We start from the raw sequence: 134,241 nt of genomic DNA, 5'->3' as shown, positions 1-134,241 counted from the left end.
TTGTTTTTCATGAAGGCGATATCTTTCGGGGAGGGCGATTCAAGATCAACATAACGTCACGTCTGCAGTTAACTGCAGTATAGTCACTAGCGACGTGAGATCCACACACTGCAGTATACTTCCAGGTCTACAGAGGCAGTTCCCTCGGGTAGCTTTCCAATATTGAAAGGACTCATAGTAATTCATTTGCAGCAGAAAGTATCCATGACATGCTGAGGCATTTGACCAGCTGGGCATCATATTTTCACTCAATTCAGAATCCATTAATATCCATCTCAAAGTGTTCCAGTAAAGCATTAAACTGCATTCATGATGACGTTTTTTTATCACGTATTTTTGAACGGGAAATAATAATATAAGAAAATGAAAAAAACGACAAAAATATGTGTCCTGTTTTGAAGTGCACTTAAAAACTATACCAAACATTGGAATACTGCATCAAATATCTGGAGAAAAGTTTTTCACTGGCAAGGATGGGCAGTGATCAGATTACGTACATCGATGATTCAAGTAATTTGTACATGTTAATTGCTTATTTGCTATGAAATCCATTTGGTATTTATTGATCTAAAAATAAATAATAAATGGGACGTTATTAAAATAAATATTTAATTAATGAGCACACGAAATCCACTCTGAAATCGAAAGTACTTCCTTTTCCGTCAATATTTGCATAAGGGCTCAGTGGCTGCACTTCTACCGCGAGATCATGACCCATCCGAGAGAGACTAATAGCTAAAGGGGTAATCGTTACCTTGAAAGACATTCCATGCTGCATAAATGAATGAAGAAGTCATACTAAATGTTTCACTCATGTTGTCGAATTCCCTGGACTGCTTTCTTTCTTTATGCCTCGTACACCCTCTGCCTTTACACCCTCTGCCTTCGAAATCCTTAAGACGTCTGACAAAAGTTATTCAGGATCTTCTGCTATCTTCCATTGGACAACATATTCATTTGATGTTGTCCTCAAGGTCTCACATTACATTCAAGCTGACAGTGAACGGACTACCTATTGTGACTATAAGGCAATATTTTCAGGAAAGAAGTAAATATTAGGAAAAATGTTACTGAAAATGAACTGAGGTTTCACATTTTCTCTGAAGGCGAGAAAATATCTTAAAATGAAGACACCTTTCTAGCTTTACACATTTTTCCCCTGCTGTACCCCAATGTAAATCCCTTTTGCTTTTCTGAAATCACTTTGCAAAATTAACGACCACATCTATCTAAGCAATTACCTTTTTAAGGCTCTCCTCTTTAGTTACAAATTATTACTAGCTTAAAATAAGAATAACCTGTAAAAACATGTAATTTTGGTTGTTGGAAACTATTGATATATTTTATAGGTGTCGATTAAAATGGATTTTACTTGAATGTTAAATGTTGGCACTTGTAACTGCTTTTAATTTTGGTATGATAACATCGAGAACTTAAACAGATCGATTCTTCTCCTATTTAATATTATTGACACGATGATAATGACCACTCACATTCCTTTTTCTATTGTAAAATTGTAATTTAAATTTATGTATTCAGATTGCAACTTTTAACCCCTAATTTTTGTCATCATTACAAGAGTTAATATTGGAAATCATAATTGGAACATTTGGTAAATAAATGATAATGTGTATATTTCTTTACGGAATAGACGCTATAAAAAAACAGGTGTGTTAGTACACCACATAAACTCCTAGTGGTGCGTCGTAGGTATGCTGAATAATCCCTCGAGGAGGAATACCCTAGCTTGTTGAGAATAGTGAAAACTTATCTGGAGTATTACGTTTTCGTTTCACTTGTGTCACGCTGTCATTAATGTGCCAAATGCGCAAAAACTGGTCCGTGCGTGTATGATATGATAAATGAGATGCTATGATAAATGTGCAAAAACTGGACGGTAGAGCGCCGTGACCGTTAGCATGGAATGCTGCACGTGGCACGGGTACTGCAAAGGCAATAAGTGACCTTGCATGCCCCATCGTCCATTTATTTTGAAAAACCAACGGGAAAATATTATACGAATGTTACACGACGAGGAAATCTATAATCGATGACAATTTGTTTTTATTGCCCCCAAAACAAGTTCAAAGAAACTTTTAAACACTGAAAGAATGATCGTCAATAAGAGGTACTTCTCCGTGAATAACATAATCAATTGAGAGCATAAATTTCGCTCTGTTTGAGAAAAGTGAGGAATATATTCCATAATTTTAAGTGTGACACTAGTGACTCTTTGCCGATAATTAATGAAGATCCAGTGAGAATCATTGAATTATGGCTGTTCTTCATTAGTGAGTGAGGAGGATTTTGGTTGTTGAAGTATGGAATTCGTATTTACTGAACAGAAAAGTTACATGAAAGGTTTTGCGTGCATCGATACAAATAGAGGAAGTAAAAATAATTTCTTGTATATTTTTCAATCTTATTAAAAACAATGTGCCTCATTATATTAACTACTTTCACGACAATACATGCACATTCAATACTAAAGGATTGACCTACAAGTCGAACAATTCCAAATTTTCTGAAAATTAAACCTAAGTAATCCCAAAGAGAGTCGCTGTAACGATTGGAAGTTTGGACAACCACGCTTCCAGGCTATATTTTTTTTAATTCTCTTTCATAAAGAGAATTTTCAACAAAATGTCTCTTATGGGTGATGCTGACACTTTCAGCAAACATGTCATTAAAAATAAGAATCATCCCATTTTCAGCAAACTAATTTTTAGCAGATGAATGTAATATTTTAGTTTTTGTGAAATATATATTCGACTCCATACGTTTATTTAGGAGATATTAGTGCTCAAAGCACTAATATAATCGATTATCTGGAAGTTAAGGAGAGTATTTTCCCCTGACTCTAACTCATTAGGCATTTGTTGACGGGTACATTATTTTATGCCTTGAGGCGTTTGTTGATTATTAACCGTGGAGGAACCATTACTTATTTTTATAATTAAATAAGCATTAATGCATGTGTTAGGACCATCTTTCGACGCACATTATCACAGCATAATATGATGATTATTTTTTTAATGAGATATTTCTTTCTACTTGAACACTTAAAAACTTCCTAAGAAACGGTGACTCAAATTTTCCCGACACCCAATCATTGCGATCGCATTTTACAAATCATATTTCAGGAATATACGTAATATCTTTTATCAGTAATATAATAAACGAATTAATGTAACTTAAAGTGGTGATATATCAATTTCAATATACATGTATTTAATACCGGTTTGGTAATAATATTCGGTGCATAGTATAGGTATTTTAATAAGAGGAATTTTAATTCGATATACTCGCAATCATGTACACAGCAACGAAATGTTTGTATATGTTTGTATCCAAAGATCCTTGAGTAGTGAAACCCGAACCATTACATAAGAAACTCTGGGAAGGGATAGAAATTTACACCGTGTTTCAGGAAACAAATGTTCACTCGTTTGTGCTGAATTTATGTAGTGTTTCGTGTAATGAATGCCATTACTCGAGCAGTGCACCGCTCATGTACCCAGAGATAATGCTCACATAAGATTGTCACGGACGCAGGAGTAATGGAAAAACCTTAAGGTAAGAAAGGACTGGGAAAGACATGTCGGCTCTCAAGACTTGGATAATCATGGAGAAAATGATAACGGGTTTCATCGTGCTCACTCACTTCCTAGACTTTAGAGTGAACGAAGAGTTTTTGAAAAAAAAAAAACAAATGTGTAATCGCTCTCTTTAACTCCATTTGATGTGGCGAAATTTTCTCGCTCCGATTTGATCGTGTGAAAATTTCTCGGATATGTATACGTAGATATAAATATATATATATATATATATATATATATATATATATATATATATATATATATATTTTCCACTTCCGCGTGGTAAAACTCCTTGGGAACCGAAATATGTTCGCAAACTCATTGTAACCTCTCTCTCTCTCTCTCTCTTCCGACGAGATGTGACCTCTGCGTTTGCGCTCGTTTATATTTTTTTGTCATTACAGATTTAAGACGAACAAGTGCCCTCTGAGACATCTACGGGAAGAACTCTCACGACAAAAACAGCAGAGCTAAGTTGGGTCGGCGATCTTCTCGCTCACGTCAGTCATAATTATCCACGGTTGGAATAAATTCATAATTTATCCCTTTGCCACCCGACCAAATAACTATTTTACAAAAGATGGGACGCCTGGAAGAAGTAATATTTCGCTTGCAGTGGATTCGGATGTTGAAGCCACTTGATTTCATAAACAGTGCACTGGGATGAACTATCATACAGGTATAAACGTACTCAAGCATCGCAGTCAATCAAGAGAATTATCATTAACCGTTAAGGTGGAATAGCAGAAACCACGAACTATAGTTTTTATTCCGGACAGCGCAATTACAGGCTGACTAATTCACCCGGCAGACTACACGCACTAGTGTACATGAATGTTCGCAAGCCACATGCGCTTCTGGCCATCAACCGTTCAACAAGACTTTTGTTGAACCGGTATTTTTATTAGGATAATAATAAGCAGACGTGACGATTGGTGTTAACTCTTCACCTAATTCATTTAGGCGACGAATTTCTTCCAAAGGAAGGTATTTATCCGAAAAATATTTCCTTGTGAGGGTTTTCTCAAAAGATGACGGTAGGCTATATGGGGGGAAAAGTAAAAAATTGTGGTGCGGGCATTTGTGAATGTTCGCCAGGGATTGAATTTCAAACTTTCGGATCGATGCGCAAAATATCCTCAAATTTGGTCCCTTATAAGAATGGCATTGAAGCTTGAGGGGTTTTACCCAAGTTTGATACGGGTACTTGCAACTAGGAAATTTAATTAAGATACCTGGATACTGGTGCCCAGGATTTTTGCTTAAGGTCAAGATCCTGGTACCTAGGTAGTTTTCTTGCCCTAGATATCAGTGGCGATTCTGTATTTAAACTTTTTTGCGACATTATAATAGCAATACTGCCGTCATTACTCCTTAGTGCATAAGTGTCACTTTCAGCTATCTTCCTGCTCCTTCCATCCTCTCCACCCCAGGATGACGCCCTAATCAATGACAAACTATCATGAACATGTAGAAAATTACCCATATTTAATACATATATTTATTTATAACAGCCGTTGGTGCCGATACAAAAAAATATTCATGATTCTTGCTTTACGTCGAAATTGATGGGTTTAATTGAGTCTAAACTCATTTGCCTAGAGCTGGAGCCATATTACGTGCAAGCATATTGAATCTTCCTCTGGGTGACCCTATCTGAGTTATATTCCATATAGCTGTTTATTTGTATCGTCCCGCATGGAAACTTTTAATGCAAGGTTCACACATCCACCAGCGCTTTGGGTAACTTAACGTGGAAATTCTCAACCAGCCAGAATCTTCGACATCTCTACAAAAACTTCATCTTAGATATGGAAACTTTTACAGTTTCCACAGATGTCTCTCGATCAACCCATTTACGCTTTTAACGCTCGAAATTTAGTCATTCATTTCAAAAAGATTGATTTCGACATGGTAAAGGTATAAAGCGGACGATAGATACATTATCTGAGCGGACGGTTAATTATGAATTCATTTGCAGCCGTTGGATTTTAATCTGAATTAATTATACCATTTATATTAATGTTTAATCATTTCGGAAGTATATTCTATGAATAATCGACAATAAGCCTTTAGTAATACGTAAACATTTACGTTTCTTTGTGATAGCAAGCAGCGAGAGGAGTCAATAATTATTAAGACCGCATTATATTAGCCCCGTGCAAATGAAATTAATTTGTTTTTAACCAAACTCTTTTTTATAATGACAGGGAATAAGAGTACTCGAAAGTGTCTCTGGAAATTCCCACTAGAAAAGTACGAAAAACATTGTCACTAGATGCAATGATAACGTGGATAACTAAGTGGAGAACTGTTCTCATGTAACGTCACTACGCAAGAGTTTCATCGTATTACGCCTGACACCGTGACATATAAACTATTTGCAAAAAATATTTCATGCAAATATTTCTCAACTAAATGGAGTAATCTTCTCCGCGGACCAGTGCTGTGCGACCTTTCTCATTTGCACGAGTTCAGGAAAGGGAGCATGCCCATGATCCGTATTTTTCTACAAATAACATTCGTGGAAAGAAGCAATTTCGGTTGCCAGTCCTCTGGATCAAATCACGAAGGCGTGTAAATCGCGTGCGGCCCGCCGACTGAGGTTGCCCAACGCAGATGGAAACGGTGTTTAAACAACGCCTGCAAGCTTACAATCATCCTTGAAAGTTAAAAAAAAAGAAACGTGCCACGATAAATACAACGCTAACGGGAGGAAACGGACGAGTGCAATTTGAAGCGTCACGTAAATCACAATCTAAAATGGTCCATTCATAATCTCAGAATCGGGGGAAAAAATCGCAACTCATTTCAAGGAAAAATGTAATAAAGAATGCATTCCACGCGAATCTCCTGAAAATACCACTCAAGTTCCCAATCTAAAATGCAAACTCTTATTTCAAAGTAAACAAGTTTTAACTCTTCATGGACTGGGAGCGTACGAGACAAGAGGGGAATAATTTTACGATGCATTCCCTTATTTCCTCGCGCAAGCTCAATTGCTCCCGCTCTTCGAAAGTGGGTAAAAATTATATTGCAGGGATTCCCTCGGGGGTGGGAATAAATAGTTTGCAATTGTAATACTCCTCGGACTTTAATTAATTTCACCAACACGTACTCGGGGGGTTATGGGGGAGGGGGGCTCGAACAAAGGCGCAATTAAACCGAGGCTCGAAACTTCTGACACACGCCTCCCTCAACACCGAGGAGCAGACGTTTTTGTCGAGGAATTCCGAAGACCGCCTGCGGTTATTCTTTTCTTTTATACAACGGCATCTTATTCGCATATTTTCCGCCGTAAACAAAGACGCGCCGACACGTTGGCGAGGCGCGAAAGCGGAGTTTGCTTGGAAAAGGGAGTGGGAAGGTATGAAAACAGGAGAGAAAGAGAGAGAGGGAAAAAAAGGAGAGGAAAAAAGGAGTCGGAACGGAGGAGGAGAATCACGAGAGTCGTCCCGCTGAAACTACTTTCGATGAGTGACGTCACCCGAACCCGCTATGTGCAGTGCGCGAGGTCACTTTGTGAACAAGCGGACGCTGATTCTCTGACGGTGATTTCGGGGTTTGGCAACCTCCCACACGACCCCTTCCAAATTCCCCCACCCTCTCCACCTCCCTCCCTCCCACACTTCCTTCCCTCCTCGTTTGTCCCTTTTTGATGATAGCTTTCATGGCGGGACATAAGCTACAAATTACGAGTTTAATTCTTTCTCCCGGGCCCGAGCCGCAATCTCCCCACCGCCACGGAGAACAAAAGGGCGAAGCGCGCCACTCGCCGACGCGCGGGTGCTTATAAAAGGGGACTGCCGCGCGGGCTGATCGAGCGGAATCCAACCGATGCGATGGGGGTCGACTTTGACCGCAACAGCAGCAGCCACCTGTTTGCTCAAATGATTACCACGCAGCGAAGAAGGTGTGCATCATTCGACTGGCGGGGAAAATCGATCGACTAGCTAAGCGAAGGATACACCAAACCAATCTTTTAAAATAACGAATGAGAAACGCCCATGCTATGAACCCACCCGTAATCACACCGAAGGTTATTTTGATAGACTATGTAAAGCTTATTGTAATGAGTACCAAGCCCCGATACGACATGTGAAAATCACGTATTAACAGGGGGGACTGCCGTTCCTCCCCTCAAGTCGCCTGTTGTTTCTCAGGAAGTTCTAGTACCAGAAGAATCACACAGCTTGGATGAAGTTGAGGGTGCGTAGAGGCGTCACCCGGAATCGAACCCGAGCCCTCCGGTCAGCAACCCATCGTTTTATACATTGGACTACCGCATCCCCTAGGGTATTGTGTTAGAACAACTAAATTCACCCCTGGGATCACAAAAGAACCACTGCTTCTACAATATAACACTACACAAGTGAAAGCCATTGGTTTAGGGACTTATTAAGAGAAAATTAAGCCCAAAATTTTGGTTTAATTCGCCACACGATAGTGGGCTTGTCACGTTCAGTTTGAAGATGGATGAGGGGCTCTGCGAATGCTCTGTTTCGTCTAGATTTACATAAAAGCTATCCGATCGAACCCGAAAAATGATGAGAGTTCAGGAAACAGAACAGCCGTAACCATTAAGGCCAACCGATAAAAATAATCAAGGAAGAGAATCTCACCCTAGAATGCATTTCAGTTTTTTTATTCGAGCCGTTCCTGCTCTGTATTCATAACTCATATCAAGTATCATCAATCAGCATTGTAATAATTTCCCCATGGCATCGGAATATTTATTACAACCATTTTTAAATTATAAGAGATACGTGGATGGCAGGACCACCTGCCAGTGGGTTCGCGGGGTCAGAAGCAATACATAATTAATGGAAATGCGCTCGAAGTTATCTTCAATTTAATTCAGGGAAAAGGAAGGATTGATAAAATATTTAGCTTTTTGAACTCAAACTGAATTGAACAGATAACGCAACAATTGAATGTAACACACCAGTTGGATTTAAATGCTTAACTGTTTTTACATTAAAAAGTATTTCGTCGTATTAGAACTATTTGATAAAGCGATTGATTCACTTTCGAATTACTGCTGGTAAGTTATACCCTGTGATTCATTTGATTTGTTACATTTAAAATCATTCTCCATTAAATGTCACGACACACAGTAGATTTTATTTGCCAACTCCACATTTGATATTTCTACCACGTACACTTGGTTCTGTGGAGATGTATCATCTTTCTCCGACGTTTTGCGGAAAGAACGACAATCGAGAATAAATTACTCAGTGTAACTTGACTGAACAGCAAAATAAGATATTCTGGGATGTAAAAACTCGTCAAAATCATAATTTACTTCATACACATACTTCTATGAGCAAAATTCGTTTCTTTGAGGCATCAAGTATTTATTTATTGGGAAGTTCATGTTCGGGGTAAATTAATACAAAAAGCTTGAAATTAGGGGAATGCAAACGAATAGCACCACCAATTGGTATGATCTATAAGGTTCCTTTTTACAAAACACATAAGCCTTGGATTGCTTTTAGCATTTTCCTTTGGTCAGTGAGAAATATGAAACGTTTATTTCTGAAAATTTGGCATTTGTTGTAGTCACGATTTTTCGTAACATACTTGTAGTTTTTAATCGATGTTTTAAATCTTTTTCTCCTTATTCACGGAGACCCTTTTCTCCTTATCTTTGCCTGTCTTGATACTACTGGATTATGTTCTTGTATCCAGAATAAATGAGCCGATTCCGTAAGCCGGGATTTGGACTTATGTTTTTTTCAATTTTTTCTTTAAACATTAAAGTGGTAGAAAATAATTAGACACAGGTAAATGCCAAAACTAAAGACGGGTCATATTTTTCCAAGACTTAAGAAGTTGAAAAAAAAAGCTCGGGCTTCTTTTTATCACGAAAGAGTCGAAACCAAACAAAGGAAATTCCTCCAAGAGTATTAAGGAATAGCACAGACATATTAGAAAATTCCGGTGAACTTCAGATTAATTTTAATTAACCTCACATTACGGTCCGTTTAATTTACGTCGGCGATAAATTAAAAATTAAACGGAAAGAGATTTTTTTAAGTTCACAATAGCTATTGGAGATAGCATGGCATGACTTTTGCTTTCTGATGCACGCAATGGTGTGACGCAATCAAGAAACTGGAGAGCCTGGTTTCTCTTTTAGCCTGATTTACATTGTATCCGACGCCACCCATAGTTTCGCCTTGGTAGTAACCAGCGTCCGCCTTTGAAGGTTAGAGCGCTTTTGGAGCAACAGAGCATTCAGAGGGGCACCTCAATTCGGTGTCATTGAGCTCCTATAATAACCGAATAAAATGCGAGTTAATCAGATAAATCAATGGGGATGTTTTGAACATGTTTCGGCCTACTCAACACCTAAACCATAAGCTTACGTGTCTGAAAAATAATAATAACTTTTGTTAATTTCTCTTTCTTACTTATGGATACTTACTATCCTAAGCAATTTTGAGGGCCCGATTAATACTTGGGTTTCTTTAGAATCATTCAAAACACTTAAAGACCCGCAAAAGCCTTTAAGTAACTCCTTATACAGATGGTATGAGAATTTTTTGATAATATTAATGAGGATCACAAATTTATTGGAATTCATAATTTACTTCCACTCCCTGTTAATCAGAGCCGACACATTGTATCTGAGATAGGCCTATGGAATTTCACATGGTTGCCAACAACAAATCAAATGCGACTTGTTTAGAAAGTAAGTAAATCTATTATCTTTGCCATTTTCATTCCAAATTTAAAGGCTGGTTGAGTGCAACCATAGCATCTTCCTTTTCTGATGCCAATATCCTTACGCCATGAGAACTCTACCGTCTACTGTGTATGTATTTACCCCTCGGTCTTCTTCGTGACGCCTTCCTCTCTATTTTCCCTCCGACTCTTATGATAAACATAAAAAAGTTTACATTCAACAGAAAAGAGCTGGCCAATTAATAAGTGTTTGCTTGATATGATGAATGAACATCATTACTTTTATGTTTCATGTGCCATGAATACATTGAATGCTCTGATAGAAAGTAGTTCGCATGACATGGTCTTAAGTGTGATGAGATGCAACTCTCCTGTAACATTACAAAATAAATGTGCAGTTTTTACACTTTCTCTATTCACATTATTGATACTTTCGATGCACTCACATAATATCCAAGTAAGTTAAGTAACGTTAGCTCACAAGTATTTTTCGTCTATATGGAAATTAGTTTGTTACAGAAAAGATTAATTGGATTTGAATGAAGCAGCTAAAATACGGGTATCAGTGTGAATGGATAATTTACTGACGCATTTCGGAGAGAACGAGTGCTTTCCCGAGGCGGGGAACCACTCTAGGAGGTAACCCAAGAACTTACGGCCGGCCCTGCTCGCAGGAAACCTCTTCGACACGACAAATGACATGCCCACCATATGGTAACGCTCATACCGATTATGTAATCATTTAAAGAATACACGTTTCGGTTTGAACATTCATCGCTGAAATTCATAGAAATATATCACTAGCACCACAATTTACCTGACTAAGAGATAGAGTTTTCATGAATTGAGGATTAATATACAAGTAATGGGTAATCGACACAATTAGCCATTACTGCAAAGGCTACATACACCCTAAATGGTTTCACGAAATTGCCCTCAGTGTGAAGCGTCTTCACAGTATAAATGCCCGAGTCTGACAACATTGCTGCATTACTGATGATGATAATGCATGAGAATAGACACTAAGTACACAAGAAGGTAAATAATTGTCGTTGGCAACAGTAAACAAATAAGAAATTAAGTCTGTAACAGTCTGTTCACCACAACTGGCCAAGTCCAGGGGAAGCATACTGAACCATAACTTCCACAGCTAGCGGTCGGGGATGCGAGTTCAAAGTCACGCTATCACGCATTCTATCTGGCCAAGAGTGCTTCGGACTACAGGTGTGCCCTGAGCGCCCTGGCATACAATTTCCAGGCCAACGAGGACGTCAATTTTGCAGGCCACGGTACAGTAAGGTCACGGAAATCACGAACCCCACCGCCCGACCCTAGCAGTTTTTCGACCATACAAGGCACGCTACCCACGGCGGGGAATCACACTTGACCCATTCATTAGATGAGAGAGGAGGGAGCGGTGAATTTGCTCCATAATTCACGATGCGGAATGCTCCTCGACCCGAGATATTCCTCTCGTCAAAGAATCATGGATCGAACTCAACCGAAGCGGTTCCCAACAGCTAAAAGCATACCATCGTTCTTAAAAAATATATATCGTCGTAAACATTTATAAATAAAAAATGATCAAGTTCCTTGACTTAATCAAACGTGCAGTTATCTATTTGGGTGACAATAAAATGCCAATTCCATTCATCGGTAGTCCAATTCATCGGCGGATGATGGCATATTTATAAGAGGTCTTTACTTATCTCAAAGATATCTCAATGTTTAAAATAAAATATTTAAGTGCATTATGGCACTTATATGCTTCGTTTCATTTAATTCGGAAGATTGAATTCCAAGAAATCATTACGAGGTAGTCAAATAGGAAACTCGATCGTTGTAGCAAGTGGTTAAAATCTCGTGTTTTGGCGTATTAGCTAAAAAAGACGAGGTATTCAAATGCATATGTAAGTAAGAACTATTATTTCTTCGTGCATATTTATGTCCTAACGCCACCAACCCTTATGGCGGCTTGCGTTGTATTACGCAAAGAGCATGAAATTCAAAAATTAAACCCATTTGGGGGACTCCGAATCCGTGATTGGGTTGCTTCATCAACAGCAGATACTTTTAATGGATATTTATTAAAATAAGGCACATGAAAATGAAGCTGCATCGGGTTGTTTGCGTACACATGCAAATAAAGCACAATTTCTCAAAAGTAGGTATACTTGTTAATATGTTTAAAAGGATTTTCGTTATTTTAATATCTCACGTTCGCCTCATTAATTCGTCTTTTGGTGCGTGCCATCAGATTGGAAATCAGGCCTTCACATCAACCCACGGGGCGTGAAAACAGAAAACTGTCCCCTTGACCTCATCATCATGACTGCCCGACATTCGAAAAAGGGAAGAGCATCGTTCGAATTTGAGCAAAAATAATGTTTTAAGAGTTTTTTAGATCAAATTACCTCCATCCGGAAAGCATTACTTAATGAAATCGCAGCGGTCGATGTTTCATGTTGTACGTGTTCACGTCATATATTTTTAAATATTTCCTGCTTTATCCTCCTGTAACACGATGTATACGAGGCCATATTAAACTGAAGAGCTATTTACACGAATTGAAATGTATAATTTACTATCGTTCATTTTTATCACTATTCTAATTTGAATCAAATCAATCATGAGGAATTCCAAAAAAATCAAAATGGAAAATTAAAAAAGGGAAAAGGTGAAGAATAAATAAAACTCAAGATTATGTTCAATGAGCAATAAAGTCATCTCCTGAGCAAGACCACATTATAACTGGTGTCCCCACGAGAGTGCAGTAAAAATGAATGGAATTTGATCCACACTACGTGAGCAACGATAATTTCCTTTCCTACACAAAAAACGAATTATCGTCGCATGCTGCCGTTTATGGCGCTCATTTCAACCGGAGATTTTTATTTAATTACAAGGAAAATGGACTCCATTAACACGATCATCTCTCTCTGTTACTGAATGTGGATTTGTTGCGGCCATGATACTTCTTCGTTAAAAGTCCAGGATTTCACTCCGATGGCCGCCAGGGATGAAACGGGAACAGTTGATGAACGTTTCGCCCGTCCACTACCAGGAACGGGATGCGCCCAAGCACGTCCTTCGTCTTCACCCGAGTCATCACTAAGCCTCTAAATGGGGTTTCCTAACAATGTGACAATATCCAGTTTCGATGATCCGTCATTTTTTCCCTCCCATTAAACGAGCTCTGCACACGAGCATTCAAAAGACTGAAACCGCAGGAATACTCGTCTTCTTCCATCAGCGAAGACATCACGCGGTATAGCGTCTATCTTCGAGGCACCATGTTGGGTCACCAAAAGACCGGTTTCCTTCACGACAAAACCGCCCCGCTCCTTTTTTCCACATGCCTCTTCTTCTTTGGATTTGTTGGAAATAACTTCCGAGCCTCCAGTTTTGGCGAGGAGAAAACAAAGGGTATTCTGGTGAGTCTCGGGAGCAGATGGCGGAGGAGGAAGCAAGGAAGCTCCTCCTCCTCCTTCCCCCACTCGCCCACCCCCCTTCCTCGCGGCCCCCGAGTGTCCAACGGGTCCCGTGCTTGGAGAGGGACAGAGACAAGTGAGACGAGTTCCTTCGGCATTCCGGCCTCGTGAATCTCACACGGAAAACCCTTGCGGGGGATGCGAGTGGAGGGCAAGGCATGAGGAGGGAAAAGAAAAGGCGGCCTATCGATCAACGAGACGATGCACAAGCGATTTTTTGTCCGCGTTTATTATACCGCCGTAAATATAATGGCCACATATCTTTTTAACATGACCCCTGAGAGCGAGGCAAAAAGCTGGCAAATATACGACGCGCGACGTGAACAAAATCAATCGCTCGTGGAGAAAAATAGTTACGATTTGATTTACCGGGTTGACACGCTGGTGATTTCAATGGCTGCTCTTCACTTCAATGCCATCACCGAAGAATTCTAATGAATCAAAGCAACAACTGAGTTTTACGATCAAACACAGATTAGACTATTAATTCTTAAAAAGGTATTTATTTTTCTTTGATAATCCTTTGCTATAAACCGAACTTGACGAGGCTTCAATGAATTTATGGTACGATATGACTTATCAATTTGATGTCAACTTGGACCTCGGAGAGTTTCTTAATGTACATTAAGAAAATTAAAATCCGGTAAATTCTTAAGCATAGATGTTGATTTTATTGAATTTGAATTCAAAGGAAACATTCCTGTGCAGTAATAACTAAATCATCACAAATGGTAAGCAGAAAAATATAAAATAAATGACTAATTCTAAACGCCTTAAGACGCCGAACGTTTATCATCTAGGTTCACATTAGTCGAGCGTCCAAAAGGTGTGAGATTACGGTGACCTTTGAGCTAACGTATAAGTTAATGCCACAATAATGTTTATGCCTTAAATTACCGGACATTAAATGGACGGACGTTACTCTTCCGTGAATCGTTCCGTTAAAGATTTTTTTTAAAAAGGCCACCCCGACCACTCAGGCACTTCAAGAACAAGCCTCTTTGGAGGCTTGCAAAAATCACGCCGTGACTCCAGCCGTAAGCAAACTTCCCGGTTGCATTATTCGTGAGCTGAGTGGGAAGTATTTTGAGGCTGACGGCCATCGGTGTTTGCTGATGAAATCACCGCTTGAGGAGAAGCAACAGGTTCCCAGCTTGCAGACTCACCCTCTCTAAAAGAATATCCTCTCTCATAAGGAATTTTTGCTTTAGGTCCCCATCTATCCTTTCCTCTGCTTCCAGTTAATCTTTCGCATTTTTTCACGGCCCACGTAAAAAAGGACTCACTATCATTTCCTTAAAATCTACATACCCCGTGGTAACTCCAGTTTCTATCGTAGGAAATAGAATTAAGCACCACTGGTATGACTTGCCTGGCTGGATATCTTTAGACAGCCACGTTTCCAACTTGACATTGTAGATTATATATATTCAGCTGTTCTTTTTTAAATAGAGGAATCAAGTACAGAGTCTTCACTTTCATAAAGCATCTGGTGAATACTTTCCTTAAATAACTGCCCAAACAAAGAAAGAGAAATTTCGCAGCCTGGGAAACTAAATAATTAAACGCCACAATTACTCCATAAAAACACGTGAAAAGTGCTATCAGATGATGTAAGGTTTCGAATCAAAATGAATGGGCGATTGTTCACTCAGGACGTGGAGCTGTCACGCAATTTCCACTTTGAAACTCAAGAATCGTTAATTGCAGGGAGTTGAGACATCCGACTGCCAAAAAAGCGACCACAGGAAATCTCCCACGGACGGAAAAGGCGGAGCGAGTTCTACATCCGTTAGTGGAGGATTAACGCCCCAGCTCAACGACTCTCTGGTCCCTGGGATTAAGTGCGCGGCAATCGCCCTTAAGAAGGCTCAATTACAACGAAAATTAGCGGTCCGGTGCTGCTAAGCGGGCGACACAAAAAAATAGCGGCCGTAAAGCGGAGGCACAGGAGGGGGACTGCGTTAATTCCATCCTCGTCGCCCATCACTGCTCCCCGCGTCCCATCTTCACGGCGATATCGTTAACAAACCGTGACCTTTTGATTGCACCAATTCAATTGCGAAGAGTTTACGGCGGGGGAGGGGAGGGGTAGGGAAATCTCCCCCCTCCTCCCCCGCCAGTCCATCCACCTCTTTGCGAGAGGCCTCCCGTCACCCTCCTCCTCCTCCCCCCTTCCACTCGGAGCGTCCCGAGCACCCGACTTCACGCGCAAACGAGCGTTCAACTCTCAGCCGGGATTGACATGTTGCCAAGGGACCCGAGTGCCAAAAACATCCCACCCGCGTTCCATCGTTTCCACCCTCTCCCAGAGCTGTTCGATATTTCGACCGACAGCGATGGACAGGCTATATTGCCCATGTTTCAATGCAGAGAGGACGAGAAATCCGACGCTACGCGTTTGGATGGAGGCAAATTAGATGCTTCAAGCTAAATTTCGACCGAGCAGTCTCCCATTACCATCCACATTCGGTGTACCCCAAGGAGTCGTGATAGGGCTCCTATTATACTAAATTAGAGACTACCCTTCCGTATTGTAGGCAGCAAGTGCCGCACTTGGCACTTACCACAGATGGCAGCAATTTGCCGACATTACAGAAAGGTTCGGAGACATGACGTTTCCTCAGATGACAGGTTACTAAAATGTGGCTTAGATGATGTTAAGGACTAGCGTACACTATGCGTGTTAAATATAATGTATAATAGCGTGTTAAGGACTAGTTGAATCTTAATTAACCCCAAGTCATGAAATTTTGGAGTAAAGGAAGAAGAACAAGGAATATTGCAGATAGCATACGTGGGATTAATTACGAATTATCCAAGAAAGTAACTCTGGAAAATCCAAGTACTCTGGAGTAAATATCCAAACTACTAATCTATTGTGGGGAATGAACGATATAATATGTAAGCCCTCCAAAAAGTAGCTGGTTTATTTTTTCCAAGTTTTAAGCAAGTAGCATGGAACAGAAATGGAAGTGTTACTTTTTAATCGCGTGCACTTTTCAAGAAAATATGTAATAAGTAAAAGAGGCCCTCTGACAAATTTTTAATCGAAGTATTGAATGTCGTTCAAAGGAGATTCACTGGAGTTGTTTGAGAAATGTTTCGAAAAGAAAGAAAGCGTGTTACGGATACTGGAGAAACTAAGATGTACATATGCCCCTCAAACCATGAGGAGAGAGAGAGGGAAAACCAAATTTTTGGAAAAGTACAAGACACTCAATTTTACTTCTAGCTCTAAAAGACAATTATATTTCCCCATCATAACAGTAGGTTAGCACTCCCATACAAAATTAAGAGAAATATGCTTCAGCTCCAATATATTAGATACTCGTGATTACCCTCCACGAATCACGATGACGACTGAGTCAAGGTTTAAGCGCTCCGAAAATTTCGATTAAAAGACCTTGTTTTCATCCTCCATTCCCTCCGTGCTCGCATCACTATTACCCAAAATAGAAGAATTGAAGAATAATGTCCTAAACACCACGCCAAAACGCCCACGGGGAGCCTCGAAGGGCATGGCGAAGATGTTGATTCCCAATATCGGATCTGCAGTTACAAAATATAATTTCGAAATGATGAGGATGCAGGACTAAAATATCCTGAATATCTTCCATATCGACACAACCAGCCCGCTAAGTAAGACGAAGGTGAAGGGAGTGTGAAAATTGCAGTTACGTCCCCAGTATCGTAACAGCCCGATATATATATATATATATATATATATATAATATATATATATATATATATATATATATATATATACACACATACGATTAAAAGAACGACGTTTTCCGTTTACACTGCGTTGATGGTTAAGTATCTGTGTAAATATAGGTATGTAAGGGAGCGTGTGCTTATGAACGTGAAAATATACATTTATATTTTGTGAATAAGTTAATATTGATGCATGAAAGGCTGATGTCCTAACACCCGGGTCACCCATCCTAGCGGCGATTTGCGGGGTATTATGTACATGCAGATGATGTAGACAACTTTTCTGATCTTAACAATGTGCGTGATTGTTACGTAGTGCTCATTGTCGGATTCGAGCGCCGTATATCCCTAAGCCGACGGCCCGTTGCGAATATTTCAGCGCGTAAACGCACGCGAGCGTGGGGTTGAGGGTTGACGAGCGGGTGAGAGGGGGGAAGCACGAGCTCACGCTGACGTTCCCACAAAAACGCGTATCTATTCGGAGAATCTCGGGGGAAGCAAGAGAGATGTGGGAGGGGGGAGAGAAAGAGAGAGAGAGAGAGAAAAAGACGCAGTGGGAGGCGGAGGAGGGAGGGAGTGTAACCGCTTAAGACAAGCCCGACGGCGTCCAGAGAGGGAAACCGGAAGACGCACACACGCACTCTCTCTCTCATTCTTTCTCTCTTTCTTTATTCCCCCTTCCCCTGCCCCCCGGACGACCTCTCTCTCCCCTAAGTCTCTCCTCCAACCCACTCCGCCTTCTTCCCCACACCCCATCGCCACCTTCCCTCATCCCCCCACACCCACCCTCTCCTAAAAGTGACTCGCCCATAGAGTCACTTTTCATTAAAGAATTTAACCGTTAAGAGAGCCTGCCGGTCGCCGACGCCGCCGCGTGTTGCCGCTGGGGCGGCGAGTGGCTGGTTGGTTGGTTCATCGCCCCGCTGCGCATATAACGTTCCGAGACACGCTCCTAAAAATCCGAGACGTAAGGACGCGCCCAGTCACAGGGAGCGGATGACCACCTCGTCCGTTCGGGGTGTCAGGACTCCCCGCTTCTCCTCCTCCCTCGGATCCACTGGCCGTCACTCCGAATGCGACGACGGGGCACCCCGGGTCCGAATTGCGGTCCTATTTGAATGATTGACGTGGCGTAATGTCTATCGCCTCATTCATCCGCGATATTGACCTCCACCGTTTTCTAAGCTCAAAGTTGAAAAATCATGCAGTGAGGGTCTAAACCCAAGGATTATTATCGTCTAATCGAAATTTTGATCCGAAAGCGAGGTATTATAAGAAAACAAGTACTCTCAAATAACTGTTTTTACAACTGAAGTAAAATAAAAAGATAAATTATAACTTAATAAATAAAATTAATAATAAAACAGCAGAAAATATAATGGAAACAAAAAAAGGGAAGGTCAAAATATTTTGGACATGTGTATGGAATGGATGTAAATGGGGTAACTAAGGAGGGCTTCAAATATCTTTGGTAAAAGAAGCCAAAATAAGTAATAAGTTTATTTCAAGAAGCAAAGAAAGCACTAGAAATTAGATGAAAAGGTGAGAGAAAGAAAGATACACAGAGAAATTGTTGCAATTTGAGGGATTTAAAGGTAGAAGGGAAATAGGTGCATAACCGAAGTGGTCCGAAGAAAGAAAAAAAAGAGATAGTGAAATGATGAAAGAATAATGGTGGTAAAAGAAAACAACAAAGGGGAAGGAATTGAGATTGGTACGTGGTCCTTAGATGGCCAATTGAATAAAAGAAAACAGCAATTACGGTGTATTTGCATATTTTTCGCCATGCAACCCGATTGTCGTTTTCATCAATGTCAACATTATGTTCCGACCGCCTGCTGCGCGGAAAACACGGATGCAAACTGACCCATAAGAGAGTAAATGGAATATTTTCTTTTGAAAATAGAGCTGGAATGTCATATGCAATGGGATTCAACGTGTGAGTCGTTACGGTGGATGTCGATTTGAAGTGCCACTCCTGGCTCCGAAGAGTAAGGGCGTTCTCGGCACGCAAAGCATAGACCAGCGAAGAAGCTGTCAATACCAAAGGTTCGCAGAACGCTTTATTAAACTCGATTTCGTTACGCCTACGACCGTATTTAGCAACTGTTTTGATGACTGTTCGGTTCCATCCGTCTCAAACTCGAGCCTTCACTTACGTCCCAGGAGTTTGATCTTCTCAATTTCAAGTACGTTTTAAGGTTATGCACTTTATCATCACTTACCATCAATCCTATAATTGGCCCGATGAAGCTATTCACTGAATTCTTCGGTCGACTATCCTCTCAATGTCTGCATATTTTAACTTTGATGCCTGTCATCATTATTCTCGTGCGTTTCATCCGGGATCATCTTCCGCATTTCTATCCACTTACTTTTCCATGGACTACAGCTTTGAACAGGTCATCACATCCATTAAGACTGATGTTTAAATATGTATTATACAATCATTAAAATGCCAAAATTTCACTTCAACACAAAATTCACACGGTCTAATCCCAAAGATTTAATATAAGAAGTATCAACTCTTTTGATACAACATACAAATCTTAGAATCGGAATTAATTCTCGTCAGACAAGTGGAGCAACAGGTATGCAAGAAAGATGTTTAATCTCCGACGCACCCCTCCCAGGGGCCTTTACCTTCTGGTGGTAAGTGTTGATTTGAACAACGGTAAATCAACTCACAACAGCTAAATTTATTTTATTTTTTACCGTGGGAAATAACATTCGCGTTCTCATTTTTTTATCAGAGTGGGAAAAAAAGTTAACACATGGAGCGGCTTAAGATTATCGTTTGAACTCTGCTTGATTTCTGGATTGCAAAATGTTAGCACTGGTTGGCCAAGGAAAAGGGCAACCCTATCATGGCGGATAAAGAATTCTCAAACACTTATACCGTATTTCATCGAACCTCAAATGATGATGTTTAGAGCCGAGAGAGAACGTTTGAGGGATCATAAAGACCTATAGAGACCTTTTTGCGAGAAATTAATCTTAAAGACGCGATCATAATTTTCCTTCATTGTTTCTTCTTCGTGTTTCCTTTACAACATTTCATCAACCACCGAACCTGCATTTCTTCACAATCCGTAGTAAATCAAAGATCTAAGAATAGTCCATGGACAAACGGTCATGACCCTTAACGCTCTTTGCATTCCATTGTGAAGAACGCCGGAAAATCGTTTGGCACCTCCGTTGAACCGCCTCCGCAATTTTATTTTATCCAAGAGGCGGCACGAAAGCTGGCTATACTGAAGAACGCAACAGCAAGAGAACACTCACTGCTTTTCCATGGGATAGGTACGCTTCCCCGAAACTCATCTTTGACACTAGAATACTTTCACTTCCCACGAGACGGCAACACAAGCCTCCGTCATTTTGTTTTACCCGATCGTAAGCGATTCAGAAAACTCCCGTGTTTTTACTCCACGTCCCTGCTCGCGAAGGAACAGCGGTGGGTTTGCGTCACCTATTGCCATTGTGGCTACCTTGTATCACACGTCTTACTTCCTTTCAATGGAACTGGAGACGAGAATCGGAAAACGCGTATGCTCCCAGCTCGCCATTATTCTTCGCCAATGTTCCTGGAATGCGTATAAGACGTCGCCACCGAGATTCAGATCGTCTTGGGCTTCTCAAGAACTTATTGATCTCACCTGCAAATTCAACTAACCGCGCATACCATTGGTTCCGTTTACGTTGGCCAAGGAACAAATAAAGTTTCAAGTAAGCAGACAGCCAGGCCGAGGAATAAAAATTTGGACCGGTAAAGAGGGAATTCATATATTTTCTCTCTCCCGGTTTTGCGATCAAGTCGAAGGAAAAACGAAGCACGGAAAATGGCGACAGCGATACACGTGAGGACGGAGGAGCTACAAGTAATGTGAATTCAATAGGAAATTGCCCGATTCCTGAAAAAAGTAAATGCATAGTCAATTTCCAGTGCTAGAAAGGATAGACCCTCCGCTGTACAGTTATTCATATTGGTTTTAGTTCGTAAATTGGGCATGATTATTAAGCTATTCTTCTTTTATTATTTATGTTATGTATTCATTTATTTTAGTTCCCTACTAGTCAGCTCAAGGGTGTGTGGCAGGAGGTGAATACACACAAGACTAATTTAGACCCGAATATGGCCCCTACCGAGGTCGGAAAATGTTACTGTGATCCCTAATCGTTCGTTGGAAAAAGTACATCTTAAATCTCTCTGTTCTACACTTTATTTCTCTAATTTTATTAACATGATCTCTCCTACCGTGGTACCATGGGGGTAATTTTACATTTTCAACATCACTGCTAGAGAGACGTCCTTCCAATTTATGCAAGAGGTTCAATCTGTAATTTAACTTTCGCTCCGTGAGTGATTGCCAGCCTAGTTGCTTCAATATTTTGGATACGTTACTAAATTTATCATAACAACGTCTTACAAATCTAGCTCCTCTACACTGCACGCGATCCAATCCGGCAGTCAATTTAACGTTGTGAGGGTCTCATATACTTGCAGTATGTTCTAAATGAGGCCTAACCAGCGAGAGATACGAGTAACATTTCTCTTTGACCTTTTCATTAAATTTTATTTCAGTACTCTTCAAATAAATCTAAATATATTTAAAATTCTAAATAAATATATTTAACTATTACACATATGTTAAAAGGTTTTACGTATCAGCTTGAAAACTTTCAGAAGAGTAAGGTAGTGGGATCACATTTCAGATATACGACAGCTCTTGCAAGAATATCCAACATGATTCAAAATAAGATTGTTTCAGGTGATCAAGTCGATTTATGTCTACATTAGATAAGTCAGCTCTCACTAGTTATTATGGAAATAGCAACAATGTCTGACACTTACACCAGCATATATTTTTTTATATTTTGCTAGCACAAATTAGCCTGAAGAGCAACAGCAAGTGGAGAGTGAAGGTAAGGGTGGTAATGATGAAGAGCATGGAAGAAACTTTAGGAAAAATGTCATATACGACAGACAAGGAGAATATTAGAATAAGACATCAGTGCTGACAAATGCGTCCCTAAAGCTGGAATCATTGTTCCAGCGACAATTTATAATTTATTTAAAATATAAAAACCGGAGAGAAAAATAAATTAATAATTCTGAACACCTACCTCTGATTAGAGCCTTGAGAAGGACTATTTTCTTCAAGTCCCATCTTCTTCTTCCTTCGTGAAATTATCTTCTCCATCAGCACCTCATCACAGATTTGCTCACTACTATTAGTTGAAAGGCAGCTTTTCTTGGCTACATAATATAACAAACCGAATTTGAAATTAAGCTTTTCCGTCAACACTGAATTCTAATAGCTAAGACATACATAACTTAAAACATGGAGAACCTAAGTGAATAAGATGATTGGCACAGAGGGAAGGCATAAAGGAGGTATCCAGGGTGACTGATGAGTCATAGGTCAATGAATGTGCCAGGATATAACGCAAAAACGACAGGAGTACTGGGTCAAGCTAGATTTGTTCCTCACAAGGATGCACTGTTCCATGTTGGGAAATAAGATGGAAACACTAAGATATTTCAGTTGGCTACATTTTGGGTAACTGAAACTGTAAACGTGTACCCGGGAAACTGTAAAAACGTTCACAATACTGTGCAGTACTAGATAAGGCGCAAACGCCGAGACGGTCATTCAGCAACTTCAAAGAACCGGAGGGAATAGCCACTTCTGTGTGAGGTGCTGATATATACGTACTTTATTTGTTTTTATGATGGCAATTAAGAAGCAAAAGGTTAGTGAGGGATTTGTGCATAAATATTTATGGTTGAATTTTACAAACTTTCGCCGGAGAAATTGAGAATAAACTTGCCAGTATTTTACATTACTTCACCAGCCTCTTATAATTGCACTGCTCTATGGATAACGGATGAAAGTGAGAATTTATACATGCATGTCAACATTAAAGGAAAAATATTACCACACCTGGGACACTGATACAGTCCTCGTCAGATGAAAGGTCTAAGACGTCACCGAACAATTCATCGATTTTCTCTTGCCATAAGTTTCATTTTCTACAAATGGTTTGGCAAGTACCCCTACCTTTGCTGGGGAGTGGAGGGTCAAGTGTGACAACAGGGATGTAAAATTTTTCACGCGTGAAGCATGTCACACTTCGTCCCTAACGAAAAATGGAGGGCATGAAAGGCCAAAAAATCCTACGGCGTAAAATCCTTAAGAGGGGCATCATTTGAAAATCTGGAAAAAAAATATTTGAGCATGCCTTTTGAGTAAAAAACATGGATAATTCATCCTTCTGTCCGTCAGACGCGATTATATTTGAACCCATCGAAACTAAATAATAACTCCAAATTAATGTGGACGTCCACCGGGGATTATTCTTTCAAACAGAAATGTTGAAACAGGAGGTGAGAAAGGGCCACGTCACGTCAAGGGCGAAAACATGGCGGAAAATCCTCGCGGAGACGGTGCCATTTTCTGAACTCCTTCGATTTCCGAAATCGTCTTTCCTCTATTGTGATACCGAAATCTCGAGTGATCAACGGAAGAGGAGAAAGTTTACTCTTCGAAGATCAGGCGCGATCTCAACGATCACCGCTCGTCCATGAAGACGATAAAAGTGCGGGGAGAACGCCACTAACAATGACCCCGACTTCTTTTTTTTCCTCATAAAAAAAAGAACAACTCACGGTCACTCGGATGACCATGAAGGCAGAGCCGAGCCGTCTCCCTTTGCATAGCCAAGTGACTCTTGTAAAATGAGGGAGGGTGAATGAGGAGGAGAGGGGAGAAGAGGTGGGCGTCGTCGAGGCGAGTGTGCTCGAGGAGATAAAGAGAGAGAGAGAGGAGGCTTAAGATGGGGGAGAGAGATGCCGAAGGCGGGAAACGCAGACGACCGAAAGATCATCATTGGAAATGATGTAATGATTCCAAGCATCAAACCTGAACACTCCTAGCCTGCGTCGTGCTTTACAAGACAGTTTTCACGTTCAAACCGTTTGGAACGTCAAATTATAACTTTCAATACTACTGTTATCTCTGATCAAGTTCCACCTGGGGATTCAATACTAAAAAACTGATCTTCGTAAAATACAAGAATAAAGGCAACTGAAAGTATTACATAAAATTTTGTTTATATACGTGTAGCACAACCTTTGTGCACTGATGTATTTTTAATGCGTCAGGAGAACTAAAAACCTGAGTTTAGATTTTACAAAACTAAATTCATAGTAAGCAACTCACTCACTACGTACTGAGTGATTACCCAGATATGAGACCACCCAGAAATATGATAACGCAGACGGATGATGAAACAAAGGATCTTATCCGTGAAAGCAAAACCCACCACACTGCTGACTCTTATTTATTCAGAATATCTTGTTCGTATATTAGAGCCATTGCGATGGTCCCTTGCACTCAGTTCCTTAATGCTCAATACTTAATTTTCCTATTCCTAGATTGAAATAATTTGATGTCATTATTTTTTTAAGTTGACAGTCTTTCTTCGATTTTACGGGAAACTCAAACTTGAAATAAAATCTGATCGTACCGCCATATTATCGAAAATATATGATTCCTTGAAATAAAAATAAGTAACCTTTTTACGTTGGGACTCATGAGTTTTTGGGGTGTACGGTCTGTGCATTAATCAGAGTAGAACCCGTTCGTCTGAAATGGTCATAAGGACGATATATTTAATACTTTTCTTTGGCCTTTAACAGTGCAAATGCATAGATATGAAAAATAAAAAACCACACGGTATCAATAATTTCATCCGCGAATGAAGATTCAAGTATGCATGGCTCGAATATTTAAAATTATTTGTAAATGAATGATGCGCACGTCTAATGGAAAGCTTGCCAGTATCCAACTTCCTCCTATGTTTCCTTAACAGGGCGATGATGTCTCACACAAAAGTTTTCCCGAACGCAAATCGGGATATGGGTGGAGTGAATAATGACGACACTGCACTTAATAATTCCTTCCTCCTTAAAGGAAGAGAGAGATTAAGTCCAGCACTCCTGCAAGTGTTCCCCTAAAGGATCGAACTCCTGCAGCGGAAGGATGAACGAATGGATAATTAGACGCGCCGAGTCACATCTGCCGTGAGTGGATGAGACACGAAGCGATGAGGAATGTGTGAAGACAGGAGGCGTCATAAAAACGAGGAGATATATGATGTTACGAGAGCAGGGAAAGAAAGAACTTCAGCGGAAAAACCTGAGGCAATAAACTCTCACCACACGCAGAAAATTTTGCCTTATTGATAATAACGGCCCACTCATTCCTTCACTTAATATTCTACATGACACATGACCGAATGTAGCCACGGCAAATAATTCGCTAAGTAAACATGAATGCTTGATTTAATCACATTCAACCTGAGGAATCATTTGATGTAGTCCTTCACTCAACTCTCCCATATATCAAACATATTCACATATTTGTACATATTCACGTGAATTTATTATTGTACCCAATCGTGCGTTCCGCAGGTTTCATGAGGGGTATTTCTCTGTGCCATCCCCAGTCCAATTTCATTCTACCATTGACTTTGGGAAAGCTGTCACAACATAGCATTTTTGTTGAGTTTTAGCCTTCATTCTTACGAAATGTATCCTTTGTTTTTGTATTTTTTAGTACCCTGCAAGTCACCGCTAAGGTGTGTGGCAGGGGTGAATACACACAAGACTAATTTAGACCCGAATATGGCCCCTACCGAGGTCGGAAAATGTTACTGTGATCCCTAATCGTTCGTTGGAAAAAGTACATCTTAAATCTATCTGTTCTACACTTTATTTCTCTAATTTTAATGATATGATCTCTCCTACCGTGGTACCATGGGGGTAATTTTACATTTTCAACATCACTGCTAAAGAGACGTCCTTCCAATTTATGCAAGAGGTTCAATCTGTAATTTAACCTTCGCTCCGTGAGTGATTGCCAGCCTAGCTGATACAATATTTTGGATACGCTGCTAAGTTTATCATAACAACGTCTTACAAATACAGCTCCACTACACTGCACGCGATCCAATTCGGCAATTAATTCAACTTCGTGAGGATCCCATATACTTGCAGCATGTTCTAAATGAGGCCTAACCAGCGAGAGATGACATTTCTCTTTAACCTTTTCATCACATTTCCCCATTACATTTACTCTTCTAATAAATCCTTTATTTTCCAGATACTCCCCGTATATTTTTCACCCAAAATAGGTCGTGAATTAGGGTAACGCCACACTCACGACCTCACAAAAAGTATTTAATCGATTCTGTACATTCCATTTTGGTGTTCCCGATGCAGTAAGCGTTCTGGAGGGAATTGCCTTTTTTCCAAAAATCATCACTACGCACTTTTTTAAGTTTAATTCTAATTGCCAATAGTTACTCCAGCGTTTTATAGCATTTGGGTGATCTTATACTCGTAAAGGTGGTGTGTACTCAGGATTACGGATATCTATGTAAAATCGTTCGTTCGAATCGTTCTATTACACTTCAGCCTAACATCGTTTTTTGTTCGATCCGTCCTTACCTTTGATCCAAATCATTCTCCGCAGGACCATATTTCCATCACTTTTCTTTCTCAGTCGTTGCCACTGTAATATCTCGCATTCTAAATAAATATTTTGAATAGATATTTTCTAATTCTGAAGGACCATAACTGTGAAGCACGACTAAATGATACAGCATCCGATTTTTTCTGAAAATGAACAGTGAGGAAGCCGAGAATGTATTTACTGTATCTTGCAGTGAAACTGGAAAGGTACACTTCCATGCAGAGGACCACGGTAAAATTCTACTAGAAAAATATTGCTATTTCATCTAAGAAGGCTTAGAACAAGGGCCATGCACGTGCTGACAATTAATGATTTACTAAATGAACATTTTGGATACGGTGCCTTTTCGGGATCCAGTTCACAATTCATATTTCTAGAGGCGGGGTAGTCAAGAGGAATAATCACTCGGATCCTTACCAGAGGGACAGAAGTTCAATTTCCTAACGATACCAATGGACAACCCCAGCTTAAATTTTAGCAGTGCTTTATTTCTGGTCACCATACGAAGTCCCAGGGAGAACAACCGGTCTCCCTACCACGAAACGTGAAATTCACACACCAGGATAAGTAAGTTAGTTTGAGGTGGGTCCTGTCCTCGTTAACGTATGGTTTCGTAGCAATTTGATCGCGCAGAGGTAATATCAGAATGTGGTTGCAATCCCTGTGTTTTATGGCTCCATCGCTGTCAAGTCGCTGAAAGTTTCGGCAAGCGTATTCAGATTGTCACCTTGCTTGCCGTAGACTTTCCCGAAGACGCTTGCTGCTATGCGGGAGAAACATTTAACTGAAACATACAGCCACCTTAATATGAGGCAGACCACACCGATAAAAATTAATACTTCGTATTTGAGTGCATGCATAGACGATTGCACATTTATTCTCGCGGAGCACCTTCTTTCTCTCGGCCGTTCCTCTTCACAGTCATCTTTGTTTCGAACGATGGCGATTCATAAATTCAGGTAACAATCTCTTCCATCTATTGACTTCTGTTTTTTCCTGTCCTTTTTTCACCTTTTTTTCTTCTGGTTTTTAATTGACTACTTAAATGCTTTATTGATCCCTCATCTTATTCCAAGGACCATTATCTTGATATTTTTAAGTTAAAGTTTCCATGTCAAAAGCTATCTAGAAGATAAGAACCGACCTCTCAGGGGACCTCTATTAATCTGCCTCTGTAGCTAGGTGCGCTCTTGGGGATGCTGATCACAACGACATGACCCTGAAGGATAGAGAATTTATTTGCTGTCCTAAAGGGTTGTTGAGCCATTGGTAATGTCTTATGGACACTGGACAAAATAACGTAAAACATTTCGCAAACATAGTAAATTTATAGCAAGGCATATGGAGGAGAATAGGAAGTATGAGTAAGGACAGAGTACGGAAAAAGAAGAAATGGAGGAAACACACGGATGAAAATAGAAAATGAAACAATATTAAGGATGATAAAATAGATGAATGCATTCATTCATTCATTCTTTCAATTGGGCTGGGATTTTGCTTTTCATCATTTTCAAACAGATGATTCATCAGCCATTTCATTATGCCATATTAACCAACTAACGATGCAAAAATTGTAATTCAATACATTTAACTGACTAATGTTAATGTTCTTATTTCAAGTACGATAAAGATCAAAGAGAAGTATCGCTGCGCCTGTGCGGTCGTGTAAACGTTTACTTGTATCATAAAAGGTATACCTTTTCTCTTTAGCATTGTTTCTCCCTTCGACTTAAACGCAACCACTTTTTGTTCAATAATGAATACCCTCTGCTGAAAAACTTTGTCCAAGATGTATGGTCATTTCGCGCCATAAACACTCGAGTGAAGAAGGAACAATGATAAGATAGCCCGACGTGGACGCCCAGAGCGGTTAACTCCAACCCTCGACCCACAGGTCAGCCGGCGAGAGCATTGCCCATAAGGCAAACTTGGCCGGAAAAGCATTGAAAGTGTCTGAAAGATGGCGAGGGGCAACCAGACAATGGCGGTCGTTAGGAGCGAATGGGAGGCCTTAAAGGCATAGTCACACATTACCAAAGCTGTTACAATCACGGTCTTAAATCGCAAAGCAGGGAAAATAAATCAGTTTGATTTCTGATGCACATAATAAATTTAGAATGAATTTACCGCGGGGATAAAAGTCAAAATATGACCGAGTGTAACCCGAATATATGAAGGAAGGGCACAGAAACTCAGTCATATGCACGATTAAAAAAATTGGCGAGGAAAGAGTCGAGATTTTGATAATTGGAAGGGATTCAGTGATTTACCCTTCTCTCAATCTCATAACTTGCAGCTTTGAGATGAACAGAACGGTGTTCTTGAAAACTCGCCCTTAATTTAGTTAGGAATATGTAACACTTACCAGAGTAGAACCTTCGATGCCTTATTTTTGGAATTTTACCCGAAAAATGGACCTCTTATAAAGCCCGGATCAGATCGCTACGTAATACATACACACATTTCAATTCAAACATCCATGCGTGTCCACAACATACAATAATGGGTATTTTCGTGGCACATTTAAAATTTTTCTTTCTGAATTAAGGAAGTAGGAGTGGTCACGTTTGATTAATATATATATATATATATATATATATATATATATATATATATATATATATATCTTATTTTATCCTGGTGGTCCATTGCACTAACACAGTGCGGGGCATGATAAACCCCTCGGTGCCACCAGAAAACTGTTTTTTGTTCTGTTTTAACCTTTCGCCTCAGTATAAAAGATAAGGTGAGCATCGGGAATTTGATGCGAATGACACTCCTTCCCGGTGAGGAGGAAAAGATATCCCCCATACAAATGCAGCAGGTAAATCAACGTCGGCCTTCCCATGAAGCCGCCTTCTCAGAACGGCAACGAAGTGGAATAAGGAGGAAGGAAGGAACTACCAATCATTCATTTAAGCCTTGTCCACAGAGATCACCTTTTAAGGCTTCGCATCCTAGCGCAGGACTGCTGGAAACGTTGGGAAAGAAAAAAATATACCCTCTCTGTCCTAAACATAACAGTTTCAGGCTTAACTTTGTGGAATTCCTTCATGATGAAGGTAGAGAAAAAACTTTGCACTTCCACATAAAGATTTATCACTTCACACGACCATGATTTCGATGCTGTGCATCGATGATGCGCAGCATCGAAACCATGGTCGTGTGAAGTGATAAATCTTTATGTGGAAGTGCAAAGTTTTTTCTCTACGCTCATCCCTCTGTCCTGACAGACTTTCACTGTTTCCATATAGTTTTTACCGTTTCGGCGAACGCGCACACAAAGAGATAATCCGTGATACCCCCATACGCCCCTTCGCGAACAACCGAAACCCTCACAACCCCGTCTTCACTTCGTTTCTTCTTGGCTACGGCTACACCACCACCCCCTTTTAAAATTTAATGCCTCCCAATTGACCGTATTTGTAACGCTCGGGAATCGCAAATGCCCGGATACAGGGCCAATCATTTTCATAACGTCCCCATTTCCTGACGGTATCGGAGATGAGTCCCGCCAGCATCAGATGCGCGAAACCGTCTTAATCAGGGCCGCAACCGGTCATACGCGCGGCCATCAGACCAACCATTACATCATCATGTTCCGGCCCCCTGCACTTAAATACATGCGATGCTGATGGTCTTAGTCACGAAGAGGCAACGCGTTGCACAAAAAAAGCACGAGTTAAAAAAACCATGAAATCACAGAACTGGAGCAAATGAGGAATTTCGAAGAATGGCGGCGCGGGAGGAAATTCAAAGCACTCGTGCATTGCGACTTTGGTATGCAAATGTGAAAGATGTGTGTAATGCACCGTTGAATTAACGTATGAATTTACGTTTCTGTTTACCAAGGATAGAAAAAATACTTCTTACTGTAATGCCATCCAATGCGATACCTAATCACGGAAAGATCAAGGCAGTCTTTTCGAATGGTAAGGGGCACTTGAATCTCTGTTTGAAATAGTCGAGACACTATGCCATAACAGAAGATTAGATTACTCGCATAAATTAATGGAAATGGTCTCGCGCTCTGAAGGATTCTAATGCTGCTGTTCCCCCAGTAGCATTCGTGATCAAAAAAATACCTAGGACCGCTCCAACTTGTCTCTTTTTACTTCTCCATTTAAGCACACCCCATGAGGAGAGAGTAGTATATTGCTTTTATGTAACTAGAATATTTTGTCCTAACACGTCCTGTGATACATCCGAGTGTTACATTACAGGGCCTGACGTAGATGTAGTTGGTAACTGCTGCAGTTGTAAACCCTACAGCCGCCATGCTAAAATATAATTTATAGAGATGCCGTTTATATTTCCGTAGTAGTAGTTTTGAGGGGAGGCGACCGACAGCTAAGGTCATTTGCGCCATAGGGGAAGGACAGGAAAGGATGAAGGGTGGAGAGAAACCCGGCGTCGGCATTAGCCTACTCTTTACGATAATATAATAAGACTACAAAGGAGAAAATAATCAACAAGATGGACACACTACTCAAAGAATATTGGACAAACGACCATTAAACAATACACTCAAAATTCATGTCTCAGAGAAGAGCTGATCAACGCCTTTGACATTGCAACAACCACCATGTATGCACGGGTGAGACTACTAGGAGCCCTATGGACATTTTCTAGAGACCTAACCTAGCGCATGATCACTTGAAATTTAATGCATTTCATGAAGTCCCCTCTGCGGAACAGAAATTTCCGTGAATCAAAAACTAAGAGCACAGTCTCGCAATCACCAATAGTGTCCACCAATCATATTCGCATAATTTCAAGAAAGGTCATATGAAGGTAACGCGTTAAGTGCATTGCATACATTTTGCATACTGAAAGAGAAAATGATTACAATTCTGCACTAATAATTTAATTCATTTCCGAGAAATGCATCAAATTCCTAACGTGAAATATTGCAATAATTTTTTCATCCATAAGGTTCAAATTCAACCACATCCCACCTGAATCTTACCAATTTATTAATTATACAGTTGAATACAGACATTTCAAAGAGTAAATTTCATTAGTTAAACTTTGAATTAAAATGTATATGTATATATATATATATATATATATATATATATATATATATATATATATATATATATATATATATATATGTATATGCATATACAGTATATATACATGGGACGTTGAGTAAGGATATTAAGAAAAGACTCGTAAAAACTTTTATATGGAGCGTAGCTATGTACGGTGCGGAAACGTGGTCATTGAAGCAGGAGGATAGACCTGGACTGGAGGCTTTTGAAATGTGGGTGAGAAGTATGAAGGTGAAATGGACAGAGAAGAAAACAAATGAGGAAGTACTTGGTATGGTGGGCGAAGAGAGGGGTTTGTTGGGAGCAATCCTATTGAGGCAGGAAAAGTGGATGAAGGGGGTATTGACCGGCAGCGGGATGTTGAAGACTGTAATTGAGGGGAGAATGTTAGGCAAACGAGGAAAGGGAAGGAACAGGACAGGGATGTTGGACGGGATGAAGGGAGGAAGAAAGTACTCAGAGATGAAGAGTGACCTGATGTAGAGTAGGATACTGGATTTTGTGTTTTGTTAGGAGTCACAAAATATTTATTTAGTAGCTGTGTCCATCCAAAAACCTACCTTAACCGGTAGATTACCTAATAAATAAATATTTCAAACTCTATGTAGAATTTTGTATACAACTCTGGCGACGTTTTTATGTTGATTCTTCTGTGAATGATAAGCATATTTAAGGGACATAAGTAAAATTATGCGTTGTAATATTTCACGGTTAGTAGTAATAATGCCATAATTGACTATCATGAAACATAGATGAGATTTTCTTCATTAACTTCTTGTATCACCTGTTTTACTTGTACGTGATTATCACTTATCAAATCAACAGAACTATATATGCTAGGCGATTTTAATAAACACGCCATTGCCCTTAGGTTGACACAGCTAAGCCACCCGGAAGGGGCAACGTACAATAAAATATATAATTTGGACAATAAAAAGACAATAACCATAACACTGCGAATGTTTTGAGAACGGAAAAAATCATCGAGTCGATTCACTTTGCATTATTCAAATTTTTCGATATATCATCTCGCGAAATAATTCTAGCAAGATAATTTACTTCCATCGTGAAAAACCAGCTTAAAATTTGAAATTTCGCAATAAAAGAGAGTTTCTTAAGTTACATCTTTGAACAAGCTTAAGTAACCGCTCATTCCGCCCCATAAATACCGGCTTCGGCCCAGTTCAATCTTCACAAGAATTCGTAACCCAGGCTTTGTCCGGCAGCGCGTTGAAAGCTCTTTGGCTCGGAGGATGCTCAATGACTACGTTGACAGGCGCGGACATCCTGAGGTAATTTAAACCATTTACATTCGTGTATCATAGTATGATTTGCACGAGATATCTATTTCAAACCAGTTCCGTTCCCAAAATATTAAAATTAAATTAATTGATACAGCCACGTGTTCACACCACAGGTTGTCCATTCCTCCTAAATGAAACCGTCACGCATTGGAAAATGACGCAGAAGAAGTAACCACCCACTACATGTAATTTACCCTCTAAGCATAATGCACTCGTTCGTAAAAAGTATGTTACTCACCGACGAAAAATTATCTTCATCATCCGTGAGAAAACGACGACGAGATAAAATGGCAGACATGAAATGTTTGTGTTTCAGATACATTATAACAAAATATTGTAAATAATTTCTTGATCGTAGTAATCTGATAATTTTGCGATCGTACTAATGCTGATATATCAATTAAACACCTTAATTCGTCCATGTATCTATTATATATGTCATATTACGATGCTTGCCTTGTAGTTATTTCCTTGCGAAAATTGTCAGAATAAGTCACGTAAAGTGCGTAAAAACTACACAATTAAGGTTCCTTATTTATCTTAACCCCAAAAGTCTAATGCAAGATCACATCGCTCTTAATTGCTTGCATCAAAAATTGCATTTCTATTGGTCCTTTATGAATATTTCATTTAATTTTTTTGCAATTATTTGAATTGTTACATATTTGCTTAAAATTACATAGTTTAAATTTTACGCTTTACTTTCTTCCTTGTCTTCGACCTTTGAAATCTCTTCATTCCTGACTTTATATCATACGCTTCTTCTAGATCTCGCTTTCAAAAGTCGTCTTTTGTCTTGAATGGTATCTTCTATTCTTTTTTTGGTCTCTCGAATCTCTGCACGCGTTCTGCAAGCTCTGCTTCGGCCACATCGTTGGCGTAACTCCCCTAGGGTAGTTGGCCAACGTCCTAATGTAATTCTTAGATCCCTTCTTTCCTCAATTTAGTCGCTGCACTCAACTATTCGATGTACGAAGTAGTCCAGATTTAGACCGCAGGAGCAGTCGAAGTTTTTCTCTTTTTCTATTCCTTTCAAGTTTGAATTGCAATCCCAATGTCCTACAAGGATTTCGATTACATTAAAATTAATTTTGAAAGTGACTTTCTTCCTTCTAAATTTTTATAGCATTCCTTCGTCAATTTGCCTTAATCCGTGTCGGTCCAGTCCTGTTGACATTCTTTCAGTGTAATCTCATTGATGGTGTCCTTATTCTTCTTCCATTTATCATGGTGGAATAATCTCCTATCCTGAAAGTTCGCCTATCTATTCCGGCAAATTTATGCCTTGAATTTCCTATTCACTTCTTATCATTCATATGCGTATTGTAATCGAAGAAAATTTGGCATATTTAAGCATCTAAATACAGTCAGTGGCTATCGTGGGTTCTCATGTTGGAGTGCGACCAAATAGTTGTGGGAATCGAAAGTCTAAAATGCTAACACCATTTGAGGCATTGATTAATGATAAGGATTCAAGAAAGATTAGGGAGACCGTTATGGTGGATTAAAAGACACTCGTAAGTTAGAATACACTTGCGGAAAGGTGGCAGAGGTTCTTCAGTTTAACGGAACCCAACGACAGGAGGTTCACTGAGCATGTAAGTATCCACAACACGACACTTAAGTGAGGTCCGGAGCATCAATAAAATATATTCCCATTTCCTGGAGTAGAATGCTTGACTGGAGTAGAATGCGTGGGAAATCATTGTAATGGCCCCCGTCTATGCGAAACTAAAGTTGCTGCGCCTGCGCCTCCCTTCAAGTTACTACTATCAGCTGAGAGCTGAGTGCTTAATTACTTGAGAGGCATTAGCATAATTCACCCATTTTGGTGCCCTGGGAAGACACAAACGGATCATTTCCCTCGCAAAAATTTCCCAATTCCAACCCAGCAGTAGAATTATAACAGGAAATCCGACCAATATTTCAACGCCGGGGACGGGGACCGTTATCAATAATCACAAAGCAGTCGGCGTTAATCCGGCCCTGCGGGACGGGACGGGCTCGCCCCATGAACGGCGCAAGTCCGAAAGGGTGCGCGGGGAGGTAGGAGGCGAGGCTGGGATGCACGGGGAAAGAGGAATGACGAGTGGTTGGGGGGAGGAGAGGAGGAGACCCCTCCGGGGGTAGGAACAGGATGGGGCGAAAGAGTGAGAGAGAAAGAGAGCTCCCTGCCGGACCCAACCGGCAAAGCGGGTGAGGGAAGGGAATTAAAAGACGACGGGCCGACGGGAAGAAGGAAGACACGGCGAGGGACCGTTGCCTCCCTGCTGAGAGCACCTCAGCAGATTGATACCTCCTCCTCCCATACACACACCCCTTCACCTATCCCTCCCTCCTTTTGTGAGGAGCTCCTTTCTTGGGTAAACCTCCGCCCTCGCTTCGGCTCGAAGCGAAGGAGGAGAAAAAAATAATAAAAGGCTAGCTGAGGTCTCCTCTCCTTACCTTTCTTCAATCCCATCCCCGCATCGGTTTTTTAAAGGTAAAGAAAAAAAAGTGGAAGCGGTGGGACGGGGTACCTTCCCTAAAAGCTGGAAAGGGATGAGAGTTTTAGACATATATATATATATATACACATACATACTATATATATGTGTATATATATATATATTTTTTTGTGTATATATATACAGGTATACCTGTATATATATTTTGTGTATATATATATACCTGTATATATATGTACCATATTTGTGTGTGTGTTTACGTGTGTATATATATATATATATATATATATATATATATATATATATATATATATATATATATATATATATATATATGAACACATGAGAGGAGAAGGTGGGTACCCATTATCTCGCCCCGGAGGTGGGAGGGTATATGTGGGCGGGTGAGGAGGGGAGGTATGGATGAGCTGGCGAGGTTGAGGGAAGAATAGGGCGCGAAGGAGGAATCGTCGAGATGTTGAGTCAGGGAGCTCGGCGAGCCGGTATATTGCAGGGGCGAGGGTACGGCATCCGTGGGCAAGAGGGGTGGGGAGTGCATGGGACGGGCTGGTGGGCGTACTGAGAGGCAGGAAGATGGCGGGGAGGAGGAAGGGATTGCGGTGGGCGGGGCGGGAGGGAAGGGAGGAAGGAAGGAAGGAAGAACCTGAGGGGGGAAATGCGTGGACTCTCTTCTCCCTCTCTTTATGAAGAGGCGGTGAGGAAGCGGTCGACGCAAGAGGAGGCGGCAGTGGAAAAGGTTAAGAGCTCCGAAGAGGCGAGGGCGGGAGGTTGCGTGGAGGGCAGGGCAGAGGGGAGGGAGGCGTGGAATTACGCGTGGTGTGGGCGTTCTTTGAAGGCGAAAGGATGAGGTGTGTGGAGGAGGTGGGCCGCCGCGAGAGAGGGGCAGGTGGGTGGGGGAAACTGTGCTCGTACGCGTACGGGTAGGAGAGGGAAATCCGTGGATGCGAGAAGGGGTTGGGGGGCGATGGGAGCGGAGGGGGTGGATGATTTAGCAGACTGGTTTCACCCTCTCGCAGTCCACGACCGAAGCACAAACAGGATCATACTTCGTTCAGCCAAAGTTGGCAGCTGCCGTTCGAGCATAATCGATGACACAATACGCACCATCGATTTCAGTTGTCCCCTTACCGACATTTCGATACGTGTGTAACATCGCAAGCCATCATCAATGGGCCGAATCTGGCTGAATCACAAATTTTTCCATCACAAAATCTAACAATAATTCCTCATAGAAACATTGGTTCAAAAGTCAGTAATATATATGCAACGATGAATATGTACAAATCTTTAAAAATATAGTGTTTGATATAGTGTAAAGTCTATAAACCGTACGTAAACAATCCATATTAGGCAAAATTGACTTTGGAAACTCGTTCTCGTGTGAAAACAAGGTTTAGCTGCATGGGGGACAGGAACTTCAAAAGAGATTTCAACGGATGGTCCACGATATACGTTCAATCTTGCTCGGCAATGCTAAAGATTTATTGAGACGTGGAACCGAGAATTTACCTCTCGTGCTAAGCCCTAAGGGTATAAGGCTTCTTTCCCGGTGCCTACTGCGGTTTTCCCAAGTCAGCCCAGCAACCAGAAGAGCAGTCCATAGGCACCCTCGAGATAGCAAAGCCCTCCGATCGAAAGCAAATTTCTCTGCACGTGAGATCATCCCTTCCTCCCTTTTCGGAAAAATCAAAAAGATGTTTGCGAAGAACAAACCATCGCAGCTTTACATGGCCGTCGCTCATTCCGTGAGTCTAAAAAAATTAGTGCCATGAAGAAATTCATGCAAAATGAATAGGTTAATGCACTAACTTCATCCGAACAGGATGCTCAGTTAAATAAATCATCTGTATCATTTTCCTGCACAGAAAAGTTCCTCTCCAATATAAACCACACGCGAAAGATAATTTAGTGAGAGGCCGGCGTCCTTAGCGCACCCTCCAGTCCATCCACCCAGTGGGCGGCTTGCAGTTTTAGGCGAAGGATGCAGATAAGCGCGGAGTGGGGAGGATGACGTGAGAGACCCAGGGGGGGGGTTATGAGTGGGCGTGGAAGGCGGGGGGAGAGTGGGAATAAGAGAAAGAGACGGAGGAAGGAGGAGAACGGGAAGGGAAAAGACCGGTGCGGAGAGAAGGAAAGGAGGGAGAGAGAGAGAGAGGGAGAAAGGAGGAAGGAAAACCGAGGAGCCTCGGTGGCGGCAGTGGTGGTAGTCGAGGAGGGTAAGTGGGCGGAGGGATGGGGTCGGGGTGCATGAAGGTGGAGAAAGGAGAGGAGGAGGCGTGGGGAGGGGTCGGAGATTTACGGTGGGAAAGGGTTGGGGATCCGCGGAGGGTGGGGCGAGCGGGGAAACGGGAGGGGGGACAGGCAAGGAGGGAGGGATAGAGGGGTGGGGAGGTGCGACCGTATGTGGAGGGGGCTAGGGGAGAGCGGAGGGTAGGAGAGACGGGAGGGGGGAAAGGAAGGAGAAAAGAGGGGAGGTGCGGGGTGCATTCCGTCGGCGAGAGCGAGGGGAGCAGTTGCCTGAGCGGAGCCCAAGCGGTCGGTTGTCGCTTAACTCTTGCCACGGACCGGCCTTGTGGATACACACCTACGCCCCCATAAGCCATCCAAGAGAGTGACAAAAGAATCAAGGGACAGAGAGAGAAAGATATTGAAAACATCCTCACGCACGCGTGGTAGAGGTGTGAGGAACGGCAAACGCCCCCGGCGAGTCAGCGAGGGACCGTTACACGCGCGCCGGAGAGCGACCCAAGTTTCGATAGAGAGAGGGAGACGGTGGGATTATTTTTTTCGGGAGAAAAAAACATACGAGGGTGGTCCTTCTCCCTGTCGTCTGTTGACCCGCCCCCTCCCCACCTCATCCCGTCCCCCGACGCCCATCCCTCAGTCGCCCGAGCTCATCCCTTTATATTCGCCCCGAAACTTCCCGAAAGCCACCCGCTCTCCCTCCCCCAAAGCACAGCGAGTGTGAAAAGGAGTGTGCTTCATTCGCCACAGAAGAGTGCTCCGTGTTTGTGTCCGTGCGTGAGTGTACCCCGCGAGGGAGCGAACGAGCGTGTCGTGCCCGTGTCGTTCGTCGGTGGTATTGGTGTGTTGGTGTTGGGGTAAAACACGACGAGGCGACACTCCCCGAGCCGTCACCCTGAGTGGTGGTATTGAAGAGCTCCTTCTGACGAAGGGTGCGTGAAAGAGAGAGAATGGCGCGAGGCGACATGCAGCTGTTGCTACTGGCCTTCCTCCTCGTGGTGGGCTCCCACACGTCCGCGGCTAAAGGTAGGAGGGAAAGAAACCGAAAGTCTTTATTCGTTTATTTTCATTCGTGGGGGGTAGGGTGGAGGGGGTCGAGGGCATGAGGGGAGGTGAAGGGTCTCGCATTGCCCCGGAGAACCACGCTTCTTCCCCATCCTCCACACGTCCATGGCCCGCGCGTGCGTGATGGAGATAGGGCCTATTATCCGACGCCGCCCATTATCCGACCGGGAGCTCCGGGAGGGAAGGGAAAGGGATGGAGATTTTTCACCCGACCCTCCCCGCCGAGCGGAGTGGGGAGATAAGGCACTCCCGCTCCACTGAAGGGCGGATCTAATCTCAATTGATCCCCCACCGTTTTCTTCTCTTCCTCGCCTCCTTACTTCTTCATCCTCCTCCGGGCGCGTTTAAGGACTACCGGTCTGGAGATGGTTGGAGGTGTGGCGGTTCCAACGGTTGGAAACGGTGATGGGAAGGTAGAAGATGGAAAATCCATCCGTTTCGAAGCGAAATCATCATTCGCTCTTTGTCATGTTAAACGGTCAGGGTGGTGGAAAGCAAAAGAAACGTCGGCGTAACATCCAGCGCTATTGACTCAAAGGTTGACCCACCGTAAAACCCCACGTCCATACATCTTTCGCGAAAATGACTAAAAACTCCCACTAAATTTCCATTCACCTTTAATTGAATCGATCACAGTTACTACACTTTGCTATAACATCGTGGTGCCTTAGATATCAAGGAACTACTGTAGAACGTTGATAATAGCACACAGGTAAGAAACCATGGTCGGTCAAATAAAAGAGGCGCGTAAATTTACATAGTGGTTTTAATTTATCGAAATGAACGCAAGGAAGTTCCAACGAGTAGCGCCTGATACTATTTTTTACATAAACCCCGCCCGACATCCTCCACATTTCGGCGTTTCCATTTATGACTTTGGTGTGGGTGTGTGGCGAAACCCGAGCACGCGAATGCACTCGAAATGTCTTGCCCCCGTTTGCATGCGCCACCCCCCATCCCTTCCAAGTCCTTGTCACCTTTTGCCTCCGTTCGTACCCGTGGGTTTTTTTCCTCGGGCCCGTGATTCACCGCTCGGTCGCTCCGAGATACGATTTCAAAAACGTCAACCGCCTTCGGTGAAAGCCAAGGCTCTTTTCAGCGGGGGAGGCGGACTAGAGGGAGGGGTGGGGTGGAGTGAGGTGCGAGGACGACATACTCCCCCCCCCCTCTCGTGGTGGGCGGTGAGCTTCCCACGAGTGCCATCCGCCCGCGGCCGCGCCACCCCGTCCTGAGATTCAAGTACCATTCAGGAATCTTAAACTTTCGGGGCTTCACTCAGGCTAGCCGAGGACGTCTTCACGCGTTTGTTGCCCTGCTTCTAGTACTCTTCCGACTCCGTCCTTCCCCACACCAGAGTCTTTAAATTGGAATGTCGCGTTCTTCTATTCATATAAGCAGACGAATGTTGAGGAACTTCTCTGCATGCAGCAGATATTTCTAATCGCAGTGGAAAAAGATTAGAAAATATGAATGTCTTAATGGATTTAATGGTACAAGGTCATTCCTTCAATTACGGAGTACCCCAAGGGGCAGGACATACAGAACTGGAGTGAAATATCTTTCGTCGCTTAATTCGGTATTGGAAGATTGGCCAGGCGGGAATACTCCAGAAAGCCAGAACGACTTTGTCGGATGAAAGAAATAAAGCCCATTTCGACACAAAGAAAGGCATAAACAACAAAATGTCTCTTCATTTGTAATTCTCGCGGTCTAGCAAGGCTCTGGCGGTGATAATATTATATAAAACTGATAAAATTTATGGTTTCAGGCTTGAATTCGTGGAATTTGTGTATTTCCATATCACAGGAAAGAACAACGTAATATTTCACAGAATTTTTATTGATATGACGCGTTTCGTCGAGATAGAGTAATTTGGTATGTATGCTAATAAAAATAATGTGGAAAACTGAGATTTATAAATTTTAGTATTCATTCCATTAGAGTATCAATTACAAAATATTGCTCAGTTGCAGTAAAGTCCACTAGAGCTAATATTTTTCCGCGACGTTCATTTTAATGTTAGGTATCGTTTACTTATGCCATATTTTTTATCATGTGCTTTGTACAGAATGTATGGAGTAATATACGAATTATTTTCGTCAATTCCACTGAAAGAGTTACAAATTAAGTTGAAATATTTAGACTCCGAGGGAAGCAGAAGAAATCACAATACCAGGTGGCTTCACCCACAGGAAAAATCCAAAGTCCCAGCAAGTTCTGTCTTACGAGGGGCCCGCCTTAATAGTCTTGACGAAAATAAGCCTGGACCGAAGGCTTACAAATATTTTTGAGATTTCCTGTCCCGCACGCTAACCACACCTTGTTCAAACATTGCTGGTTTCCTCAAATACTTACCTCATATTTCATGCCTTGGAAAGATAAGCCAATTATAGCCTCCGAAAATACGTAACTGCGTGGGGAGAGCCATTCGAATGTGAAAAGTTTAATGTCCAATCTTGGTCCCGTTATGAATCCCGAGGATGTTAACGCACATCCGGATCTGATACCGAGTATTGGAGGAGGGAAGTGACTCATGCGAGAACCCAGGGCCGATTATACATATCGGAAGGATTGACGGTGTTTAGCCTTCCCTTGCCAGATCTTCACCATTATCCTCAATAAATGTCTACATCAATCAACGTTTTAATGGTTGCTAATTTTTAATAATTTCCTTCAAAAGGAAATTACAAAATTTCAAAGAATCTAAAATCTGCCGAAAATCTAAATATTGTTGCTATTTGAAGCCGCACATGCTTGTAACAATATGATTTCGGTTGTAAATGTGCGTAGCCTTTGAAATCACTGATGTGCAGAATGAGCTTAAAGAGTAATGTTTACGAAATACAGCTGACAGTATTACCAAACTCACGGCGTCTTAAAATCGATGAAATCCAAATCACGAATGGATACGGCATTCTATGTCTTAATAGAATATTTTATCAATACCACACAATAAGATAAGATTTATTGGTATACACAACTAAATAATAATTGGCACGCTATTCCCTCATAGGGTGCAAACAGAAATCCATAATTTACGAAATTAATTGCAATTGCAAATGAAAACATCCTTTGCCGTTCCCCAAGGGAGCTTGATCGGTCCTTTCTTATTCCTCAAATAAATCGGTAGCATCAAATGTTAAATGGGCCGTGACATAGTATTTTCTGAAGATAAAACCATAGGGTCAAGTTACTTTAACAGTATTATTTCCTGATTTCTCCGTATATTCTCCAAGTAAATCTTAATAAATGTAAAGAAATGCATTTATGGGAAAACTCGTCCTGCCATCTTTGCATCTAATCTTGTAGGTACAGAATTAAATCACTTAGGAGCCATCAACACAGCTATAATTTTAATCGTGCTTCACACTGGTTGACAAGATATGATAAAGAGTTAGGAAAATAGGCTGTGCTTTAAACCATTATAAAGAATACTTTCTCATTCACCCAAATCCTGTCGACAACAGCATACAACGATAAGCACGGTAGTAAAATATAACTTTTTTTAAAATTAGATTCAGTTCATTAATGAAAGCACTTAATATTGATCAAGTGATTAAAGGTCAAAAAAGTTGGTGATCCCGGTCTTGTGGACTTTCTGATCATCGCGGGCGTATCTGGGGGGAAAGCGATTGAGAATGCCAGTGTTCCCTGCCACCCCTAGCATCTGGATACTTCCCCAGTCTTATGTCAGACAGGCTAACACTGCGGAAAGCTAAAACGGGAAAGGGCAATGAGGAATAATTCCATCGGATGGCAACTAGGCACACGTACCCCCTCTCGGTAAATGTGACCCACGGTATTTATAATCACATGAATACTAAAGCTTCTGTTTCCCTCTAATTGCATTTAAGGCACCAAATGTTACATTCGAGGCATCTTCTGAAACGCATGAGCGGATGTCGACGTATTTTTCCATGTTTTTGGATAAAAATGATTACGCCAGCACGAATTTTTCTCATTTTTGACATTTAATGATATTCTGAACGCCTGAGAAAGGAAATCTAGAATGCGAAGTAGAACATTAAATTAATACTAGATGAGCGATGCCATGTAAAAAGTCTGATGTCCATCACTTTGGCCAGTATGACTGTTGCATACAAAGGCTCAATGCATAAAAAACCTTGACCGCCCTTATGCGTTAACGTTTAAGGATTACCTAACTAGAAATTTTTACTAGTCTGCACATGTCCCGTTGAGTGCGGAAAATACTAAATTTGGGAGTTTGTAAACTGTATACTCGTTTACTGTAAACTCGTTTAGGCATTAGGCATGTTCCATTAGTAAAGTAATTATGAAATGAGTTATCATGTTTCAACGACTACGTTGAGGAAAAAATACTTGGGTGTTACCGTAGCCTGGACCTAGCTTGGGGAAACTCGTGTAGTACCAGCGGTCTCGTCCTGAGGAAGTTGACATCTGTGAGAGATGCATAATTAGTTAAAAATATGGCAATGAACACGAAAAGAAAACTAGCTATTTCTCATTATTTACAATCCACACTGAATGTAATCGAGTTTTAATGAATCTGGGAAATCATATATTCAATAACTGATAAAAAAGAGAACATCTTTCCGGCTCGTGAAAAACTGCCACGGAAAGAGACAGAGCGTCACGAATTACTTAATACTCTGGGATCCGAGGCTCGAAGACTCACCGCTTGAATGTACTAATTGAAAAGGTATCAGTCGTGTGATTTCAATAAGGGCATCGAGAAAATGATCCAGGCCCCGTGCTACATCGCTAGCTTAGGTAATAATGAAAATATTAGAGAGTTTTCATTAGATTAGATGATCATTAGATTAGAGGATAGCCGTCCCAACGGCCACATCATGAAGAGATCCAAACACTAACATATCACTCTAAATCTCGCTACATTTTCCACACGGCCTTGCAGCAGCTCACACAGTAATATATAGATGTATGTAGATGTGTATGTGCGTGAGCCACGTCCTCCGTCGCCACTCAGCGTCGCGAAGAACGTGGACGCCGTTCAAGGTTCTCACTGGCATTGAAGTTTCCCGGTAACGACCAATGGGGCACATTTTCGCGTGGGTTTCGAAATTTTCTAAATAAAAGGCCAACTGGATGCGAGGCATTTGCACACATGAAATTGTGGGGCAAGCGGTAGGAAGAGGTGCCCACTGATTTGTTATCCCCGTCATCGAGAATATGATCGTCCCTTGCACCATGATTTCACCCTAAACCTTTTCGAGTCCTTCGTCATTCTTTGAATAAGGAAAGTGAAATTATTTCCGAATCTGCGGATTAGCGAGACATTACTTCCACATTTGAGTGATTATTTTTCCAAGCTTTCCATTGCCAGTTTCCAGCTAATTCTCATTCATTCCTCGCTACGAATATTCTCTCAGGAGGATACTCGCGTGCTGTGACTATAGAGGAGATTAGATTGGCGATCAAAAATACGCCAAAGTGTTTCGTAAGAGGATGACCAAGAGCTCATTGCACTCTGTATGGAAGGAATATAGCATCAACCATGGACTAGCAATCGCCAAGGGAAATCATGATGTATTACATTAAAAGATACATAGTAAAAGATATGTAACATTACAAGTTGTAAAAAAGAGTAATTTTTTCAGGACTCGAGTTCATTTCTACTGGCATGGTACTTCTATTAAGAGAATTATCATCTTCAGCTTTGGTCTCTTACATAGGGTTCGAATTTTCAATCTAACACAGCTCTGACGCGCTTGAGATGAAACGTAGCACGTTCCAGAAAAAGTGCCAAACCGGCTTCAATTGGTATTAAAAGTATTTTTATCGATATAAAGCGGGCGGAAAACATTAATAAGTGAATGATATTTTCAATACTTTACGAAAAATTAGTTAAAAATGCAAACCTGATGATGATGTAATACATCAAAACCCGGTCGTAAAATAAACATTTTATCAAGAGGAAAAGTGCTACGATCATTTATTCATTTAAAATGCAAGTTAATGCGACAATAATTTTTATTAACTCTATAAAGATCTGGGAGTGCAAAGCTCTTTCGTTGCTTCATATAGGGAAATATTAATTACTTAAGATCCACTCTGAAGGAGCAAATATTTTCAAAAACTTAATAGACCAGCTTGTATCTAAAACTGCATGGAGTCTCGCATGCAGCTCACATACCCAGGCTCCCTGCCAATCTATTATGGTGGTTGTCTAGAACTGGCTCATAATTTCATTTGCGACTTTGCAACAACTGTGTAATAACAAAAAATCACTCACAAATTTTCGATGGAAAGGAGTTTACAAAGATATATTATTGCTATTCTTCGTCGGCGTGCTCTAGGCATCGCTGGTAGGTATTTGAGTGATTAAGTGAGAATAACATTTACGACGCGCGTGAACATCTCCTTTGATGATGGTCTCCATTGGAACCGGTCCGAGATCTTTACAAATTACCTCCTAAGGCAAGAAGGCATAAATATCTTTTTTTAAACATTTTATATTTTTTACGATGAAACGCAACGCTGCCATTTTGCATAAAATTATTATGATTATAAAAAAATCACTGTGTACTACCTTGAAATGACACCCATTAAAATTTGCTATATGCATTCATTATCCGTGATCATTCGTCACGAGGTCATTTATTTATTTTAACATTTTTCGTCGCTTTCAGTTAAAACATGCTCTGTATTTTACTCTGCATTCATTATATTCTGCTGTTTTTTATTATTAGCAGTAAATAATATATTTTGGAAATAATTTGAAATCATCTTGCCCACATTTTTCAATAATAGGATTAATTAAATGAGCCAATCAACACGCATGTTCTTTTTATAAGTTATATAAAAAGACCATAAAGGACTATGACCATAAGACCATGAAAGGATTACGCCAGTAAACATGCATTATTATAGCATATCTTGTATTAAAAAATACCAGTAAAATGTTCTTTGCTCAAGTATACTGTATGATCGAATAGGATCTAGTTCATCGGAAGAAACTGCACTAAGATAAAAGTAATTAACGTTTTCCGATGTGGTATTTTTTTAGCTACAGGTGGGCCAAGAAATTACCAGGGATTAATAACGAGAGTGTGAAGTGGAAACAAACGACAAGAGATTGCGACAGAGAACGCCCCAAACGCGAATGGGACGTGAAATAAATTTAAGGGTACTTTAAAATGTAGCCCGAATTACTCACGCACGTTTTCCTATTCATCCGTCCATTCTTCTCTTTATTTTCCTCATCCAATCCCACGCCTCGTCTTCTCACACCCACCAGGTCTCTTCCACCTCTTCCCCCCCCACTTCGTCCCACGTCCCACGGCACCAACCCACTACCTCGCCCACCCGTCTTTTGAAAAATCCTTCCGTGCAATCGCGGGCGTCCTTCACTCCCTCTCATATTAAAAACCCTCCTCTCTCAGTCTCACCCATTTTTTTCATTCCTTTCCTTCCCTATTCGGCCTCCACCTTCTCTCCTAATCTGAACTTTGAGGAGGGTGGGGGGGGAGGGGAAATGACAAGCGAGGAGACCGCCACGAGCGAGGGACACACGCCACACGGCGACGTCGTCGCCACTGTCACTAGACTCCTATTAGGGGGGGGGGTCTGGGAGCGGGAGGGAGAAGTCGAGGAGAATGAGTGGAAAGAGTAGACGGTAATCATGCAACATTTGCCTCGCGAGAGCAATCTTTTCGCAATTTCCCGACCGATTCTTTCAGATTTTTCCCTTCTCCCCTCGCCCCGGCGAATAAGCTCGATCCCACGCTCAATTTCCCGGGATTCGCTTACCTCAAGAGCTGCTTGCTCGCATCTCTCTCTCCCCTTGTCTTTTCCATCCCCCCCTCTCTTTTTCATCCCCCCCATCTAAAACCACACCCCTCCCCTTCAACACAGCCCCCTCTCCACCGCACGCCCTCTCCTTCCCAGACGGTCGTGGGAGGAGGTGGCGAGAGAGAGAGAGGTGAAAGTGGCCACCAGTGAGACCGATGGAGCGAGAGGGAGGTAAACCGACTGGCTTATCGTATCCACCTTACATGGCGAGGGAGGCAGGAGAGTCGCACAGTGACCTCAGCAGACTCCCCCTGCCGAGCCACGATGGCATTTGAAACAAAGCACCTCGCGTCATGCTGCCTAGGTACCTCCAACCGAAGGCTGTTGGCCAAGGCGTTGATTCCAACTTGATGGAGAGTGGCCTGTCTCGACACGTTAGTTAATAAAGAGAGGCTGCTAGGGAACGGATGCACTTTCGTTTGACCCCAACTTTACCGTCCCAGCCGCCCGCCCTCACTGGGGATTGAGTGGATCTCGCGCGGGTCGGTAACACCCTGAGGGAGAGGGGACGGGGGAATAATCCCTCCTTCGCTTCAAAGCGAAACCACGGAATCGATATGATCGAATGCCCAGAAACACGCGTCTCACGACGAGAGAGAATGGAGGAAGGGCTCCGTCCTTGATATTTGCCTCCCGCTCCCACTGAAATTTTTGATCACAAATTTAAAAGAAGCAACAAGGAGGTTGATTCTGAATTCTTTGTGGAACGGCAAAGGAATCGGGAATGTTCGGAGAGTGTGCGAATTCAGTTTCTTCCTCCCGAGTCACTTGCGTAAACCGATTTTCGGGGTGGGCTTGTTCCCCTCACAACGGCTGTGCAGTTTTTGAGCGGCCACGTTCATCCTTTCACCTGCTCGGTTGTTTTTCAGTGAGGTAAATTTCTGCCATTTCTATGGAACTGGCACTTTCTGCAGCAGATCCACAGGTCCTTTAAAGGATAAAAAAGCGAGATCTGGTCGTCACTAATGGTATTAGTTTCAGAATTAACTGAAACGTTCTCCATCGTAGGCAACGGAATAGTCGTGGGCTCGTATACATATATTATTTTCCAAGCGGGAAATAGAAAATTCCTTGCCATTTTTGCAAGTGAAATATACATGCGCGCATATAATAAACACATTTGTTCACCGATGTATAATTGATTAAGAGTCGAGGAGTCCAATAATAAACTATTGCTGCACAAAAAGTCGTGTCACAACATGCATGGAATCAAACGACTACAATAATATTTATCCGGACGTTTCACTTCCAAGGGAAAGAATAGTGAATGTGAAATTATAATTTAATCGGCATATTCTCGATTATTAACTCGCGGTTTAAGCCTTAATTTGTAAGTTTCCACTCAATGTTTGATAACAAATTGCGTATTTCCAAAGCACCGAGGAGTGGAATGAAATCGGAATAGAACTGGGTCGCGTAAATTACTATGCTTCAGCAGTCTCCTGCTTTGCCTCTCAACTTGCCTCAAATATAATTGCCTCAATGGCTAGTGAAAGTTATATGCGTGCAAGTGTTGCGAAATACGGTCATCGAAGTCTCTCCCCAGTCGCCTCCCGAAGGCCCCTTTCCATTTTGCCTCGTTCTGTAGACTGCCACAGCCTCTGATTAACCACTTCATTTTTATAAGTTCCTCACGTTCTCGCTCAGCTGCCTTTTATCACCCTCTCACCACCCGATCGACTTATAATCCCCCATCCCCAATTGCTCAACACCTACGTACACAATGGAATGTACCGGCGCTGTTATAACGGGCCCTAAGGACGTTCACCATGGCTCTTGGACACGTGTCTTTGCAATCGAGGCAACTTTGACGAGTATATCTTAAACTTTGATTAGAAATCCCCGCGATGCCAAGAAAACATTCAGTGACTACAAATCGAGGGACTTGAATTGCAAAAATAAGGATCTCCAATGGTGAAGGTAGACCAATCTTACAAGAAAACTGTTACGAAGCAAGTTGCGCCCGAGGAGAGAGTGTTAGCAGGTCTATTGTTGTTGGTTTTGGATACGCTGTAACTAAAAAGGCCCACTTATCAATATACTCCCGCTGAATCAATGGTATTTCGAACAATAATATGCTTTCTAAAGTAATTTCCTGCATATAATAAATAAGTCATTCTTTGTCACTCTGAAATAATAAATAACAGAAACTGTTGAAACGGGGTGAGAAAGAAATTATGACACTGCGGTATACGTTTACAAGCATTTATAGAGAGCACATTATTCAAGCTTCAATGTCACAATTACGAACTGATGGTAGTCAAAATTGACTCGATAGAAGATAATAAGCCAATGGGATGAGTACCCGTACAGTGACATCAAAATTCCAGAACGCGTCAGCGATCAAAGTATTAGTACTCAATTCCGCCCTACTGTAATGGATACAGATAATTTTTAAGTTTGAAAAACATCTCTGTATTGTGTTCAAATTGAACAGCTTCCTCATAGACTCCTCGGGGTGATGTAAGCATTAGGAAACAGCTCCTGTTAATTTTGGGGCAATAGAACGGGGTACTGTATGGTTTAAACTTCTTAATGATGGTCGGTCACAATTCAGTTGAGAGATGCAGCCCCTAGTCAGTCCGGGACAGGCTTCCAAAAAAGGAAATGAGTTGCAAAGAACGGTCAATTGGCTTGCAGGGCATTCCCCTTCCACCAACTAGCTTATTGTGATAGGTAAGCGTAGGTTCTCTACTGTTCTCTGTACGCATCATATCAAGAAGAACCCGCTGCGTTGTCTGGGTAGTGAAATCTAAAAATGCAACACGCCAAAATATGAAGCCCTTTGCCCGGAAGCTTAGATGCCAAGTGTCATTTAGGACGAGTAGTGCACCCTCTACAACTCTGTATTCATCCAGCCTACCTAAGGATTAACAAGAGATGAGTGCGGTCCATTGAACCCAAACTATGGCCAATGCTTAAAAAAGAATTTGGGTTTTCCAGATTTTTTGGGGGACTGCGGATTCCCAGGCACTAAAAGTAAGGGAATGATCTCAGTCAGTGTGGGTGCCGCTTATCAGCAATCGAGCTGCCTGGGCACGTCCCGACCACCATCATCACAGCCCTTCAGCAGTCATCACGTGAACGAGTACACTTATTAGATCTGACAGTTGGTGTACGATCGAGAAATGTTCCATTTAGCGTAATAGTTTCTGTGCCTCTTAATTTCTCTGAGGTAATGAGCGGTTCTGCGGCGAGAGAGTGTGAGAAAAGCTAAGTTGCCAGTCCATAAAAAAGGGAGGAGTCCGAACGATAAATCGCGCGCACCATCATCAGTCTATGATGGGAAAAATCGCTCATTTTAGATAACTTTAAAAAATATGCTATATGTCGTATTCACAAATTCTACCGGCTTAAAACGATAGGAGTCAGTATTCTTCACCTGGACGTTTATACTCTTAAGTATAAATAACAATCAGGTGCATGTAGACTGTACGCATACCGGCATCTAAATATTGAAAATTCTGTGAATTACACATTTTTTAATTCAGTCATTTGTTTTAAATCTAACCGAAATAGAACTATTGAATTTGAAGGAAAACCGTAAACATAAGCGATTGAAAAAATGTTCACGTCCAGATAATTGAAGATCCTAGGATATTATATCCTTCACTCATATCACATGCCACACATTCTTTTGGAATGGATGAATTCTTCATTCATGGATAAATGACAAAGAAAATTACCAGGTTATCACTCGTCATTGTAAAAAATTAACATCGTAGAAATTTCGTCAATTTCATTTTATATAATACAGTTGCAACATTAAATATAGAGATAAAACAAGTAAATTTTCACACCTAATAAACCCACCTTTTTTTACCGCAGTGCGACATTACCCTGAAAATGACACAATGAGTTTAAATCATAACACAATGTGTTTTGGCTGGTATATTTCATTGAATGTGAAAATTGACACGTTTTTTCTTTTACCATAATGGAAATCAAATTTGCTCACAAAGTAACGACAGAGAAATTATCCCAGAATAAATAGATTTTCATCAAACCAATAGCAAATACTATGTTCTTGACATATGCCCTTAAGGTAAATACTAATTCACTTGATCTTAAGGTCAATAAATCTTCTAAAGATTTATTTTATATTTATTTTTTTTTCAATAAGATAAACTCTATTTAGATCGGGCATTCCAACACAAAGCATCGAGAATATTTTCCAATACCTAGTCTCAAATGATCCTTCAGAGGGAAAGGCAATGACCATACGACATGGGACAACAAAGCAAAACCAATCTTCCCAGAAAAACCAATGGTTAATCGGTAGGATTAACATTGTAAGTTGTCATTTAATTGTCATTGACAGATAAGCATTAATACTGACAACGAATAATAAGGACATAATGGTTGGAGAGAGATAAAGTTTCACTATTGTTCTGCCTATTGGATAAAGGAACAAGTTAATCACCATTAAAAATGGAATGTGTACTTGATTTAATGTGTTATCCACAAAGCTCCCAAGCACGGATTGAAATGTCATTAAAAATATAACTGCACGCCTCGGGTACTTGAACCCATCCGAGGATTGCTGCAGCCACATCAAAAGATTTCTATTTAAAAGCAATACTTATTTCGGCGAAATTTAAAACGATTATATGAAAATTACTACATTAAAACTGTCACATAGTCGAGATAACGTTACACCGAAGCTCAAATGAATTCGTAAAAGTGAAAGGTCAGCCTTAACTACAAAACGCTAAAATAAAAAAATTGACTAGATACATTTTAATTAACTGCGGATATTTATACAATGAAAAGTTTATTATTTCATCTTTTAAATTCATATTTATAGATTGCTTATTCGATATTATCCTAAAATATTCGTTTCACAGCCCAAATAGAGCCGTTAAATTCGCGATTCAAAGGTAAAATACTTATGTGGGGGATTCTACTAAAAATTGATTCAATTTCAAAAGTTGAAGAGATTTATGCATCATACAACCATCATAGCTCATAAATGGAATAAAATATTACAACTTTGCGAAAAATTGAGTTTTTCATGGCAACTTTGTTTCATCATACGAACAAAAAATATTCTCTCAGCGAATTATTCAGATGAATATTTTTCAGTAGTCACTGCAATGTTCGCTAATATCGATACACGGAAATGAATGCATTTTAAAACGTCTATCCAGAAAAGTATCTATCCGGCACAGCTGATTGTGAGATGAACCACATTATAACGTAATTAAAGAAATACGGAATATGCGTGTTTATTTTATAGGAATGTGTCTTGTCTCGAAACTTTCAATATATTTCGATAATTATTAATAATGCCTAGAATTAAAGGTGGTAAAAATATTAAATTGTAAAAATGAATGCCGAAATTATAAATATCTCAATTTAAGACTAAATCATACATTTCCTTTTCAGTGCAACATAAAGTGCGGTGTGAGGGGGACGAATGGATGACCGTGGAGTTGGTGAAGCCAGAGGATGTGACTGCCATATATTTGGATCAGCTTCGTGGTTTTCCTGGTAGGTATTTTTTTCATTTTCATCATAAACATCCACATAATTGACATACAATCAAAATCATAATGAAATGAACATTTTTAATAGAATTCCGTACTAATTGTGCACGCACATAAAAATGTAAAATTGAAATTTAACAGCAATAGGACTCATTTCTCTCAAACAATTTTAGGTTATTTTAATTAGGGCATTTCTTCCATTGTTATTTAATTAATAAATTAAATTAATTTTTAATATTTAACTTTTAGGTTATTTATCTGATCTTTATTATATTATGTTTATATATATATATATATATATATATATATATATATATATATATATATATATATATATATAAGTATATATATATATATAATTTAATGCAATCACTAAAGAGTTTATTATATTATTTATTATATTAAACACTTGATATATTTCCTATTCACGCTCATAATGCGAATATACTATTCGCAATATTAGAAAAGAATTTAAATTTTAATGTCGTTCAGTATACCTTTTTCTTATTTGACTAATAAAGAAATTAGAAAAGGGGGGGACTTCGATGGAGTGGAGCGGATTTTTTCCACACTGAAATTCTTACCAGTTTAAAATGGCACACTTTCGAATAATAAAAGTAATTCTTATATCAAGTGCGGACCTAATGCAGCGTGAAATTCAAAGGACGTTTCAGTGACAGGATATGATCAAGGCACCGAAAGACCTATCACCAGCAAATCACATGGCATAAGACCTTTGAGAAATGAAAGCTCAATTTTTTTCCATTAGCTCAAGGACTAATATCCGGCTTATATCTATAATCGCTCTACCAAAACAAGAGACTTTCACTTCATCGATGGAAAGGTGATCCCAACTAATGTTTCGTAAAATATTTCATAGGAGGATAAAACAGTAATTACGAAACCATAAAAGTGTGTGCCTCGTATACTGTTGTGATTATCCTAAGGTTCAACGATTACTGTCGTAAATAATTTACCATATTAAAATATTTAATATAATTCAGTGGTGATAATGCCAAAATTCTCACTTGTAAAAACTTCTGTCACAGTTTTAAATGTTTAAAAAGTTCAAAAAGATACAAACAGCAAAAACTATAACGAGATAAGCAGTCAACATTTCATTTCACTGGACCCATTTTGCGAGTCATAATATCTTTCAACTCCGTTAAATAAGAAACATAGATGCGTTTGTAATTGGCTAAATTATTGAATTTGATTAAATATAAGGCTAGCAGTCTATTTTTAAGACACAACGTTGCTTAGAGTAGTATTTCTAAAAGACTGCTACCCAGTATAATTGTAGGCGAAAGAAGGGTTTTATTGAAAAGTAGAGCAATTCAAATATATTCCAAGAGATTAGTTTAGGGAAAGCGCATATTGCAACAATGTATACATAATTGTATCCACTGGATAAAAACTTACCGTAGAAATTTAAAGTTCACAAATGACAGCATAAATTTTGAAGAATTTAATTGAGAAATCGGATTAAATGATGTCCAGTGAAGTGTCACTGTCAGTGGATTCATGCCACGATGCACTCATCTATTTTACATTAAACTTAAATGTAGACTGCGAAAGTCTGTGTTCCATAAAAATATTTTAATTTTGTTTTTATTTTTTCCAAATAATTGCTTCCACAATAGCTCTATCCCATACACATCGAGTTCAGAGGACTCGGTTCGAGAATTCTCTCGAACAAGAGATGAAAACTCAAACTGGATAGAAAATGTTATAGTGCATAACGTAGGAAAAGTGGAGTATTAAAGTTTTTCCGAGAAAAACCGTACGATTAATCAACAACCACTTGGTCATTGGGCAACCAGTTACACGGTGAGAGCAATCGATTGCTGCCCATATCCACTTCCAGTCCATTAGTCTTAAATATCATCTACAGCCGGACTATCCGACTCATTCCGAAACTCTACAAAAAGGTGCGATTTCAGTTCTCTTAAAAACTCTTGTGGTCTTGTAATACTGCGATGGCAATGAACGGTGAGACTGTTTTACAAGCTGTCATGTCCCAGAAAAATGTTTCTATTCTACTGCATGCACATTGTATACATACATGTAATGTGTCGTACACTAGCAATCGACCACAGTAAATAGCTCGATATCGAATGATGTAGCAAGAATAAATCTCTGTGCTTGCGTTTCCTTTCAACACTGGTCCATAGGAATATTAATTTATGCTATTCATGCAAGCCAATACGTATAGTGATACAGATAGTGGTGATAGAGTGTCCCAAATTAGTCGTAATGATGAAGAAAAAAACAACTAGGAGAAAAACGTGATCAAGTCAAATGATGTATATCAAACCGAAATTACGACGAATAAAATGCTGCAGACGAGAAAATCTAAAAAATTCTTTCTATTTACTTAGCTCCACGCATGAAATTAACGTCCGTGGAAAGTGGTACAAATAATGAAAACTATATGCCGCCGCACTCTGTAGCTAAAGGGGTCCAGTTAATTTGTACGTATTGTGAAATAAATATAAATAAAATGTTTTTGAGATATTTCCCACCCTCACATTAGTTACGCATGATAAAATAATACTTAATAATATTTGGAAATAAAAATTTCATCCATTCGTAATTGATACATTATAGCCGCTATCGTCATGGATACGTAACTGAAACATGCGTAAATGTAATTGAATTTTCCGCCTCAACGTTTTAAACATCTATGACAGTTTTGAAAAACATGACCACCCAACTTTCGTCAAAATCGATTCCAAATGATTCACATACCAAGAGTAGAATTATGGGATACATCTCTTGCACAGATTGATCGCAAACGTCTTTTGTAGCGATGTTAAAAACATGTTACTCTCCCCCTTCGATCCTACTACGGTGAAACTACAGCAGATCGGGGATTGGAATTGTAATCGAAGACTCTCGAAGAGGATAATTTTATTAATTAGCCTATTTTGTCGTCATGATGTAAATACATTTATTTATTATTGATATGCCTAATTGATATACAATACACCATATACAAAGTAGTTTTAAATCTCTTGGTATACTAGGTTTAAAGATATGGCTAAGCACTACAACCTGCCCAATTCTCATTCGATTATAAACACTATTAGCTGCTCGATTCGTTGAGCACTAGTTGTTACTATTTCCATCATTTGAACCGCGCGAATTCTCATTAGTTCCTAGCCCTTTAAAAATTCGCAAAATAGTTTGTTCATACGAAGGGCTAGAATCAATTGTCCAAGCCGTCATACCAACATGTCGTTGTCGTGGATATTATTTTAGGGTACTCTCGTAGTTATAGATGTGAACTTTTCATTGTTTGTATATAATCTCGTGCAGTTGTCTCAGCTGAGAAGCAGCACACGAACGGGAAAGGAAGCAATCAAGGAATAGAATATCTTTAATGCACGCGAGGCACAAAAAGTCGCGGTCTTCGTGAGGCGTGAAAGTAATTCCAGAAACAAAAAGCATCATCTGCCATCAGCGGTGGATGGAGGTAGGTTTTCTTCCTCGAATTGTCTCCCGATCCTTCGTTGCATGAAACGGAGGGTCGAGAAGGATTTCATTCGACGAGATAAAAACCAACAGTCCCGTTTTCCCCGCGAGGTGAAGTGCCCCCCTGGATTTTTTATCAGCTCGAAAAAATTTGCGGCGAACAATATTCTTTACCTGAACTCGTCTAACTCGGATGGAACTGGTTGGCTCGAAGATTTTTCAGTCACAGGGCGTGGGTTTCCGCTGACTGCACACCAAGGTAGTAGAGGTGCCGACCGACCATCATTTGAAATGATATTTGGAAGGAAAATACATGGGTCTTCATGGTTTCACGTCAGATTGAGTACGACGGCCGTCTCCCGACGAGATGTGTAGTTAATTTTCGGGGGCGAGGATGCGAAATATCCAGACGACCATTCGTGGCCCATTTTCGCGCTCGCGTGACCGTAACCGCTTCCCCCCCCCCGCTAATAAAGATGAGTCATGTTTCCGTTAGTTCAAATATTGATCATCCCATTCAACACCGTGGTATCGATGTCTCTCTTCTATCTCTCTATCTCTCTCTCTAAGTTTCTTGAAAGGAAAACTGATTGCCACCAACGGTTTGCTCTCGGCTCGCTGGAGCTTAACTATCTCCTAAGCTGCGCGGTAACTGACTTGCACTGCACACTAGTTCACTTGAACTAATTACACTTTAACCAATTTGATGCTCAAAAATACCACATGGATAGTCGTTAAAACTTGATTAAACTGATGAGATAATTAAGCATTAAAAAAACATAAAAAAAGCCAAAAAAAATAATGCTGTAGCAAACATCCTGAGAGTCACCGTAGAGGAAGTCTCGCATCCACGTGTTTAAAACGAACACGTGATTCAAATACCGCAATACTTTTTATTAATATAAATATTTTTCAGTGAAGTTCTTAAATTTGATATTGTTCCTTGAAACAAGGGTTATCAAAGCATCACATCTTCCTAATACGTTTAATGTTTTCAGTATATTTTTCTCTCTGCCTTTGTATTTATCGTGGTGGGATACGAAATTGAAACAGAAACCTTTACCACTGAGGAAGAAAATGCACAAACTATCAGATCTTATCAGCCGCCTGAGAAAAATCATAGCTCTACATCCTCGGAAAGTAATATCAATGAAAAAATATCATGTTTGCGATAATAGAAGATCGCTGATCTGGCACACGGTACGTATATTCATTCTTTTTTGTTTTTCAAAAAGAAATGTTAATGCATAAAAATCAGCGCATAAAAACTTCATAGTACACTGCGTATAAAATTTTTATGATCTAGTTTCCTAAATGAAGACATTTCTGTGGTAAAGAATTGCTTCCCAAATTTTATACCATTGATAAAGAGTACTCCCGAAGTTTCGGATCCATTTCTTTAAACCGTAATTTGGTACTTATTTATATGAATTTTAACAAATAAAAAAACACATACGTAAAAAACTGAACAGATTTTCACGAATATTGAAACGAAAAAATTGTCGTATTGTTTACCATTAAAAACCGTCTCGTTCAAAAAATGCAGTAAATAAAATTGAAAAGTATTATCGCTATGGAACTACAAGGAGTAAAAATGAATCCATAAAAAGTAGGTTATTAATTTACTAGGAAAAGTAGAAAAATATGCGACGAGATGAAAAAAAATCAGCATCGTAATGAAATAATTAAGGTGCCTAAGTCAGAAATGATATTTGTGAATCCATTCTGGACTCACAAATATATTAAATTTTGAACTCTAATCCAAAACTCTCACGAATACCTTACTGCGCGCTATGACTCAGGAATTTTAAAAATTTAAGTCTCTCACTCAAACCAGTGAACGAACTTGAATTCATTATTTAATTATACGACACCAATTAACAGTATTTCCACGCCAGAAAACCAATGCATGCTGAAGTTAGTTCTTTACTCCGATAAGAGTAAAATATGAGCATCACATTAAGACCAGACACTTGTAAGACCACAGACTTGTATGACGCAATTGATTTGGCATACAGTAAACATAATCTACCGTTTAAGACAGGTTTTGGATGGATACAGACTGAGCACACTTGCATTTCTTGGCCCCACCGAACAAAACCTGAGACCCCACATCTAAATAAATTTTTCTTCAATACCGTATACATTCTATCTCTCTACATTTCGCCCAACATGCCCATCATTTTCCTCCACCTACCTAACTTCCTCCCCTCTAATGCAGTCTTCAACATTCCATAGAAAATCAGAATAAATAGTCTGCATCCATCTTTCCTACCTTATTTGAATGTCTGCCTACAAATTTTTTTTCTATTTTCTGTCCACAGCAATCTCTCTGTTCTCCCCACACTGCTTGTACTTCGTTTATTTTCTTTTCTGTCCATTTTACTTCTTCTATCCTTTTCTCTCACATCTCAAAAGTCTCCAATCTACGCTTATCATCTTTCCACAACGACCAAGTTTCCGAGCCGTACGAAACCGCGCTCCAGACCAAAGTTTTCCTTACTCTTTTATTAACATCCGTACCCAACTTTCGTGTCATCAATTCCATTCCTCCCTCCTCCCAGTGAAAGCCACTTTGCCTAACGCAATTCTTCTTCTGATGTTCCTACCGCTTTGTGCGTTTTGGCCAAAAACACTTCCGACATAAATAAACGGTTCTACCAACTCTTAACTTCTGCCCTCCAATTTTAAAGTTTCACTTAGCCTTCCTCTCTCTCGAAAATCTCATAACATTTGTTTTATTTATATTGATTCCATACCTCGATTTCAACTTTACGGCTGGTTTTTTTCATCGTTCGACCATAATTCAGTCATTAATCTCTCAATTCTAAGAATAGTCTACCGCTGCCTCTTACTCCTTCCCATCCAATGCCAGTTCTCGAACGCCCTAATTTTTAATTTTTATTGCATTCTTCTTACATGATCCAAGTGTTTGTCCTTTGGTCATGCCAGCCGGACTTTCTCTTTTATAATGTCCTTAATAAATCCATTTGACTCGTGGTGTAACCAACACACAGGTTTTTTTTCCATGTGAACTTCTTATATTCGTCTCTTCTCCTTATTTGTCATTTTATTCTAAAATTAGATCTGCAGGATTCACCTCGAGCGTCAGATTTCTATAAATTTCCATTTGCTTCTCTGCTCAACTTACCTATTGGGATGAACTGTTGGCGTCAGTCAGTGGCGTCAGTCAAACAAAGAGCAATATAAAAATGACATTCTCCTTGGATTGTCATTATTTTGCAAATACGAAATCAAATTTTCATAAGTTGGGAAATATTTTTTATCATTTCAATGTGCCTCATGAGTGGAAATCGTTTAGTTACTATTACTCCATTAAGAGGAAAACCAGTGGCCAAAACATTGCCCACTAAAACGTCAAAAGCCTTGGATCTCCTATTTCGGCGACACCGAAAACCACGGCTGACTGGAATTGGTGAGGCGTGGTTTCAAGGAAGCACGTGATTGCAATTCGAGCGATCGTCTTGCCTGACTGACAAGCGAAACTAATCCGCGGGTGGCCCGGCTCGTGTTTTCTTTCATGCCACGGGACACGGGTGAAATAAGAGACGAGCGGAAAGAGAACCAATTAGAAAAAGCGGACGCATTACAAAGGATATCAAGGCGCAAACCCCTCTCTCTCTCTCTCTCTCTCTCTCTCTCTCTCTCTCCATTGGTGCACGCCCATTGACGGGAAAAACTTTTGATGTCGCTATGGGCTAAAGATTGCTGAATTGAGTGAGTGACTTCCCGGTGCATGGCCTCCGCCCTGGCGGCGGGGATGAAACGCTTATGGTAAATCCGATTATGGCAATCAGACGAGGACTTGGGAGAAGTGACTATTGCCCCATTACCATCAAAAACACGTAGGTGAAACCGCTATGATAGACGCAATGATTCATCTATATCAACCGAAGACATTCCTTTTCTGTCAAAGGGAAACTTTTATTTGTGAGTATGTGTTGAGAGCTGCGACTTTTTACTCAATAAAATCAGGAGTGAAGCAGGCGTAATTTTGCAGAACTTAGTCTAGAACGAACTATCTATGCTGATAAAATAGGAAGTAAAATTAAAATAAGAAAATATCTCGCCTGAACTCTTCATACAGATCAACAAATTTAATACATCGCGGCTCTCACGCCTTGGAATCCCGCCAACTTTTATGGTGAACCCGCTCGCCTGGTGGGTGACGCCTTCTGGGATTACCCAAGAGTTCGACAACCTACTCGAGTCTGGATGTTGTGTTGCCTTAAAATTGATTTTCTGACCTATCGGTTCAGTGGATCAAATTTTGAATCAATATATTAATATGAGATCAAATGCAGTGACCGAATGGTTCATGGAACATGTCTATGGAAAAAGCTCAAGAGATGAAGGAATAATAACATTGGCCATATTTTACGAGCATTTGAAGTCAGATACGGGAAGAAAAATGAGCAGGGAAGACTACAGAGGAAGATTTCGAATTTTACAAGATAATGGAAAACATAAAACTCATAAGTTATGAAGGGCTGAAGAGATTATTAGACCGGAGAGTCGAGTGGAAGCCTTTATCAGATCCATTCATAGAATTGATGAAAATCTTAATTGTCTGGGTACCATAAAACTTTACAAAACTACCAAAGAGTTATACTCTGAAACCACTATCCCCAAATTTCGTTCATTGGTGGAATTTGAATGCAAATACTCTGGGCATACATTATTTTCCTTTACCAGGATACTAACCCGGTTCTCTCTATATCCAGCCGAGTGTATTAGTCATCAACCGAGGCTGAGTCTTGACCGGGATCTTATGCGAATGATTTCTGCAATGTGAAATGTTTGCATTTTTGTGGACATCAGCGAGTGACTCCCGTGAAGTAACTGTTGTGGCATTTCTCGCAGTTCTTTGAATTCACAAATACACTGTTGCTCGTCAGAATACGTGGCAGCATGCTGCAAACATGTCACAGCGGCAGAGTAGACCATACGTTCTGCTACTCGCACTTTGTCTTCAAATTTTCCCCGCATTATGCGGTTGATACCGTTCGTGAACCAAACGGAATGAGTACAGCCAAAAACTAGATTTCTCTCCCAACTAAGACTTACCTGGAGGGTAAATGGACAACCCCAGTAATATGGGTGTGGTCCCTAAGTGGTCCCCACATGGGTGATAGGTCCCCACATGGGTCCCCAGTGATACCCTAAGCGGTCCCCACATGGGTGCGGATACACTAAGCGAAACCTACACCGTGATTTTCTGGGAACCCGCTATACCTACGTAACCATAAACGGCACTGGAAAAGGACTTGCCCTCTCCTTAATGCGTGTGACTCCGCGTGACACAGCAAGGGGGAATAACCCTCCCACGTATTAATCTGGCCCTCGGGTAAATGACTATGTTTTCGGGGTTACGGTCCTCCTTCCTGAAGTAACTGTCAGGAAAGGTCACCCGACAAATCACTTCAAAACTGAGGAAAATTAAACTTTTCATTTAGAGGTCAAGCGAAATAGATCCTCATCCTAGAAACGCGACTCCCGATGACTCCCTTTAACTATGATAAATATGATAATTATATATAAATATAGCTATTTTTTCGAAAAATATATTAATTCGGAAGACCTTAATAAAGATATGTTCTGGTTATTAGCATTGCGAAGCCATACCTTCCCTCAAATAACCACGAAAAGTCTATCACCATCTGTAAATATCACGGTGAATTACGTGCACATAATGAGGGCATATTAAAATTCTTCACTTCCTGATGGAATACCGCAAACAAGTTTGGGGCAGACTTCGATACAATTAAAACGGGCATGTAATAGGTAAGTTACCAATCCAAAGGTGGAAAATTTCAGTTCTCCTTTCTCATGTACTTTATCGTAATCCCTTCCGTATCATTGCACCATCTCGCTTGACTGTGCTCTTCCTTGGCTCTATATCATGCTTCCCTTATCATTTGTCCCTTGATCTTCCTGATTCACTATTTTATTTTATGTCTATATAGTACGCTACTCACGACTTGGACTCTTGACTGTTGAGTAATCATTATCCATTTGGGTTGTTGGAGATTCATAACTGATTACCTCGTTATTACCTCGGGAAGGGAAACTTTTGGTTGCGAAAATTCCATAGTCTCAATCGGTTCAAATCCCCCTATCGCCCGCATATAAGACACTGACCCATAAATCCAATTCAGGTCGACCTCTATAGCCTAGAAAAAACGGAGTATCTTATTTCTAAAAGGGTCGCACACCTTTCGCCGTCGAAGAGAGAATACTTCAGCGACGCAGTCACCACAGCTGCGGATCCACGAAGCAAAATCTTACCCACGGAGTTGTCTAACCTCCTCTCTCTTTTGTCTCTCTCTCTTCCCCTCAGATGAATCCTGCCAGCCGACGGTGGAAGAGGGGAAAGCAACCTTCCGCTTGCCCCTGAAGGACGTCTTCCGGTGCGGAGTGACACGAATCTACAACAGGATGACGGTAAGTGCGTGCGTGCACCCGGCCGTCGCGAATACGTCACAGCTCAAAAGCTATTCCCCACTCCCATCAACCATCCCCTCCTCGACCCCCAATCCGTCCTCTTGACGCCTCTCGAAGAGCAGGCGAAGATTACGGCGGTTGGAAAGGTGCAAACAAGCACTTTCTCCGCACGACTTCTTGCCGCTGATCTACGGATCTAAAGTTGGCAATTCGGCGAATATGCCCACGTCGGAAGCGATTCGCTGCATTACTGAAACTTGTCGCACGAATTGCGGCCGGATCGCAGCCGGAAAAAACGGAATTATTTATCCCAGCACGGAATGCGAAACTCTTGTGATGAAACTGAGGTGAAATTGAGTGATATTGTCGATACATATTGAATCTTTCATAATGTTTTTTAAATAAATATGAGCACATTGCAAAAATGTCCGTATTCGTTTAAATAATAACGCACGATTCTGTGAATTGAATGAAAAGATGATTGCACAATTCCTAATTATGTTCTAACAAGGTGTCTTGGTTTATAACAACGGCCTTGTCTTTGACAGCAACATTCCAAATTTAAGGAAAACCGTATCATGTCCCATGCGCAAAGTTTCTTCGTCGAATTCGCTCCGTCATGTGGGAACAATACAAACCGCAAAAAGTCATAACTGTAATAAATAATAACCAATCAATTGAGCTGCAGCATTAGTTGGTCCAGGAGCCAGAAACACAATGGCTCCAATCCTTCCGATGAAACTCTCACACAGCCTTAAAAACAATAGAATTACAGGGAAGGAGTGGCATTAGTGTTCTTCAAACATTCCCATGGGATTCATATGGAAATTCCCCGCAGCCATAATGGCCCGTGCTGCAGAGGATGAAAAACTTGAATGCAGGGAGGGCAATCGACCCCACATCACATATCTCATCGACCACGAAAGCTCTCCCGACTTCCGACCTGACCGCCACTCACCTTTCTCCATTGTCCCAGTTCTGCAACCACACCGTACCAATCGGTTCAGGAGGTTATAGATAAGTTTGTGAAAGTAAAAGAGGAAGCGAAGTTCTTGCAAAACCTCTTTCATTATTCCCTGCATTGGTTTGGCAGGATGTCTCCCAACCGACTCCATGACATCTCGCGGCTCCGTGTTTTGCCAAATTAGTCGTTTTAGTGCGCGCTTACAAGTCATTATTCATTAATGTCAAAAGCTCAATCGATGAATCAACGAGTGAGTCACGATCCTTATGCTGATTCCACTATTATAACTGCGTGAGTCACCAAGTCAACTTTCGCTCGAAGATGGCGAGGCCTTCGATTCTACATTTCCCCTTTCATAAAATATTCTCTTTCTCTCTGTAAATGAACGAAAAAAACAATTTTACCCTTCCAATTCTGCCCTCGGCCAAGTCTATGAATTAATAACGAATTATATTCGATTTCGGACACATTTCTGACTTGCGGCGTATTCCCGCGTTCGATAGATCCGAACTGTTGCACAATTATAATTCATAAAATGAAGAATAATTAATAAGTTTTCCTTTAAAATTAAATTAGAAAGGACAACTAGTTTCGATTCATAGGCGTCATCTTCAGATGCAGCGTTGTCGCACGAGTTTTTTGCCTGAATATGGCGCCTGAGCGTTGAAACTCTTCGAAAAATATCTAATAAATTCCAAGAAAATACAGGAGATTCCGCGACAGTAACTTTTAACGGAGTCATCGGCTAAATGTACATCACAAGGCAACAATTTCAGAACGTAAAAATCATTCACCTTGACCGGGATTCAAACCCGGATCCCGGTCAAGACGATTTATTTTAACGCTCTGAAATTGTTGCGTTGGATCTAATAAAAGTTCAACGGGAGATTAATGCAGTGTTTCTCATTTCGTCCACTCGAACATGTTAAACAGTAAGCCTGAAACGATCGAAAATTTGCATTCGAAGACCCACCGGATATCTAACCCTCCACGTGCACCACTACAACTTTTAGTTGGATGAGTAAAATCCTTACGGGACTCTCCAAACAGGCCCGTTTCTCTAAGCTACAATTCACGATAGAAGCCCGATTGATTTTCAAAATACGACGTCCACTGATTTCAATGCATTCTGCAGCACGTGTAACTTTTCTGCATTACACAAAATGCGAATTTTTTAAAGTTTTATATTGCACTTAAAATTACATCCCGAGGATTCGTAATCGATTTTTACCTTCGAAAAACGGGACCCAAGTCAGGCGATCACTAGCTGACGTTTCGATGGCTGACTCCTCCTTCGACCTCAGGGCGTTGCGAAACGTCTGCGCCTTAACTGTTGGAACACCCATGAAAACTTCTCTCACTTCATGTGACAGGATAGCGTCATACCCTTCATTCTCGAAGAAGCATTCCGCAAAATTAATAGATGCAAAATATATACTCAGTGCTAAAAATGGATGCCCTTCCAACAAACGAATTAGTTTGATGTGACCTAAAAAAAAGGCCCGGAATAATGGCATTATGTATCATTACTCAATTTCCACTCCTCAAACACTCGATCTTTTAACAATGAGACGAGTCATTATCCCTGGGTCAAATATATCAAATAGATCTATTTCAAAAGATTTGGAGTTTAGTTACTGTTAGATGCCGGTGATTCCGCCCAAATATCTACGTATCCGTACATACATAGATGTGCACCAGATGAGATGACCAACGCCGTCCGATTAAAAACTTAAGCATAGAAAAATTTCACTAATATAATTTCCTTTGATTTCAAAAATATACTTCTTTCCCCCATAACATAATTTTCCAAGTTCCTACTTGTGCGGGCTTTCTTTCCGACGCACTACGTCACGAATCAACGCTCTTTTTTCCTCCATAATTGAGTGAGACACGTGCCGACCCGTGCATGCAACCCATCTCACGCACGCCCAGAGAAAATTACGCTACCCATCGTCGATTCATAATGCAGGAATAATAAAACCGGATCCAACAGGGCAAAGGACGTTGCCCCCTGCGCTGCCAATTTCTTAATTTATGGAGCTTAAACCAACCGAACGAACGAATCACATGAATCTCAACATTTAAATGTTCTTCTATGATTGAGTTGCAGGGGGCGGTTTATTTCCTCGAGCAACAAGTTCTTCTCTCAAATGACGGAAACGCGAGAACCACCCTTGAAAAAGCGAAGTTGTAACGATTCTCTAGCTCATTTTTCTGCACTCATAGTCGACAAATTTTTTTTATTTTTTATAATGATGCATACTCTCTCAAATTGCAATATACTTCTTTTTAAGCTTCAACTAAGTGTACTTTCCACCTTCTTCACCACTTAATACGGCAGTATTGTCATGCTTTCTTGGTCGAGGTATTTTGCGTTTGTCGAAAAGATTTCAGAACCGGGCGACGCTTCTGGACATACCCAACTGACTAGCATTCGAATGGTATGGTTTTCTGGAGGCCGAGACCTAAACTGGCACAGGTACAAGGATTTTGCTTGTTTCTTTTCCGCTCCCCTTCCCCTCTCCTCTTGAGTGTGCGAACTTCACACGCCGAGTCGTGGGGTTTAGCACGAGGTAAGCTGCATCGTCCGACCAATCAAACTAGCCTTCGGGTTAATTACTGCGGGCGGTGACTTATTTTCGGACACCAAAAGAATCTTTTTTCCAAGTATTCATGTGACGCACCACGGTTTCATTGTATGAATAACCTTGAAAATTTTCTACTGTACAACACCTTTTGCTTTTAGGTGACCTCCTTTTTCCTCGGCAAAGTAACAGGTATGAATACTTAGTTTGTAGGAAGATAAGAGTGAGCTTAAGACGTGAAAATTTTCTAAGGTATACGTCGTATTTATTCCTTAAACACAATCCACTCATTGCGCCACGGAACCCAATTGTTTTATGTAAATAAAATTCTGTCACAATATATATTGCAATTTTCAATCGTACTTTTAAAACGTTCAACTTTCAAGTCCTCATGCTCAAAATGTAATTGATTAGCAGTAAGTGTTTAACGAATACCATCGCAAACTGCTTTGAGTTTCCTTTCCATCGAAACAAATTAAATTAATATTGCCTGTTCTTTCGACAAGTCCCGAAATCTTTGTGAAAAACAAGCACATGCTCCCACAGTTATTTTAAGATTATATCCAAATCACTCCCGTATCTGACGTAATATGCATTTTTTACGAACGACTGCCATTAACGGTTAAAGCCACTTTCTATGACTAATATTAAATCAGGTTTATAAAACGAATAGGTACATACAAATTTTAAACATCAGGTGAACATTTCGTCGGTAAAAACCAGCAACAATTTGGCTACTGAAAATATGGGCTCTCAAACATAGAAGCTCCTAAATAATTCAACCGGTAATAAAAAAAACACTCAATCCTCAGTGGCTGTCAATGAATACCATAATATCCAAAAGGCTTGTTATAAAAAATCCTGGCATCTGGGTGCTTACCCACCTACACTGAATTCCATTTTTCCTCAGCTAAAACACTCGATTCTCTGATGGATGATCAGAAACACTGATTCCGATTATTCATACGTATCGTGCCTATTAATTGTCTGACTGAATCGATATAAGGAATCATTTTTCTCTCGCATATTACCGCAGGGAACATCAGTGATAGGAATTTGGATTTGCCGGATGCCATTAATCACCTATCACCAGTTGCTCTAATGATTGCGGTAACTTAACACTTCCTGCCACACGCCCTCGTGGCGGTTTACGAGGTTAGATGTAGATGAATGAATATGTAATAATAGGCGCATGAGGTGCAATTGGGATTGTCTATTATAAAGGCTTCACCTCCCCATAGAAACTGCTTAAATAAGAGCCGAGTGTATTCATTATATTTAAATCGAAATTTCGCCGTAATATCTAGATGGAACAACCAACAAAGACATTGCATTCATTACATAATCATGCGCACTGTCCTCGTGCATCAATTAACGCCACACAAAGACGGCAATAGTGACGTCCGGACTAGCTGCCACAAGGCGCTGAGGACTTAACAACCTTGAGAGCTGTTTTCCATTTTTCAGCTATGAACGGACGTCGTTAATCTTCACAGTGCAACGGCAGAGGAGGGGAAACAACCTTCCAAGATCAACCAAAACGAGTCCATGATCGATGTCTTCGCCCCTGATCATCATCAGGACTCCTCTCCCCCCTCTCGCATTTGTTCTAATCGCTGAACTTGAAAGATGAAAACCTCAAACATATGCGCCGCATCGAGTCGATCAGGTACTTACAAAGGTACCATGCAGCGTTTCATTTCTTTTTCCTTCATTGTGCACTGGTAAATCTGACCGAAAATGGAGCGTGATGCCCTTCATACTCTCTTCCCTTCGTGTGTTGGGAGAGGTTAAATGGGTTTCACAAGAGCCTTCGGGTCCATAGACGATGGCTCGACGTGAGCACTACTTAATAGAAGACATCGCAACACAACGTCAAGGCCAGAGGCGGAATTCGAACCCACGGCCTTCGACAAAGCAGTCAGGAGGAAGGGCGCGCTTCCCACCGGAACAATCGGGTCGCCAGCAGTGAGAGAACGCAAAGATTTTTGCGAATAATCCTGCGGAAAGATTATGGAGTTTTACGGGTAAAGAAATTTAACACTTGACACCTATGGCGTAGACCAATAGAACCTTCCTTCAAGGTTCAAACGCCGCCCTCCATCCGCTTGGTAAATAGAATCAGTCAAATGAGCCACTTGGTTGGAGACTGTGACGTGTCACTCAATCGTACTCCTCCCGCGAATATTCTGCCGAGGGATGATCAAGCAGGTAAACGTGGGAGGAGTCTGAAATGTATATTAGAAAGAAACGGCATGAAAAAGTCCCTCCTGCCTCCTTGGTCGCTTGTTATGTAGGGCGTGGCGTTATGCTTGATCCACGACAACCTCGACCGCCTCCGCACCGGGATTTTTCCGTAAATAATTTCTCATATCTGTGTTTCTTTCCGCGGGACTCGCCTTGCAGAGGGAATGCGACGGGATTCTTCCTCCATATCCTGGCATGTGAAAAACCGACCGAAGCACCTCCGTAGCGGTACCTAATATATTAAACTTCATCCCCATACGCTTCCGTCGTTCTCTCTAAAGAAAACATCCTCGAGGCGCATTGAAATTCAGGAAATACGCTAAATCTCAACGACAATGAACTTCTTAAATGCTTTTTTTTTTAATATTAAAAATTATTTTATCAAAGTTATTTTGCAGATTTCATCGTTGTAAGACAATTTTGAAATACTGGTCGGGAGGGACCACTCGAGTTATCCGCTCTCTACAGAAAGAGCTCTGAAGACAAGAATTGCCAGCAAGTATTGCACTGGAACAATGCGCATGCGCAAGGGTAGACTTCACCCTCTGGCTACACTGTGACGGCATGCTTTCATTGAGAGGTTCTTGAATTTTGCCAGTTCCGAAGAGCAGTTTCAAAGTGTCGGTCGGGCTTTCTAAACGGGAGGTTGGAAGTAAATTTTTATTAACATCCAGGTTTACGACTCTAACAAACGCAATCAGCGAATCTATGAACGACATGTGTCGCTAACCGATCTCAGTGTAATGACTTCCTAAGGTGAAAATAGGGGTAAGACGGATCTTAGAGGGAGAGAGAAATCCCTATCGTTCCTCACGACGTAACATCAGAATCCAGGAATTTAGCCAAAATTTTCACACGATGCAAGTTTCTTCCTTCAAAGGAAAACTCAAAATTCTCGGTAGACCAGCGGTAGAGCGTTGGACCCAGGTTCCATTCCCGGGCAAGCCTCTCTCGGCACTCTTCTTTCCCCAGAGAAAGGTGGTTTGGCCACCGAAAATTTTGAATACGTGTGAGTGCCCTTTTGCATGTGTTACTCTGTATTTATATATATATATATATATATATATATATATATATATATATTCATTCACATGGATATACATAGATATAAGGAAAAGGGATAGGTACATAAAAGGCAAAAACAGGAGAGGTAGAGGCGGAATCGCGCAAATTAGAAGTGCCAAAATATTTCCTTGACCGGGTCTTGAACCACGGATCTTTCGACTTGCCGGGCCAATGATCTTGCACTTTATATTTGCACAATATTTTTGCACTTGTGATCTGCTCGATTCCACCTTCCCCTATTCGCCGTTTGGCGGGATTTCGTGTTTGAATATGTATGTATATATATATATATATATATATATATATATATATATATATATATATATATATATATATATATATATACATACATTCAAACGCGAAATCCCGCCAAACGGAGAACGAATAATCATTTATATAGAAACAGATATAAGGATAAGGGATAGGAACACACATAAAGGACGAACACAGGAGAGGTGGGGAAGGCGGAATCCAGCAGATCACGAATGCAAAAATATTTTTAAATATAATATCCCGGTCTAGGAAATATTTTTGCATTCGTGATCTGCTGGATTCCGCCTTCCCCACCTCTCCTGTGTTCGTCCTTTATGTGTGTTCCTATCCTTTTCCTTATATCTTTTCCCTTATCTTAGCCGGCCTCGGTGGCGGCGGGGTAACGTCCTCGCCTACCAACCCAGAGGTCGTGGGTTCGATTCCCACCTAGGTGGATTTCCCTCCATCTAGGGCTTGGATGTATGTGATTGCCGTCAAATGTCTGTAATGTAGGGTTAGGTGGAAGAAGGGACTATTAGTCCCAACCTCGCCCAATTAAGTCGATAAATAAATAAAATATATCTGTTCCATATAAATGAGTATGTACATGTATATATAATATATGTGTATATATATATACACACATATATTATATATAGTTCTTTTTTTGAGAGAGGTAATGCAGGAAATTTTTAACAGGATTTCCTTACGTCAATTTTAGAACATCGCCTTGAGACAATGTACTCTCTATCTCTCTTCCCGTAACCAACTGTTGCAGAAACCACGCTGAAAATATGGCCAAAGTCTCGGGAATAGGGAGAACATTTTAACTTGATTTCTGCGAAGGGGAAGAAGCAAACAATTTGATTTGAACTCGGACCAAATTGCCCGCGGGCAACCAGGATTATTCGAGACGGAAAGCGGAAATTACTCTCCCGGCACCGAAAAAAAAACACGGCCAAGTGATGTGAAAAAGATGAGCTCCAAATTGGATGTGATAAGTTGCGACAAAAAATGCTGTTTCAAGCGGAGGGAAGGAATGTTATAGGAGGAGACAGGTAAGACCAGAGACTGCTCATTCAAACGCCAGGGATTCTCTTCCATTCACATTCATCGTTTCAGCTACAGTTTGCATGGGTTCTTTCCCCGAGACACGCAGGAAACGATCAAGTAATCATTTTGGTTCAATACATAAGTTCTCAATTATATTCTCCCCCCTGTTGATTCCACCCTTGAATTATTCACCAATCTCCCATCCGGCCAAACCAATGAAAACTCATCCCATGATCCCAAGTTATTGTATAGAATCAACTTAATAACCGATGACCGACCCAACAATCCCTGCTTCAGTTTGGCATTAGCTTTTCCAATGTGACTGTTTCGATTCCAAAATAAAGTTATTTAATAAAGCCACCACACCAATTCTGAAAATCGTTACTAGAAAAACATCGGAAAAGAAGATGACTGTTTACTTTTCAGGCTCATTAACATGCAAATCAAAAGTTTAAAATTAGAATAAAATGGCTCGCGGGAATAAAACAAACAATGGCCTGCGGAGGGCTGTGAAAAAAACATTAAATTGATTCCCCGGAGACAATGACGAAGTAGGCGTGCGCTGAAGTGATTAATGACAAATACGAGCTCTTACAAATAGGAAAAGTGTCGGCAAGTCTTGGCACTCGGTCATTAGTCGTCTCTAGTTATGGTAAGAGTATAACTATATATATATTTTTAAGAAGAAAGCTTGGAGGGATGGAAATTTTGCCTTCCGCCGATTAACTGAGAATATTTCAAAATACGCCATCTCTTGAATAATTATTTCAACTGAAATTTTGATGGACTGACCTCTCGAGACAACTTCCGACGGATATTAATGAAAATCGGCGTTTCGAGTGCAGAAATCTACTTCCCTTCGGATTTATGGATGCATGATGGAAGTGGCAATAAAGGATTGAAACAAAAGACTCGAAAAAATTAATAAAAGTTTTACTCTTCGCGTGTATTCCAACTTCTGATGTGATTAAGGAAACCACAAGATCGTAATAAAGGAACAACTTCTCTCGATGCAGGACTACTTGCGCATGGCACGCTCGATACTTAAATTTGGGGTACATAAAACTTTTTCTACAGCATGATTCTCCAGAAAATCGTGAAAATCCCGGGGTGTTTAGCAATAAAACAGCTGAATGACTTTCCGTAACCAATTTCATAAGCGGGAACATAGTGAGATTAGAGAATCATCAAGAGAAGTTATGAAATAGCTAAAGAGATGAAAATAAATGTTTACGCCCATTTCCCAAAACTGCTGAAAATTACATTTTGATGCATCATCTCCTTATATTGAACGCAGAGCACTGAATCGGATATTTTTGGACGGATGCACACCTTTTGATATCCCTTCCGCTGATGCTGCCTTTTGATTTTTCTGATTGACATTAGTAGGTATAAATTCGAATTTAAATACCTTCACGTCCTTTTTTCTCCTCCAATTCCCTTGTAAAAAAGTAAATTCCATGTCAGTGATGAGTGTGGTAGGACTGGAAATCCGTGGTCGTCAGGAGGCGTAAAGGTTTTTTTTCTTGCGGCCGATACTTATCTCGCTCAGCACAAATCTTCCTAGTCAAACGTGTCAAGGAATCGCGCACAACATACATTGATAAAAAAACTACCAAACTGTTAAAAAGGAAGGCAAATTGTTCTGAAAGACAAGAAGGCGAATATTAGCATTCTTAAAAAAAGTCATAAACTTTCCTCGTCTTGACAATGTGCTAAACATTAAGAGAATTGATGCGGCAGTAAATCTGTCTGGAAAACGAACCCTATACTTCATGAAAACGTCTCCATGAAGTTTTAAAAAACGATATAATGACGTAATTTCTAAGGAAGTCGCCCAATGACCGATTCCTTCCACAGCAGTCGGCAAACTACATCAAAGTTCGGACTACACTATTCGGACTGGAAAGTTGAGCAAAAGGGTAGCCACTCGAATTTCTTTTGAGGCACTGTTTTTGCTGCCTAAAAAACAGTTAAGTTCCGATTCCGAAAGAAAAGCACCCAACTAATTGTAATTATAGCTTCAATATACATTTGACGTACAGTATACGCTTATGGGAATGTACAGTATACGCTCATCAATTGTTTAAAAAATGACTCCAGCCCATGACGAAATATGTTTCGGTTCCTCCAAAATTTAAAAGTTATAAATAACATAATAACAGTATGTTGTAGAAATTTATTTCCCATCGCATTCTTTTAATAAAATCCCATTTTTCGAAGATTCGAGAGGCCAGGATTCCCTTACAAGCGCCATTGTGTTCTTATTTCAAAATTCATATTATCCTACATTCATTCTCGAAGCATAACTATTTTAACCTCAAACTTCATATTAGACTCTCCCATACGACATTTTTTTTCAGAAATTATGAGCGCACGACAAGTTATGAACTGTCGAAAAAAGTCACCGGACGATAACGATTTCAGGGAATATGACTTCTTGAGAGCCGTTAGCTGAGAATACATCCAAACCACAAGACGGAAGTACAGACAACAAATAGCGAACTGCAAACTCGGACGGATAATAATGCGAAAAAGCTCGATAATTAGGGAGATGAACGGTAATTTGGTCAGCTACTGGATGGGAGTTAATGAGCGAGCAGAGGGGACGGGCGATATCCGCGTCGATGTTTCCCACACGTGCATACGCAGGCTGTCTACATTAGAGGTGAATCACAAGTATGATCTCAGGAGAATTAATGTCGGCAAGCTTTCCAATCAGAAAATGTAAAATTAGGCAAGTGCTTTCAAAATAAAATCGCAAAGACTAACGGGGAATTCTACGTGATGAAGATAGTCAGTGAAACAAATAAAATTACCCAAACTTTCAAAATAAAAAATTAAGAAGGCAAGAACCAACTAACTTTTCTAAGTGGGGTGAAGTTATAAAGCTAGGGAAAGAATTATGGCATGCATTTCATAGAGGGGGACTAATTAATTATCTCTCTTATTTGCTTGATATCTTATAATACAAACAGACTATACATATTCAACTGATTACAGTGCATCAAAACATTTTCTTCATTTAAAACATTTTATGGGGATTATTCATGCAAAATAATACTTGAAATAATTGATTATAAACATAAATACGTACCTTGATGAGGAAAATCCAGGAATAAAAATTCATCCGAAATTTTTGGAAATATATATGCAGGGTGATAGTCTCTAAATTTCTTCCATACAGCACCACACTAAGGAAACACAACGATTTAACTTGGTTACTGAATTCTACCATATAGCTAATTGCAACGCATAATCATATTACACTTCAGTTACCATAAGTGATTATCCTCAACGGCTAAATCAAATTTTAAGTTTTCATTTGCTAACTTATGAATAAACAGAATAACTGCAGACTTAGCTTGTTAGTTCAAACAATCTGAAATCTCCAGGTACAGTTCCTGAGAACATACCTGAATTCAAATTGGTTTTTGGCTATTACCTTTGAATACCAATGCATGGACTTTTATATCAGGATAAATGACTGCATAATGTACATATATTTTAATATGACTCACATGAAATAATGAGACCACTTTAAAAATTAAGTCCCTTCCTCATTTCATGAAGACCAATTGAATTGAGAGTTCATTTTAGTGGACACTCAGTAACAGATGAAAACAGATGTAGACAATCATTTTTGTTGAAATATCTCTTAAAGCACAACTCTATGTTAAAGGTAACTCTTATTTCCCATTATCCTACTGGATATGAAATTTTTCCAATGAATTGCTATTAAGTTTACTTCTTATAGCTTGGCAGAGTTTGTTTTTACAAGATGTTTCTAGTTTATTTCAATTCATATGGACAACACTTCAAGGATTCTTTCCCACTGTCCCTATTTTCCTAAGTGTGTCTGCCTTATCCCTTGCAATCCCAACAATAGGCTCAACCAGGCTGAAATAAGCAAATTAATGGGAGTGAAGCTTAAGTATGAGTTGGGGAAAAGGATTGCAAAGGAAATAAAAATGGGTGTCTCTACATGCTAAAGCCTTTTCCGCCTCCATCATTATCCCCATCGCGAAAGTTATGGATTGATTAACATGCACGCAGCATTTTCTGATATCATTCTTTCAAGCTTTTCTGTCACTGTATGGCCCCATAAGCATTGTTTAAAGAAATAAAACAGAAGATTTACATGTCTGATGGGTTTGCAAAAAAATGAGACAAGCATCAGAGAAATCATTTCGTCTAGCCATCTTACCCATGAAATAGCTATCCCAAATAACTGGCAGTAGATTGAAATCAACAGCCAGTACAACTGTACTTTGAATATAATACATCACTCTAAAATCTTAACACTATTAGAGTAAAATGTTTTTAATGTCAAACTTTTACATCTCTCCCTAAGCTCACTGAACCGCTAAATAATTTTAAAAATCTTCATTTTGGCACACTTTCTGTCATGACTGCTTATTGATAGAGGACATATGTTTCACAATTGTCAATTATTGTGAGACTTAACCATATTTAAATGAATTTCATAGAAAAAATCAGGAATTTGGATTTTCATTCACAGGCAATTTAATTGGTGGCAAAATAAATAGATAATATAGTGCTAGAATGACTGTCAACCAAAACACAATTATTCCAGCACACTCACCACTATAGACTCATTTAATTGCCTGGATAATTTGGCAATCACGTGATGGCATATGTTCCCTGCATTTTTTAGGATAATACTTAATGAATGTCTCATTCAGATAGAATAAATATTTACTTTGATTTAGCTTTGAGAGGGATTTAATGGCCCATGTTTCACAAAATGATCCTTCATAGTTCTATGTTTTAAGAAGATGTTTTAAGAAGAAGATGCTATGTTGCACAATATATTTTTAAAAGATCTCTTTCACAAGAGGAAATATTCACTGACTTTTTTCCTCTTTAGGACCAGCGAGTCTATCACCACAGAATAATAATGGAATCGAAAAACTCTCATGGAGGGACAAGCAAGGAGATTGTTTTTGCCAAGTGCATTATCGGAGGAGTTTCAAGAAATAAGCGCAATGTGCTGCCTGCAGGTTTCAAGGAACCAGAGTGAGTAAATGGCTGTAAAATACTCTTCAAATTTATGCAAGTATTCCGGGTGGAACAAATAGCATATGTATTCCTTTATTACACAGGTAATTATCTGGTTATATGTACTTTTAGAGTACAAATGCCAATCCTTCTGTTGCTACAAAGAGTCAAAAGTAATTTTATGCTTACTGGTGAAAAGAGTGATCAAGCCAGAAAAGGCAAATTAAATAAGGGCTTATGGATTATTTAACACTGCTTCTCAATACTGTATTTTCTCAGAATATTTGAATCCCTAAAAAGTAATTGACATAATCAGCTGAGGTTAAAATATTAGCTGGAAACAGTTTTACTGATTGTATGCAGGAGCTAACAGAGAAAAGAGCATTTTCCAATTCCTGCAATGGGACTGACTTGTTTCAAGAATCTAAACCTACCCCATCATGTAAAACGGATATGTAGCATGTGTTTTCATTGACATAGCATAAAGTCTATACAATTTACTATACCCAAAATTAATCCCCGAATACCATTTCTCTTGGGCTATTGATGGAATATTTTTCAATTTAAATACACATGTAAATTAAGTTGGGGACTGGGTAGTCTTTATTCTCTTGCATCTTTTCAATGTCCAAAACTATTATTATAAACACATTACTTTTCCCTGATTTTGACAAAACTTGAGAGAAGTAACTTTATTATTAAGCCAGAGACTAACTAACGCCCGAGTTAAACTTTGAAATCAGCCAATGCGATATGGAGTAAATAAGCAACTGGCTCTTTCAAATAATGACAACTTGGACCCAAGCTATTTCATTCCCTGTATTCCTCTCAAGAGTAAAAAGTGCTCACCCAGAATTATGTGAATTAATCGGTAACTCATGGCATGCAACAAGAGCTCATATTATTATCCAGTATGTGTTTTGTTAAACAAATTACAAACCTGTTTTGAATAAAATCCAAAACAGGGAATGAGAAAATATGCATGGATGATATTCCTTCCACAAATTCATGTAAGATATTTGTTGACCTGATGATCAGCCAATTAATTAAAAATACATTCAAGTTACATACGGCATATTATCAAACTCGATAAGTATCTACATAATAATAAATGAAGCACCTCCTATACTGTCGACTTGAAGCCCAAACATAGATCAAAGTTCACCATTAAGTCGACAGTGCAATGGTTTTACATGGCCTATTACATCTAATTAAAATGGGCCATCGTACACCAGGTTTAACATTGTGGCATTGAGTTTCATCGATACATATGCATAACATCATTTGTAATTTTTATCCTACTAATAACAATATGCTATCATTTTAATCTCTACCTGGTGTTTGCAGAGAACTTGAGATAACCACATCTTTAACTGAATATGCCCCGGAACCTATCTTGAGTGCTGGTGTTCGACAAGGTGGGCGCCCTGTAACAGGAGAGCTGAGTGTTAGCCCAGGTGCTTCCCTTCAGCTGGAAATTTCATTGGACCCCATTTCAGCACCAGTCTATGGTCTACTTGTTGGTCATTTGGCTGTTTCCGACACAAAAACTCAGGAAGAGACTATTATTTTCAACGGGTAAGCTATTTTTACCAATCAACTGTAATACCTATCAAATTATTCTCACAGTTTCTTAGTGAAGTATGTATCTGTAAGCTGAATTAAAAAGCAGATCCTGTCGGAATATTGGAATTAATTACCATAAACACAGTAATCAAGCCTAAAGGTCAGTTTGATAGGTGATGGTAAAGTTCACCTAGTACTAAGCCCGATGGTGTGTGAAATTCACACACCAGGGTAGGGGGCCAGTTCCTTTCCCTGTACCAGCTATGGTTTCCCAGGACCTAGTACCCGAAATATCACAAAGCTTGATTGGAGCTGAGGGTGACCAGAGAGGCTTGCCTGGGACACTAACCTGGGCCCTCCAGTCAGTAGTCCAACACTCTACCCCTGGACTACCACAACCCTTTGTGTATATAACCCTATATATATATATATATATATATATATATATATATATATATATATATATATATATATATATATATATATATATATATATATATATATATATATATATATATATATATATATATATATATATATGTGCAAAACTTACCTTAACTAATATATTACCTAATAAATAAATACATATGTATATGTTCATTGTTGGTGAATACTGCACTACCTTTTCTCTCCATAAACTCATAAGTAGGATGCACTCTTGACCGAATTAATTACTCTTGCTAAATTAATCCAAAGTATCGTATTTCTACCTATCATCAGTGAGTTCAAAAAGATGTGTGTTTATAATATTTCTCAGATTCCTACTTACAAACAACATGTACAAACAACTTCCACCGTTTTGTGGAATTTGAATACTCAAGTATTATCCGCATTCAACAGATGACCAAGCATGTCCTACTCGTAATCAGACTGTAAAAATCCTTAAAAGAGTACTCAGCCCGATGCCGACTAAAGGTCAAATTCAAGACCCAAGAGAAGTGAAATCACTTTGACTTGATTGCATTTTTTAATACATGCAATATTTGGTCCCCATACCACTATGCTTACTTTCCTCATCATTATGTGTTTATTCATTGCAGAAAATCTCATTTGTAAAAATAGGTTTTTGAAAGGCTCCAAAGATTCATATTTTTCATTGAAACTATTTGCTTTAGGGCAAACAATGACAGAAAATAAATTTAACTAAAGCACTCACCCATAACTATTCCTGTAGACATGCAAAAGATTGCATTAAAGTACCAATGAGGATAATATTTTAGGCTCTCAATATTATTTCACTAAATAAAAATTAATGCCCTCAGAATTTAAAATTAGTTAAATGCTGGCATTAAGTTTAGAAAAATTACCTACACAAACAGCTTAAATATCACAATTCTTACGGCCCTACCAAAAGAAACATTGTGTACAGACAGCCCTGTAAGGCAAAAGGAATTTTTCATCTAACACTCCCATTCAATTTGCTATTCTCATACCAATTAATGGAAAATACTTCAAAAACTTCGATGCTCTTAAAATCATGTCCTTAAAATAAAGTGAGTGCACTTCTTTAAAATTCCACATACATAAATATAAAAATTCTTGAGCAACTAACCAAATGACTACATTTAAATAATTTTAAACAAAACAAGATATTTTCAGTTCTAAAATTATTTCCATCAATTTACCTCCTCTTTTTCCTATTTAAAAAATTCTTTTTCTCTTTGTAGATGCTCAGTTGATCCATACCTCTTTGAAAACTTCAATACTGTTGATGGAGATCTTTTAACAGCCAAGTTCCGTGCCTTCAAGTTTCCAGAAAGTTCATATGTTCAGTTTAAAGGAACAGTTAATGTGTGCCTAGACAAATGCAGAGGGGTAAGAAAAGTTTCACATCATCAGTAATACATATATCTTTCATTTGAATACAACCAATCATATGTAGAGATGGAAAATTATTTCATATGTTTTTTCATAGTTAATGCTGCACTTTGCTGCTTTTTAAAATTCTGAACCTTTTCTGCAATCTTGTTTTCATCCTAATACTGGATTATGAGTTACTATGGGAATTTCTAATGTTGGTTACCCAATAAATTTTCATTGCAAAACTATAAACTTTGTGTTCATAAGCTGCTCTAAATATAAACAATAAAATGAACAAATCAATTTCTATTGGTCACACTGAAATCAATATGTATACGCATTTATGTACAGGTGAAGTGCAGCAATGGACAGACAGGGTTTGGGAGAAAACGACGAGCAGTGGACCAACTCCCAGCAGATCCCAACAAGATCTACGAGGTCACAATGAGCACATTGATCAAGGTGGACTACGATGGGAAAGATCTTGTTGAAAAGGGTGAGACAAAATGAATTATACAATTCGCCTTAATTGATAAGATTATAATCTATCAATACATGACCACAAATTGGTATGTACAAATAATAGTACTTTTCCACTACCTAAAAAAATTATTACTGACTACGTTTAAATGTCCTCCATCATCTTGATGCACAAGATAATGCAGAAAATTAAATTCTGGTCAGTCATGAAATTTTAACTCTTGTAAAAGTGCTATCTACGAGATGATGTAGCACATCAAAATCCGGTCAGAAATAAATTTTTTAACTAGTGGAAAAGTAGTATTATTTGGTCATTAATGTTCCAATTTCACCATATCTCTCAAACCTAACACTACACATTCATTGGTGTGATGGATTGTCTTACATAGTCAAATGTGTGTCGGAGCCTCTCAAGTGTTCTCATTCCTGCGCCTAGGAAACAAGTAAAAATATACAAAATATGTGATATCCCCCTCAGCCATCAGATCTGCAATGACATCTCAGAATCAAAACCCAAAGTAAAAGTCCTAAAATTTCCAAATCATAAATTCAAGTCTGTTTACACATCCAAACTTTAAAATGCAGCATGGTTAAAATACTCAACATTAGACGGCAGACGTAACCTTCCCAACCACTGAATGAAATCACATTAATGATTGCCATATGTGAAAGCTAAAATAATTGCTTAGTCAGCTATCATAGGAAATCATATTTTAGCGAATCTTGATTCTATTCATTTCAGTGGAATTCCCAGTTTGTCATTATCACCCCAATCACTGCAAAGGGATTAAATAATACTTTAATTCCTGATCTTGTTCATAATTTCTCAATTTTTACTAACCATTCACAATGCTTCAATTATTTCATCGCAGTAAGGAGCGCAAAAGTGATTCGCAATCAAATATCAGAATAAATTAATCAGAGGAGTGTATTTTTGTGGTCAAGGAATACTCCTAAAAGTTTCTGCTTACGTCAAACACTATGAAAATTTCTCTACATCAGGTACCTGGATATTGTACCAGTGTAGTGTTAAATCTCAAACACATGACAAAATACACAAATTGCAGGCTCAACAATAGTAATCCAAATTGATAAATTTAAGTTTCACTTGTCTTATTAACAACATACAATACTTTTGGACTGGAGATAAAGCCAATGTATTTTCTTTCCAGGCAAGATGGGTGGCTCAAACTCGAGGAATCTCACCAGATTATTTGCTGGATATCCCAAGGAGGATGAGGAAACAAGAGAGCAGGCCCCGCACCTGCATTTGGATGCCACTAATGTCCGTGAGGAATTCAAATATGTCGTGTATGAAGAGCAAGTAAGTCGTGCATCGCTACAGGACATGCCATACCTCACTTCGATGGTTCTTGTGGTGTTTGCACTCCTGGCTCGCATGCTCCATTGGTGAGGAGGCGATTGAGGAGGAGATACCAGAGACTTTTAAGTGAGTGAATGTTGCCGGTGGAAAAATTTTGTTGGGAGGGCAAGTTTGTCATTGGGCAGCAATTGAGAAGTACTGAATAAACAGTAAGGAGAGTTCCTAAGGAAAGTGCACAAAAAGTGATGGAAGTACGCCAAGGTGAGAAGAAACTTCGGCAGAGAAGAAAAGTGAAACAGACTGAAATGAGAAACCAGTGAGATGTGCCATATTGGATACAGACATGATGGTGGGGAAATATTAGATAAAATCGTGAGCCATTATGTGAGTCCCCATTCCAACCTTCTTTTTCTGCCCTTTCATTCTCTATATGCATTTTACTTGAGGATCATTACCACGTAACAAAATTAACCCAATATAACAATTCAAGGATATGTTTACCCACAAGATACAGATTTTAAGTAATAATCATTTACCAGAATCAAGTGAATGACACCCAGTCTTGGCATTTTATGTGATTCAAAAATTAATCCCTATTCTACTTAGGGAGTTGTGGATTTGGAAATTTTTTACTTTATGATTCTTTTAAGGCCAGATGTATGAAAATTTAATATGCCATGAGGTTTAGTTCTTTTAAAACAATGTAATCAGAAATGTTAGGAGATGGTAATGAATTTTTAAAATCATGCTTGCTACTAATGCTGCGTATGAAGAAGGGTACTTACATCAATGGCAAATAACAAGGGACAAAACGCTCCTCCTAGTCTTGTGCAGATTTTACATTTCTGAAGAGCTTTTTGTCAATTAATATGGTGCTGTTAAAGTAAAATAATTGTAAACACGTATATTTTATAAGTTTAATAAATTCATATTAAAATATCTCTTTTGTGGGACTTCATTAATGTAAAAAAATGAGCATGGCATTATTCGGTGCGCAAGGCAATCAACATAATAATGCCAATGGATGTTGTCTGAACAGGAATGGATCCAAATAGCTGTACAAATATTCTGATTACAGTCAACAATGACGCTGACAAAAAATATCAATACACTTAAGTAAAGGTTTACAACCGATCAGTATCCAACCATTTTAAAGAACTCTCCATTTTAAACATTTCCCCTAATATTAAAAAAAATAATGATAATTGATCACCCAAATGCATAGCTACATTTGTCTCCTAATTACAAAAAACTGACTTCAAATCATTAATGTGGTCTCATGTACATAATCTAGGAAGTGAATCAAATGATGGTAACCTATGCAATAAACTTAATTCTCAAATAAGGCATGTTCTTCACAATAAATATACTGTGTACAGGTATACAAGGGCATCAAAATGCATGTTAAAACAAAATATTTTTCACAAGGGGATCAAAATACATGTTAAAACATAATATTTTTCAAGTTATTGGGGAAATGGAAGACACTTGAAATATAACTGGGGGGATAGGATGACATAATATGATAGAAGTGATCCAGAGTATGAAAATGAGAATATGGTGAAATGAATGAATCACTGAAATTCATGTAGGCGCGCATAACAATATGGAATATTGTTATGCCGGTACACAGGTACATTCATTATGAATTGCTATTCATAACAGCATATAAATGGTTAAATATTTCCAGTAAAAACATACATGTATAAAACATGCAAATTGAAAGTGCCATTTTGATATACAATACCATGTCATTTACTTTCGCACTGGCAAATACTGAAATCATCACGAGGATTAAGGATGTGGCCTTAATTATTACAAACAGATGATGACTTTGATTAGGTGACCACCACAGTAATCAACTAGAAGGTGGGTTTGATCAGCATATGATGTGTTTTAATGAGTAATATTTATTACTTATTCTCCAAAGAACCAAATTATAAAATATCATTACCACATGTGCTTTGAATGATTGAATTTTTAAATATTAAGTCACAAGCTTTTTAAAAATATCAGTTATTCTTGGGAAATCTTGATCCAATGTAATGAACCACTCTAGAAAATACATATCAACTCCTAATTCTATCATAAACCGAAGGAAATTGGTGTTGGGAAATCAAAATTTTGATTGCGGATTATGGGCGGTCATAGAAAGGCTTTCAAGTTGTTTCTTAAAAATTGATGATAATTTCATGATTTTCTAGGTCATATTTTCTATTGCCCATTTTATGATATCTGACAGGGGAGGCTTTCCCACAAAATATCAATAAAAATAGACAGTAACTTTAACAGTCATCTGCTTATTTGCATTTAAATGCACAAATTTCAAAGGATAAAAAGCATTCACCTTTACCAGGTATAAATTTAGTTAATTAGAGATGACAAAAAATATTAGAATTGGAAACAACATTATTGATGGAGGAATTGCACTAATTAGTTTTCTCAACAAATTCAATGCAAAAACAATTTTATATAGGCAATTAAATTTAAACTGTTTTAAGATTTTCCAGGCATAGTTCTGTGAACTACATTATTTTTCCAAGACAAACAATTTCCATGATTTCAAACTTCGGCAGATATCCAGCTAAAGGTACAAAACGCTTGAAAATCAGATCTCCAAAATATAATCAACATTGGTCTCAATATCCAAGTTATGGAATTCCATCAGACATTATGGAATACCATGCCACAGGGTAACTTTTTACTCACTTATAATAAAAGATCATGGGAAATATTACATTTTCCTCATAAATAGTTCACTGCAAGATTACTTCCACGATAAAAAAAAGACACTAAGAGGTAAGCTAAAAGTTATCAAATGTAGACTTTAATAAAATGAACAAATGATTAATTTAATCAAACTGGCAGTATCCCAACTTTTCATTGAAATGCTTTTGATTGGCTCACTTATATGTTGTGTTAAAAAAGATGCCAGTGATCGATTATGCTTGTTTTCATCCACTCATTCAACACATCGATGTCTTTTGCTTTCCCATTTATTTTTTTTACCCATCAAACTATGTGATTTAATGACTGAATACAGGGTTTCACTCTTCCAGTACTGCAATTTGGTTACACTGCATGTATGCAGCAAGTATTTCATTGTTAAATACATCACACATTAGTCTGGGACTGTGAGCTTGTCAATTCATGTCCTGATCTGGGACATTCATATACCTGTTCTTTTTTGCCCTGTTTTTCTTGGATTTTGGCCCATTGGTGCATAAAGAAGTGATGAAAAAGAGTTATTTTATCCTTATTCTAGAAAACCTCTAGTGTTTGGAAAAAAACTAAGATGGTAAAACTTTGCAATTAAGGTATGTGTGCATCCACACTAAAATAAGGCAGTGGATTGCCTCGTACTGTTTCAGAAAGAGTAACTAAAGATAAAGCCAAAATTTTAGATTTTTTTAAAAATAAAGTCTTCTTTAAAATCAAGAGTGATTGCTTAAGATTTAAAATTCATTGGGCAGAGGAATAATCAAATAGGAAGGTACTTTGAAAGTGGGCAAATATGCATTTGTGAATTCCAGGATGATAGATTGTAATTAGAATTTAATGGAAGATTATGATGGAATGAACTGATGCATCTACAGTGAAATAAGTTAAAGTTTAACTGGTAAAAATATAAACTTATCGCTCATTATCAACTGGAAAATCAACAACCCCAAGGAAAGTAAATATGCAAGTATGTATACAACTCAATTTAATGTATGTCAGGGGAAAATATGATCTGCTTCTCATGTTCCACTGTTTGTCACAGACAAGAATGTAACCTGACAAAAATTTGGAAACTGCCTGCTCTTTCTTAAAATGTAAGAATTCATCAGTAGTTAAGGTCAATTTCCTTAATCTAACATAAATTACAGTCATAAAGTAAATTCATCCCAGGGAAGAAGAACCTATTTAGATTATGAGCAAGATGTTCACACTTATATGCATCTTAATCTACTCAGCAATTATGTTTACATGCAATTGTACATAGTGTGCAATTTTTTCTTGAAGGCAGCACCTCAATTTTACTGCATAAATAAACACTTGGAGAAATATAAAAACAAAACTAATGAGACAAGCTATGAAAAATTAATTATCCTACATTATATAGAGTGAAATTCTTTGTATTCTAGGATTTTGATGAAATGGGTCGATAGAAAGCAATTCTCATAATTCTCAACTTGGGGAAAACTCAATGAAACACTATAATAGCATTCACTAAAAGAACCATTGTTTTGTTTTTGTTAAATAAATAAATAGAGTTAAGTAATTATTGGGATACTGCACTGAGAAGTACACTGAAAGCTATAAATAATGGTGATTAACAAGGCAACAGTGCTCATACATTGTTACCGCAACAGATTATGAAAATTTTGGGTGTACCTAGCATTATCTGGTGTGATTTAGTTAGGCCTTGGCTTTTATTTAAATACATACTGAAAGTTAGAAGAATCAGGGTAAGAATAATTTTATTTCTGATTAATTAATAAATAGATCTATATATGCTGTTTACTGAGCAGAGGAACATTAAAAAAGTTAGAAACAATAATGATGTGCATGATTCTTTTTATACTTTTTGGTCCCTAATGGTTTTGATTATGCAATAATTAAAATAAAATTTAGAGTATAAAATTTTGTTGCACACGTTCTTCCTCAGATTCAATCACAGTAAAACTGGTAATTCATTTGTTTTCAAGGTTGATTCTCAATTTGTCTCCGATTCATCTTGCACCATTAATCAAGTACATTTTGACTTATTTTATTTTGACTTACAATAACAGAATATGATAGCTACAGTGGATACTAAATTTAATGGTTTGGCAAAATTTACAAGCAAAGCTCTATCCTACTATGATTCAATATACAATTTGACTAAAGTAAAAGGTCAAAAAGAAGAAATGACTGGAGAAAGGAATCTCACCTCAGTGTTGTTAGTACCTAACAAACAAAGTACAATCCCATATTGATTCATTCCACAGATTAAACAATTACTCATAGGTTTTACATGAGTAAGCAGATACATTGAAAATTGATAAGAATATGTAACATTAGCAAATGCCATATTATTTCAATTTGATAAATAAATATATGAATATTCCCCAAAATTGAGTTAACTGATGAGATTGATTCATAAATAGGAGAGTAGGCTGAAAACTAATGCACACATGCTTGTAGACCACAAACAAAATGACCTTCAGAAGCACTCCTAGGGGCATGTGGAAGTTACATTCCCCCTCAACACGCATGTGCACTTTTGAGGTCGTTACATTCATCCTGTGTATTTTAGGAAGCGGAAGTATGGAGAGGTGTTCTACTGCTATGTCAACGCGTGTTAAACAGCATGCGGTTATCGAATTTTTTACTGCTGAAAATGTGACTCATACTGTGATTCATCGTCATTTTAAGGCTGTTTATGGTGACGATGCTGCTGATAGGTATACTGTAAATCAATGGGTAGTAAAATTTTGAGATTGCAAGCCTGGAAAAGCCATAATTGTTGATGAAGCATGCAGCAGACGTCAGATCACTGCCACAGACAATAAACATCGCAAACTCGTCGAAGGTTTGATTCAAAATGGCCGGCGAATCACTCAAGGGCATATCGTAAACCATATGGGAATATCCAAGGAATGTGTCGGCTTCATTATTGAATGATTGGGATACCGTAAAATCTGTGCACGATCGATACCATGCCATCTCACAGACGAGAACAACCAAAACCCTGCTAATTCCCCCAATCTTGCAAATTTGATTTTTTTCCTCAACTCAAGAGACACCTCATGACACCTTGGACGATGAGGTGACAGCAGCTGTCAAGTCCTGGATTCCAGAAAAGTCGGATGAGTTTTTCAGTGAGGGAAAGAAAAAACTTGTTACACATTGGGAAAAATGTGTTAGCCTTAATGGTGACTATGTTGAAAAATAAATATAAGATTTTGAAACTTAAGAATTGTACTTTAATGTGCTTTTTGCCTGATCTTGCTCTACATGTGTGCATTACTTTCCAGCCTACCCTCAAAGCATGGATCAATAGAAAACTAAGTAATATATACATAGGTACTACCTGTCATTTTTTGAAAACAATTCCATAGCTCAAGGTACAATTTTCCATTATCCCATATGATTTTCCTTTTTAGTCTGATGGGATGGGTTAAGAGGTTCAGGAAACATAAACAGAAAATGCAAATGGCAAGCATTTAGCCTACTTCTTCCATTCAAGGGTGTTAACTGGTTAAAAGAATGACCCAAGTGGAGGAGAGAGACTCTTATGAGTTTCCTTTTCCATTTCAGCCACAGAAAAACTGAAAAAGTAAAATCAATGATATTTTGACTATGTGCATTGAGGAGAAAAATAATTTGTTCATACCTGATCATTTATATCTTTATTAAAATCAAAAAGGGTTCCTTTGCAATTCAGATTAAAATTTACATTAATTCAGATAAAAATTTAGATTAATGACTATGATAATGTCTCCCAATCTGTTCACCAGGACTCAATTAAGTGGCAAGGGATAGCATACTTCTTGGAATGTCTAAAATAATAAAACATCAAGCAAAAACCAAGAAATGCTCAGTTTTATCAGTATATTAATTTGTCATTTCAATATATTAACTATGAGTACTGAATAAGTGCTTTTCTTTTCCTAAATATTTAACTGTAAATTAATGTTACTTCAATACTTTTTTAAATTTTTCACAGGATTTTATTTAAATCTGCAACACATGATTTAAGTTTTCCATGCATTAGACTGAAGTCTAATATAGGCGTCTAGTGGAGGTATTACGCATTTTACTCAAATATATCTTCATTTTCTTAGGCCTCCATTCTCATCAGTCACATCTCATGAGTTATATGATTTATTAAAACGGCATCAATAGATAAAGACGTTATGGTAAAGGGGATCGTAAGGGGGCATATCACATTTTTCAAGTTTATAATAAATGAGCAAGAAATTTAAAGGTGGTTACAGTAGATAACTTATAAAATATCGACCCTGTTTCAGTTGAAAAAAACCTACCTTAAGATTTCACAATTGTATAAACTTGAATGTGAAAGTTCATTTTTTAATTATTATATTGCCCTATTTGTCTTTATACAAGCAAATCTCAGATTACGCAACACTTTAATTGCATAAATCTAGTTTTAGGTAAGTGGACCCAAAAAATACATTACATTTGAGCAGTCCCAATCTGTTGAATTGTATAGAATGGACTCATTAGCAATGATTAAAATATGAGTTATTATGCTTCTTAAAATTCAGGCATGGGCAATATTCATGCACACAATGAGGTAAAATTCATCCAATTCAAACAAAATATGAATAATACAGGTTCAAAAATAGCCATTAATTCCTGACCTTCATAAATTTCCACAGCCATCTAAAATCAACAAAATTTTTAATTAGTAATAATTCCTCACTTATTATAGAATTTGAGTGTATCCTTTCCTGACTGGATGTATACAATCTCATAAGTAACCCATAAAGACAAAAAAGGAAAGAAATCTACTGCAATCACATAAGCATATGACATAATTTATGAACTTGGAACATTCTTTTCTCCAATTTTTCCAAAAATGAAATAGGTCAAATACATGAATCAACATACATTAATCAAGATGTGCTGAAGACCAAAAATCTAGGGACAAATCATGATGTGGTTTGCAATAAAGAAAAACATTGATGAAAGAGGTTTTCTCCAGAACCTACCAAATAGCTTTCCCATTTAAATCTTATCATCAATGAAACAATTCACAAAATATCAGTTGAAGTTGCAAATGATGAAGATGACTTGCTTATATATTGAACACACCTTGCAATGGTAAAATATGACAATACTACCGCAAAATAATAAAGAGTCGTTAAAGTTAGTACAATGAAAATAATGTTTTGAGAAGCCCATTTTTTAATAAATTAATCACTTTAGTACTTTTGAACATATTTATTGAATCATGATGTACTTCAAACAATTCGTATGGTCCCCAGAGTGCACCAAATTTCTCAGCCAACTTCCACCTATTGCTTATGTTCTCATTTCAGATTGAGCATTATGACTAAATGATTGAAAAGCAGAAATTAATAGACTACAAAATTAATCCCACAATTAATGTGCCAAGAGCAGAAAATACAAACTAATCTTTTAGTATACCCCTGAGTTTCAACTTTACATATCAACACATCTACAACAATCTTAATAAAAACAAGTCAATTCTAACCAATAAGAATTGTCTCATGCACATGTCAAGTATATAAACTTTAACATCATTTATATCAATCCAATTTACAAACCCACAAAGTAATGATTCCATATTTTGTACATTTCGGCTTCATAAATAATAAAGTAATGCTACTCCATGAAATTTAAATTTCATGGTGATGTAGAACTCTTAAATTGATAATTATGCATAGTAAATCCTTCAAATCATTGAATGTTTATGGACATATTGTTTTTCAGTATGAAAGTGATCATTTCTGCCACAGAAGAAGTGAAAAACATTCTCTGAAAACCCTTCCCTCTACCATATTACCCACCATTCCAAATGGAGCAAATAACCTCATATGTCGGTCACCTCCCCTTATAACCACTGCTAATTCATTGACAAATGGTAGGAGGTTGCAAATAAAGGCACTCTAGATTCTAAAATATACACATAACAGATTATTCGTATATGTATGATCAAAATGAAAGTGAAATAGATATTTTGATGGAGCTCACAATATGAAAATATATGATTACATGGTATAAAAGCTGATTTTTACTTGGCCACAAGAAACATTCTCTCAGTGTAAATGTGCCCAACCACTCTTTCCAAAATAGAAATCATATTTAAAGATTATAAAAGGCCTAAACAACAAATGCTGCAATACTGAAGCTTCCCTCATAAAAGTGGAGGCTTCTAGATATAACAATGAGCTAATCAGCAATAAAAAATAACTACATTGCATCCCCTACATAATCCACAAGTTATGTGGCCTCCATTTCTCACCAAAAACCCAGACTAAGCTTGCAAAAAAACGACTCGCAAGAAAAAAAATGGATATTGTGATTGCTTTATAAATGCTAATTCCTTCAACTCAGATCAATAATATATATTTGTAAAATTCTCTCCCCTTGATTGCCTACCACGAAAGCAATTAATCTGTAAACGTATGCATTCACAATTATTTCATACATCTTAACATCCTCACTTAATCTTTTCAATATTTTTGCAATCCAAAAAAATAACAATAAAATTGCTTCACAAAGACTGCTTACATTGCAGACTAAAAATGACAATCATCAGATAACAAAAAAAACACAAACAGACTGGTATGTAACATTAATATCCTTAAAACTATGCACCTTTTTCCCCATAAATGTAAATGGGCATTCAATGATTAGGCTAGAGAGCAGGAATGAAGTTCTAGATCATTGGTTGGCATGGGTGCTCTCTGAGGGGTACACTCAGACCAATCATGTGGGTGGGATCCGAGACAAAAAGGATAGGACTATTAGGAAAGTTAGACAAAACATTGTGTATGAGGGAAGAATACAAAACAAGGTGTTTTACTGAATGTTATTTGCTTCTGATGTCAGACCAATGGACATTTTTGGAGCACACATAACATGTTGCCCAAAACTATGCTATATGATCACAAATAACCCTCACTTTCAGCATATGGGAATCTGTACCAGCTTTTCAAGGCATACTTTGGGATTCCTAATTCTAAAATATAGATAACAACAAAAAAATGTGCAAAAATATTTATATAAATTTTACAACTGCTGATTTCCATGTAGCATTACATATAACATTACCCAGGGGGAATATGCTGGGCAGTTCCATGTGTTGTTAATGTCAAAAGACAAAGTTCCAGGGCAAATTCAAAAACTACTATCATCACAGTCAAGAAGAATATTTGCATACAGAAGTCATCCTTTTGAACTAAGTAGCGCAAGGACAGTGTTACATCTTGCATTCAGTAATTGTGTAATGTAAGCAACAAATATACTAAAACTGGAAAAAGAAAGCAAGAAGTAAAGAAAAGTAGGAACTAATAAGAGAATACGGAAAGAAGGAAAAGAAACCATTACTACATATCATGTAAAAAAATGAAATGAAGTTGAGCAATTATTTATACATACGTGGATTCATATCTTGATAATCATAACTTCATGTCATGCACCACACTGAGTTACATTCGGAAAATACCAAAATTAGTTTCAGGAATGGGGGCATTTAAAGCAGCAGACAAGCTAGCCCCAAGAATAAACCTAGTGTCAGCAGGATCAATCACTCCATCATCCCACAATCGAGCACTCGAGTAATAAGGGCTTCCCTCTTCCTCAAATCTTTTTATAATTGGATTCTTCAGTGCTACTTCCTCCTCAGGTGTCCACTAAAAATGAGAAATGAAAGCAAAATGTAAAAATTAGCAGACCACTTTGATTTACTTGAGTTAAATTATGGTTCAGTCAGCTTTTTTGAACACACATCACATATTTCAATGAATTTTGACTGCAATTCTTTCTGCAATCAGATTTGCATAAAAAATATTTGTTTGAATATCAATTAACCCAGGGAGCCATTGAAAACTGAACTTTAAAAACTTAAGCTAATCTAAGTAAGTCTGTCTTGAAACACAATGACAATTTACCTATTTTGAAAAGTTTTTTACATTTAATACATGCACTTAGAATACCTATATATTTTAATGATACAGTTATTACAATCATTTTTGTATGAAAGAACAACTGCTGAAAACTTCATCTTGAAACAAATGGCATCAATAAAATTTTTACTTCAGGTTGGCCTACTTTTAATGAATTACAAAGACAACACAGTAGATTTATACAAATTTTGGGTATTATAAATAGTTAAACCAAATTCAAAGATTATGCTGATTAAATTTGCAGAATAATATGCTAAAAAAATGCCAAATATTATACAATGATTTAAAGTATTTCACATACATTGAACATTTCCAAATTATTAATCATAATTTGGGTGCTTGGAATAACTAGGTACTGGTGCTGCACCAATCATCATGAAAATATTAATTTCATTTTCAAATACTGTAGTAAATACGGGGTAAAAGTGCAGGAGAAGGAAAATTATGAGTGCATACAATCAGATGTCATAATAACTTGATTTCAGTTGATTTCAAGTTAAAAATGTTGCCATGTTTAGTCTCATAATTTTATATAGCAAAGGCATCTTCATGCAATCTTATTCTCTGAAAGCGCCCTAAAAACAGAAATTTCTTTTTTCTTTAAATAAATGCCCCTGATTTTGTATTCTTAAGGATGGATAGAACATAAAAATTTTATCCATCAGATAATACATATATATCATAAAAAGTCACAGACAAAGTCATACATCTTAGGCATTTAAGTAGATCTCTTGCTCTGAAATGAATGGATGCATGTCCATAATTTAACAATAAGCTAACCCATTCTGAATTATATATATATCCAAAATTTTCCTTTTCTATTCATAATAGGCTAGGCTAGCTGGTCATATCATGGGATCCTTAATATGCCCAATGGAACATGAAAGTCCAACATTTAGGGTAGCTTCCTGCCAAGATCTTGTACCTAGAAAATCATTCAGCTCAGGTTAATCTATGGGCACCCAAAAGGCCGTACTCTGCTCAGTAACCAAATTCTCTATCCATAATTTCATTAATGTCACTTACATATGGTTGTGATATTTGCAATTTGGAAGTAAAAGGAGTAATATTTATACTTCCATCTTCCGATATGCTTCATAAATGGAACAGTAAAAGGTGTATTAGTCTTTTAATAATGGATTTTGACAAGGTTCAGACCCCACCAGTGAGTTCATATTAGAACTGAAATAGTATTTTTAACAAGATCTGATGGCAGATTTCTTAATCTCAGATATTCCACTTAGAAAGAATTTCATGGCTTTGTTTCTGACCCAATAAAATCAATGGATAGAGAAGCCACAGCTACAAGAAATCCATGCAATTAACATGTCCATATAAATATTTGCATAAATAATTTGATTTAAATGCAAAAAAAGTCCTACAATTATATACAGATCCAAAATACTACGGTGAACACAAAAATGAGGACACATTTTCTTATAGATAGTAACTTCAGAGAAATTAATACAGTTACCTAATAAAATTTGGTTAAGATATTACCCACAAAACTTACCGATTTTCCTTCCCGCCGCTTCTGGTCAGCTGTAATTTGAGCTAGGACTCCAGCAGCCTGCTCACCACCCATAACAGAAATGCGGGAATTGGGCCACATATACAAAAATCTAGGGCTGAAAACATAAAACATTTAAGTCAAATACAGAGGGAATACTTGTCTAAAATTCACTAATTTTTTAAGGTAGCGAAAACCATCCTTTCATGATTATTGTAGCATGCAAATGAATAACATTAAAGCCAACTCACCCATAGGCTCTACCACACATTCCATAGTTGCCAGCACCATATGAGCCTCCAATAATCAATGTTATTTTAGGCACTTGAGCACAGGCAACTGCAGTCACCATTTTGGCACCATTTTTAGCTATTCCTCCAGCTTCAGCATCACGGCCAACCATAAATCCTTTAATAGGAAAAATGACCATCATCAACCTGTATGGTGAGACAGGTTTGTGGATGGAGTTTGTCTCTCATCAGTACCGCAAATTAAAGACAGTATTAGCCCAAATTTACGTGGCACTGAATTTAACAGCTCGAGTTTTTGAACTGTCATTTTAGAAAATAACCTTTTAAGGCATGAAAATGATAAGGGAAGTGCACAGAAAATTTACTTGGGAGAATGTATACATAACACATTTTAGATGACAATTGATGCATGAAATAAGATGCTTTAACGTAAAATTAACTCATATTAAATGGCATTTGAGGAGATATCAATACAAATATGACAAAGAAGGTGAGGATGATGTTTCTATTTCCCCAGGACAAACTTTACCACTAGATTTACCCTCAACATAATCATGGAGACTGGGAATGCAGAGGGATATTTACCATAAAAAGCAAGGTGAATTGCAACTTAGCCACTCTACCATGATCATGAGATTAATCTGAGAACCTGCAACTAATTCTCCACGGCATTGGCCTTAGGGGATAGGAATATGTGAATATATATTTCCCACATTTATTATTTAGAAAAATGAAGAAATGCTTTCTACTTCAAATTCCAGGAACATTAAAGTTGGAATTATTCATCTAAGCATAAATAAAACAGAGCTAAGGACCAGAATATTTTAACCAGCATGTAAACATAACATAAATAAACATTTTTGTCAATAAGAAAGGAAATTTGAATGTTTTAAAGATTTTTTTACAAAGGAAAATTCATAAATTCATTTGAATTGGAATAAAATTTATACAAACCTGTTATATTCTGTAGAAATAAGAGAGGGATTTTTCTTTTGCAGCAAAGTTCAACGAAGTGTGCTCCTTTAAGAGCTGACTCAGAGAAAAGAACACCATTATTTCCAATTATGCCCACAGTATGACCATAAAGTTTAGCAAAGCCAGTGACAATTGTATCAGCATATCGTGCTTTAAATTCATCAAACTTAGACCCATCTACAATACGTGCAATAACCTGAAAATGGAAAAGGCAAAAACAATGCATTTAAAAAATAGTTTTAACAAACTTTCTACATGCATGACAAAGATCCAAGAAATATGCATGGCTTGACACCTTTTCCTATCCTTCTAATATAATAAGGTAAACAAAAACAATGTATATTCTTCCATGAACTACAAATGTTACATCATAATGGGTACATAATTTGAGAAAAAGAAGATCAAAGAGTAATTCGAGCTTTTCAAATAATAGATACAAAAAATTAAATGCTGCACAGAAAAGAAAATTATTTACCTCTCGAACATCAAAAGTTCTCTTAAGATTATCTCCAACAATCCCATACAACTCCTCAGCAGGGAACAGAGGCTCCTCTGGCTGAGAATAACTAACTCTTGGAGATTCATGGCAGTGGTTAAGGTTGCTTACTATTCTTCGTGTCAGGTACAAAGCATGCCTATCATCCACAGCATAATGGTCCGTAACTCCAGATGTACTGTAAAGGAATACACATATTCATGAAATAATGTGTATGGGTCCATTAAATACATATACAAATACACTTTAAAAGGCAGGGAGTCATAACTCCCAATTTCTTTCAATCCAAAACTTTCAATTATTTCTTTATCCCAAAATACAGAACTCCTTAACTATATAAAATATTTTTTCTCTATGTATCTTTTGTTGCTACATTCAATTGATCACAGTTTGTTTATTTATACCATTACACGTACAATATCGTAACTTATAAGATTTACAGCTTCTGAAAAAGGGATTTCAGAGTAAGGTAAAAGTTTGTGACAAAATTAGAGAAGCTAGTCAACTTGTTTCTGTGTAGATGCCATAGAAGAAGATGCCTCATCTTATAGCTGAAAATTTCATTGTTTCCACCAGCTGAATGACAGTTACAACATCATCACAGTATTTATTTACAATAGCACATCAAGTAAAAATATTTTTCAAAATTCTGAGGACATACAATATCATCATCTTCTAAAGGCTAAGCCTTGTCGATGCAGCCAATGGTCACTCTCCATAACCATTCTTTACAGCTCATTATCAGTTTTTACTCTCATAGCAATTTTTATATCATCTATAAATTTCTTTCCTGGCCCTCCTCTTCCTTTTCTTCCAATTATTTTCCCCTCCATTACGTTTTCCAGGAAGTTATTAGGTTATTAGGTACGGAATGGTCTAATACTGTCTAGATACTTTCAGCATTATATACTTATTAATGGCATATAAATAATAATTTTATTATTATTATTAAGCCAGTTCTTATGCTCAAAAAAACTGGTTATCAACCCAAACCATGGTTTCATATGTGACGATAGAGCTGCCCTAATATAAAGTCCAATGATATGTGTAATTCATACATCAAGGTAGGGGAGTTAGTTCCTTTCTCTATGATTTCTCAAGAAAATCTTGTACCCGAAAAATCACACAGCCTGCATTAAGTTGAGGGTGCTCGAAGGCATCACCCCTGGCTCTACATTGAAGTAGTCAAATTTTTTACCCCCTGCTCTACCATGACACACCTAAGCAATTATAATCGCTCTTCCTATAAAAATCAGGATTTGAGGAAATGGTTTTATATTTGGACTTCCCAGATGTGATGCAGCCATCAACTGCTCACCCAAGAGGCTTTTTGCATCATGTGCAACAATATATATATATATATATGCCCTAATACCATTTACAAGCAAATATTTATTCAAAATAAACTTTGTCAACATCACTTCAACTTCAAGTAGTCTGTACTTCACACATGTGTAATTTAAAGTACACAGAAAATTTTAAGTTGGATCAATTTGCAATAATTCCTCAACTTTGATTTAAACCCAGTGAGAAATTGACAAGTGATGTATTAGCAAAGAAAGAGACTAAATAAAAACTATAATCAGTTAATATATGTACCTTGAGAATTTTTCAGAACATACAAAACTATCCTATAAAAATTGAGTGTTGCCTACCATTCAACAATGATAATTGAGAAAAGGATGGGATGAGGCACAAGAGAAGCGGTCCATGGGATGCCCTTGCAACTTCTATTCATTAAAGAGTACCCAATAATATTTTTTTGTATGGAAGTGCAATACTAATGTAACAATGCAACAATTTCAGAGGGCAAAAATCATTCGCCTTGACCGGGAGTCAAACCCGGATCCCTCAATGTCCGGTCGAGTGCTTTAGCCAGTTAAGCTATCAAGGCATCCTCTTAAACTTCGAAATTTTGGGGGCTTTATATGAACACGATGTTGTGACAAAATACCGTACATAAAATGTCACAGGCATTCGTAGTCGTGCGTGACGCACCGCAGTCCACGAGGTTAAAACCAACTTTTAAACACTAAGGCTGTTTATACCTTTGACAAATTCCAAAGAAACTGCGAGAGATGCCGCAACAGTGACTTTTAACTAATGTAACATTGTTGAATATTTTTCAGAGGTATCTCGATCCCTACTTGAGATGCTTTGTGGAGGGCACTTTGAGTGAGTACACCATCCGTCGGATGGGACGTTAAGCTGTTGACCCCTTGGCGCCTTTCGTAAAGAGTAGGCTAATGCCGACGCCGGGTTTCTCTCCACCCTTCATCCTTTCCTGTCCATCCCCTATGGCGCAAATGACCTCAGCTGTCGGTCGCCTACCCTAAATACTACTACTACTACTACTAACATATTATTTATATTGCTGCCTACATCAATACATATTTTGCAAATTAGTCACTCACCGGTTGCTTTTACAGAGAGTGCAATTTCATATATCCCTATTAATACTGACTCTTTGAGGATGACTGTTTCTTAAAATATTAAAATTTAACCAGGCAACATGAGTAATTTTATTTGTTGTGAACAACCATGAAATTTATCCTATCTTGAAAAAGAAAATATGAGTAGCATAATACTACACAATTTTTCTGTTGAAAATCATCTATTTATAAAAGGTCTTCTAGCATACACACACTGAAATAAATGATTGCACCTGTGGTGGTGGCTGGTGAAAAACAGCAATTTTACATCACATTTTTTCATTGCCACACTGGTCAAACAAAACTAAAACTTTGATTTTACAATTAATTCTGCTACTAACGTGATGGTGACACAAAACCATAGTCCTGCTAACAATAATGGCATTCAGAATACCTGTATGTCTTTCTCAGCCCTATTATAAGGGGATTTTAGAGATTTACAAGGGTAGTTTGAAAGGTTCTTGGAATCACCACGAGATAGTGCTAGCACAATGAATTTCCTGTGTAGTAATAAGTAATCCTTTAAGAGTAAACACGTAATGCATCAGTGCTCATTGAAGAGATCTGTGGTGCAGATGCCTGTCTGTTGTTGTTCCCATGTTATGATTTGTGAAGATGGAAAAAAATGAGATTCGAGTGGTATTTAAATAATTCTTAAAGAAAATTATGAAAGCATAGGAAATTCATACCAACTTTCAGAACTCACTGACTCTGCTCCTTCATTTTCAACTGTTGCCAAGTGGAAAAATGAGTTTCAGTTTGGTAGGGACTGCTTAGATGATGATCTGTGTAGTGTTTGGCTAAAATGTCCAGAAATAAATGCAAAAGTGCACAAAATGGTCATGGAGGACAGCCAATTGAAAGTGCGAGAAATCACTGAAGCTGCATGGATGTCATCCGAAAGAGCATATCACATTTTAAGAGGGGATTGGATATGACAAAATTATCTGCTAGATGGGTGCCATGACTTGATGCAAGATAACAAATGCATCAGAATGGATATTTCGGAACAATGTTTGGTCCATGAAACTTGGGTCCAATACTGTACCCCAGAAATATAACACCAGTCAAAGCTGTGGAAACATGTTGATTCACCACCACCAAAGAAAGCAAAGGCAATACAGTTGGCTGGAAAGGTGACGACTTCAGTATTATGGGATGCAAAAGGGATTCGCTGATAGATTATCTTCCCACTGGTCAAACAATTACTGGACAACATTACACTAATGCCCTGGACCAACTTCAGCATCAGATACATGAAAAAAAGCTAGGTTTGACAAGGAAGAAAATCATCTTTTTTCAAGACAATGCACGCCCACAGACAAGGGTCACTGTCATGGCAAAAATATGTAAACTAGGATACGAATTGTTGCCACACCCGCCTTATTCGCCTGATTTGGCTCCATCAGATTCCCATCTCTTCCCAGAGCTCAAAATTTTCTTCGGTCGATGGACATTCTCCTTAAACAAAGAACTAGCAGCCAAAATAGATGGGTATTTTGCAGACCTGAAGGAATCTAATTTTCCAGATGAGATCAAGACATTAGAACATCGCTGGACCAAGTGCATCAGGGTACAGGATGGCCATATTGAAAAATAAAAATGTTTAACTGAGGTAAGTTGTTTATTTCTATTCCATTCCAAGAACTTTTCAAATTACCCCATAGTATTGATTCAATAGGACTACTTGCATGGGAAGGCCCAGAAGTACCCGGCCTGACCTAGAGATGGTGGTAGTTGTTTGAAAAATATCACTGTTTTAGGAAGTATACAACTATAAAGCATATGTTTCAAGTTTGAAGAATTGAACTTTTTCAGTGAACTTGTGAAAATGGAGAAAATTGGTCATCGTTATGTGATACATTACTTTTATTTGAAGGCTTCAGCCCAACCAATATAAAAGCTGAACTGGATTCTACTCTGTTGAGTCTACTCCTTTGTTTACAACAGTCAAATATTGGGTTGCAGAGTGTAAACAAGGCAGTACAAGCTGTCAAGACGAGCATCGGATTGGTTGGCCAAAAGAGGTGACAACTCCAGAAACTGAAGAAAATCCACAAAGTGACATTGGATGATCGTCGACTGAAAGCGGGAGCTAGCAGACATAGTAGGCAAATAAAGCAGTACATTGCTTAATAAATGAAAATTTGGACATGAGAAAGCTAAGTGCAAGATGGGTGCTGCATTTGCTCACACTGGAGCAAAACCAGTGTCATGAAGATATTTCAATTGAGTGTTTAGTGAAGTTTCACAGCAACAAAGCACAATTTTTGCAATGTTTCATAACCATGGATGAAATATGGGCTCATTACTTCACAACCAAGACAAAATAACAATCAAAACAATGGATTCAAAGGGGAGAACTGACTCCAAAGAAGGCAAAGACTGTTTCATATGCAGGCAAGGTCATAGTGTTTGTTTTTTGGGATGCGCGTGGGATAATTTTCATTGACTATCTTGAAAAAGGATTAACTATCAACGGCAAGTATTCTGCGAACTTATTGCAATGTTTGAGTGAAGAACTCAAGCAAAAGCGGCCGCATTTGGCTTAGAAGAAAACGTTGTTTCATCAGGACAATGCACCAGCTCACAAATCCATTATTGCAATGGCCAAAATTCATGAATTTAAGTATAAATTGCTACCTCATGCACCCTATTTGCCAGATTTAGCCCCCTGGGATTATTTTCTATTCGCAAACATGAAAAAATGGCTCAGTGTTCAAAGATTTTCCAACCGTGAAGAAGTGATGTCGGCAGTTAATGACTATTTTAAGGAACAAGACAATTCTTATCATAAAAAGGGTATCGAATTCATTGAACATCACTGCGAAAAGTGTATAGAGCTGAAAGGAGATTGTTGAAAAATAAATACATTTTTTCAAACATTTTTGTGCTTTCTTCGTTGGGTCAGGTACTTCTGGGATTACCCATGTATACAAGAAAATCAGGAAATTCACTCAATGGTCAAGATATCTCCCATGGAGAACTAACCCACAGTGAAGGTCTGCACCTCCAAGATCTTCCGCAGATACTTCCTCTCCAGTAGCAGCCTTCACAAGAGGAGGACCCGCAAGAAAAATTGTACCTTGGCGACGGACTATGACACTCTCATCAGCCATGGCAGGAACATATGCTCCTCCGGCAGTGCAACTTCCTAATACAACAGCAATCTAAATAAAAAAGAATTTTTAGCCCATAGATATCAATACCTAATCATGCAGGGAAATCACTTTACATTTAACAGAACAAATTTACATGAAAAGTAGCATGGTTTTAAAAGATAAATTCCATGCTTTTACTTTTACATGGTGGATTTCCTACTCTAATTACCAGTCACCATTTATAGCTACACATTTTTGATACTTTATACCACATTGCGTAGTAATACAGCCATTGCAACTGAGAATGACAAAGAACAGTATGAGAGAGCCAATTGAAGATTTCTGGGATCAAATTATTTTTTTTAATTCTTTAATGAAAAGGATGTTTTACAAGTTAGAAAAAAGCAAAACCTAACCTGCTTCTGGGCTAAAAAAGTTCTATGCTCCAAAGTTACTTCACAAATTATAATTACTCTCATGTGTGACCAATATTATGCATCCTTTAGCTTTAAATTAAATTTTCTCGTATATATAATCCTTGACCAAGTGGCAAGAATCACCATTTAACTCATTAAAACTTCAGATAGCCGAAATCAACAGATTATAATTGCCTGCACATCACTGCTTTATCAGCAGTTTTGACACTTTTCACAGCAATAAAACAATTACAATGCAATCCAAGACCTTCATTTCCATACTCTGTAGTCGAGTCTTTTTCCAAAAATATTAATACACTGGAGACATCTATAAGTACTTAAACTTATGTCTCATAGTATCCATACTTTCAGACTTCCTATTGTACATATTGTTTCAATTCAAATAGGAATCCATAAACTGTGATATAATAGATGATTATGTGAGCCCTCATATTCAGATTTAAGAGAACTCTTATACATATGGGTAAATAGTTCAAGCTCTGGTATAAAGTCCATATTGAACCCTGCAGTTCATGATCAAAAAATGAATCAAATATTTGTCACTGGAATTGAATTTTATTATGTCTAGTTCTAAGACACAAAAATGCTATTACTGGCATTATTAATGTAATGCTATTAATGGTGTAACATGGAACATCGGTTTAACTATTTTGTGACATGTTTATTTTAAAATCAATTATTAAAATCCTAGAGAAAGCTTGGCAGAAATACTGCCTGTTAAGTAAGTAGCCGTTGGTTTTAGTCCCACTTCCACCTTAGGTATTAAGTACCACATGAAAGAGATGATGTATCAGTTCTATTTTCAATGACCTTCACAAATAATAAGCACAAAAATAAAAAAAATCATACCTGAGGAATGCCCAAGCTGGACATGTTAGCCTGGTTATAAAAAATACGTCCAAAATGCTCTTTGTCTGGAAAAACGTCTGCCTGGCGTGGTAAATTTGCACCACCAGAGTCTACAAGATATATACATGGCAAACGATTTTGTTGTGCTACTTCCTGAGCCCTTAAGTGTTTCTTCACAGTTACTGGGTAGTAAGTCCCGCCTTTAACTGTGGCATCATTTCCCACTATGACGCAGTCGACACTAAAATGTAAAAGGTATTATTTTAGGCATATAGCTGAACGCAAGGACACAAGCAATTTTGACAGTGTGTCATAATTTCGAGTAAAAATTAAACAATAAAAATGCATGTGAAAATAAATGGCCAATTTGAGTAAATTAAATATTTCAAAAGTATGAACCTCATTGAATGTTATTGAAACCATTTCAGGACTTTTAACACAAAGGCAACTTCACTTTATTTCTTGGCTTGATTTTGAGTCAAAAGGTAGATGGATATTTTTATTCACCATAAAACAAAACATTATTTTATGGGCTTTGTTAAAGATTCAATCAAATTTACAGGTACATTAGATTTACAAAGAAACAAATTCATACATAAATGGATGATTTGAATTACATAATAACGTGTATTAAAGATTTTAAAAACCGATTTCCCTGCATTGGCTACTATGTATTCTTGGGCACTATAGAAAATATTATTTACAAAAAAGTCTTGTAACATTTTTTTGAATTTATTTCCCAGGGGAAGTATTTGTTTTAGCTCTTCAGGAAGTAAATTAAAGAGCAGTTTTCCTGAATCTTCTGGATTTTATTGCAGTACTGCTACTCAACAATGGCCATAACAAAGATTATCCATAACCCTGGTGTTGTACTTGTGAAAATATTTATTTCCGAACAGAGAAGGGGTTTTGGTGCCGGCAAACAGAATCGCATTATACATATATAAACAGGAAATGGTCATGATTTTGCTACATTAGAAATACTACTATGCTTGAAAAGTATGCATGTATAAGCTTGAAAGTATGCTCATATATCAAGCTAAAGAGTATAAAATAAAAATTTCGTAAACTACAATATCACATATGAAGAAGATAGCTCTCATGTCCAAATTAGGTTTTCATGGCCAAGAACCAAGCAAATGCTTTCTTTCACACTTTTGACATGCCTAATATTATTTCTATTATTATTATAATATTATAGAATTACTATTATAATATTAGAGAATTCTAGGTTGAGGTTAAGGCATTACAACAAGCCATTTTATAATGCATCTAGTGAATATTAATCATACAATAATATAATCATTGTTGGCATTTACGTAAAAGTATGCCCTGATTGAAAGGTAGAAAATGAATCACATTTATGGCAAGATTTCTCCATAATTCTTCACATGCATGCTTGAAAGGAGTGGAAGCATTGCAGCAATCATAAAATATTTATGGCCCATCCATACTGTGCCTCCAATATAGGGATCACATACGTCATATAAAAAATTATGGTCACCAGATCATTAGAAGCAAATAAATGACAAAGGCAATGGAAATGCATGTAAAAATAAATTGTGACATAGGACTTGTGTACACATAAACATAATCACATACATTAATTCATATTTTCCACTGCACAGAATATTCTGGAAAATAATCAAAATTCCATACTGAGACTCTCGAAAAGAGGAAATGACTGATATGAAAACTGGACATCTAGCAAACTATAATGGCACTTAACAGAATAATAGAAATTACTAATACACAGTAGGAATTCACTAAAACCAGATTGAGAACTTCAGGCACAGTAAGAGAGAAGGAAAAACTGGTGAAGTTCAATCTAAAACAAAATATAAAAGTAATCGTACACCTTGTCTGAATAAGAGCGTAAAAAATACGAAAACACTTAAGCTTACAATTACAGGCCTTTTTGATGAGGCATGTAAGTCTGGGAGGGTATTACTGAGATAAACACTGTGAAATGGATATGACAATACCCCACCTATTTGGGATATACAGGTGTATATACTGTATAACCTCATTAATTGAACCAAGAGTCTCAACAAAAATGTCCCTAAGGGAATAGATAAGGGGTTAAGATGTAGGGGGAGATGCCAAGGCGACAATATTTGGCACGAGTGAGAAAGGATGGAGGGACATCATCTTACAGAGAAATGAAATGCACCGAAGTGGGTTACTGAAACCATTCTAACCATTACCAACCCCAAAATGTGAATGATATATTTAAATGGGTAAATTTTTAGCCTTGCTATCTAAACTACTACGCCAATTACTAATTTTAACGGTCATATGATTAGCAAAAGATTTAACACTGACCCCATAACTTTTCCAATTCCAGTAATCAGGCCTCCAGCAGGTACATCCTCTTTCCCATACAACTTATAGCCCGCTAACTGTGAAAATTCAAGGAAAGACGACCCAGGATCAAGGAGGAGGTCAATTCTCTCTCGGACGAGCAATTTGCCTTTGGATGTATGCCTTTCAATGGCCTTGTCTCCGCCTCCTTTAATGATGCCTCGAACAACCCCTTTTAATTTTTCCACTTCACTTCTCATTTTTTCATGATTCTCCTGTAAAAAATCGGCATTCGTGACGTAATCACTCTTGAAAATCATCACATGCACTCAGATTTTCGAAGCAATTTTTAAAACCACGTTATTATCTCATTTATCACATCCATAAACACAAAGGCAAACGTAATTAATAATTTTCAACGCTACCTGATATATTTCCGACGCATAGTCTGGCTGGGATCCAATTGTAATAGCTTTATAAATGCTTGAATATGACCTGTTAATTAACCTCCGTTTCGATTCATTATAAATGGACCGAAGAAGCATATTGAATATTAGCGTTTAAGTTGTCCAATCAGAAAACATAGCCTGTGACGAAACAAAGAGTGAAACTGGCAAAATGAAAACTACTCTAAGCAGTCGTCACATTCAGAGGCATAATATAAATCGTAAACACAATGAATTAAAATCTGTTAAATTTCAATTAAAATTGCAAGCCGCTAAACGAATATTAAACAATCAACGCACGAAACGCACACATAACTAACTCAAACCTTTCCCGCGTAGGTTTAAAACACAAAATAGAAACAGTAGATATATGGATTTTAATCCTGACGAAAAAGTATATTCTCATATGAGTGCGGGAGTATTAATGGAAGTTTGTACTATGGAATCCAAATTAAGATTAAAATATTAAATATCGATCTATAAGCTACGCCAGTATAACCTGGCAACAGGTGCCCAATGGACGCAATGTTAAGTACTGGTTATAAGGTGATTATTTTATCTACTTAAATTATCATTATTGGTACTCTACAGGTTAAGGTAGTTTTGTAGGGTCATAGCCTACACAACGGTGGAATGATATTCCCTTGCCTCTCCTACGATCACAGCCTGACATAAACTACATCAAGCCCCTCTTCAATCAAGCATAATTCCTTCCGTCCACCTGCCTACTCTATTCCTACTTCTTCCTCGTTACCTAGCGTTCCCCCGGTATCACATCTTAAACATCCCATTGCCAATCAAAATGCTATGTATACATCATTCCCACCTCGTTGGGATATGTCCAAAAAACTCTCCTTCCCCACCATGAATAGTACTTCCTAGTTTGTTTTCCTTTCTGTCCACTTCATCTTCTCTGTCCTTCACACCCACATTTCAAAACCCTACAATCCTATACCTTGTTTCAAAGACCGTGTTTCCATGCCATACAAAACTGCACTCCACGTCAGTTTTTTGGGCGATTTCTACACATTCTCCCTCAAGGTCCCCATCATCAATTTCCTCATCCATTTGAAAGCTTCTTTACCGAATAATTCTTCTTATGTCCCTTCTACCTTGACCATTTTGGTCCAGAACATTTCCTAGATAGGTAAACTGTCCCGCCTACTCTAGTTCATGAACTCCTATTTTAATGTATAACTTGGCTTTTCAATTTCAAAAAAAGCACACAGCCCTCATAGTAGTAGTTTTTAGGGGAGGCGACCGACAACTGAGGTCATTTGCGCCATAGGGGATGGACAGGAAAGGATGAAGGGCGGAGAGAAACCCGGCGTCGGCATTAGCCAACTCTTTACGAAAGGCGCCTAGGGGTCCGCAGTTTAACGTCCCATCCGACGGACGGCGTACTCACTTAAAGTGCCCTCCACAAAGCACCTCAAGTAGGGATCAAGATACCTCTGAAAAATATTCAGCACCGCCGGGATTTGAACCCACGCCCTCTGGGTGGGAAGCCAGTATGTTAGCCCCCTCACCATCTTGATCCCCTCTATACATGGATTGTATAAAAAGTATTGGGAAAATTTTCAGAAAATAGATTTATTTCACATATTGCTACAATGCCTCAAAATTCTTCGAAGTACATCCCTTTAGCATTCACACACTTTTGCCAGCAGCTTTTCCTCGACTTACAGGTTCACCAGTAGGTGGATTCTGGAAGGTTGTTAAGGGTGCATGTGCACGCTTCTTTGATGGCACTTAGGGTTCCATGGTGGTGTCATTTGAGGGGGGATTAAACTTTTGGGACTGGAAAATAGTCTGCCAAGGTGCCCAGTTGGGATTGTATAGGGGTTGGGGAATCATTGTGTCGCATTGCAGGTTTCGCAAGCAGACAATCACTTTGCCCTCGTCTGTCAAGACCTTCTAGACGAATTTAGCACAGATATTTTGCACCACCAAATTTTCAGTGATAATAATGTGCACTGTCATCTTATCAATGCCATTACAATCTGCAATCATGAGCACTCTTAACTGACGGTCTGAATTCAGCTCTTGACACACAAGTCTGGAAAAAATTGTTACCGATACTTTTTATACAAATATTGAATGATCCTACTAGCTCAGCTCTAGGGATCATCAGAATTCACAAGCCCTTCCACCATCTCAAGGTTGCAGTCTACAGCTCTTCAGATACGATATTCAAAACATTCCTTTCTTTAAGATACAAAATTGCTTTTATACATGAGTATTAACATAAAAATGAACCAAAACAAACAGTGGATTCTGCTATTTTCTGCCCTAAAAAATGAAGGTAAGCATGATTGGATTTTGGTCTATCACTAATTACATGAAACATGTATGTCATTAGAGTCAGACGTTGTAAGAAGACTACCAGTGGCACTCACACATTTATTTACTGCCAGGGTTCAGGAAAATAGTGATAAATGACCATTTTAGCTGAAAATTCTAAGAAAAAAAACGGAAAGCAGGTACAGTTTCTGTTTATAATTTTTCTACAAATGTATATAATCATCGTTCGCCCTCATTCACCTCCAATTTATCTATCCACCCAGTATGCACGACAAACAAGATTGAGTTCTGTCTTTTCTTTACAATAAATAATATCCAAGTATGTATGTTCTTTCAATGATGGCTCTTACACAACAATGAGCCCTGTTACTCAGCCGCCCCATCACATCAAATCGGTTTGCATCTTACAGGACAAAGTTATACCTGAATACCATAATACACATGCTGATTTATATGGCACAGAATGGACTAAAAAGTGTCTTTCATGGGTTGGAAAACATGATACTTCCTTCTTACCTCCTACAGCAATGAGTATCACAGAAAAATCAATACATATCATTCTGAGGTTTGGGAATCGAAATTATCCCAGGGAATGGCAAAAACAGCTACATACCATCTGGTAATATAATTCTGAATATTTAATTGATTAAAGACAACAGTAAAATGAAATAAAAGCCAAATGAATGTACTAAAGAATTTAATTGCTTGTTATCAATCATTGACATGTAACATTAATAATTCTCTTTAGTTATAAGTCATGTATCGTGGGGTTGCAGAGAACTTGGCATATGACTTAATTACTTTATTTACAGCTTCCAAAAAGTCTTTTTCAGTGGCAACTTTTCTTCGAGCACGAATTGCAAACATACCAGCTTCAGTACACACAGAACGAATTTCAGCACCTACAAATTGAAAAAGATTCATTACAAATGCATTCTTTAACATTATTTCAACTAGAACAAAAATTAGATTGAAGTAGTTAATTAAATTTAAAACAATTAAAGTGGTTGATGTATTCCTTGAATTATAAAAGTCAAGGAAGCACATAAATAATATGAAAGTTCATATTCTGCAAAATGCAGAGAAAGCCTTGGCTTAACGATCTGCACACTCTTATGCATTAAAAGCTTACACAAAGAATGGTAACTTCAAATGTATCACAAATGAGAACTATGTATAATGCAAAAAATTTACTTCAAAATACACAAAGATGGGAAAAAAGGTGTTTCAATTGCTCCAAGTATCTCGACAATTTGTATAATAAACCTGAATAATATGCTCCTCATACAATATCACACCAGACTATACACCATAAGCAGTAACATAATATTTTATACCATTATAAATACCCCATTGAAGTATTCATAAAAATTATCCTTAGATCAATGTGATTGAACGTGATTTTATCAATTATTTCAAAAGTATTCCCATTGTATGACATATTTCATGTAAACATTTTTATGTTGGAGCAGTGACAATATATGGCTAGCCAGAATTGACAGTTAGATGGCAGGTAATCCAATTGTAGAGGCTGATGTCAAGATTACTGAAATCTGTCACAAAGAATGAAGCAAAATTAAAGAAAATGAAAAAGTAAGGTATGGCATTGCTTCAGTCATCACCCAAGAATCTTTCAATATAAGGTTGGTTTGGCAGACATATTCCTGCAATATTTTAGGGAATTCAAATCACAATTCCACTCATATCATATATTAAAACTCCTAATAAATGGAAGCACATATTTTCTTTTCACATAGGTATTTTTTGAATTTTTATTTTTTCCTAGAAAGTTTGGAAATTGGTAATAGTGTGTATACTTTATTAGAAGCAGCCTAACTCTTTGGCGAATATTTAAGTTAATAAATGACCAACCCAAAATCTAGAACCAAAACCACAATAATAAATCTGAAGGCTGGTTTGATAAGTGAAGGTAGAGCTCACCTAATACCAAGCTCAACAGCATGTGAAATTTACACACTCATGTTAAGAGAGTCATTTACATCCCCTTTTCCCCCTGGGTGGTTTGCCCTACAGATCTGGTACCCAAATATCATGTGTAACATTGCTTGGGTGAAGCTGAGAACTCAAAGAGGCATCTAGCACAAATCAAACCAGAGCCCTCTGGTCAGTAGCACCACACACTATCAACTGGACAACCATGCCACACAAATCTTGAACATATTTTAATAGAGCAGACATTAAAAATACTCACCTGTGCTGTTAGGGCAAAGCCTGGCAAGCAATTCAAATCTAATATCCCTTTCAACACTCATGGATCTTGCATGAATTTTAAAAATGTGGGTTCGTCCATCCAGATCAGGGAGACCAAATTCCACTTTACGATCTAAACGGCCAGGCCGCATCAATGCAGGATCCAATGTATCAGGACGATTTGTTGCCATGAGGACCTAAAGATAAAATTTTAGAAGTTTACCAATCATTCAATTATTTTAATTTCATTGGATAGAACCAATCTTCTTATTTTACCCCTAAACAATGAACAACATTAAATCATGAAGTGCTAACACAAATGTTTTTCTGTGATAGAGAAAGCAGATAAATTATTTTCTCATCATATCCCTCAACAAAGAACAACTTTCAATCATGAAGTTTCAACAAAAATGTTTTTTCATTGCCAATTAATAAGTACTTCAAAATGAAAGAATCCAACCACATTGTTTAATCAGCTTTTGATTATTGTTTCTATACTGGCCCGACAATGATGATCAATGGTCTTTATAAATGACAATTTCATTCAAAAAGTGTATTTCACACATTTATTGAATGTTTTCAGGTGGCTTAGTCCTGAACTATAACTTATGAGCTTTGAGAGTGATTAACATTATCGCCAAATCAATTATTTCACATTTTTTTCATGTTCCCAATAAAATCACTCAAATGCAATCACACCTACCTTTATGTTTCCTCTTGGATCAAAACCATCCAACTGATTAATAAGTTCAAGCATGGTTCTCTGGACTTCATTATCACCACCTGCTCCATCATCATATCTGGCTCCTCCAATGGCATCAATTTCATCAAAGAATATTAAGCAGGCTTTCTTACTGCGTGCCATTTCAAAAAGTTCACGGACCATACGTGCACCCTGTAACATGTAAGTGTACAATGTTAACTCCTTTCAAATACCAATGGACAATGACCTCGATCACCTTTTTGACAGATTTACTTACCTCACCAACATACTTCTGTACAAGTTCAGATCCAATAACTCGTATGAAGCAAGCATCCGTTCGATTAGCCACAGCTCTGGCACAGAGAGTTTTTCCTGTTCCAGGAGGCCCAAATAACAGAACTCCCTTAGGTGGCTCAATACCCAAATTTATGAATTTCTCAGGCTAAAAAGAAAAAAAATAACTTTGTATTCCTAAAATGAGTGCCTTTATCAAACATTACCCCAAATTTAACATGAAAAAACACTAAAATTAAGTGTGTTTCAGATAATGCCTGCATAATGCAATGGAACAGTGTTTGGTCATTATTCCTGCCACATGTACTCTGATTGTTCGATTTTTATTTATGTGCCATTCACATGGTTATTGGACTCCACAAGGATAAGATCCTTGTGGAGTCCAATATCAAGGTGGGTGATAGGGAGCATATAGTCGGATGATTGGAATATATACCTAGTTCCATTAAACATTTCAAGATCTGACCTAGGAAATCATAGTTTTATGCTAATTCAAATGCATCTTTGCAGGGTGCCTCATCTTGTCAGATAAAAATGACTTGGAGACAAGTATTGGTAAATGCACCTTCAGTCATAATGTCCTAATGTTCCCATTTTGCTCCTAAGCTTTATTTGGGCCAAGCCCTGTTCCTGCCTCCTGAGAGTCAAAGGGAAGTGTGGTCAAGAATGCATAACCAGCAGTACTAATATTCTCATTTCTTGAGCTTAACACACTGCTACACATTTCTTCTTAGAAAACAATGAGGTTTTAAACACTTACAAGGTACAGCAGCATCATTTGCCAATTGGAATTGAAATTCCCTTCAAATCAACAAGTTATGCTGCTGCACCCAGTACAGATAATTATAAAAATTTAATTAAAATAAGTGTGCAGATAGCGTGGTATAAGACTGCTACATCCATTACATTTCCGAGTGATTATAAAAATTGATAATCCTGTAGAATTCATTCAAGTTTAGTAATACATGTTTTCTGTTAGAATGCATTAACATCAGATTGCCTTTGGCTAAATCCTTCGAAAAATGGTGGTTAAGCTTGAGCAATACAAAGCAGCAAGTACACAGCATTAAGTAAAAAACTGACAACCACATAAATACTTACATGAAGCAATGGAGTCTCCACTACCTCTCTTAGTTTTTCAATCTGTTCCTTACATCCACCAATGTCACTATAAGTAACATCAGGTTTCTCTTCCACTTGCATCATTGTCACAGTTGGGTCAATCTTCGGAGGCAATGGAATATGTATTTGATATTTATTCCTGTCAACACTGTAAATATAGTAAATGCCATTTAGTATCACATATTATAATGGATTTTATTGAAACATGTATCGCATTATTTTCCATAAACACCATAAATAATGTTTACACCCATTAGGCCAAGACCATGAGGGGATCAGCTAAATTTTTATAATAAAATATACAGTACAGAAATATCCAAATACTCAAAGCATACATACATGCACTCTGTAATGGTTGAACCACATCTCAAAAATAATCTGCTAGCAAATGGATTCCAAGCCAAAATGTGTTGATTTTTTAAAATTGGCACTTACAAATTCAATTTTTCCACATCATTTTCAGTGGCTCTTATTAATATAAAACCAATGTGACGGAAAACATCACTGGACCTACCTTGCTCTCAGAATGGGTATGAATTCTGCCTACTTCGCTCAATTTTGCACGGAAATTCACTTCCCAATGTGAAACGTGTTAAATGAGGTTTTTGTGAATGAAGAGTAGTGTAGGGGAAAGAGGAGCACATGACTGGTAATCATGGCTCCATCACTGGTTGCGATAGAGTGACAGTCACCAGTTGCATCTTTCCAATACAAATTACTTCATTTGGAGAAAAGAATTCCTGATTAAACCAGTATTTTATGCTAATGAATAACTAATAGTAGCACTTTTCCACTGGATAAAATTTATTTTACAACCGGGTTTCGATGTATTACATTATCATCATCAGGACCAAAAACTACTCAATTTGTTCAGTGATTGATGCTGATTTATTGCTTAATTTATAAACAGGTGATTACAAATAATGTCATCAGAGAGAGGGTTACACTGAATGATTAGAATCAGGACTCTGGTCACCAAAGTGCGACAGATAGTAAAATAACCACAGCTAATTGCAACCAGTAATACTACACGAAATGAGTAAGATGCCTATCCTTATCCTGACCTTACCTCAAAATCCTAGTATCAGTGGTACGCAACACTGCTCAATTTTTAAACCCAAAGTTGTAAAAAAGAAAAAGCTGGATCTGCGACTGTTGCCCTACCAATATACTACACTGTTCCCCCTTCTTGCTCTGTTCTAACAATAAGGATGTAACCTGGATAAAATTTAGAGCTATGGGTAAAATTCTATTCATGCTGAATTATTTTTGATTCTCCACCCAGTTTCAACAAATCATTGTCATCCTTGGGTCTAAGATGACAATGTTTTGTTGAAATAGGGTTGTGAAAGAAAGATTTTTGGGGATATTTAAAATTATTTTTACCCAACAATCATGAGATCCATCAAGGAAAGACTATCCATTTTAAAAATAGGCATCTTAGCTGCATGACTTCACCTAAAAACATTTTAAAACTACAGGAGGAAGAATCTATTTAAGATGGGCCAGCCAGTTTAGACTTTTCACTTGTGGATAATCAGTAATATGATATAAACTAAATGGTGTAGCCATTTGAGAAATTGAGGGCCCATAAGAAAACACCTGCATGTAGGTATGAATCCTCATTAGAATTTATTTTTTAAGTCTAACCTTTTAGATAGTTTAAAATGGCTCTATGGGGAGTCAAAATGGAAGAATTCAACCAAAAAGCCTGGACTGAATACACAATATTAACAAAAGGGCTAAAAAATTTGCCTCTTCATTTGATTACCTTGTTTGAGATCGTCATAGCCACTCAATAGTTATTAAGGGTGACCAAGGATTTACAAAATGGCTTGCTGGACTGCATTGTAAATGAGTCATGAGAAATTATTAATTGAGGTGGCCGAGGCTGGATTTTTATCTTGATGGGTGCTACGTATTCTGATGTCTTCAAACTATATTTTAGTTGTGGTAAATGTTACTCAAAAGACGACCAGTTGAAAGGTTTTGGAGTTCCATGATTCCGACAGACATGATATCCCTTCACTAGAAATTACAAGGCTATCTCAGAGATGTCACTCGTGGAAACAAAAAAAGTTACTTCCCAAAGTCATGGTGGTGGTAACATGAGTAGCTGTAACTCAGGAATTCAAATAATTAAAATAAAAGTATTCTTCTGCTAATTTTGTACATAGGTAAGTCTACAACTCGATTAAATTATGGTCCCAGTAGCGAGACAAATAAGGTGTGTTTTTTGCTAACATTGAGAGGATACTAATTTTTTCGCTCATTCACCCTTAGCCACTTTAGCGCAGGCGGCAAGGAAAGTTTCCGTTGACTCTTATATATAGTATATTAAGGTATGCATGTTTACATGTGTATACTTCTTATATGAGGTATCTATGAAGGGAAACACACCTTTGACATACACAGAATTATATTAAACGGTCCGGAAATTCCACTCACCCGACTCTCATTCCTTCTTCAATATCAGTCGGAGCAACGGAATCTGCCAAATCAACGACGAATTTGGCGAATTGCTTAACGTTGATAATATATTTAGGATCATCTGAATCCGCATTTATTATTTTGGTACATCTAGCAACCTATGAAATATTCCATCGTCATTAGTTATGTCAAAGAAATTAACACCACTGATTTGCGAAAACTCAAGAATGCAAACTTCAAATGAAAAGGTGTTAGCTATTAAAGAACCACTTACTTGCAGCGGCTGTTCATTCTGAAGAGTCTGTTTATCGGCTGCTAAGTCCCAAAGAGCTGGAGGTGCCAAACCAGTATCAGATTCCTTGATTCCAGTCAACTCATTCACACGTTTGATGATAACTTGAATATCGTCATCTACTATTTTAATTTGCTTTAGATATTGCCCTTGCCCCTGGAATATGTATGGAAACAGACATATTAACACCTTACACGCCATAATAACTTAAGCAGACATCCAAATCCAATACTTACGTAGGTTTTCAGCATCATAATATCACCTTCATCGAGAGCTGAAATATCATCATGTAATATTGAATTAATCAAACGAATTTCCAGCGTACAGTTAATGTTTTAGGTGTTAAATGGTGCTGATTTAGATAGGGAAGGCGTTATTGGAAATTTACCTTTAATGTCCTTTTCTTCTTCAGGCTCATCTTTTTTGGATTTTCTCATATCATCTCCCAGGTAGTCAGGCATTTTGAAGTTCCCTTCTAAGCAGCAGCAATGAGAAAGAAGAATAGTAAATTATAAAACAAGAATTCTGACACATATTCCTTCGAAGGACTTTAAAAATGAGATAGCAAGATTTTGAACGTCAGACGAAACGGGATTAAGTTAAAATTAACGATTTTTATAATGACTCACAAAATATTCTACTCCAGAATATAATAAAGGGCAGTATAATTCATAAAAAGAAACAAGAGCTTCAGCTGTTTCCTCAATGCCGATGAGTTTACAATCTTGAGGATAATAATCGATCGGATGAATCGATTATAAGGAATATCGATGCGATACATAAATCTATCGAATGATATTTAGTCTGCAGTTACCGCGACAATTGAATGCCGAAAGTTGACATGTATATCGTTTTAGAACTTGGATTAATGAGCAAAATTCTTGATGTTTTATTGCAATGGGAAAAGTAGGTTTTATTTCTATCTCTATTCAATTGCATTTTCAAAATAATTACCGGCCAATATATTTGAAGAAAATGCTATTAATAGAGATCCTATCAATCACTGTACTATGGATAAATGGGGGTTTTGTTAGTATAAGTCAGTGTGAAGTAGACGTCAAGATTCAGCACTTTTGGTTACTTGGATAATTTTGGAATATATGAACATAATTGCTTTTATTTTTACACTAATACAGGAATTGTTTCCAATGAGTAGATTATTTTATCGGAAAACCTTAAAATATGAATTATTTGTGTGCCAACTGTTTTATTTCACGCTAATTCATTTAATACATTGATTTCGAGGGTCATTGCTCCCCAGGTAGCATGGCTGTGATTTCTCATGAACTATTATGAATATTACTAAAGTGTAATAAAACATGTTTTCTGTTCCCTTCATCACGGTACTGGTGGCTGTCCATAGGTTACCTTCATATTCACCAACAAAATATCTGCTCATTACGCAAGATCCACGATTAATTACTGTTGAAGAGATTAGGGCATACATTATTTCATCCACATTCATGCTTATTAATAATTGTATTGCTGGATTCCTACTGATATTACCCTTAAATTTTTTTAATTTTCCCCTTGGAATCAATTTAATACTTTTTATTTGTTAACGATATTTCCTTGATAAATTTACTGCGTATTTGTTTGTACTTATTGAAGCATTATTGCTTATCTTTTGGATTCAAGTGTAATTTCGATGGAAGAGGATAACTGCCACATCCAGAAGTTATGCCACTTAGGTCGTCGGCCCATTGGTTTTCCAACGATCTCTCTCACAAAAACATACAATTAGGCATAATCAGACAAAAAAAATATGTATATAAAATAATAAAACTTCATTTCTGAAATGGAAGTGAAAAATATTCACTACGGAGTGATTGCCAATGGCTTTGTAAATAAGAAAGGTGTTTGTGGTAAGAGTTCCCAAGTTGCCTTCTGCATTCATTAGAGCATTAATAGCTGCTAATAATGTATGAACATCAGCAATATAATTTCCAGGTGCAAGGCACTTCACTTAATTGTTTCAATACCAAGGGCCTTTGGTTTTCCTTGATTTTCTAGGAAGTCAACTAATAAATTAAATGGAAACATTTTCTCCCAGCAACTGCCCATACATTTCATCAGGCACAAAGAAAATGAAAGGGTCTGGAAGTGTGATCAAGGGGAGGGATGAGTTTCATGAAGACTAAATTTTATTATTACCCCTTAGCAATGAAAATGAATTCATAAAGATTATAATAATTTACTCATTTATGAAATCTCAGAGGAATGATAACCAACAATTCTAGGTATTTTGAAATATTAATACAAATAAGCAATATTGCAAACAAATTAGCAAGTGTGACCATATAACAAGAGTGTAGGGGACTACAAATAAAAACAAAAGAAGCTCAGAAAATGTTTTAATGCATTTGAAAAATATTTTGAGTTTCTAATAACATTTTGGGCTTTGCAGGAGTAATGTAAGAGGTATCAGATTAACTGCAATTAAGTGTAAGTAATGAGATTCTCAGAGTAGGGCAACTAAATCAAACATTAAAGTTAGAGGGAATAAACTGGAGTAGGTGAAGCAGTTCATATATTTGGGCGATATTTTGAAGGAAAAGGGATATAGTTGCGCAGGCATTATTAGAATTCCATGATCAAAAGATGCCTTTACAAGAACAAGAGAGTTAATGACAGTTGTACTGCATAAGGATAAGAAGTCAAGTTCAGTAGAGACTTGAATACGGAGTATTGTCCTTTATGGATCTGAAACCTGGCCCTTATTGCAAAAAAATGAGGATAGATTGAGAACTTTTTGAGGCTTGGGCCTAAAAAAGAATGGAGGAAATAAGTTCAACGGAGATGAAGATAAACAATTAAATTTTAAGTATAATAGGTGAAGAGAGTAAGTTGGTTCAGGAAATCAAAAAAAGGCAGAAAAACAGACAAAGGAAATATTGAAGGTAGTAGGATGTTGTCATAACATAGGAGAATGTTAAGTGAGAGTGACAGAGCAAAGAGAATAGGTATGAAGCAAATGATAACTACAGCCATATGAATATTATGGGCAGAATCAATCCCAGTCGTACTCTTACAAAAAACCAATTCAACACAGCACTTCATTATTACCCACTGATGAAAAGAAATACCTAAAATTACCTTTCCACCCCACACTCACAAGGGTTAAGGCATTCACACATACCCAAGCAATTGAGAGGTTGGTAGGCCACTGGCGCATGGGGAAACCTCTAATAAGCCTTGGTTGTGTGAGTCACGACTAGCAAGGATTAAGGCTAATTAGTACATTCAAGCTAGAGCATGCGTGATTAATTTGCATTCATTTTATTTCATCACGCGCGATTGGTGGGCCGCCGGCACAGAGAGGTCTCTCGCCAGCCCTGAGTGGGTGTAAGTGCTAATGACAAGCAAGGATCAATGCTACATAGTATATCGAAGCTAGAGAGTGGCCGGATTAATTTGCATTAATTATTACGTGTGATTGGCAGAGATAATTCTCTCACAAGCCCTGACTGGCGAGTGCTTGAAGGGCGACGGTCAATGCGATCTAGCATACCTTAGCCAGAGCATATTTTGCTATCATATTTTGGTTTCATCACTTTCTGTTCTAATCCCCTCAATATTATTTCATTTTGACCTAATTTCAATTACTCATTTATTTAATTTTCCTTCACCCATCCTTTGCCCATTTGTTAGAGTAAGGCTGGGGTGGAATCTTCCCATAATAATACAAAGAGAATAGGTTTTTTTGGAAATTAGGAAGAAGTGACAAAGAACTGAAGAAGATATCAAAGATAGGAAGGGTTACAATAATTATGCTGTCATAATACACTGATGATAATGATCATTGGGCAACATTGAAAACTTACCTTTAAATGGTAGATTATCTTCAATAGCAATTAGATTTAGAAAAAGGAATAAATAGTATACAAAATATGCATAAAATAATTCTCCACTTTGATTAGAGCTACCCAAAGAAAAAAAACTGTGGGATATTTCATCTTGTGAATGGAGACACCATTGGTGCTGGAGCCATGATCTCAGGTTACAATACTTACCCTCCACGCCTTCCATTTCTCCACCAAAAGCAGAAAAGCTCTTATTTCCTTCTATTGTTGTCTGCCTTATTTTTAACAAACTAATTTAAGTAATCACTCTATCTTACTAAATATGCAGTTATCAAATGAGAAAACATTAGCCAGTCATTAGAATTAATTGCTAATGAAACTGCAACCTTCTTAAGCATCAAATTGCATGATCAGGCCACTTTTGTTATTACACAGTGTCCTAGGGCAGCTAAATACAAGTGGCTGTTACAGGGGTACGCTAAGTCCTCCAGTATGCCATCCTTATTACAAACCTAACCCTGGAATGTGGTTGAATCATATGGAAGCTCTTACCAAGTAGAATATACAAATGAATTCAGAAAGAACTTTTAGCTTCAGAAGTTTTACTGCACTGAATGCCGAAATGCTTCTGAAGACATACACTCAGCAGGCTTTGGCCACTTCTGATTCCCCAGGATAGAGTTGACCCTGCTAATGGGAATACCGATGGGGTGTTGGTCAACTATGAGTATCCCCATCCCCCCAGATTATCCCAGACAAACCTTGCATCAAAATTATGGTTGGAATGATACCTTTGTTGAATCTCAAAATAAGAAATGAAAAGAACTTTGCAATGTTCCTCACCAAATAATATAAGAATCTGAGCGGCTTTGATGCAAGCTTATCACCATAAAAACCAGGGTTCAATATTAAGAACTTCGCATTTCCTATATGATTATATTCATGCTAAGATTAATCTTAGTCCATATGAATTAAATATGGTAGCAGCTGTATTGATAAATTTAGACTACATAATTTATTTAAGAGGTCATTCAAGGTGGACCACGCGCTACTGTAATAAATACTTGCAAAAAAGAACAATGGAGAACTGTGATATATTGGTTTGAGCAACTTGGTAATACTAAATGGAATATAAAAAGCAAAATAATCAACGCTAAAATATGGCAAAAAAATTACTTAAATTTGAAGACAAACCCAAAATATCGCAGGATTTAGAAAAATTCTTTTTAAGCCCTTTCCTGGACTCACCCATAAAATTAAATTGCAACTGTCGTTCACGATAGCTTAAAAAAACTAAATGGTCGTCCACTTGAATTGCCAAGTGGGACATTTACCGACAGTTTCATATCTTGTGGTGCAGAAATGATAATCCTCTTTTAATGATAATTACTTTCCAGCCTTGATAGCGTTACCCATAACCAAAACCATGAATATGGAGATGCTTGTATTACTGGCAATTAATCTTTGTCAACAGCTTTATTGAATGGAGAGGATTATGCACTAACAACAGTGGGCTCTTCTTTTCTAGGCACCAAAATTTTCATAGGCCTTTCTTAGTAACGACAGAATTCATGGAGAATCTTTCACATTAAACAAAGACTAATGCTATACAGCGTAACAAGATCTAATTTTTATAGGTAAAACACATTGTTCTATAGTTAAAAACCACGGAGACATTTACATTGTATACGACCACGACATTACATTACGAGAGATTAGTAATCCGAGGATCGGATACTTCACTTCGATGGCAAATTTCTAAATGCAAAATCAAAGGGATAATTGCCCAAATTGTTGATTAAAATTGAACACAACATAACCAATCTTATTTGGCCATAAAACTGAGTTCAAAACCGACGATCTCACCCGGCACATAACCTAGGTCTCTTCCTGAGAGCCGTTGCTTTTAAACGTTTTCTGGGGAATTAGTATCAATAATGTACATAGACTTTGGAGCTAACCGTTTAATTCACGTATTCATAACAAAATTATTTTACAATCCACTATTAGTCCCATTTGAAAATTACAATACCGAAAAATCTTCTTTGTACACGTAATTTTCCTTCCGGCATTCCGTCAACTACTCAAAATATGACCCCTGGAAAGAAATTAACCGGTATGAAAACGAATATCTCAATACAATATATATCATTAAATGAACACGATTTCAAAAAGACAAACCTGATTATTTCTTAAGCAACTGGTATCTTACAATGAGAAAGGGAAGCGAAAACCCACTTCCAAAATAGAGCATGAACATCCCTAACAGCTTGAATCGATTGTTAATGCTGAATGGCAAATTCTGCAAAACAAAATGTTTAAATTCATTAAGGTACCCTTATCATTCACTATTCTTAATTTTTACACCATGAAAGCAATTACTAACCTCTCCAGGAATACCTCCAGTATAATAAGCCTGCCTTATAGATGAGGTCATGAAATTTCTCACAGACATCGCCGACCTAACGAGAGACATTTTTACTACTCTTTGAATCGACGGATACGAAATGGCTTCAATGGCGACAGCAGAAAGGTAGAGTAAGTCGACACAGAAATGGAATTAATGGATCTGTAAATGACAAATATCCAAGAGTATTCTCGTAAGATAAAAAAATATCTAATAATGTAGCATAATTGTCATAAAATATCAAGAAATTAATTATACACAATAATGTGTTTAGGTTTTTAAATAGTGAATTGACTGTCACATACGCATGTGATATTTCCCCCGGGATTTTCAAAACGGTTAATGAGATTTGATTTCCAGTGGGAACTTTAAATGCTTTGATTTCTCAAGAACCATAATATTCACTTCACAGTACCCCAATAATTAACTGTCATGCTATACTGCTTGTTCAAGTTCACTCCACTTTATCAATAATATAATAATATAATATATCAATAATATATATATATATATATATATATATATATATATATATATATATATATATATATATATATATATATATATATATATAACCGTCATACCAATCATAGTACTTACAATGTATAGTCATTTTTTTAAAGAACTGTTTTCATTATATAGTTTTAAATCATAAAACGTTCCGACTCTGGATTTTGATGCAGCTAGATCCGTTACATAAGTGTTCAAAATAAGAGTATTTCTGCGTGACTTTATTCTTCCAAATAGGTACTATTTAAACTTCACAAAATCGCATTCAAATTCAGAGGTTTTGGTGAACACGCCGTTGATGCATAAAAATGGTTGGACATACCAGGAGAAATGCAGTCAAGCTAATTGTTTCCAGTGCACTTGGATACTGATAAGAAACTATTGAAATTGTTTATATCACGATGTTAACATTTTCCACTTGACATTTGTTGATTTTTTCTGTAGAAAAGGATATTTTTCAGGTATTTAGTCAAAGAAGCAAATAAATTGCGTGTCTAAAAATGTATATTGTCTCAGTCACCAAAATATAGCGATATATAAATCATGGACTTAGCGTGCAGTGAACTTCAGGCTACTTCAAGTCGTAGAAAAATGAGATTATTGATATTCATCCACACCAGGGTGTTCCAAAAACATCGAAGGCTGGGAATGTCCTTGTCAGACTCGATATAGAGGATCTTTTTTGAAAAAACTTACCTCTAATATTGAAGATCATTTTCTTGTGAAATATTTTAGTAGTCTTCCATTTCAATGCAAATGAATAAATCATTTTGTTTTTCGAAATGGCAATTGAATTGTTTGTCTGAACCATCATAAAGATATCATTGCGTCATGAAATACGCATAAGAAAACTAAACCCGTCGTGAATGATGTAATGTTGTTGAAATCAATCTCTAATGGCAAAAATGAATTCAATGGAAAGACTTACAAGTATTTTCTGAAATAGATGGTCATTTATTTCATCGGTCTGCAGCCGATTATCATTTCATGTAATCACTTCAGAATTACCATTGAATAATTATAACGGCGATCCAAAACAATTGAAGCTTTGAAATCTAAAGACATACCTAGCAGTCGAATATTTTTAAGAGTTACTTATTCCCACCAGAGTAACTAAAATTATTTCCAAATGTTCTTCTTAAATTTATGAAAATATCACAGTCGTATGTTCAATCTGTCAGGATACCATTTTGAGCAGGATAGTGTTGTTAGATTTTTATTTCTCCTTTCATTACTTTGCCCTTACCTTTCCTTAATTATCAATTTATGTATAGTGAAATACTCAACTCGTCTCCAATTTCCTCATCTCCAGTATGATTGCCCCATCAAACACTGCGTTTTATCATAGATAATCTATCAGTTAAGGTAGGTTTTGGATGGACACAACCATCAATATTTCTCTTGTCTCCCCCAACATCCTACTCTACAACAAGCCCCTCTTCATTTCCGTACATGTAGTTCCTTCCTCCCTTCATTCCTTCCAACATCCCCATCCTACTCCTACCCCTCCCTCGTTTTCCCAACAATCTCCCCTCTATCACAGTCTTCAGCATTTCACTGCCAATCAATACGCTCTGCATCCATTTTTCCTATCTCCTTATGATTTCTCCGATAAACCCCCTCCGCTCCCCCATCAAACCCAGCACTTCCTCGTCTGTTTTCCTTTCTGTCCACTTATCCTTCTCCACACCCACATTTCAAAAGCCACAAATCTACGTCTATCGTCCTGCAACAGTGACCCTGTTTCCTCGCCGAATAATACTAAGCTACAAATCAAAATTTTAACAAGCCTTAACATCCATACATAACGTCCCTGACATTAAGTCCCTCCTCCTTGTGAAAGCTTCTTTGCCGAACGGAATTCTCCTCCTTATGACCCGACTACTTTGACCATTGTGGTCCAAAACACTACCGAGATATGTAAACTGTTCCACCAGCTCTAGTTTTCGCCCCCCCCCCATTTTAACGTTTGACTTAACCTTTCTCTTTCAGGAAAACCTTTGTTTTATATTAATTTATTCTTATCTCATACCGATCGCAATGAATTTCCAATGTACCATGACTGGACCTAACCTATCTTCTCTACGTCATATTCTCTTTCTATGTCTAGCCTTGCTAGTCTAATTTCTTTACCATACAGTTCTCCTACATATTCCTTCCATCTCTCTTAGATCTTTTCCGTTTCACCTATTATTTTACCCGACTTATCCATAAATGTTAACGCAGATTTTCCCTTCTTACTTCCCGATAGTGTTTCAACCTTTTTGCATAGCGCATCGATTTCATCTTTCCTCCACAAACTTTTTATGTCCTTGCACTACGTCTTCCACCACGATTCTTTTGCTATATTTGCTACCCGTCTCAATTTATTATTTAACTATTTTTACTTCCGTCTACCTAACTCGGTATTTACATTCTTCCATTTCCTTCTCTTATATCTTTCTTTAATCATCTCATCCGTAATCCACGCTTTCCTTGTCGTTTTTCTATTCACAGTTATTATAGTTCCCTTTGCGAGTTCCGATATACCTTTTTTGACATTTTCCATTTTTCCTCCATATTATTCAGCTCCTTTCCATTAATCATGATTTTCTGTACTGCCTGCTGATGCTTCTTCCTTGTCAATCCAGTTAATGCTTCTATATTCCCGCTGTTCCTAAATCTGTGCCTAACCATGATATAATCTAATTGATACCTTTCTAAGTCACCCCACATTTTCCATATTTATCAACGCCTTTTGCGGTGTCGAAACCAATTCTTGGCGATGAGTAGCCCCTGTCTCCTGCAGAACTCGACTACTTTCTCCCCGCGTTCATTCCTTGCTCCTCAACTGTAATCCCCCATCTCAACACTCTCTTTTCCTTCGCCCACCGTCGTGTTCCACTCCCCCAGCCAATATTTCCCTTGAGAAACACCTGCGAAAATGTCCTCCAACTGATCGTATACCCTATCAACTTCTCCCTAAGATTGCTTTGCAGCATGCACATGTGTGCCTGAACAATGACCAAGTTCGTTGGGCTCCGCCTTTACTTCTACTAGTAATATTCTATCAGTCGCTTGTTCTATGATGACTGCGCTTCTTCCTACCTCTCTATTCAATATGGCAACCCCTCGTTGGCTCTCGTCCCCGCCACTGTATATTATTCTATAACTATCACTCCAGTAATCCCCGCTTTCCTTCCATCTAATCTCGCATAAATCTAAAATATCTATATTTCCTCTTTCCATCTCTCGCTTAATATTCTCTAATTTTCCTGTCCTCAACATTGTCCTAATATTCCAAGTTCCTATTCTAACTAATTTGGTCTTCTTCTTCTTCGTCTTCTGTCCTGCTGCTGTCGGTTTTCCTTCGCAAGGGTTTCGTGAGATGACGACCGCATAATCCTTGCCTCTCCCGCTGCCGGGCACGCCACACGGCCAATTCAGCCGAGTCGTGTAGTTGCCAGGACTCATTTTCTCTACGCTGCCCATCATAAAAATCTAGGGATTTATAATTAAGGTGATTTCCGTCGCCTTCCTCAATAGTGTTTTTAACGTGACACCATCGCTCAATCGCCGACCCACTGGGGTCAGACACCTTTGCGGTCACCTCAATGAGGAACAGACGCTGTGCGGACTACCTTTCGTCCGGCTCCTAACCTTCGACCTATCTGGCATGGGTGACCCTACCAGGAACAATTATGATTTCTCCCGCCAGCACAGCTCTTGGGATAATCGGAATGCATAAGCCCTTTCACCGCATCAAAGTTGTATTCCATGGGAGGGGATCATTATAGTATTACTACACATAAAATGAAATAATAGTAAAAATGCATTAATTAACGGGAAAACCCCATTTGAATATAATACGACAGAAGATAAAGCAGAATGTATGTCCAAACAAGTAAATTCTGAAAAATAAAAACAAAACTCTCTATATTTTGTCATAATAAATGCGGAAGAGTACAATAAAACAAAAAGTAATCAATAGCCATGCTAGATCAGGCGGTAATAAGCAAATATTGTTATTAAATAATTTGGGGGAGGAAACTAAAAATCTAAGTAATCATATTTTTTCATTTCCTCATAGAATTAAAGTTTAATCAATAGATAGAGTTTAATAGATCGATAGAAAAGTTTCTGTTGGAGAAAAAGACAAAAAGTAACATTTTCAACGCAATTGGTCTCATTGAAACAAAATATGTATTGAGGAGAGAGGATCAGTCTAGTCAATGTGACTATTAAAAGTTGACACATTAAAAACAATTAAAGTATTTTTTTCTAGCTTGGCATTTCCATTTTTTCCCCTGAAATATTCCCTCCTGATATTTAGCAATCCTTAGATGGAGGAGTGCAGTCCAGTGATGAATAATAGACCCCAGCTCATGCTTAAGAATCGGGAATGCTGCAGTTATTCCCTTCTCGACAAAAGTCAAATCGTAAACGTTCTGAAAAAATGGCATACATTAACAATAAATGGAAATGTAGCGAGATATTTCAATTTGACTTAGAAGGGAGAATTTTGTGAGGCGGGGTAAGAGAAACTCGGATGTCATGATATGAAGTAAAAATATGAAGAACTGAACGAATACAATTGGATCTAGGAGGAAGTAGGTACATGGAAGTCCACAATGATGAGTGGTGGTTTACTGCTGCCGTCGTACTTCTTGCATTTGGTAAACTACCCATGAAGATGGTGATATCAGCATCCAGTTTCACAAATTTGCAAGTCTATTTATACAGGTCAGTATTTATATATATGTAAGTCTTCAGAAAACATTCTTCAATGTATTACAATAAAATTTCCAATTTCTCAAACTGTGTCGTGTAGGCAAGTAATATTTACTGACATGGGCAGGCTTTGTGAGTGCAAATCACCAGGACTCTTAAACTAAATTGTAGCTTTGATAAAAGGGGTCCAGATCTGTAATTTCCTTTGAGGGTACGTTCATCAAACTATGCACATCTAAATGCGTATTTCGTCGTTTCGTACTGTTGGTTCTTTGGAAGCAGTCTTCTGGAAGAACCCCTCGACCAATATGGCCAAAATATGAACATTTTTGTTTTGAGTTTAAAACTCAATGGCCGAACCATAGATCAGTCGTATCATTATGCTCCATTCTGGTTGAATTTGTTTGGGCCGCACAACCGAGACTTCATTTTTTCCAATGTTTAAACGCTTCTGCAAGGACATGATATGCTATCAGTGAAGTGTCTCTTACAAAGAGGATGGAGTTGATGACAAAAGACGAGAAAAACAACGCGTGAAGATTTTCATGTGAGGCGTACGTTATTGTATGGGCCCGAAACTCTTGACCGTTGAGTCAAGAATATAGGTGTGGACTGAAGGCTTTAGAGATGTGTGTGAGCGAAAAAGTTCGGAAAAATAGAACGGTCGGAAAAGAAAACAGCCAATTAAGTGCTGTTAATGGGGAAGAGGTGGAAGGGGAGATTTTTGGAATGAATGCAAATAAGGCAGGAAATAATGAGTGGTAATGGAGGTTGATAGAATGGAGAATTTTGTGTTAGCGTGATAAAGCGAGAACAATGATAGGCATTTTATATGAAGTGATAAGGGTTAGAAATAATGCGCATTTGAAAATTTGATTTATTCCAATGTGACACTGAAATATTCAGTGTTGAGTTAGGAAGAATTTTGAAGCGTAGCAATGCTCAGTCCCTAAACACAATTACACTGCCTTTGCTAGTAACAATTATTAATGTTCCGGCACCTGTGAATGAGGACTTTTTCGCGATTGATTTGATCGGGAAGCAGGAGTCCAAGGAAAGAGTATGTGCAATAAAAGAAGTGCCCCCGGCAAGCAGTTAGTGTTGTTTCGAAGTAGAATAGATAGCCTCTCTCCTTGATTGGATTCTCCCGAGAGGCGGGCAGGTGGATGCGCTCCGCCAATTTCAGGAACGATCTACATAGTCCTTTTTATGTTGTACTCGACCTTTTTCCTACCGGCAAATTTTGTCCCTTGAAGTAGATTTTCAACAAAGAGCTGTTTACGATTCACTGGAGTCAGAAACTGAAAAGAAGCAGGCTAAACATTCCATTTTATTTAATTTAATTGCCTCTTTCCTATGCCTGAGTGCAGCACTGATTAGTACCGTTTAAATATTTCGATTAGACTGATCATTTTCATCCGTATGTGAAAATTAATGGCTTTTGTATATTATTATACATACTAACTAATCTTTTTAAAAATCGTACATTTTTTGTGATTGATTTAATAATACTCCCATCCTTAAAGTTAGCGAATAGAATTTTTTTTAACACTACGCAGGTTAGGGAGACGCATCAGAATTTTTATGTAAAATGTGTTTTTAATTACTGATATTTGGGTCACCAAGTGTCTCCTATAGTTTTATTGAACTCTCAGCAAGAGCACTCAAACTTGCATGTTTATTTTGCTGCGGTATTCTATATATTACCGGGTCCGTACAATAAGCATCGTGACTGGTTCGCTGTAGCCTCGACTGAGCGATGGATGGAGGTCCGACCGGTCGGCTCGGTAGAGGGGTCTCCCACCACTCAGACGGATTTAAGTTCAGTCACCTCCGGGCATGCGTTGAGACAGGAGGAGGATTTTTGTGACGTGTGATTGTTTGTGGTGTCGTCGCGCCAGCATGGAGCGCACCGCCGAGCAACGCTACGCTGTGAAGTTTTGCGTTAAACTCGGGAACTCCGCGTCAGAGACCCTTGAACTCATTAAACAGGCTTATGGGAATGATGCCTTTAGCCTCACATGAGTTTTTGAGTGGCAAAAAATATTTAAGGAAGGCTGGGAGCTCGTCGAAGACGAGCACCGCGTCGGACGCCCGACGACCGCTCGAACCGATGCTCAGGTGGCCAAAGTGAAAAAGGTTTTGGTCTCTGACAGGCGTTTAACCATCGCCCTTATCAGTGAGGAGACCGGCCTTTCAGTCGGAAGCGTCCACACCATTGTAACGGAGGATCTTGCTATGAGGAAAGTGTACGCGAAGCTTGTGCCGAAAGTCTTGAGCGAGGAACAAAAACTGTCGCAGGTGGAAATTTCGCAAGAAATTTTGGACAGCGTCCAGGAAGATGAAGATTTTCTCGACAACGTTCTTACTTTAAAGAATAGCTCAAAAGGAGCTTAAAGTATATCGGTTCGACTCCATCGAGGCGGTTCAAGCGGCGACGACGAAGGCTCTCAACAGTATTCCGGAAACCGACTTCCAGTGGGGTTTTGACGAGCGGCAGACGCGGTGAACTAATTTTATCGATGCAAGAGGAATGTATTTCGAAGATTATTAAGTAATTTCAATGATAACCGCAACAAATTTTGATTTTTGGAACCAGCCCCGATACTTATTATACGGACCCTGTATACATGCACATACATACACACACGCAAACCCGCAGTATATATATATATATATATATATATATATATATATATATATATATATATATATATATATATATATATAGTACAATACACACACACGATGTGGAAAATGGTGAAGGTGGGGAAAATGTAGAAGGTGATGGGGGTGGAAGGGGGATGAAAATATAATTGGAGCAGGGTAATTAATGCCTAATATTGATTCCTGGCCAATTCCAGGACTCCAAGAGCCAGATGAAGGATTGCTCTAATGTTTTCAGTTTCAGTGGAGGATCAGAGGGTGGGAGGGATGCTATGATGGATACACTATAGCATTTATCAAAGGGAGTGTTGTGTTCGGAGGCGTGTTTGGGGATAGGGAGTATATCAATTAGGGAAGAGTTTTTGCATGAGGCTCGGTGGTTGTTGATTCTGATATTGAGGGGTGTGGTGCACTGCCCAATATAATAGGCAGGGCAAAGTTGTCACTTCAGAAGGTACACTACATTGCTAGATGTGCAAGTAGAGGAGGGAATTGGTGGGAGAGAGTTAAAAAGCGGTTGGGAGAGGGATGGGATTTTGGTTTTGAAAATAGGGCATGTTTTGCATCTGGGTTTATTGCATGGCGTGGGAGTGGTTTTAGGACGGGTTGTGGATTTAAGGAGTGGATTGGTTGATTTGAGGAGATCGGATAAGTTGGCGGGGCGTTTGAAAGTAACTGAGGGACATTTGGGAAAAAGGTTGGCGGTGGCATTATGATTTTTTAGGATAGGGTAGAGGTCTTTTAGAATTGATCGTAGAGATTCTAAGCCCGGGAAGTATGTGGTGCAAATTGAGAGAGGTTGGGGTTCCGCGGTGGAGGAAGGTTTGGGAGTGTACGCATATTTTCGGATTCCTTTGTTCAGGAGGGAATCGGGATAACCTCGTTTGAGGAGGGAACAGTGTAGACTTGGAAGGAAATTATCAAGGGAATCAGGGTCATTGCAAATTCTGTGTCCTCTTATGGACAGGGAGTAAGGAATGGAGCGTTTGGTGTGAAATGGGTGGCAACTATCATAGTGTGAGTATTGCTGTTTATTGGTAGGTTGTATATGTACAGACGTGTGAAATGTTTGGTTTCTCAATGTTAAATTTACATCCAGGAAGGTGATTTGGGAGGAGGAAACTGTAGAACTGAAGGAGACAGAGGACGAAGCATTGAGGTCGGAAATGAAAGCTTTGAGGGAATCGGTACCATGTGGCCAGAGGAGGAAGATAGCATCGATGTATCTGAGCCACAATAGAGGTTTCAGTGGTTGTTTTGACAGGAATTTCTTCTCTGCGAGACCAAGAAAGAGGTTTGCATAGGAAGGGCTGAACCTGCTACCCATGACACAGCCCTTGATTTGTAAGAAGAATTTATCGTTTAAGTACAAGGAGTTGCGGGTAAGGATGAACTCGGAAAGACTAAGGAGAAAATCTGTGCTGGGTATGTGTGGCTCAGGGCGCCTCCAGGCACGATTTTCCAACCGACTGCCGCCTCAGGCTTCGTCCCTCCTATATATATATCCAGCCGCCGTATGGGCGGCCGATCTGGCATAGGGAGGAAGGACGGTCCGAGACGGACGGTCGGCCGGATTATCGGCGGTGGAGATGTACTGCCAGGTCACAACTTGTGACATTTCTTTTATTGCGGATAAGTACATGTATTTTACATCTGGATTTCTAAATATCATACCCTTTCCCTTACAAAGGGAGTGCACTACAGCCATATTGTCACAGTATAATACAATGTTACAAATTTTTGGGGCTACTTGAGCCGCATGCAACAAGGCCATTAAGGCCGCATAGGCCTCGGCCTCTAAAATAGGGAGCATATTGTCAAAAACCCAAATTTCCTGTAAGTCCAGGCAGGGAATGGTCCACGCCGCCTGGAAGGGCTTTGCGTCTGAGTATACATCAATAGTTGTAGTTATATTGCTAAACTCCCTTTTCTTTCACCATATCCCCGCCTCCCATAATTCCTCTGCCCATTTCGTTTGTCTGCGTGCAAGATCGGACATGAGGAAATATGGGAGACGGAGGATATAGACGCACCAAGACACGTAACCTAAGGCCTTGGGGAAGTCCACTCTTCGTAGCCTCGGTATGACATCGAGAATGTATCGGATACGCTGTAATGTACCTTTGGTTAACGAGAGTTGTCTAGTGTTTGTTTGAATTAATACCCCTAGGTATTTTAGACACTGCGTAGGCACCGTGATACTTTTTCTCAAATTTATGGAAATTCCAAGTTCATTCTGCAGGAAGCGTATGATCTCGTCGACTGGCTGCGGGGTTGCTGGAGGAAAGACGAACAACCAGTCATCCAGATAGGCGATCATAGGCACTTGGAAGCGGGTATAGACTTCCTGTGCCACCGCCCTTTCCCATCGTTGCATAATTGCTGTTGCTAGGGCATGCCCCATGGGTAACCGGGTCCACTGAAAATATTCGTGATTAACGAATATGCCATAGAAGTGCCTGTGCGCCTGGTGGATAGGAATTTGCCAGAACGCATCGGTGAGATGCGTTCTGGCCACATATATATATATATATATATATATATATATATATATATATATATATATATATATATAATGTTCAGTTCTGTCCCTCTCTTCCTTGATAAAGGTGGTCACGACCACCGAAAATTCGAAAAATAGTGAGTCTCTTTTTTGTGTGTTTCTGTGTTTTTGTCTGTGTCCATTAGTGCTAAGTGTTACACATTATATATATATATATATATATATATATATATATATATATATATATATATATATATATATATATAATGTATAACACTTAGCACTAGTGGACACAGACAAAAACACAGAAACACACAAAAAAGAGACTCACTCAAGGAAGAGAGGGACAGAACTGTCCCTCTCTTCCTTGATAAAGGTGGCAACGACCACCGAAAATTCGAAAAATAGTGAGTCTCTTTTTTGTGTGTTTCTGTGTTTTTGTCTGTGTCAACTAGTGCTAAGTGTTATACATTATTATTCACGTCCGTGAGACTTTCAAAAGTGTTATATACAGGGTTCGTCCGGAAAATAAGTGTACTGAGCTCAGGAAATAAAATTTATTACACTTTTACATATCTTAAGCTAATATTCCTCAAAATAGGACCCTTGTGAGTCGATACACTTGTTCCAGCGGCGTTCCCATTCCTGGAACGCTCCCGCGAAGGCATCATCGGGAACCTCTCGAAGACACGTCGTCACGGCCTCTTTGACGGCGTCCAAAGTCCCGTATCGCGTTCCTTTCAAACTCCTCTTTATCTTCGGGAACAGAAAGAAGTCCGGTGGTGCCAAGTCCGGGCTGTAGGGCGGGTGCGGCAGCGTTGCCACGCCGTGCTTGGCCAAGAAGTCCGACACGACAAGCGCGGTGTGATACGGCGCATTGTCGTGATGCAGCCGCCAGATGTTTTTGATCGCTGGCCGGACGCGGGCGACTCGTTTTCGAAGCCTGTCGAGCACTTGGACGTAAAATGCAGCATTTACAGTTTGTCGTTCAGGTACAAATTCGTAGTGGACGACTCCCCTTTTGTCAAAAAAGACAATGAGCATCGCCTTGATCCAAGATTTGCTCATGCGAGCTTTCTTTTGACGGGGTGATGATGGGGTGTGCCACTCCGCACTTTGTCTCTTCGACTCCGGGTCGTACTCAAAGATCCACGTCTCGTCACCCGAAACAACGTTCTCTAAAAAATGTGGATCATTTTTGCAGTGATCCGCAAGTTGTGTCGCGATATCCAAACGATTGAGTCTTTGATCATCACTGAGCACTTTCGGCACCATCTTTGCACAAATTTTTCGCATCTGTAATTGGTGCCTAATAATCTCGTGCACTATTGTTTTTGGCACATTACACTGCTCTGCTATCATCCGAACACTAAGACGACGATCAGAGTTCAGTACATCGCGAACTTTTCGCACATTTTCGTCGGTGAGTGTCGTTGATGGGCGTCCAGGCCGTGGTTCGTCGTCGACCTCTTCTCTGCCCTCCACGAACATCTTGTGCCACCGAAAGATCATGTTTCTGGACATGGCTGACTCCCCGTAAGCCTGGTTAATCATACCGACAGTTTCGGTAGACGATTTCCCAAGCTTTACCGCAAATTTGATGGAATAACGCTGCTCCAAAAACTTCGGCATCGCGTTCCGTGACGTGGGTCGAGCGTGGAGGTTCGCGTTAACAGAGCTCCTCACTACACAACAGCTCAGAGTCGACTGCCTTTTTCAGCGTCGCTTGCCAACATACCCCCCTCCAATCGCAGCCCGTCAGAGCGGTGCTGGGCGCGCCTGGAGCGGCGGGAAAAAATCAGTACACTTATTTTCCGGACGAACCCTGTATATATATATATATATATATATATATATATATATATATATATATATATATATATATATATATATATATATACATATAAATAATTCCCACCATCTGCGGTATGATAGAAAATCTGGAAAGATTCCAAGGTTCTCCATCAATTTGCCCTCTTACATTCGTGTGCGATAGCCATTCTGTCGCCATATCGCATGCCAATCTTTGTTTGACTTGTCCTTTCGCTCACATCACGCCTCGCCGCCCTTCGGCGATCAAGACGGATGACTCGTTTCCACGTGGCGACGTATTCCCAAATGGACTGAAGAGTCTTGACGACGGCGACGCCATGCGGTTAGATAGAGAGGGGGAGGCGATTTGAAGTGGTGGGAGAGCTCTGGCGTGGGGCAAATTAGATTTTTTCTCCCCTCCACCTAAGAGGGGAACTGGACGGCCTATTCACGCAGGGGTGGCTGCCGAGGGAAAGGAGAGGAGTGGAGGACGCACGTGGACCCTGCATACTCGCGATATTCCCGAAGGACCGCCGACATTGTGATACGTGCGCATCGTCGCGAGGGACATGAAGAATTTTGAAATCGAACCTCAAAACCTACGCAGATAAGGATTTTATTATCAAAATGGCCACTCTAAAATAGAAAATTGTCTGGCGAGACAGGGCGTAATGCACGCTTGGCAAAATTATATTCATAGGAAACAGAACGATGACTTTTACCCCGTTATACCCAAAAGTAATGCTCCACTGGATGAAAACTAAGGTGAATCTTTTTTTAAGCGAATGTCATATTTCTTAACATTAATATTGAATTATTATTTTAAAAATATTAAAATATTTATTAAAATTATATTAATATTAAATATATCATCCTACGCCACATATTGTTGTATTTTGTAGAATAATATTTGGTATATTTGTGTTTTATATGAAGAGGTATTACGTCTCCTGGAATAACTTATGGTCAGGCTGTGCTTGCCTTCTTACCTGCAAGGAAGCGATATGAAGGTGCGTATGCGCATACTACATATTAAATATTGATTCCTTCGCCTAGATGGCGGGCTTTATTTCTATCATTGGTGCTTACCCTTGATTTCCTTCACTCATAAATTCATTTTCGACTCTCCTCTAAGAAAATCACCATATTTGCGCGTAAGAGGAATCAGCACTAAATAAAATTGGAATCGCTCAACTAATAATGAATGAATATTGACTTTGACCAAAGTCACAGATACCCGCGATCCTTAGGTGTTTTTTTAATGAGTATCTTCAAGACCTGAAGTCACCATCAGGTCACGAGATTTCACTCAATTTTCAAATATTCTCACCAAATCATAAAGGGGATAGATATCTCGAAAAAATAGGTTAATTAAAGTTCATAAAATTTGAAATGATTTTCGATACATACGCGTTTTTTTGCCTGATTGAAGAATTGCTTGGAGATGGTTCTGCAAGTAGTTAGATCGATGGATAATATGCGATAAGGTTACGTCCATTGTTGTCATAGGACTATTGGTTTCGTGCAATTAATTACAAGCAATTCTATCGCTCTACACAGCACCACATTGTTTCAAAAATAAATCATCTACATCTTATTATCAAGCTCGTATCGAGGTTGCGATAGGCTAAGCAGAAACAACCTTAAATATTTCAAAGGAGTGTAGGAATAATCACGGTTGGTTGTCCATATGAATTCTGAGGGGCGTTGACCCGAGTTCATGCTCCCACCCGTTCAATTGACTCGTTTTAACAGACAAACTACTAGCCATACTTGCGTGGGTTCAGCTCTTACATCGCAATAAACCCTTCGAAATGGTGCAAAATATAGTAAAGTCACGGGGAAATATGTTTTTCTTGAGTTTAAAATTTTTTATCTCTTCTTCTGCACACAGCCTGGGAGACGCTAATATACCTCAACACGATTTCAAATTCTTTCGGCAATTAATCGTCTTTTAGTGCAAACGATTCTTTTTCTCAGTGTCATTACGACCTTTCAGGTGGAAATTAACTCTCTCATTGCCTCTTAACTTGATTTTAAACCTCGTAAAAAAACCTCGAAAAAAATCCACCCATTGATCTATTACTTCGTGGTTGACAGGTTTTGACAATTTTCGATCCATCATCAACGCCTCACGGAAAGGTTGAAATATATATGGTAGGTAAGACCTTAAGGACATTTAGGGTCAAGGGTGGGAAATTAAATTGAAGGGAGGTGAAACTCTTTTCCCTCACACCCTTGGACGTAACCCCAACCTGTG

General features: G+C 38.5%; 4 protein-coding genes across 6 annotated transcripts; 1 reads left to right on the top strand and 3 right to left on the bottom strand.

Annotated features, from left to right (window-relative positions):
* The first annotated feature begins 38,411 nt into the window (after nt 1-38,411).
* qsm (Zona pelucida superfamily protein qsm) lies at nt 38,412-81,688 on the top strand. The gene is made up of 8 exons (XM_071589619.1): nt 38,412-39,141; nt 52,363-52,467; nt 62,302-62,405; nt 75,466-75,614; nt 76,944-77,174; nt 78,830-78,977; nt 79,314-79,458; nt 80,615-81,688. The coding sequence occupies exons 1-8, from the start codon at nt 39,066-39,068 to the stop codon at nt 80,854-80,856; spliced, it is 1,200 nt and encodes a 399-aa protein (XP_071445720.1). The 5' UTR covers nt 38,412-39,065; the 3' UTR covers nt 80,857-81,688.
* Nucleotides 81,689-85,087: 3,399 nt separating this feature from the next.
* Nucleotides 85,088-104,480, bottom strand: Mccc2 (methylcrotonyl-CoA carboxylase subunit 2). 3 transcript variants are annotated; one of them, XR_011701683.1, is made up of 10 exons: nt 104,193-104,480; nt 103,789-104,042; nt 101,464-101,704; nt 100,068-100,246; nt 94,624-94,822; nt 94,128-94,344; nt 93,174-93,330; nt 92,926-93,040; nt 90,886-91,139; nt 85,088-87,062 (listed from the first exon to the last, which is right to left on the bottom strand). XR_011701683.1 is itself a non-coding variant. In XM_071589601.1 (9 exons), the coding sequence occupies exons 1-9, from the start codon at nt 104,310-104,312 to the stop codon at nt 90,936-90,938; spliced, it is 1,686 nt and encodes a 561-aa protein (XP_071445702.1). In that variant the 5' UTR covers nt 104,313-104,480; the 3' UTR covers nt 88,194-90,935. The 3 variants fall into 3 exon arrangements, 1 of the variants encoding a protein (XP_071445702.1); XR_011701684.1 differs by lacking the exon at nt 85,088-87,062 and adding an exon at nt 88,194-90,757; XM_071589601.1 differs by lacking the exon at nt 85,088-87,062 and having other exon boundaries at nt 88,194-91,139.
* A 2,717-nt stretch (nt 104,481-107,197) lies between these two features.
* Rpt1 (26S proteasome regulatory subunit Rpt1) lies at nt 107,198-114,305 on the bottom strand. Its single transcript, XM_071582624.1, has 10 exons — nt 114,199-114,305; nt 113,958-114,044; nt 113,806-113,843; nt 113,552-113,725; nt 113,296-113,435; nt 110,827-110,995; nt 109,709-109,873; nt 109,432-109,623; nt 108,730-108,925; nt 107,198-107,419 (listed from the first exon to the last, which is right to left on the bottom strand). Exons 2-10 carry the CDS (start codon nt 114,028-114,030, stop codon nt 107,262-107,264), a joined length of 1,305 nt encoding a protein of 434 aa, XP_071438725.1. The 5' UTR covers nt 114,031-114,044; nt 114,199-114,305; the 3' UTR covers nt 107,198-107,261.
* Nucleotides 114,306-119,321: 5,016 nt separating this feature from the next.
* On the bottom strand, nt 119,322-119,910 carry LOC139685650 (cytochrome c oxidase subunit 7C, mitochondrial-like). Its single transcript, XM_071582611.1, has 3 exons — nt 119,759-119,910; nt 119,554-119,674; nt 119,322-119,470 (listed from the first exon to the last, which is right to left on the bottom strand). Exons 1-2 carry the CDS (start codon nt 119,846-119,848, stop codon nt 119,558-119,560), a joined length of 207 nt encoding a protein of 68 aa, XP_071438712.1. The 5' UTR covers nt 119,849-119,910; the 3' UTR covers nt 119,322-119,470; nt 119,554-119,557.
* Between the last annotated feature and the right edge of the window lie 14,331 nt (nt 119,911-134,241).

The sequence above is a fragment of the Hetaerina americana genome, unplaced genomic scaffold (assembly GCF_022747635.1).
Source record: "Hetaerina americana unplaced genomic scaffold, ioHetAmer1.1.p SCAF_1, whole genome shotgun sequence".
Taxonomy (NCBI): domain Eukaryota; kingdom Metazoa; phylum Arthropoda; class Insecta; order Odonata; family Calopterygidae; genus Hetaerina; species Hetaerina americana.
Note: the sequence above shows the minus strand (reverse complement) of the source record. Positions and strands in the feature narration are given on the sequence as shown.

Excerpts from the sequence above, each read along its gene's own strand:
- LOC139685650 (XM_071582611.1), bottom strand. The coding sequence starts at position 119,848 with ATGTCTCTCGTTAGGTCGGCGATGTCTGTGAGAAATTTCATGACCTCA. Across the intron at positions 119,675-119,758 it reads CTGGAGGTATTCCTGGAGAG|AATTTGCCATTCAGCATTAA; the intron begins GTTAGTAATTGC and ends TTTGTTTTGCAG.
- qsm (XM_071589619.1), top strand. The coding sequence starts at position 39,066 with ATGGCGCGAGGCGACATGCAGCTGTTGCTACTGGCCTTCCTCCTCGTG. Across the intron at positions 52,468-62,301 it reads TCAGCTTCGTGGTTTTCCTG|ATGAATCCTGCCAGCCGACG; the intron begins GTAGGTATTTTT and ends TCTTCCCCTCAG. Across the intron at positions 75,615-76,943 it reads GCAGGTTTCAAGGAACCAGA|AGAACTTGAGATAACCACAT; the intron begins GTGAGTAAATGG and ends TGGTGTTTGCAG.
- Mccc2 (XM_071589601.1), bottom strand. The coding sequence starts at position 104,312 with ATGCTTCTTCGGTCCATTTATAATGAATCGAAACGGAGGTTAATTAAC. Across the intron at positions 94,345-94,623 it reads GAACTTTTGATGTTCGAGAG|GTTATTGCACGTATTGTAGA; the intron begins GTAAATAATTTT and ends TTCCATTTTCAG. Across the intron at positions 91,140-92,925 it reads AGCGGCGGGAAGGAAAATCG|TGGACACCTGAGGAGGAAGT; the intron begins GTAAGTTTTGTG and ends TCTCATTTTTAG.
- Rpt1 (XM_071582624.1), bottom strand. The coding sequence starts at position 114,030 with ATGCCTGACTACCTGGGAGATGATATGAGAAAATCCAAAAAAGATGAG. Across the intron at positions 113,436-113,551 it reads AGAATGAACAGCCGCTGCAA|GTTGCTAGATGTACCAAAAT; the intron begins GTAAGTGGTTCT and ends AATATTTCATAG. Across the intron at positions 109,874-110,826 it reads TGGAGACTCCATTGCTTCAT|CCTGAGAAATTCATAAATTT; the intron begins GTAAGTATTTAT and ends TTTTCTTTTTAG.